Consider the following 144,179-nt stretch of genomic DNA (forward strand, 5'->3'; position numbering starts at 1 on the left):
CACCATCAACGTTCACCTACCCACCCACCCTTCCCAAATTTTCTAACAAAGCTTGACTGCGTTCGTTTTCCGTTTTCAGACTCTAATCATGTTGTGGTAACCTAAATAGGAAGAGGGCATCATTGTTGTGAATTGCCAGTGGATAGTTTATACGACTCTGGTATACCTGGGGCACGTGACACCCGGGAAAGGCGGACGCCGTTTATTGATTGCTCGAACCCATTGTGTTGATTAATGGGTATTTGTGACAGTGCGTACCTTTTAGGTTTTTGACTTACAGTTTTGGAAAGTTTACCACCAATTCAAGCAGTGTTGGAGATTTTGAACTTTATTATCTGTGTGCGGTGTGCTTCCGGTAGCAGCAAGTTGGTTTAGCTGCACTATTTTCACTGTGCGCAATGTGGGATATAAACTTGTGTGATTTGCTAATTGTATTACATGTATATGTTTAACATTGACAGTGGAAATTTTGGCAAAGACTTTAATTTGTTCTAAAGTCACAATCCGGGAAGGGGGTAGGCGGGACTCGGAGATTACCACGAATCAGGATCTCGCTTAAATATATGGCTCTAAACTCTGTATATTCCATCCTCATTACTGGGGGGAATGTGGGGGTCACCTTTGTTTACGTTAGGGGCCGGCTTGAACATTGTGGTACCATAGGTAAATTCCGGGTTAATCCCTGTATATGGTACCAGGGGAGGCGGGATAGAGTGAGGACCTGAGCCAGTACTTGATTTCCTATTCACATGTGGTATTCTCTCTTTTTATGGCACCAGGAGGTTTCGCTCATCACGGTTACCCATGGGCGCGCCTTTGGCCAGTGGATGGAGGCATTTAGTGATTTTTCAGTTTCCGCCTGGGGAACTTATACATTATATACGTGGATTGTGACATATATTCGCCATAAAAATTGTAATATACAAGATTTCCATTAAAGTTTTGTAATTTATACCATTTGTCACGTTCATTTCTGCATCTGGAATTAAATATATATATATATATATATATATATATATATATATATATATATATATATATATTTCAATTTTCTCATTCGCTACTTCTAAATATTACAGTCAATATTGTTTTTAAAATACAGCATATTTTGTTTTCAGAGTGCATTGTAAATCACGGCGGTGTAATTCACACTCAAACGATTCAATAAAGTTGTATGAAATGCACCGACAGATACCTATCAGACCATTTTTAGTTTAACAGTATAAAACCCTGATCATTCACCCAAATCATACAGACAGGTCGGGTTACTGCTCGAAAAGGTCGGTTTAAATTTACTTCCGTGTTTTGATCCCAATGTGTCGCCAACATGCTGCAAATATGTTTGATTATATTGGTTTTACAACTGTCCACAGCGTATGGTATGGTATCGTAAATATTTCACATTCGTTGTAATTTGAGTCGAATTTCGTTGACTCCCTTTTGAAGTATTATTTCAGTTTAAATTTGCAGTACTTGTCAACGTTGTTAAATACGTATTTCATGTACATATATGCAATATACTCCTCTGCTTAAGTTTATCCCTCATACCAAATATTGATATTAAAAAAAACCTACAGATTTTTATCAAAATTTGTATGCAATTTGTCGAGAATGTATATTGACCAGATTCATAAAAAAAGAAAAGAAACGTTTAACTACATGTTACAGAGTACAATCGGTTCTAAAAATAGAACACATGCCTAAAATAACGCAGTGTTGATATGCAAATGTTTTGACTTTACGAAGAATAAAAATATGTTTCTGTTCTATAAATTTAAGAAAAATATATTGTATTTGACTGTTTTTAATAATTTTTCATCCAATGAATCATCCTTTTGGTTTCAAAGTGATGACAATCCAATAGTCATACAAAAATATCGCCCATGAGGATTTGTATGCATTTTTGTATAATAGTTTATTATGTATAGTATTTTATTTTTGTTTATTTTCACGTTAAATATTGCGAATTTTTTGTTTATCAATTTTTGAAACATCCTTTCCTACTAATATTGACCAAGGATTATTCCATTTACCTGATCAAAATATGAAGATCATGACGGATGTGAGCGGCCAACAGGTAATGTCTTCTAACCAATGACACCTGATCCCACACTTGGTATGTCCAGAGTCTTTCTTTGCTCATCTCATATATTTTATTTCTGAAATATTTGTAAGATTCATCACTGTTTGTTATCCTCACGTGTCGATTGCTCACTGCATCATAATGTTTAGTATTCATACCATTTTGTAATTAATGTCCGCATTGGAAGATCGGTCATGTCTAAATAACTTCAGATGAGCCAGTACATTTGAATTTATTAAAATGCATGGTAAATCATGGTTGTATAACCCACACTCATGCTATTCAATGAAGATGTATCAGATAACTTTCATACCATTTACAGTTTAACATTTTAAAGCCCTGGCCATTCACCCAAATCGTACAAAGAGGTCGGGTTACTGTCGGAAAATTTTGGTGTAAATTTACTTCCTTGGTTTGATCCTAATGTGTCGCCATCATGCTGCGAATGTCTTTGATTTTATTGGTTTTACAACTGTGCATAGCTTATGGTATGATCTCGTAATTTATATTTTAATTTTTTGTAATTTTGTGCAGTATTTCGTTGAGTTTTCTTTTAAGTATATTTTCGATTTGAATACCCGGTTAAGTAGTGCTTATCAAGACTGTTATTCGAATTCGCTTTGCTTGATCTTGTATGCAATATAATCATATCCTTAACATTTCATGACTCGTAGATGTATTTCTAACATACTATTTCAATTTTCATTTCAATGCAGTATGTACTAATGCATGGTTTATCTACATGCATAAATTATGTGTGTATCCTGTTCTAAAGTATCGGTTTTCATTACCATATAAACAGGTTTTGGCTTTTAGAAATATGTACTTCTTGTACGTCATTAAATGTATTGAGGTACTTGATCACACCTCTGGTGTTTCTAAAGGTCCATGTTTGGCGTATTCTCAATTCTGAACTGTTTATGGGATTTATGAGATAAACAAGAGTTCGTTACTATCACTTTTAATTGAGTTCTGCACCATATTTTGTTTCATTAGTCAAGTGCATAATGATGCCAAAAGAAACACACTAACAATATGAACATTGTAGCATGCAAATTTGTTCATTTGGAAATCGAAAGATAACTAAACGGCATTTGATTAAAACAATAAAAAGTAAAATCACGACATTTAGACTGTATCAAATACATGTAATTTGAAACTGCGAATCGCGATTAAATTGAAAATTCGTTAATCTTATATCGTAATTCAAACTTTTCGTTTTAATATTATGATAAAGTAGTGGTGCATCAGAAATTGGATAACCCCCATGAAGAGCATGACTGTTGTGCTAACTTTCGTATTTTGTATAGTGATCGTGCAAATGTTTGCTGTACATTATCAATTTTAGTTCTATATTTAACACAGGTTAGTTGTAATTACAGAATATTGAACTGTGCACTGTACATGAAATATGTGGATATGTATAGTACGCAGTGATATCTATTTTCATACCCTAATACGTCCTAGTATAAATATATATGCATCAATACAATAATAGCAAATGATAAGATTGTATATATAAAACAATGAAAACCTACAGAAAAACTATGCAAATTCATATATAACCAGATAATATGACTATGAAGTACATTATTTATACAGAATGGTACGATCAGTCATACTAGCAGCATTACACTATGATGATGCTGTACAAATATTTGCAGATATACACCGAGTTTAACAATGGATATTAGTGATACATAAAATGCTATGTTCTCTATCCATCCTTCGAAAGGTGACTTAAGGGACACATTTCATGTTTTCAAAGTATACAAAATCATATTTATATTCCGCAATTTTGAAATAGAAAAAAACGTATACGGGCAAATGGTTCTGGCATTCCGTAGCTCACATTTTGTGATTGGATAATCGAAGAAATCTCTAATGAAAAACACAACATTTTAAGTGAACATGTCATTTATTATCATGATCAATCAAATGACGTAATGAAACAAAAAGCGACCAAAACATACAAATTTAATTGGTTGAAACAACTTAAGTATGGTTCCACGTAAAAATCAGGCAAAATCGCATTTTCGTGTTCCGTCCATGTTCACGATATGAACCCAAACTTAGCACACTAACTCACCGTAGTATGTTTAGCAAATATACATAGTTGTTTTGATTTATTTGCCTTATTGCAAAATTATGGACAGATAATTATGAACATTGAGAATTCATGCATAGTGCAAATCTATACAAAACACTACTTTTAATCCCTTTGAAATCTTAAAATAGCGGAGCGGGTATGAACATTAATCATTATATAGTATAAGTTTTACATTAAACAAATGAAAAAGGCATGCTCTGAAATAAATATTTTCTTTTGAACGTTTCAATATAACATTTTAAAACCTCTCTGAATGTTTCGATTTTAATGCAATTTCGGTTATCGTTCTTGAATTTAACCTCGATGATCGCTTGGGGCGCTTCGCTGTCAACCACACTAAGTGCGCGAAATATGGCGAATCCAAAACGTAATGCAGTGTAGGACAATGTTCCGACAGAGTCCGATCTACCATCAAGCCTTCTCTAAAGGAAACGAATATATTTACCTTCGGAGAGTATCAGAAATACATTGATGCATATGGTGTCACTGAAGATAGACGGAGGCATATAGACCATGTGTGGAGCAGCCGACAACGAAGACCGAGCAACATGCAACATATTTTACGGCATGCCACCAAGTCGGCGCATTCTAGTAATTTCAAATGCTGTGATTTACATATCTAATAGGACAAAATTCGCAATATTTAATATTACTAACATAAAAATCATAATGAATGGTGTGTTATACAATGTAGCATCATCACAAAAGAGTGTAGTTTTATGTACTACATGTATATTTCAGTCGAATTTGCATATGAAAATGTAAGACATAATATGACTTTGTGAGATGCAATGTATAGTACATAATATTATCCTCCACTGGTGAAAATCACCGACGGGTTCAAATCTCGCACAACTGGTTTTTTCTTCTTCAATTTATTTTATATACACATCAAGATATTGTGTATATCCACACTTTTTTTTTTTTTTTTTTTTTTTTTTAGATATTTCATATGCACTAAATCATTTGTTTTAGTGGGCACCATCCAATTCTTTACAAATCGGAATTCATTTTTTTTAAAAATATATACATATTATTAGACATATCAAAGACAGTATTTAGAGTCTGTAGTTTTTACAGAATTCCATTTTACTGTCAAACAATCCATAATATTAATTATAAATCGTCGTATCACTCAATACGATTAAGTGCCCACTTGAGTCTTCTTGACATGTTTTATTACAAATCTATTATATTACTATTTAACGTTTACCTCAATTTGACATGGTCATGGGGATTGGTCAATGCATGGGTTCTTCAATGTATATTTATAATAATAATTTATAAATATCACAAAGATCAAGTCATTTAGCTAATGCATATTTCTTTAAAGTTTTCATACCAGCAGCATGGAGTGTCATTATCATCACTACATGCAGTGGAAACCTCTGTGGTAAATACAAAACTGCAAATACATGTAGCACACATGTACCAATAAATCTGCAATGTAATTCTTTTTTTTATAAACCTCAAACTTGGTAGAGTAGTATCATATAAATAATCCTGATAATACAAGCACTATGTAAAACTTATTACATGAATCTTTCTGATAATGAGGTGAAAGTCACACCACACCCCACATACCCCACTATAGAAAAATATTGATCACTTAAAAATCAGACTCAAAACCTGATAGTACAGCTGTTGCCCTGACTAGTATTTGAACCTACTTGTCACTGATTTAGAATACTTGGAACACCTCAATGTCATATACAAGTTTCTTTAAGCATTTCTTGTTTTCAAAAGTTTCATATACTGTTTTAGTATTTTTATTCTTTCTAACTACACGTATAATTTGAATGTCAATGTGTATTGCTATTACTAGGTTCTGAGGTGTGTACTTTAATTGAAAGTTTTATGAGATAAAATGTTCAATCTTTCTCAAAAACTAAAGAAATATATATTTTGAGGAGAGAAAGATAAGTACTTTCTTGTGTTCTGAAAATCAGTGCGTATCTTATTCTAGTATAGATCTCTGCAAAACCCCAAAAACATACTTAAAGTGGTGACAGGAGGAAAATCGATCAAACCATGCAAGTGAAAGTACAAGACAATATTACAAAAGGAAAGCAAAAGAGTCTAATGTTGAACATCAGGAGAGTCTAAAAAAAGAATCCAAACAAACTATCAAAACGTTATGAAAAAATAAATGACAAATTGTCAAATAAACATGAAAGCATTCTGATATGGTTTATTTCAACTGATATTCCCAATGTACTTAAATTCGAAAGGGAACAACTTATGGAATAATTAATCATCAATGGATTGAACTGTGTAATGAAGTTGTGTTGATATGCAAAAATAAATGTATAATGTGATGCATCATAGAAAAGCTCAAATGGTCTATTTTATGCAATTTTTTACTCTTCACCCACCCCTTTCTAGATGGCGAAGGTACAGACATGAGTTACAACCCCTCCATTCCCACTCTTATTTTTTTTCTTCTCGATTTGCCTCTGCTTTGTAAATATGTTCGTAACAAATATATTTCTTTGCTCATTTGTTCCTTTATCATTTTATGCCTTGTTTGGGGTTACACTTTGAAAAAAAATTATAATTTTGAAATAAAATATTTAAGCTCCAAAGAATCTTTCGTGTTTATTTATCAGTATACAGTTTATAAAGGATCTAAACTTACAAGTTGCAACTGTTAAAAAATCGTATATATAATGGAATGTATTGATGAAATGATGAAGAATTCATTTCCAATTACTTTACAGACACTAATATCTACATGGATTATGTAAAACGCAGTTGTTTTGTCATCTGAAACCAACCTGTAATCAGAATTGGTAAAAGATTGTGTCATAATCATGATAAATGAATCAACTTACATTTTTTAAACTGCATAATTTAATTTCAAAACAATCCCATTTCTACATAATTTTCATAAAATTACCCAAAGTCATTACAAACCTTCCAACTTTTTAAATATTAATGAACAAATGTCTGAACTTTCTGTTCTCATTTTTATTTTTCCAAAACAACCATATATATTATACGACTGTAAAAACGTACATTTCACTAAATGTTTTTATTTCACTCTTACAAAGTATTCATAAGGAAACAAGTGATTAAAAGTTTATTTGAGTCATATCATGTTTCTAGAATTGTTAGCCAAAGTTTCAAAAATAGTAAATGTCCAGATCCTGTGTAATAAATGTTTTAAATTTCACATTCTATAGAGCAAAAATGAATTCAAAATGATTTTTCAAATAAAAGATATTTTCAATAAATTATTTAGGGTAAAACACAAAAGTTGATAAATTATCTCTTTGTTGTATCATAAAGGATTGTCTTGAACATGTTGAATGTATTTCTGAAGATATACGTTTTAGAAGAGCATGGACATTCATCCTCTTTATACTCGGGACTATAGTGTCAATCTCTTGTCACTCGAGCAACCTACAACGTACGTCGTTGACGAGCCTCACAAGAGTTGTTGATAGGTGAATTTCAAAATGAAAAACAATTATCAATCAAGCATTTTGTCTTTAATCTGTTAATTACCCACCCATTCCAAACTATCCAGACAAAAATACTTGCAAGTTAAACTCGTCAATCAGTGTAAAATATCCTATAAAGGCCGGTCTGATAAGTTGTTTACAGTAACCTGATGCAATCTGAAAGAAATGGGGTAATAATAAACGGATTTACGATCCCGACCCAAAATGCTCTGCATCGTTTTTCGCATTTACATTTATAGACATATCATTATGGTAGGTAAACACATAAATAAGATCATTTTAGATTTAAATGAATGTCATATTCATTTATATCTAAAATGATCTTATTTATGTGTTAACACTTTTCTGTCATATTCTAATAATTATCATAATTACTAGAACATGACAGAAAAGTGCACTTGTTGAATAGTTTGCAAGTAGAAGAAAAATTACAACCATGAAAATATATTATTTTCCCGCCATTTTTCACCATCTTCATATATTTTTTTCCCGAACACAGTCAAAAGTTTCAAACAAAAATACTAATAAAAAAATATTCAATAACATGTTCTTTATCCGTCTAATTATAAAACTTTTTTGAAAGTGTTTGCTGTTTCGAGAAAAATGGTCTTGGTTGGAATGTTTTTCCGTTAGAAAATCCTTTCGTTAACTACAGCAATGATTACCATGGTAACACATAACACATACTCACTGTGACAACATAAATTTGTAAAGAGTAGCCCTTTTCTTAATTTTATATAAGTCATTTGAAAATGTATTACCTTTTCATTTAACAGAACCTTTAAGAATATATAGCATTTTTATGAGTCAATTTTGGTAAAAACATGGAAGTTCTATTTTAGTAACACGGCTATGTGAAGGTGCCTCATATGAAAAAAATAATATCACCGAATGAGTTCCTATAAACGATGTTATTATATATATAAGCATCGGCTCAATCCCTGACGGTCGACTTATCACAGTCTGCCTGATTTTACGTGGAACCATACATGTTTAATACAAACAACCACTTACTAATGACGAGGTATGCAAATGAGCAAATAAACATGTAAATTACAGAAATTGATCCCAGCAAATATACATATCAAAACACCAGTGATATCAAAAAGGTGGTTTACAAAAAAAGCTATGTTTGCATTTTGTCTTCCTTATGATTACATGTATAGAAATGCATTATAATAGTTCGTTTGCTGAGATATTGCGATACTTAACCAAAATGCGGACTTAGATATAAGCCCCGATTTCAAAAAGTTAGGTAGCCACGTGGTGCAGTGACGTCGTGTGCGACCTTCGTCGTTGAACTTGTTCTGAAAGTAGTGTTAGAGGATTTTAAAAGCACGGGTTTTATAGGTTTTTTTTTTTTTTTACCCTGGATAACATTTATTTCGATGTTGACAAATTCCCCGAATCTTCTGTTTTAGCCACCAGTGCATACAAATAGCGACTAGAAACATTGAAAAGTAGCGAGGAAAGCGAGTATGAAAAATCAGCAATTGCGAGTAAATAATGTTTACTGTCTAAACATTATTTGGTAAGGTTATTCCTTTAAACATCTTTAAATAGCCTTGTTGTTGTTTTTCATAGTCTATCTACATCTTTGTCCAAATGCTTTTCGAAAAGAAGTACAGGGACAATTGTTACTGTTTTTTTATGGGTCGTTGTGTCGACAAAAATATTCACGTCTTTTTCCTGATGCCTTCCTTCGAAAATATGAGAAAACACAGCAGAAATCCTTTCTACTAACAGCTTAAACGGCACAAAACACCATAATGCAGTGTTATTTACAAGTCGTTACTGTGATAATTTGTTTTCTTTTCTGTCAATTAAATCTAATCTGTTGATGAACTGGCTAAAAACTGTTTTAAAACGTTCTTGTTCGAGGCGCGTATGACGTCACAGATAATGGCGGGTAAATATCGAAGAAAATATGCATATCGCAAGATTTGAATTTAACCGCTTTCAAATTCGAAAACTACGCAAAACTGTTTCATTTAAAACACATGTAAAGTAGTTTTAGGCATGAAATAAATTAATGTTGCTGAAAAAAATTAAAAGTTTAGAAACACGCGATGTGTCCTCTAAAGAACACAAAAGTGTCGAAATGAAAATTAATCAAATTAAGTGCTTGTCTCATATAAAACCATGCAAAACATTCTAGAAGTACACGTAACCAATTCCTGTGATATTTTGCATGGAGAATCACCTATGGGTGTTATCTCCATTTACAAAATATTTCAATGAAATATCAACGAATGTTTTTTTTTTTTTTTTGATACAGTGCAACCTATTCCAGGCATATATGTCTCAATTATGAAGCCACAGTGCAACTTTTTTCAGCTATATTTGATACCCGAAATGTAGATAACTAAGATAGACAGTCCAATTCTGGACAGGCATAAAACGTACGTTCTCTATGCTATAAATGAAACTAAAAATGAGGTGAAGATATCTCATCATCACGAGTAACGATGCCTTTATTATGGGTACCTCCAAGAAAATAGCTGATTCAGCATTGTCCCCTATGATCAGAGCTATCAGTCTTCCAAGATAGGCCAATTTTGAGGGTTTTTTGTTCATTTAGTAAAATCCCTGTCATATATGCCAATTTATAAAAATATTGAGCTTGGCAAATAATATTGTCCCTTTCCACAAGGGATGCGAAGAGACTGCCATTAGGAAATCTGACAAAGTAGATAAAATCCACAAGAAAATGAATTGTACATATCATATCAACAATTATATCAATAGCAAATGAAAGAAAATCTGATTTTAATGTAATTTCGATAAATCCTAAATATGAAATTGTTATTTCAAAGTATCTTATACAAATCATAGTAATTATATACCCAAACTGTACTTAAATTCACAATTTCGAAATAATTCACATATTTCACCACGGGAATCTAATACCCTAATTGTTAAATCATGAAATAAATTATGTTATAAAGTTCATAATCAATGGTTTGGGGATTGCCAATTGGCAAGTTATATTTGTATATATATATTTACTAAGGAACAATAAGTACTCATTATCACTTTCTGATTCTAAGTTTCTCATAAGAAAAAAAAAACAGTTTGGGAAAGACGTTTATGCTACTCCAACTCCTTTTAGCAATTGACCTAGGGACCCAAAATTCAATAGGGGTTATATGCTAAGATAGATCAGCCTTCCTTGGAAGCCTATTAAGAAAAGTGTTTTCTAATATCATGTATGTTTATGAACCAACTGACAAATATACTAATATGTGGAAAGCAACACCCCCACCTTATTTCAAGGAGAGTTAAGTTGGTTCACTACAACTTGAAGGAGTTTTTCAAATCAGTACAAAACATTAATCATGAATGATATGATGATATATCATAAGTATACATGTCAAAAAGGCAGACAATATGCGATTTTGGATACAAATAACATGATTTAAAAAAATCATTTTCATTAAATATGAGAAACAGCCTGTGGCAGATTTGAACTCAGGATCTATGGTTCACCAACCCAATGCTTTATTCACTGAGCCATGATGACAGACAACCAAATCGGTCGATAAAATCAATTTCACAATATATTCAAATTGCTAAATTATGACATTGTGTCATATAGGGTATAAGTCTTGGTGCAGTGAGCTACCTTAAATATCTTATAGATGAAACAATCTACTAATTTTTTTTCTGTTTTTTTTTTTTGTGGGGGGTTGGGTTTTTTTCCTTGACATATTTACGTGTAACTGTCCGGTAACGCATAAAACTCCGGTCTAACATAGGTGTGCAGAGGTATCTTTTTTTTTTTATAATCAATCAATGATGAAGTGTCAGAATCTTCGAAATTATGACAACATTTTCCACAAATGTAGCTATGATTTCCAAAACATTTGCAAGAATTACAAGTCAGACATTGTCAGCATTTAGATCGTACACCCTTTGAGATTTATTTTTTGAAGAGTTACGTAGGGAATCCCTATTTCGATTTCAATACAGAATAAGTGTATTAATTATGTTTTTTCCACCATTTTTTTTATATTATTTCTGAGCTTAGAAATGATCATGAATGTGTGTTGTTTTTTTCTTAAGTATTATAAAAATATTTAGAAATCATTAAAAAAACTGGTCTTCCAAACAAATTAATTTCCTTCAGATAAGTCGGAATATATCTATAATTTTGGCAATTTTTAACAACTTCTCATCATTTGCAAAGCTCCACAATAAAATTCTTAATATATCCTAAGTATATAAAATATATGGAAACATAACCAATCAAAATAGTTGTCTACCTTACACGATACAGGTCCTCAAAATTTACTAAAATGAACATCTCAAATAGTAACCCATGTATGTCGCACCGCCCTTTAAATGCGTCAAACATGATATATCATCCAACAATCACATGTGATACATTAGACTGTATATACCATTGGGATAAATGCTGTCTGGCGTGTTTCGTGCCGATTTTAGACCGTTCTTGGCACACTGATTTTGACTATGGATAATTCCGTTTACTTGATAAAGATATAAGACTCACGGCGGGTGTGGCCGGTCGACAGGGGATATTTACTCCTCCTAGGCACTTGAACCAACCACTAGTATATTTAGGGGTCCGCGCTTGCCCAACTCATTATTTTGTATTGCTAATAGAACTTATGAGATTGATCACTGTTCGTTATTTTCGGCTTTCATATCACCTTATCAATAATTTGAGTTTATAAAATCAATACTAACTAATTCAATTTATCACAAAAATTGGTAATTTTAAACCATTTTCTATTTAGGATTAACCGAAATGCAGTTGGCTTGTGTTACTATTAATGTAATTAACCAATCGCTACCCAGAGTTGTTGTTACTTGCTCTCACTAACACCTCTGTGAACGTCTCAAGGGTTTTGCAAGACTTTTTGTAAACTGGCACGTATGCTCAAATAAAGTATGGTTTTGACTTCAGTTACAAAAATATACGTGAATAAATAAATACTGAGCAGATGTCAGGTCTTTTTGTCACACAAGAAGCATTGACTTGGGTTGAAACGTGGATATTGGGTCGTTCTATTGCATCAGGCATATACATAGGTACATGAAGAATATATAGTAATGGAAAAAAATATACAAATAGTTTCTTGTCCTACATTTTTCCAATATTTTTTTAAAGTAGTCCTAAGTTTTATTAACCGTAAAAAGAGGATTTACATGTGGAATAACATTGCTTATTTTGAGACGTTAACAGCGGTTTATGTGAGTGTAAGGAACGATAACTCTGGGTAGAGATTGGTAATTAACTTGACCTATATTTTGCTCTCACGATTGACCCACTGTAGACCATACGTTAAACAAATAGTATCATTGTTAAAAAATGTTGACCCCCCTTCTAGGTTATTTTTTCTGATTGTTCCCGTTTCTCTCTGAGACAAGTACTATGGAAAGAAACAAGGGTCAAAGTCGTTCCACATGCGTATTCAAATGATTTCTTGGGTAATTACTTATATTCGTTTAGGGTTGCACAATTTTTAAGCGAATGTGGTAAATCATTTAAAAAATAACAATTATCTTTTGGAGGTATTCTGTATATGATTCTTGGAAGGTAAAGAGAATCACTACTAATTGGTCCTGTAGATCTTTTCTTGACGATATGTAGGATTTGAAAACTGAGGTACAAATCTGCAAAGCACTGTACAGCGCTTAGGATTTTCACGCCTATTCATCTAAGCAGTATGGTACAGCAAAAAGCATCATCAACGATCTCAGCATTATCCTGTACTTCTTTTGTACTATGTTTTCTTTTATTGATGGCGCTACGGGGGTGAATGTGTTATTACGTTAAATCACTACGTTATCAATGCTTATTAGAATGTATGCATGGCGGGTTGTAGTGCTAAAAGGTCGGATTTACAAGGTAAAATAACTGAAAGAGACACTGCATAAACGTTTCACACTTTTTTGCGATTGTGGTAAAAGTGGCGGAGGAAAGTAATGCACGTGACATGTAGTAAATGCATTGGATGATCCAGAAGGGTGGGGGTTCAAGCCTTCCCCTACGTTATAAAAAATGCTAAGAAAGGTGAAAATAACACATTTTGAGGGTGGATCAACCCTTGAAATCTAAATGGTAGAATATCTCCTTTTCAATAATTCCTGAACATAATAACATAATGGAAGGATGAGCGCTGTCGTACAGGCTTGTTAAAGAAAAGTTAGTAATATTGAATTAGTTTAAAAAAGTCAACCAGGCGAGTCTTTCATATTTACTTCTGAATGACAACTGTTATACCAACATCGTCTTTTCGTTACGCCGATAGTTACAATGACAATACGGATCGTAAACACATCGACCTTACTACATCTATTTTGTGCAAGTTAAAACCTGTTAAGAATTTTTTTTTTAAACCTGCAGAATCTTCAATTCGAACATTAACCAACTATCTGCGTCTACCTACAAAGAAATACAACTACAATTTTGTATAATTATTTTTGCCTTTAAATTCCAAATTCTCCCTCGTAACCTCGATTACTGTGTCCTAAAATGAATTATTGCTAAAACAGGATGTTTTAATGGTAAACATATCAAATGCTACTTGTTGATAGCTATTATACTGAACTATGCAACGTGAAAATAACGAAGAATGATCAATCTCATAACTCATATAAGCAATAAAAAATAAATAATTTGGCAAAAACGGACCCCTGGAAACACCAGAGGAGGGATCAGGTGGCTATGCGGAGTAAGCATGCCCTGTTGACCGGTCACATCCCCTGTGACCCCTATATCCTGATCAGGTGAACGGAGTTATCCGCAGTCAAAATCAGTGTGCCAAGAACGGCTTAACAATCGGTATAAAACACGTCAGACAGCATTTGACCCAATACGAGGTTGATTTGACGAACTAGATCGTTATAACGACCATAGAATTTGCGAAATCCTGACTTCAATCGAGACTGTTGAAACCCCTCTACCATCAACTTGTTTGTCAGTAGCCTACCTCGATTTAAAAACTGACTATATCCAGAACAAGCTCTTGCATATCGAATCAGTTGAGATATATAAACACCATATGCAAGTGATAATGGAATATTGCTACATAAATATGGGAAGTTGACGGTAGAGAAGCTGAAATGATCCCGTTTGTCATACAGTTGAGTTGTCAGTTTGCCGGTAATGTCTACTTTCAATAAAATATCTAAGTATGAAGTAGAAGTGGACGACTCTGTGCTGTCCTTTCTTTGGAGCCCATTTCGGTAGGAAAACATTTTCTGTGTGCCTTTCACATTTAGGGTCTACTACTGTAATAAATAAGGGTATACAAATCGCACTGATATATCATCCTCACGACCTGCACTTCTTGTGAACGTCAGTGATTTCATTTTGAGTACTGATGCGCAAATACAGCATATAAGCATTTATATGTAGGTGTCTTAGTTAAAGTGTTTGTATTTTTTACAAGAAATTCAATATCTTTATAACAATTTTACTTCAACAGAACTATTATTACTATCATTTAATTGATGATAAAATGTTTTTATCCTTTAAAAGATATGAATGAATGTCATCTTCTATCAAAATTAAGAATACAAAAAGAATCAACATCAATTGCAAGGTGCCGGGGGCGAACAATTTTGATTCTCTGTCAACATAATTCATTGTATCCGATAAGTTTGTAATATATTTCAAAAATACAGAAAATGAAAATCAGTTCAATGTTAAGAGTGAATTTATCATAAGCGTGTTCTCTATAAATGTACGTTACTGTAGCATAGCCATGAGGAGATGGTGTAGATGCAGATTTGTTTTATTTTTACAGAGAACATTGCCCTCGAAAAACCTGCATGGCAACTTCATCAATATATACCAGGTGACGGCAGATTTCATGCAAGTAATGCTGTAGATGGACTCAAAACTGACTTTGGCCCCGGAGGACAGTGTGTCCTATCGGAAAGTCATAAACAGACAGCCATATGGAGAGTGGACCTAGAGGGCATTCGCAGTATTCGTCACATTACCATTTATTACAGGACAGACAATGCTGCATGGGGTAAACTACTTAGCAATCCGCTTTTAGGTTTTAGCTAATTTTTGGCGTAATTACATGTATTAATGTAACATACATGTATTAAAATGATTAATACTTGAAGGTATTTTACACTGTTCCAACATTAAAATTATTGGATAAGTACATGACGCAATGATATAATTTTCTTTTCTGAATTTAGATTAAGCATTGAAAAATAAAGAACATGTATTTATTGACATCCATCATCTTTGCTAAAGTGTTAACCTGTCCATATCCATACCATTGAATTCAAATGTTTAATCAAGGTTTTAAAGCTTACATGTAAGAATAAAAGCACCGACTAGTTTTATCTCTTTTTGACTTGGTTGCACTATAATTGGATGTAGGATTATATGAGCTGTCTGTTCACTGCTCAGATGTTGACATTGTCTATCTATAAAAAAAGCGTTTGATTATCTATTCTAGCCCCACTCTAGCCGTATTGGTCATGCTTTAAATAAACTTAAATCTTCACAACCTGGGGATGTTTGCAAATTAACATAACTATTCAGGACCCTCTTATAATTGTTAATACGATTTTAAAAGATTAAGACTACTTTTAAATATGTTCATAGCTATCTCAATCTAAAAGTGAAAATGATGATTCTTTTTTATCCCTACCTCTGGGGGCTATGGTTTCAATAAACGTGGATCCATAACTATTTCAGGAAACTTTTATGTTTTCTCGACCTGTAATTGTTTTTCATATTTTAAATAACCTTACTTGCAGCTTATATGAGCTAAAATATGATATCTAAAGTTTTCAATGCTATCAAACAAAAATAAAACAATTAGTTCACTCGAACAAATTACCTTACCTTACATCGATGTTTGTAAATAGGCCTAAAGTGACAAACATAACTGTAGATAACAAACAGTGCTCAATCTTATATATAGTGGAAAGAATGCGAAATTGAGAATATGTCACCTGGAAACTGTGAGATCACTGTCTATAGGGAGGGATGATCCCCTTTTAACTGGTGGCACTCACTATGAATCCTACATCCTTACCAGGTAAAACTGAGCAATGCGTACTTGAAATTAGTATGTAAAGAGTATCTAACAACTGTTGTTAAACGCGTTAAACAGGATATAGGACTCACAGCGGATGTGACCGGTCAACAGGGGATGCTTACTCCTCCTAGGTACCCGATCCCACCTCTGGTGTGTCCAGGGTCCGTGTTTCCCCAACTATCTATTTTGTATTGCTTGTAGGAGTTATGAGATTGATCACTGTTCGTTATCTTCACCTTGCATTCAAACTATTACCAGGTTGTATTTGAACATATGATCATTCTAACAACCATGATATTTGCGGAAGTTACTTAAACTGAGACTATTTAATCCGTTGTGGTGTTACCTTATTTACCAATAGTATGGTAACCATACACAAAACATGCTCTCAAGTGTCGAATCAATGAGACATCTATTCAATATGTAGATGATGATGGCAATTTGAAATCATATTAGATGAAGATAATGCATGTACCTTACTTGAGAACCATTTGTACATTTAAATATGCCAACTTTCGAAATATTGCAAATAGGATTAAATAATATTCATCAGATGTGATCAACAACAAATACCCATTATTGATAAGTCTATCAAATTTAATATGCATCGGAAGTGATCTACATACCTATCCCATACACTTCATATATGTTTAAACACGAAAGAAATTAAGTCATGGTTTCATTTAGAGTTCCCTGTAAAATAATCATTTCATGAATATAAACATGTTAATTTTATTTAAACAGTAGCACCCGAAAATGTGCTTATATATGTGATGTTCTAAACTTTATCGTTGGATAATAATAAAATCCAACAACAAACCACGGGGTATTCCTTTTATCATATATTTCATCCTAGCGGACTTCCAAAGTATTCTGTTTTGTATACCTCAACCCGAACTACATTCGAAACGTTAACATTACGCACCTACAAACAGTTCGTTGTGAAATATAACAAAAAATGAATATTGACTTTAACAGATTACAATTCATAAAATATCATTTGTAAATGAAAAATTTACATATTAGAACGTTTGATTTTGAAATTATGTGATTTTATATGCATATATAGCAATTTATTCAAAAACTTCTATATGAGAAGAAAAAAAAATATCTTGTTATGACCTTCAACTCCACATTTAGATATATCGACGATTAATTAGTTATTAACTATAATAATTTTCATTCATATGTTGATTCATTATATCTCAGTGAACTCGAATTAAGACACCACAGGGCCGTCAACTTCTGCTTCATACTTAGTTATTTTATTGAAAGTAGACATTAACGGCATACTAACAACACAACTGTATGACAAACGGGATGATTTCAACTTCTCCTTCGTCAGCTTTCCATATTTGTGTAGCAATATCCCACTATCACCTGCATATCTTAACTGATTCGATCTTTAAGAGCTTGTTCTGCGTGTGGTCAGTTTTTAAATCGAAGCAGGCCACTGACAAATAAGTTGATGACACAGGGGTTCCAACAGTCTCGTTTAAAATCAAAATTTCGCAAATTATATTGTCGTTATAACGATTGAGTTTGCCAATACAACATATAATTGGATCAAATGCTGTCTAATGTGTTTCATATCGATTGATAGGCCGTTCCCGATACAATGATTTACTCCCTCTAGGCACCTGATCCCACCGTTGGTGTGTCCAGGGATCCGCATTTGCCCAACTCCTTATTTTGTATCTAAGTACTTCGTTACGAGCTTGAAAATACGGATGTATATTTAATTGCTGTTATTAAATTTAGAAATTCATTTCAAAATTAAGGATTATCTCCGTCATGCATAGCTCTTATCCTTGGACGAATTTGACTCCACTTTTTTGGCACGCTATTTTTGGCTATATTTAGCTCTAAAACGTCATAGTTATTTCGGATTTCAAAGATTTCGGTTGAGCATCACTGAAGAGACATTATTTGTCGAAATGCGCATCTGGTGCATCAAAATTGGAACCGTATAAGTTTTACATTATGACCCCTGGGGTCAAGGCCTCTGCTGGTGGACTGTTAGTCCCCGAGGGTCTCTACAGCCCAGTAGCTAAGTACTTCGTTACTAGCTTGAAAATACGGATGTATATTTAATTGCTGTTATTAAATTTAGTAATTCATTTCAAAATTAAGGATTATCTCCCTCATGCATAGCTCTTATCCTTGGACGAATTTGACTGCACTTTTTTGGCACGCTATTTTTGCTATATTTAGCTCTAAAACGTCATAGTTATTTCGGATTTCAAAGATTTCGGTTGAGCATCCCTGAAGAGACATTATTTGTCGAAATGCGCATCTGGTGCATCAAAATTGGTACCGTATAAGTTTTACATTGTAGGAGTTATAAGATTGATCACTCTTCGTTATCTTCGCTTTTCATTTATGAACATGTCAGAGATCCGAATCTGTGCCATATGAAGATAACGAACAGTGATCAATCTCATAACTGATGAAATTTTATTTATTCCATCCCATATATTCATAATTGTCATGCAAATGAAAGATGAAGATAACGAACAGTGATCAATCTCATAACTCCTATGAGCAATACAGATAGATAGCTGGGCAACTAAGTTTTGCAGCAAACAGTTCTGGGAAGTTTGCGACATACCATTCTGGTAAAGAATTGTAACATGCAAATTGATATATATCTTGTTCAAGCCAATTTGCGGCAAAGAGTTTTAATACATTTTCTGCAAACAGTTCTGGCAAATGTTCGCAGCAAACAGTTATAGCAATCTCATGTATGATCGAAGCTCTTTTTAAAATAAATTTGGACATGTGCATTTTGACGAAGGGTTTTCCACCATGTATATTCAGAGAAGCTTTATGTTTCCTGTGACATGGAGGGTCGAGAAACGTTCAAAAGTTCCTCACCTCTATATTTGTGATGAAATAGTTTTGTGTGCGGTTGAATGTGGTGTATACCGGATTCATTTAGTCCATGGGGTTGGAAAGTTGATATCTACTAGATAAAGGGGTAAATGTGTGATAACAGGTAGATAAAAATGTGAAAGATAGACTAGCTGTTTTCGTGTATTTATGTTTATAAAGTACGCATCATTATGCAATCCCATCAACTTCAATAGTTCAGCGAGGTCATTTACTATTTTACATAATACATAGAAGCTCTATTCAGTCCCTTTTCTGATAAAATATAGAAAAATAAATTGGATTATCTGTTGTTTTATAAAACAGCATGCATTTGGTGCCCGATCACCATATAACACCCCTCTTTACCCCTGAGGTCAAGATAGGCCTATTTACCAACACATTTAGAACCATGGTCAGTTTGATGTCGGATGATAATGGTGCATAATTAATCATCTTGACCGATGTTTTCTAAACTCCATGCTTTTTTTTTTATAATTGCAACCCTTTCTTGGACTCGCGTTTCGTTCTTACAAACGCCCATCACTAATTCATCTCTGATGTTCCATTGATGTCATCTATATTATTTGTTGTAACCGACGCTTGATTTGACTTAAGCGCCTCGTAAACGTATGGCCTAGGCGAGGTGCTTTCGAAATGATATATTTTATAAAATTATCTAAATATTAAAGGTGGGGTATATGATCAGAATATAGGGCTCACGGCGGGTGTTACCCGTCGACAGAGGATGCTTACTCCTCCTGGGCACCTGACCCAGCGGTCCGTGTTTATCCAATTATCTTTTTTGTATTGCTTATAGGAGTTATGCAATTAATCACTGTTCGTTATCTTTACCGTTCATGAGGATAAATACAGGATCCAGCTATTCATATAACGCGGGGGAATATAGCGCCTGTCGATGTAAACCGTACATTGTGACGTCACATTTAGCCTCGACGTTTTTCTCTCTTTCAATTCAAACAATTACAATAATCAACAATATATTGTATTTGTAATTTAAATGAAAGTTAAAATTAAACAACATTAATAAACAAATTGAAAGGGGTAAAAAAGTAAACCTAAATATATCGCATATTAATTAAAGAATCCGCCTGATAGATGAAACCAAAAAACTAGCTGTAATAACAGTCCATGACTCGTTGCAGTGAATAACATACACAAGCAACGTTTACCAATTTATTCATATAACAGCAATGACACATTCGGGATATACTGAAATGGACAATATCGGCCGCATGTGAATTTTTTTGGGGGTAACTGGGGAGTCGCCCAGTGAGCCAGTTTAACTTCACTTGTAAGGGGTACACTGTGGGGCTCGAGTAAAACATTCAGTGCCCAGACCTGAACGGACGCCAGCGTTCTAAGGAGGTAAGCGAGACCCACCCTTCTCATCCTGTCTCCTGCAGTGCTACCTGTTATGTACATTATCATGATGGACATAAGCCCCAAACATGCATCAGACTGTAGCATCCCCTCACTGAAGTGAGGTGGATGTGGGCCCAACCGTCCCCGGTGGTGGGCCAAATATTAGTTTACTTGTTTTAACTTGTACGACTTTTAGTACTGTAAATTGCCCCCTGCTTTAGAAGCAGGTGGGGGAAACAATCAGGTTTTGGAGCAGAAACAGTCATCACATACCATTACCGACTCCCCAGTCCCCCCCCCCCCCCCCTTAAACATGCGACAGTCTAATTAATTAGACTCAAATACACTGTATCAACAATTTAAAAATTCCCCCTTCACATTTAAAAAGTTGTTATTAAGGCACTTCATCCCGAATGGCAATGCGGTCACACTTGGTGTGGTCCAGGCTTTACCATTTACTTTATCCAGGTAACCTGTTGGGAGTCTTCGTCTGTTGCGAAACCTATGAAAGAGAAGGAAACAGCAGAACCAAAAGGAAAGAACATGTATATACAAATTAAAATTGGGGGAGGGTGGGTGGGTGCTTCGGTTGTAAAAAGTGTAATGAATGGGTTCGATCACAGGGAGTACCGAGTGTGACGTAGTGCATACAAATTAACTTGTACCATCTAGCCGCTAAAGTCACGGAGACCCGACCTACAGGGTGTATCAAAATTAATACGGACTATTTGATATAAACTCAAATAATCTCGATTATTATTTAAAGAAACTTATAAACTCTTTCATTAATTTTACTGTTTATCTATTTGATGATTGGCTAAAAACTGTAACAGTAATAATCATGTCATTTATTTTCAACAAACTGAGGGTTTGAATTACAAAATGCATGTCTGTCTTGCATTTTTGACATGTAAAACTAAAACACGAATAACTGCAGAAGCGAATAACAAACAAAACGAAATGTAAAGTACATATCACCCTCTACCCAATGAAAAATAATAATAATATAAAACTAATGTAATATATCCAACTGACTAACGACTTTAAAGGGGTGAGATCAAACGTTCAATGTCTTGACAAAAAGCTAAATTCTCAGTTTTCACCAAGATCCCCCATCCCCCTAAATGAAATACACGAATGTTGAGATTTATCGATTAACAAGTATACTTAACACTCTGTATACTTTCGCTGTTTATTTACAAATGAACGTGTACATTAACAAAATAAAATGTTTATTCCCATCATGTCGGGAAAATATGTATTGTTTAGCCCTGTATTGATTCGGGTTAGAATAGGTCCTCAGTACCCTTTGCTTTTCGTAATAGGCGATTAAATGGAGGCGGTTTTTTGGCAGAGACCTCAACAACCGAGATCCCATGTCATAGTCGGTGTGACCCAATACAGATTCATCCCTGCTCAAAAGCCATGAGCGTTGAGCATAGGCCTAAATCTTACAGCCCTTCACCGGCAATGATCACGTCTCCATATGAGTGAAACGTTTTCGAACTTGACGTTAAACAATATCAATTCAATCAATTATTGTATAATTCATTTCAAAATTAAGGATTATCTCCCACATGCATAGCTCTTATCCTTAAACGAATTTTACTCCACTTTTTTGGCACATTGTTTTGCCTATAATAGCTCTAAAACGTCATTGTTATTTCGGATTTCAAACATTTCGGTTGAGCATCACTGAAGAGACATAATTTGCCAAATGCGCATCTGGTGCATCAAAATTGATACCGAATAAGTTTACATATTGTTTAAGGTAGCTATTGATAGCTAGCCCCCAAAAAACCGCTCATTGAATTTTTTTCAATTTTATTTATTTTAACATTTTGACTCTATCCTACAACATATCAAAAAATCAACAAAAGTAATCAGGTTAATTTTCGATGAAAGCGAGATTGAAATCCCCTCTTTTACAGCCCCAAAAGGTAAAAAATGCCAAAATTGAGCAAATTAACACAGAAACCAATAAAAAATTTATTGACACCAGAAATATTGTTTGTCATATATAGTTGTGTAAATTAAACACAAACAGATAAAAAATCAACATTTATTAGAAATTCAAAATGCATCTAAGGAAAACAGTTGGATGATTCGACTTGGCAATTGGCCAAATTTACCCTAAATATGACGTTTCTCAAATATTATCAGGCATAGATTTTCTGACAACAACAAAATTCTGCTCATAAAATTTCTGATTTATTTCATTTTTACAATAAGTCAAGTAGTATCTAAAATATTGAATAGAAAAAAATATATCAAATGAGGTTTAATCTGAAACTATGTCAGATTTTGTAACCCTACCCCCTCCCTTCTAAAAATGAATTTTAAGAGATACAGTCAGCAGAGATAAACTATTGACCTTAAATGATTAAGCATTCCCAAATTACCACATTGAGCATTCAAACTCGCAATACTATAAGTTTCTATGAGCCATTTAAAAATGATATATAGCGTGTGCTATTGCAGTTGACCTTATTGCACTCACAATGATTGCCTAAATATTTAGTTATTTTTCATACAATTTCTTGTAATAACTGAACCAAATCTATTACCTATACATATTTTTTGATAGAAATTTATATCACTATACAGTATAATACACCAAATATGTTTAAATAACCATTTCATATTTCAATAAGTAATTAATATCAATGGAAAGAGACCCATGGACTGCCCATGGATCACTACATGCAAGTCCATCTGAGTCATCTTGCCCTCACAGATAGGTGTGTCTTTCATAAGTTTAAAATTTCTTGTAGTTTCACAACGAACCAAAAACTCACTATTGGATAATTGAGAATGCATGTACATGTATATTGCATTAACTAACTGTAGTTTTCCCCAGGTGAAGGTCTATGTTCACAGTATGTATAAGGGGGGTGGGGGTGGGGTGGGGGTGGTGGTGGTGGTGAATTAGTTCCATTATGAAACATTTCTAAAAATTTGATATACATTAATGTATCAATGATGTATGTTTCAACTAAATTTTGAATTACAAGGAAAATTCAAACACATTGATTGAAGTTATAAAATTGATATTCTATCATGTGCACATTTTTTACTAATATATCTAAGAAAGAATAATCAACATTGAAATTTCCTTTACATCTATGCAATATTATTGTCTTTCAAAAGGCATGCACATGTAATACACGAGTACATGTACTTCTTTTCCCTTAAATTCACAATTTAGTTTAAAGTATTTTGTACAACATCCACTGCTCTGAGCTCATATAAGTGAATTAATGTTTTTCATCCAAGTCCCAAATTTTGCAGTAGTTCTTTAATCTTTGAACTTGATCAAACATTTTTAAGTTTGTGGAGTTGTGGGAGTCCCGGGGATTTGTCATCATCACTGTAAATGGAGTACCTGTTCAAAATATAGATACATATATTTAGATATAGCAAAAAAGATGAATATCTGATATACTCAGAATTGTCTTTACAAATGTTTATCAAAAGAAAATATAGTACCTCTCTTGCTGTTATACTTGTTGACTCGAAATCCACTTCAACTTGCACTGGTCCTATCTAACCTCCCTTGGTCTTCAGGCTGATGCCTAGATAAAAGATCATCATAATTGATATCTACACAGTTAGGTCTATATTGTACCATTGAGTAATTAGACTGCGTGAGACAATGTGAATTTTAAAATTGTGTCTCAACACATATTCATTGAAAATTTAAATACTGATGTTTCAAAATTATAAATTGAGATGACATGTATAGTTTTCATAAACTGCCATAGACTTATCATATCTGTTTTATTTACAAAATGTGGGTCAAGAGAAGGGCATACGTGTAGTATACATATCTTACTTATACATACAGTGCATACAATTGCCTATGAGAGGGCATATGCAGACTTGTGATTAATTTACATTATTCTTAAAAAGGTTTTGCCAACCTACATGTTTGTGTGAAACATGAAACCTCAGGTTTGATATATTTCTTAGGTCACTGAAATTTCAAAGTAATAGTATATGTATACTATAGTTTAGGGAATTATAATTCAACACATGCCCCCCCCCCCCCCCCCCCCCCCCCACACACACACACTTGCTATCCGGTTCCCTCATACCCCTAGATAGTAGGTCTATACAGATATTTGTTTTTCATTACTTTTATACATGTAGTTCAAGGTATGTTATTTTCGTAACGGTTATTTCAATACCGATATTTTCTTAATAAAAGAGTTGTGAGAGCCCATGTTTACAAATGTGCCTTATGTGGTATATATTTACATGACATCCGTTCGTTTACAATCACATGCACAGGTGGGAGTTACAGTGTATATTTTAAGCACACATGGAATACATATATACATACAAAATAATACATCTACTGTATGTCGTGTGTTTAAACTTACAGATGTTATTATAAATCGCGTTGTGAAATAGCAGAGGAAATGTGAGTTGAACTTTTGAATGCAAATTTATAGCATTTTTTTTTACACTCACCAAACGAAACTATGATTTCGTTGTCCAAGTTGAATGCATCCACCAACTTCCTCTTCTTGCAATAAACTTTGTTTAGCCTCTCAATGACTGTATAAACAGTATTTAATCTCGCAGCATGCTATATTCGGACATTACGATGTATCAACCAACAACTTTGTTTACGTAGCACATCTATGTACATGGATTGGTGGTTGGTTTAACATTTCGATTAGCAAAAAGTTTCACACAGATGAAAAATTTGATCTACCATTAATTATTACAGATATTGACGTATACTTATGTGGTATGTGCATATTTTCTCTAGGCGAGTCAGTCACAGCAACAAAACACTTTCGGAACCCCTTTTTGTTTTTCGACTATTCTATGACGGAGTAAGGAATTCCGGAAAATGATTTCACGTGAAAATACACAATTTTTACTGATCACGTGGTTGCTATCCGTCGCTACCTTAATATAAAGCAATGTCCAATTTATCATTAATCTATTCATTTTGAATTTTCTACTTTACATGATTTCGGGGTTTATAATTCAGTTTATTTGAAGGATGAAGCTAATTTTGACCTGTTTTATACGATATAACCTAGCTTTTAAGATCCGTGAATATTCTGCATCAAGATGCATATGTAGGTTACATTGTTTTTACCATTGGGCTAGGTTTATGAGCTTCGTTCGTTGAAAGCAAAATGATAAAACTACACTCAACAAAGTCTTAATTCATAGAGAAGTAAACAAATACCGATAAATACAAATCACGTGCGCCGCGCGAAGATTTGCTTCGCAACACAACAGCGAAGCGAAGGCCGCGATCTTGGTTCTTCGCATAACCGGAGTTTGTACTACATCAAATTAAAATATGCAAGGTGTAGTATGCAAGGTGAAGATAACGAACAGTGATCAATCTCATAACTCCCACAAGCAATACAAAATAGATAGTTGGGCAAACACGGACCCATGGACACACCAGAGGTGGGATCAGGTGCCTAGGAGGAGTAAGCATCCCCTGTTGACCGGTCACACCAGCCGTGAGTCCCATATCCTGATCAGGTAAACGGAGTTATCCGTAGTCAAATCAGTGTGCCAAGAACGGCTTAACAATCGGTATGAAACACGTCAGACAGCATTTGACCCAATGTATGCAACGAATAATGATGCACTTGTCCCTACATATATCATGCAGATCTAATGTTTGCTTAGAAGTACAAGATCGGATTTTTGAATCGCTTAGACATATATCACACAAAATATGTCATGCAACAGAAATTACAGTAGAATTTGCGGCTTTTTATTGCATTAAAGTTTTATTATACCTGGTACTTAAAAACACTAAATACTTAGAATATCCGCCTTACAGTTAAGATTTAGCCCTTATAAACATCGTGGTCTTTCCCTATTTCAAATCCTATTCTCGACGCAGAAAAAATGCGCGGGTTTTTTGCAAGTCGTTTAAAGAAAGTAAGTTTTAAAAATCATAGCATAGTTCCCTACCACACTTGTGTCCAAATCAACCTTCAAGTATTCATTAAATCATCACCTGAAAATTTGCATATCCAAATGATTTCGTTCGTTTAAATTCAAAACGGTTATTTTCCAATGCATAATTTTGAAGGATTAATGATGCCGGAAAGTATTATTAGAACACCACACAGGGAGTTGATTTCGTTTACCATATTACACTGCATGTGTTCTGAAAGTGATTTTGCATTAAACATGGATTTCTGTTAACTGCTTTCACACGTCCATTGTTCATAATGGTTCTCCCTACGCTGTTCACCGTCTGACTATAGTGTTTTGCCAACAGCCTGCAGGGTTTTCATGTTTTTACGTCGCCATCTAATTGTCTATATTATAAACTGTGACTTTGTGTAATCATGAATTTTCGAAACGGAGTGTGTATGCATACTGGTTATAACTAGATGGTATCCCTCAAAAGCAGGTGACCCACGAGTTACTTGCCCCTGATCATAGATAGAAAGATAAGTCGTACGTCGAATAATTTCGTAAAGAAATGTGTTTAGGATAAAGAAGGCAAAGAAAATTGTTGGGATTTTTTTTACTAATTAAGATTACTAATTAAACCCTAATTAGCTGAACTATTAAAAATGTAAGAAATAAATAAAGCAATGAACGCAATATGGAGAGAAATACGATTTGATAGAAAGTATACAGAGTATTATTTAATTAACATAATTAATCAAATCCTAATTCTCTCAGATGTTAAAAACAGTAAGAAATTTGATATAAAAAACTGTAAGGGGCGAGATCAACAGATTGATTTCGGATAAAAATCTAAATTCAAATAGTTAGGGGGAGGAGGGGGGGGTGTTAAAACTTCTGTAAGTTCCTCTCATCCGACATCGATTACACATTAGTCGAAAAGGAGAAAGACAAGTGACTGTTAAAACTACATGACGATATTACATTTTAATGAACATTTGATAGTTTTAATCTACACTTTCATTTGTGAATAAACAGAAGACAGGGTATACAGAGTTATTTATACTCGTTTGTTCTTACTTGTTAATCGATTATAGTTTAAACACTCATCATATCTAGTTTAGGGGGTCGTTGTGGGGGCGGATAGGGGGGGGGGCGTAAAAACTATGTGAATTTAGTTTTTTTGTCAGACATTGAACTTTCGATCTCGCCCCTAGGAAGTAGATAAAACAGCGAATGCAACATGGAAAAAAATAATATTTAATAAGAAGTCTTATTAAAAGCAAAACTGATGATATCTAGCGGTGGTCAAAGTAACATATCTTTAGAAATTATTTTTGAAAGTACAGAAGGGTATTTTTGATCAAAAGTTAATCATAGAAATTATTTTAATTACCCCCCCCCCCTCATTCAGTACCCAAAATCAACTCAAAACTTTCATTCAACATTATAACTCACTAAAAAGACCATTCCTCAAAAACTGCTTTTGGATATCGAGTTAATTATTAAGACCAAACTAACTCAAGATCCAGGGCGATATAAACACCTACTTTTGAGGGATACCAGATAAGCTTTACCACCCAAAGAGCCCTATGCTAGACCTGCCTTTCAGGGATACCGAGTTAATTATCAAGGCTCAACTAGCCCGGGTAACCGGGCCCTAAAGTCACCTACTTTTGAGGGATACCAGATAGGCTTTACCACCCAGCGAGCCCTATGCTAGGCCTGCCTTTCAGGGATACCAAGTTAATTATCAAGGCTCAACTTGCCCGGGTAACCGGGAAATCTAAACACCTACTTTTGAGGGATACCAGATAAGCTTTACCACCCAGCGAGACCTATGCTAGACCTGCCTTTCAGGGATACCAAGTTAATTATCAAGGCTCAACTAGCCCGGGTTCCTGAGCCCTAAAATCACCTACTTTTGAGGGATACCAGATAAGCTTTACCACCCAGTGAGCCCTATGCTAGACCTGCCTTTCAGGGATACCGAGTTAATTATCAAGGCTCAACTAGCCCGGGTTCCCGGGCCCTAAAGTCACCTACTTTTGAGGGATACCAGATAAGCTTTACCACCCAGTGAGCCCTATGCTAGACCTGCCTTTCAGGGATACCGAGTTAATTATCAAGGCTCAACTAGCCCGGGTTCCCGGGCGATCTAAACACCTACTTTTGAGGGATACCAGATAAGCTTTACCACCCAGCGAGACCTATCCCAGACCTGCCTTTCAGGGATACTAAGTTCATTAATAGGGCTCAACTAGCCCAGGTTCCCGGGCGATCTAAACACCTACTTTTGAGGGATACCAGATAAGCTTGACCACCCTGCGAGCCCTATGCTAGACCTGCCTTTCAAGGATACCAAGTTAATTATCAAGGCTCAACTAGCCCGGGTTCCTGGGCCCTAAAATCACCTACTTTTGAGGGATACCAGATAAGCTTTACCACCCAGCGAGCCCTATGCTAGATCTGCCTTTCAGGGATTCCGAGTTAATTATCAAGACTCAACTAGCCCGGGTTCCTGAGCCCTAAATTCACCTACTTTTGAGGGATACCAGATAAACTTTACCACCCAGTGAGCCCTATGCTAGACCTGCCTTTCAGGGATACCGAGTTAATTATCAAGGCTCAACTAGCCCGGATAACCAGGCCTTAAAGTCACCTACTTTTGAGGGATACCAGATAAGCTTTACCACCCAGCGAGACCTATGCTAGACCTGCCTTTCAGGGATACCACGTTAATTATCAAGGCTCAACTAGCCCGGGTAACCGGGCGATCTAAACACCTACTTTTGAGGGATACCAGATAAGCTTTACCACCCAGCGAGACCTATGCTAGACCTGCCTTTCAGGGATACCAAGTTAATTATCAAGGATCAACTAGCCCGGGTTCCTGAGCCCTAAAATCACCTACTTTTGAGGGATACCAGATAAGCTTTACCATCCAGCGAGCTCTATGCTAGACTTGCCTTTCAGGGATACCGAGTTAATTATCAAGGCTCAACTAGCCCGGGTTCCCGGGCCCTAAAGTCACCTACTTTTGAAGGATACCAGATAAGCTTTACCACCCAGCGAGCCCTATGCTAGACCTGCCTTTCAGGGATACCAAGTTTATTAATAGGGCTCAACTAGCCCGGGTTCCCGGGCGATCTAAACACCTACTTTTGAGGGATACCAGATAAGCTTTACCACCCAGCGAGCCCTATCCCAGACCTGCCTTTCAGGGATACTAAGTTCATTAATAGGGCTCAACTAGCCCGGGTTCCCGGGCGATCTAAACACCTACTTTTGAGGGATACCAGATAAGCTTGACCTCCCTGCGAGCCCTATGCTAGACCTGCCTTTCAAGGATACCAAGTTAATTATCGAGGCTCAACTAGCCCGGGTTCCTGGGCCTTAAAATCACCTACTTTTGAGGGATACCAGATAAGATTTACCACCCAGCGAGCCCTATGATAGACCTGCCTTTCAGGGATACCGAGTTAATTATCAAGGATCAACTAGCCCGGGTAACCGGTCGATCTAAACACCTAATTTTGAGGGATACCAGATAAGCTTTACCCTAATTATGGTGTTCTTAAACCTAACCCTAGTTGCCCGCCTAATTAAAATATCAAGTCCCGTGGGTAGAATAATTAAGGTGTGGGCACGGCGTGGGTATTAGATCCTGCGGAAATCGCCAAGTTTTAACGTGCCCCAAACCCCGGGACGCTAGGGGTTTTTTTTTGGACAAAGTTATGGCAAAATCCCTAAAAAGGCGAAAAATGCCCTTAAACTCTGATTTCCCATAAAGGATTAGATAAAACTAACTAGGGGTTGAATAGGGGGTCAAAATTAAGGGCTAACCCTGTGGGAAGGGATAGCCCAGCACCCCTAGAAATATGGCTCCAAGGGACCCAGGAACGAGGATGGTCTGAGGGGTATAACCAACTTACCCTATAATAATGTCTAAGTACAAAAGTACTTCATTTTTTTGGGTTAATAGTATGTTTTTCTTTATCCTTGGATTTTTAGTTGGATTTTTACCCTGGTCCGATGGACAATGGTTGAATACCTACCCTCCCAAAATTGCAGCCCGATCCCCAACTTGGGGGCTGGGGATGGACTTTGAAGTTTGTTTTTTTTTTAAGCCAAGACTGGCTCTAACATCTCATATCGGTGGCCAGTTCGAGCCTTTTTTCAACCCCCACCCCGGGTGCTAAGCGCCCCCTCAGAGATTTTCTGGGTGGGGTAATAAAGAGTGGACCCTGCCCTACGGATCTGGCAAGTTTCGCGCCTGAAATCAGCCTGGAAAGGGGATAGGATGATGTTTTACTAAGGTAGCCACTTGCCCTTAAAGTGCAGGGCTCGCTCTAAAAGGGTTTTTTCAGGGTTGTGCCCCTTTAGAAAAGGGGGTTAGACCCCTTCTTTCGACCCCAAAGGACCCCCAACATTTCAGATCGGCTCCTAAAATGATATTACAGAAGAAGTCAAAGGCGACGGGTGACACTCCAGTTACTTCCCGGAGGCCTTGGGGGTGGTCTTGGCCCCTAGCCCCTATTTTCAACCATGGGGCAATAGAGTGGGGCCAGGTCATGTTTGGGTGCTAAGGGGTCTTCGGTAGCCCCAAAGACTTGGGCTCAGTGAAGAATCAAAGTCGCCGACTCGCCCCAAAAGGGTGGGGCTAGGGTGGGGGTCAGACAGATCCTTTGCCCTTGACCCAGGCACCTGATTTTTGGGTCCCGAATTGCACAATCCTTTCTATGTTGGCCCTGTAAAGGGCAACAATATCCCTCAACGGATCTTGGAGCGTCTTTCAAAAATTGCCCATTTTCACCAGTTTGGCCATTGGGGGACTTCAGTCCTGACCCCATATCTCCGCTACCCTGTACGACGCTGTTCTTTTGGGATCTCATAGGGGAGGTTTGGGGTCCCATCTCACGTGAATGTCGATTCCCTAGCACTAAGGCTTCTAGGACTTCCGGCCCTTCAAAAAAGTAGAAAAAAGTGAAAAAATCGACTTGGGCCCCACTTGACCCCTGATTTCAAGGGGCCAAATTTCCCCCGTGGGAGTCGAGGGCTGTCCCTTAAGAGGTTCCTCGCGAAAATTGGAACCCTCCAACCCCCTCGACCTTAGGGCAACGACTCTTAGAAAAAAGGTCGAAAATGGAAACATGGGGTCCATTAGGGAGTTGTTGTCAACAAACCTTTTGAGGATAGACAATGCCTCTCTAGGATTGGGTAAAAAATAGATGGGGCTCAAACGCACTCAAAAATGACCCAAAATTCGAAGGTTACCATATGGGCCCTTCGACCCAAAGGGGCAACAGACCCCATGACGGGCGACTACCATCCCCATTAAGGGTCCTCCGGTAATTTGAGCTCTCTAGCCCCATCAGTTCCGGACCCGCGAAAAAATGATTTTGAGGTGATGACCGGGAAGGGACAAAATTCCGACTTTTCCAAAAAAAGGGGGATCACTGACCCCGGACCTGTTGGGGTCGCGTCCCCGAAGGGCTCATACTAGACCCGGAAGCCCAAACACCCCCAAAAAGTTATTCAAAAAGGAAGATCACTCGTGCGAACAATGCTTGCATGGGGCAAATTGGCCCCATGGGGTCCGAGAGGCACCCCATGGAAGGGGCCTCGAACCGATTGGGGGTCCATTGCCCCATCCGTTCCAGAGCACCAAACCTTAAAAGAAAAGGAGTACTCCACATGGGATTCCCGATGACCGGAGGGACCATGTCACCCCATGAGGATTTCGGATCGCCCCCTTCCGAGGGTCCCTCTGTCGAATTGGGGACCCTTTGCCTCACTTCTGTCAGGTAGCCATTTTGGCCCTAAACACTTAGACAATTTTCCAGGACCCAGTAGCCATTTCTGCCCTCCAAGTAGCCAAGTAGCCCTATAAAAATCACCCCTCTTTCCAGTAAGCACGGTGACCATACCTCGGGACCTAGGGACCCCATTTTCCGCACAGGAACTCCCAGAAAGGGGCTCTGTTGACCCCTAGAAGGGCAACTCCCAACAGGGGTCGAAAGTGGATTGGGGTCACCCCTTTAGAAGGGTGTGGTCAGGGTGAGTATTTAGCCCTCTAGCCCCAATACGGCCCCATGGGGCCACAAAGTGCGACCCCAACATTTCTTGCACAGAAAGGGGTCTGGTTTGGCCCCATCCAGTAGGTCTCAGTCCTGACTATAAAAATGTTGGCCCCATCCCTGATGGCCCCTGACCCCACTGGGGCTCTGGGACCCCACAGGGATCGAGATCGCCCCCTTCCAAGGACCCTTTTCCAAATTGGGGTATCCTAGCCTCATCGACCCCGGACCTACAGGTCTTGCACTAGAGGGTGATCACTCAGGAAAATCCTGCCCCAGGGGACAAACTGGACCCATGGGGCATCAAGGGGGCCCCATCCAAGGTCCTTGTCCCAATTTCAGTTCCGTAGCCCCTTCCACTCCGGAGCTACAAAATTTGCAAAAAGGGTCCAAAAGAGAAAAAGGTGCTATTTGGGAGGGTTCATATCTCGGTACCCGAAGTACTTGGGGACCCTATTTTTTGCCCCCCCCGACCCCTCGAGGGGTTTTCTTACGATCCCTGGAAAGGCAGGTCCCTAAAGGGACCCACAATAGTTTGGGGCCACCCTCTTAAAAGGGTCATGTCAGGTAACATTTATGGCCCTTAGCCCCAAATGGACCCCACGTGGGCACAGAGTTGGGCCCCACTAATCTTCAAAACAAATAGGGTTAGGTCTGACCCCATCATGAGGGGCTTGACCAGTGGTTAAAAAATTCTAGCCCCACCCATGGGGACTGATGACCCCAAGCGGACCCATTTGCCCCACAGGGACCGAGAACGGACCTCTCTTAAGCCCCATCCTAAATTGGGGTCCGCTAGCCCATCAATCCCAGCGCTACAGGTCTACCAGTGAAGGGTGACCCATTTTTCAACTCCGGTCACAAGGGGTAAACTGGCCCCAGAACCCTCGAAGGTGACCCCTCTCAAGGTATCTCCCGAACTTTGAGTCTTCTGGCCCCACAAGTTTGGTAGTGACCCCTCTTTTAAAAAGGCTGTTATTCAGGTAGCGAAAATGGCCCTAAAAGGTAGTCAAAATGGCACTTAAACAAAAACGTAAACAATCCCATAAGTTTGAGAGTGAGCCATTTTTTCAGATTGTGGATCTTCCGGTAACTATTAAAAAACGTTTAAAATCCCCAACTTTCGATTGGTCATATCTCAGGACCGAAAGTACCTAGGAACCCCTTTTTTTGGCCCTAGATCCCTCGAAGGGTTCTTGGTTGATCCCCGGAAGAATAGATCCCTAAAGGGGCCGGCAATAGTTTGGTGCCACCCTCTTCAAAGGGTCATGCCGGGATAAGGTTTTTAGCTCTTTGCCCAAACTCGACCCCATGGGGCCATACAGTTGGGCCCAATAATATTAGCCCTTTAAAAAATATGGGGCTGACCCCATCAAGTGGGGCTCAGTCAGCAGTCTAAAAATTCTTAACCACCCTTTGGTGACCCCTGACCCCAAGGGGGCAAATTTGCCCCACAAGATTAGGGAACGGACCCCTCTTATCCCCCAGTCCCAAATGGGGTGCTCTAGCCCCATCGACCCCAGAGCTACAAGTCCTTGAGTAAAGGGTGTCACCCTGAAACACTTGGGTCCCAAGGGGGCAAATGAGCCCCATGGGGCTCCAAGCCGCTCTTCTTGAATGCCCCTGCCCAAATTTGGATCCCCTAGCTCCACCCACTCTCGAGCCCCATAACTTGCAAAGAGGGTCGAAATCGGCAAAGTGGGGCTCTGTTGGAGGGTTTATATCTCGGGTCAGGAAGTAGCTAGGGATCCCATTTTTTGGCCCTGACCCCATGAAGGGGTTCTGTCGACACCCTGAAGAACAGGTCCTTTGAGGGGCCGGCAAAAGTTTGGAGTCACCCTCTTAAAAGGGTCATGTCGGGGTAGGGTTTTTAGCCCTTTGCCCCAAATCGACCTCATGGGGCAATGCAGTGGGGCCCCATGATATTAGCCACTCAAAACATTGGGGGCTGACTCCATCAAATGGGGCTCAATCGGCAGTCTAAAAGTTCTTAACCCCCCTTTGGGGACCCCTGACCCGAAGGGGAAAAATTTGCCCCCACGGGTGCCTAGACCGAACCCCTCTTAGGCCCCATCTCAAATTAGGGTCCCCTAGCCCAATCAACTTTAGAGCTAGAAGTCCTCCAGTAAAGGGTGTCACTAAAAAAACATTGGCCTTAAGGGGGCAAATGAACCCCAGGGGGCTCGAAGACGTTCCCTTTGAAGGCCCCTGCCTAAATTTGGGTCCCCTAGCCCCATCCAATATCGAGCCCCAACACTTCGAAATCGGCAAAAGGGGGCAAATTTCTAGTCTCATATCTCGGGACCGGAAGTACCTAGGGACTCAATTTTTTAGCCATGGACCCCTCGAAGGACTTTCTGTCGACACCCGGAAGGACAGGACCAAAAGGGGGCTTTACAATAGTTTGAGGTCACCCTCTTCAAAGGGTCATGCTGGGGTAGGGTTTTTAGCCCTTTGCCCCAAATCGACCCCAAGTGGGCACAGAGTGGGCCCCACTAGTTCTGAAAACGAATAGGGTTAGGTCTGGCCCCATCATGAGGGGCTCGACCAGTGGTTAAAAAATTCTGGGAACTGCTGATCCCAAGGGGGCCAATTTACCCAACAGGGGCCGAGAACGGACCCTTCTTACGCCCCATTCCAAATTGGGGTCCTCTAGCCCCATCGACCCCAGAGCTACACGTTTTCCAGTAAAGGGTGACCTTTCTTAAACTTCTGCCTCGTTGGTGCAAACTGGCCCCAAGGGACTCGAGATAGACAACACGGAAGGCCCCTCCCTAATCTTGAGTCCTCTGGCCCCACCCATTTGGCAGTGACGGGTCTTTGAAAAAAGCCATAATTCCGGTAGCCAAACCTGCCCTTAAAAGTAACCAAATTTGCCCTTAAAATGTAAAATTCTCCATTTCTCCAATGGGCCATAATTCGGTACCGGAAGTACCTAGGGACCCCATCTTCTCAAAAACTGACCCCAGATGGGGCCCTCTGATGACTCAGCGAAGGCCAGGCCTCATGAGGGGGCCAGAGTGGATTGGCATGACAACTTTAGAAAGGTAGGGTCGTGATAGGTTTTTTGCCCCTTAGGACCCCATGGGGCAACAGAGTGGGGCCAGTCATTTTGCCACTCGGGAAAAGTCCGGTCTGGCCCCATCAACTTCGGCCCAGTCGGAATTCAAAAAATGTTGGCCCCACTTTTAAGGACCCCTGACCCCAAAAGGGCCGATTTGTCCCAAAAGCGACCGAGAACGGACCCCTTTTAGGCCCCATCCCAAATTGGGGTCCTCTAGCCCCATCGACCCCAGACCTACAAGTCCTCCAAGGCCCCTCCCCAAATTTGGGTCCCCTAGCGCCACCCATTCTCGAGCCCCAAAACTTGCAAAAAGGGTCGAAATCGGCCAAGGGGGCTCTCTTTGAGGGCTCATATCTCGGTACCGAAAATACCTAGGGACCCCAGTTTTTAATCCTGGACCCCACGAAGGGACTTCGGACGACCCCTATAAGGGCAGGTTCTTAAATGGTCTCACAATAGTTTGGGGTCACCCTCTTAAAAGGGTCATGTCGGAGTAGGGTTTTTCTTATGTATAGCAACCAATGGTGTAGCACCAATCATCGGGGAACCAGTTTAGGTTGAGACCCAATCGGAATTCCTTGAATGTCTCGCGCACTATCATTCTCTCAACAAAGGGGGCGTTACGCAAGCTTCTCTTACCAGAGGTGGCGTTACGCAAGCGTCGCTTATACCTCTGTCAACGTTTGGAATCACGTGATAATATAATCACATGATATAAACAATTATTCTCGTTTCCTTTCCCTTTAAAAGTAGCGCACAGAACACTGGGTAGAGAATGGCGCACTATGTCGAGTGCACGAGACATTCGAGGCGTTCCGATTGGGTTGGGACCTAGGTAAACTGGTACCCTGTTGATCTCGCTTCTCTCGTGTGAAGCACCAATCAGTAGGGAACCAGTTTAGGACCTAAGGTAGTCTCGTGCAACCAGACGCTCGGCTGTCTCCAGAAATCTCAGACGAGCAGAGATTTTCGTTGCAGATTTACCGAGACAGCCGAGTGTCTGGTTGAACGAGACTAGACCTAGGTCGGGTATGACGTAACAATGGAAGCCGGGAGCGGTATGACGTAGGAATGCAAAAGCGTACAAACTCCCCGTCGAGGCCTCACTGCGTCACCTATGTATAGACATCTCCTATGTGACGCAGTACAATATACAGATTTGTATATTGTGAGTCCGCGATGATCACGCGGGCAAATAACACTAAAGAAGTAGTTCGTAGTTAAAGTTTGAAAATATTGACATTAAGAGCATATATATAAAAGTATGGATTTTATTTTAAATATAAAATGATCAAAAGATCATTAAAGAGAAGGGAGACTGTTCAATTTATAGTGTAAAGTAATAAACTTGTTGTTTACGTTCTTGATTTGAACTATTTACGTTTGACATTATGGTTCTTTTTTCGTCATTCTACAGTGACGTCACACAGTATACAATCGCTATCCCATAATGCCTAACTGGAAGAATTTGGTTTGTGAGCAAACGAATTCTGGCGGAAGTTTGAAGAGCGATATGACGTTAAGTCGAGCATGACGTAACAATGGGAGTTATTAGCTTTGCGTCGGGAAAATAACGTTAAAAAAATTGAAATAGCAGAGAACACAATGACGTAACAATTGCAGTGATATGTGATATAGGTGTAATGGTATTTTGTAGTATGGGTGGTGGTATGTGGAGTATGGGCAGTGTAATAGTATGTGGTGTATAGGTTGTAGTTGATAGTGTATGGGTGGTATACACCACATACCACCACCCATACAATCACCTATATCACCTCCTATACATACATGGTACCACTGGCACACTTATTATTAACACCCTTAAATACTACGCCGACTTGATCGATTTTTCCCTTGTCATTGCTACGTCATAGCGCTCTTGGCTTTCTCAATTTTTTCTGCGTTATCATTACAACATAGCGCTCCCAACTTCTATTGTTACGTCATATCCGACTTGACGTCACAGGTCTCTTGTATTTTTATATCATACCCTAAACTGGTTCCCCGCTGATTTGCAAGAGAAGCGAGGTCAACAGGGTACCATTTCATATCATACCCGACCTAGTTCATCCCAATCGTAACTACTCGGCTATTTCCGCAACCGCAAATGAACCTCATATGTGGATCGACGCCATCATAGTCTATTACCATGTGTACAGAAATGCAACTATGACGTCACAGGCGTACGTTACAATATGAAACGCGATCTTTCAAATGCATTTAAGATATCATACATGTCTAAGGTATTCTACCACTATTATTTTTTACTTTTATGTTTATGTATTGGAGTGAATACCAAAACTGAATCTCTGGTGAAAATATAAATAATACATTATACAAGGATTCGGTTTTGGCCTTTTAACCTAATCCACAGGCGCGCTTCCGGCGAAGAAATGCATCAATTTGATGCAATTCTTGCGCCGATCCATGTCCGAGTCTTTTTACCGGTTACGGAAAAAGGCGAGCGCGTGATCCGATTGAGTCCATCATAATCCTACGTCATTGACATTTTACGTTATAGCGCTAATGGCTTATATTGTTACATCATCACTTGACCTTTGACCCACCTATCAATGCTGTTTATACTTACAAGGAATGTGATATTGCAGAAAAGAAGGATCAATTATACGCGTAACTCTCAATTAGATTTTTCACCCAAGATTTATAATAAATCATTTCTTTTTATGGTAATGTTGGTATATCAGTAACAATTCTGATTACATATACATGTAGTTGCAATGTCTCAAGCTCTCTCAATGCAATGATACATGCTTTTGCCCAAAATATGATGATATATCTTGAGTATATATTTGAATACAGATAAAAATATTATTATCTTACCTTCACTCAGTGGACTTATTGATTAAACTGCAAAATCAAAATAAATGAGGAGCCTTTCTTTTATACTGCAGTCGGAGAGAGAGGGGGAGAAAAAGAAAGGGAGAGAGAGAGGGATGAATAGAGAGATAAAGAGGTGAGAATGAGAGAGAGAGATACAGAGGAGAGGGTAGAGAGTGAAGGGAGAGAGGGGAAGGGTGGTACAGAGAGAGGAGGAAGAAGACAGGAGGCATGGAGAGAGAGAGGAGGAGGAAGGGTGGGGAGAGAGAGGGGCAAGAGAGAAAGGGAAAGACAGGCATGGAGGCATTGGGATTAGACCGAGAGTGAGTGAGAGGAAAGGTGGGAGGAGGTAGACAGACAAGAGAGCGAGAGAAAGAAAGACAAGAGAGCGAGAGAAAGAAAAACAGTAACAAGTAACACCCAATATAATATGTGCACACATTCATTTACAAACTATCATAGCTGATGAGCTTAATCAGTCTATCAAAAATTAAAATTCCGTACTAAATGTTGTTTTAATTTGATCTAGTCAATGCAACATGGTGATTATTTCATAACGTTTAAGGATGTCCATGGAGATTTTTTTATCATTACAGTGTAGCGTCATTTCCATTACAGTACGAAGTGTTTCTCATTTACTAGTATTATACATCTTAGTTCCATAGTAATAACTATGCTAGGCGCAAAATACGTTATTGTAATAGCTTCATTTGTGCACAATAGTCCCCAAAGGCAGCTTAGCAAAACACCATAGGAATTGGCTTAGCTGTCCAAGGATTACTAACTCCATATCTCTAAAAGGCAGATCTTATGAATCGATCTTTGTATAGGAAATCAAAAATACTATCCTTAAAAGGCAGATTAGTGCCGTAGCCTACAAATCGTACTACACTCGTCGTTATGCGTTGCTGATTAACTCAGTATCCCTGAAAGGCAGGTTTGCCATAGGGCTCGCTGGGTGGCAAAGCTTATCTGGTATCCCTCAAAAGTAGGTGTTTAGATCCCCAGGAACCCGGGCTAGTAGAGTCCTATAAATTTACTTGGTATCCCTGAAAGGTAGGTCAGATATAGGGCTCGCTGGGTGGCAAAGTTTATCTGGTATCCCTCAAAAGTAGGTGTTTAGATCACCCGGGAACCCGGGCTAGTTAAGCCCTATTAATAAACTTGGTATCCCTGAAAGGCAGGTCTAGCATAGGGCTCGCTGGGTGGTAAAGCTTATCTGGTATCCCTCAAAAGTAGGTGACTGTAGCGCCTGGGAACTTGGGCTAGTTAAGCGTCGATAATTAACTCGGTATCCCTAAATGACAGGTCTGATATAGGGCTCGTTGGGCGACAAAGCTTATCTGATATCCCTCAAAAGTAGGTGACTTTAGCGCCCGGGAACTTGGGCTAGTTGAGCGTCGATAATTAAATCGGTATCCCTGAAAGGCAGGTCTGATAAAGGGCTCGTTGGGTGGCAAAGCTTATCTGGTATCCCTCAAAAGTAGGTGACTTTAGCGCCCGGGAACTTGGGCTAGTTGAGCATCGATAATTAAGTCGGTATCCCTGAAAGGCAGGTCTGATATAGGGTTCGCTGGGTGGTAAAGCTTATCTGGTATCCCTCAAAAGTACGTGTTTAGATCGCCCGGTTACCCGGGCTAGTTGAGCCTTGATAATTAACTTGGTATCCCCGAAAGGCAGGTCTAGCATAGGGCTTGCTGGGTGGTAAAGCTTATTTGGTATCCCTCAAAAGTAGGTGTTTAAATCACCAGGGAACCTGGGCTAGTTGAGCCTTGATAATTAACTCAGTATCCCTGAAAGGCAGGTCTAGCATAGGGCTTGCTGGATGGTAAAGCTTATCTGGTATCCCTCAAAAGTAGGTGTTTAGATCGCCCAGTTACCCGGGCTAGTTGAGCCTTGATAATTAACTTGGAATCCCTGAAAGGCAGGTCTAGCATAGGGCTCGCTGGGTGGTAAAGCTTATCTGGTATCCCTCAAAAGTAGGTGACTTTAGGGCCCGGGAACCCGGACTAGTTGAGCCTTGATAATTAACTCGGTATCCCTGAAAGGCAGGTCTAGCATAGGGCTCGCTGGGTGGTAAAGCTTATCTGGTATCCTTCAAAAGTAGGTGATTTTAGGGCTCAGAAACCCGGGCTAATTGAGTCTTGATAATTAAATCGGAATCCCTGAAAGGCAGGTCTAGCATAGGGCTCGCTGGGTGGTAAAGCTTATCTGGTATCCCTCAAAAGTAGGTGATTTTAGGGCCCAGGAACCCGGGCTAGTTTAGCCTTGATAATTAACTTGGTATCCTTGAAAGGCAGGTCTAGCATAGGGCTCGCTGGGTGGTAAAGCTTATCTGGTATCCCTCAAAAGTAGGTGTTTAGATCGCCCAGTTACCCGGGCTAGTTGAGCCTTGATAATTAACTTGGTATCCCTGAAAGGCAGGTCTAGCATAGGGCTCGCTGGGTGGTAAAGCTTATCTGGTATCCCTCAAAAGTAGGTGACTTTAGGGCCCGGGAACCTGGGCTAGTTGAGCCTTGATATTAACTCGGTATCCCTGAAAGCTTATCTGGTATCCCTCAAAAGTAGGTGTTTAGATCGCCCAGTTACCCGGGCTAGTTGAGCCTTGATAATTAACTTGGTATCCCTGAAAGGCAGGTCTAGCATAGGGCTCGCTGGGTGGTAAAGCTTATCTGGTATCCCTCAAAAGTAGGTGACTTTAGGGCCCGGGAACCTGGGCTAGTTGAGCCTTGATAATTAACTCGGTATCCCTGAAAGCTTATCTGGTATCCCTCAAAAGTAGGTGTTTAGATCGCCCAGTTACCCGGGCTAGTTGAGCCTTGATAATTAACTTGGTATCCCTGAAAGGCAGGTCTAGCATAGGGCTCGCTGGGTGGTAAAGCTTATCTGGTATCCCTCAAAAGTAGGTGACTTTAGGACCCGGGAACCCGGGCTAGTTGAGCCTTGATAATTAACTCGGTATCCCTGAAAGGCAGGTCTAGCATAGGGCTCGCTGGGTGGTAAAGCTTATCTGGTATCCCTCAAAAGTAGGTGTTTATATCGCCCGGGAACCCGGGCTAGTTGAGCCTTGATAATTAACTCGGTATCCCTGAAAGGCAGGTCTAGCATAGGGCTCGCTGGGTGGTAAAGCTTATCTGGTATCCCTCAAAAGTAGGTGATTTTAGGGCTCAGGAACCCGGGCTAGTTGATCCTTGATAATTAACTTGGTATCCCTGAAAGGCAGGTCTAGCATAGGTCTCGCTGGGTGGTAAAGCTTATCTGGTATCCCTCAAAAGTAGGTGTTTAGATCGCCCGGTTACCCGGGCTAGTTGAGCCTTGATAATTAACTCGGTATCCCTGAAAGGCAGGTCTAGCATAGGGCTCGCTGGGTGGTAAAGCTTATCTGGTATCCCTAAAAAGTAGGTGTTTAGATCACCCGGGAACCCGGGCTAGTTGAGCCTTGATAATTAACTCGGTATCCCTGAAAGGCAGGTCTAGCATAGGGCTCGCTGGGTGGTAAAGCTTATCTGGTATCCCTCAAAAGTAGGTGACTTTAGGGCCCGGGAACCCGGACTAGTTGAGCCTTGATGATTAACTCGGTATCCCTGAAAGGCAGGTCTAGCATAGGGCTCGCTGGGTGGTAAAGCTTATCTGGTATCCCTCAAAAGTAGGTGTTTAGATCGCCCGGGAACCCGGGCTAGTTGAGCCTTGATAATTAACTCGGTATCCCTGAAAGGCAGGTCTAGCATAGGGTTCGCTGGGTGGTAAAGTTTATCTGGTATCCTTCAAAAGTAGGTGATTTTAGGGCTCAGGAACCCGGGCTAATTGAGTCTTGATAGTTAAATCGGTATCCCTGAAAGGCAGGTCTAGCATAGGGCTCGCTGGGTGGTAAAGCTTATGTGGTATCCCTCAAAAGTAGGTGACTTTAGGGCCCGGGAACCCAGACTAGTTGAGCCTTGATAATTAACTCGGTATCCCTGAAAGGCAGGTCTAGCATAGGGCTCGCTGGGTGGTAAAGCTTATCTGGTATCCTTCAAAAGTAGGTGTTTAGATCGCCCGGGAACCCGGGCTAGTTGAGCCTTGATAATTAACTCGGTATCCCTGAAAGGCAGGTCTAGCATAGGGCTCGCTGGGTGGTAAAGTTTATCTGGTATCCTTCAAAAGTAGGTGATTTTAGGGCTCAGGAACCCGGGCTAATTGAGTCTTGATAATTAAATCGGAATCCCTGAAAGGCAGGTCTAGCATAGGCCTCGCTGGGTGGTAAAGCTTATCTGGTATCCCTCAAAAGTAGGTGATTTTAGGGCTCAGGAACCCGGGCTAGTTGAGCCTTGATAATTAACTCGGTATCCCTGAAAGGCAGGTCTAGCATAGGTCTCGCTGGGTGGTAAAGCTTATCTGGTATCCCTCAAAAGTAGGTGTTTAGATCGCCCGGTTACCCGGGCTAGTTTTGCCTTGATAATTAATTTGGTATCCCTGAAAGGCAGGTCTAGCATAGGGCTCGCAGGGTGGTAAAGCTTATCTGGTATCTCTCAAAAGTAGGTGATTTTAGGGCCCGGTTACTCGGGCTAGTTGAGCCTTGATAATTAACTCGGTATCCCTGAAAGGCAGGTCTAGCATAGGGCTCGCTGGGTGGTAAAGCTTATCTGGTATCCCTCAAAAGTAAGTGTTTAGATCGCCCGGTTACCCGGGCTAGTTGAGCCTTGATAATTAACTCGGTATCCCTGAAAGGCAGGTCTAGCATAGGGCTCGCTGGGTGGTCAAGCTTATCTGGTATCCCTCAAAAGTAGGTGTTTAGATCGCCCGGTTACCCGGGCTAGTTGAGCCTTGATAATTAACTCGGTATCCCTGAAAGGCAGGTCTAGCATAGGGCTCGCTGGGTGGTAAAGCTTATCTGGTATCCCTCAAAAGTAAGTGTTTAGATCGCCCGGTTACCCGGGCTAGTTGAGCCTTGATAATTAACTCGGTATCCCTGAAAGGCAGGTCTAGCATAGGGCTCGCAGGGTGGTCAAGCTTATCTGGTATCTCTCAAAAGTAGGTGACTTTAGGGCCCGGGAACCCGGGCTAGTTGAGCCTTGATAATTAACTCGGTATCCCTGAAAGGCAGGTCTAGCATAGGGCTCGCTAGGTGGTAAAGTTTATCTGGTATCCCTCAAAAGTAGATGTTTAGATCTCCCGGGAACCTGGGCTAGTTGAGCCTTATTAAGTAACTTGGTATCCCTGAAAGGCAGGTCTAGCATAGGCCTCGCTGGGTGGCAAAGCTTATCTGGTATCCCTCAAAAGTAAGTGTTTATATCGCCCTGGATCTTGAGTTAGTTTGGTCTTAATAATTAACTCGATATCCAAAAGCAGGTTTTGAGGAATGGTCTTTTTAGTGAGTTATAATGTTGAATGAAAGTTTTGAGTTGATTTTGTGTACTGAATGAGGGGGGGGGGGGTGGGGGGTAATTAAAATAATTTCTATGATTAACTTTTGATCAAAAATACCCTTCTGTACTTTCAAAAATAATTTCTAAAGATATGTTACTTTGACCACCGCTAGACATCATCAGTTTTGCTTTTAATAAGACTTCTTATTAAATATTATTTTTTTCCATGTTGCATTCGCTGTTTTATCTACTTCCTAGGGGCGAGATCGAAAGTTCAATGTCTGACAAAAAAACTAAATTCACATAGTTTTTACGTCCCCCCCCCCCCCTATCCGCCCCCACAACGACCCCCTAAACTAGATATGATGAGTGTTTAAACTATAATCGATTAACAAGTAAGAACAAACGAGTATAAATAACTCTGTATACCCTATCTTCTGTTTATTCACAAATGAAAGTGTAGATTAAAACTATCAAATGTTCATTAAAATGTAATATCGTCATGTAGTTTTAACAGTCACTTGTCTTTCTCCTTTTTCGACTAATGTGTAATCGATGTCGGATGAGAGAAACTTACAGAAGTTTTAACACCCCCCCCCCTCCTCCCCCTAACTATTTGAATTTAGATTTTTATCCGAAATCAATCTGTTGATCTCGCCCCTTACAGCTTTTTATATCAAATTTCTTACTGTTTTTAACATCTGAGAGAATTAGGGTTTGATTAATTATGTTAATTAAATAATACTCTGTATACTTTCTATCAAATCGTATTTCTCTCCATATTGCGTTCATTGCTTTATTTATTTCTTACATTTTTAATAGTTCAGCTAATTAGGGTTTAATTAGTAATGTTAATTAGTAAAAAAAACACCAACAAATTTCTTTGTCTTCTTTATCGTAAACACAGTTCTTTACGAAATTATTCGACGTACGACTTATCTTTCTATCTATGATCAGGGGCAAGTAACTCGTGGGTCACCTGCTTTTGAGGGATACCATCTAGTCATAACCATGCATACTTTGATTCATTTTATAGAATCAAAATAGCAACATACGTTACACGTTATGCTCTATGTGAAGATAAATTAGATAATATTAAGCACAATGAATCCATGGACTCCTTTCCGCAAAACACGGTCATTGAGAAAGGAAATAAGATACATCTACTTGATGTAAATTGTTAGAAAACCATACATATTTCATATGATGTGTCGCAATAATTACATAATGTATTCCGAATTTGTCTGTAAATATATATAAAGCTTTCGGTTCAATTATCCCAGTTACCGATGAAACACACATATTGAACCAATGACAAAAATTATTGTCTTTGGTGATTTTTCTGTAATTTCTTATGTTTCACAACGGAAATATTCCATGTTTGCCTAAGAATCCAAAATACAAATATTTAATATGATATCTGAAAACGAAGGAAAGCATTTGATTTGTTCCCTCATGTTTCATACAAAACAATCGTTGTTTGTGTTTTATATATCAGGTTCAAATAAGGCATTTTGTGGTAGACTTTTGTGTTCATTATACGTATCAAACAACCGACAGAACACAGGGAGAATTAGCACATGATATACGCGGAACACAATACCTGCTGTCTACTATAACGCTTTATTTTTGGTATTAACTTTAAAATGACGGTATACGTGTTTTCAATATTTCAGATGTTACATCAAATCTATACCCCGACAGATTTTTGGGAGTTTTGTTATACATATCAAGGAATTGACATTTCAGGTCCGCAAAATCAATACTCTGGCAGATTTGTAGGGTTTTCCCTATATGTATCAAATACAACCGACAGAACAGAAGGACATTTGTGTGTTCCTGACACAAACTACACAAGGGACACTATACCCGCCGTCCTCAACGTCACGTGTCCAGTTCACGGACAATACGTCATCTACTACAACGAAAGACTACAAGGAAAGACCTACCCTGCTGGTTATAGTGTCGAGGCATATAACGAGCTCTGTGAAGTAGAGGTTTACGGTACGTTTGAATTCACGTTTTCTAGATAATGTGTCTTAAAGTGTACCATGTGGAATTTAATTCTCATTCCATCCGGCAACGATACTTAGAAAAGGAAGTTTTGAAATAACAGGTGTCATTAATTTTCGGTTTTTATGTCCCCCAAATAAAGTTTGGGAACATAGTGTTTTTACTCTGTTTCTTCTCATCATTATTATTTATGTCCCCGAACACATAGTGTCGGGGACAGATTCTTTTTGCTCCGTTTCTTATTATTAAGGTATCCCGTCTTCAACGGAAGACCTTCTATTATTCTACTGTTTTTCACTTTTCTTATTATTGTTATTCTTAAGTTTTTTCTCTATTATTATTATTGTTATTATTTCTTCTTACAGTTTTTGTTCACGCGATTTTTCGAATATACGTTGACCGACTATCGCCAAAGAGCTAGAACCACGAAAGGCCAAAATTGGCCCATTCTTTGAAGATAATGAATATGTCAAAATTTTATCTTATGACAATGTACTTCATGAAAAAATAAAATATAGCATGATACTGTTTCCTTTGATGGAAAGGGTTACATGGAAAATTGCCTTTTTATAACGTTGCGTCGGCAGACGAAATGTAACGTCATTAAAACATGTACGAGGGTTGTCTCAAACTTCTGTGGACAAACGGCGTTTTTCAATACTCTAACGTCATTGAGAAATTAAAGTTTTAAAACATGAAGAGCAAACGGTTTTCAATAAAAAGATGTAAAAAGTTTTAATATTAATTGACATTGAATAGGAAAAATTGAGGTTTTTCATTATAGGGAACCATAAAGCGGCGCATTGTAAAAAAAATCGATTTAAAATAATAGAAACGAAATTACAATCGCTGGAAAAACATGTTCATTTTATTTCTGACAGTTTATTTTTATAGAGGAATTTTGTTGAGATATTCATTCATATACCTGGAAATTTTTTATCATTACGACAGAATATCTAAATGAATTATGATATATCGTGCGATCTAGGACGTTTCGGTGTTGGACAGTAGTTGTCATCAGCTCCTTCCGATTTAAAGTTTGTAGATTTTCTGTCCGAAGCATAGTATTTGTATCTGCACATGCATTGCACAATGTGTCATGTTCATGTTTGACAGAAACAAAAAAAGTGTTTTTGTAAAAAGCACTTTTTCATCTTCATTTATGGTTATGGTTTACGCGGTTTATAATATCGTTCAGCAGCTGTCTTTACATTGCACGCATTTCTACACATCTTTGTAATAAAGTGTTATAATGATTGCTTATAGTTAAGCTCAGCGTTTAACATTATATCAGATATACATACTGAAATGTACAACTTAATTTACTATACTGTGTACTAATTAGGGGCGGGTATGAAGGAGATGACACGCGTAAAGAGGGGGGGGGGGTTCTTTAAAATGTTGATCCAAATTGAGGTGGAGTGGGGTTTACAACCCCCAAACCCTCTCTAAATCTACCAATGCTTTTGAATTCATTAATCAAAAGCAATTAACCAATTCCATACACACACAATTTTTTTTAAAAATATTTTTCGTAATATACATTACGCCTGAATAATATAAAAACAAAGAAAACCAAACAAAGCTTGAAAAATAAAATTTAATTTAATTACTAGGGTGTCTGCAAATTTGTTTTAATTGTTTTCGCATATTCAAAGTCAGTAACTCAAAGATACATTTCGAGCGTTATAGGATTTGATCACTTGATCACTTCATGTCATATCCCAATTACATTCAAAAATGCTATCTTATTTCTTAAATAAACTTCAATTCAAGTGATTTATATTGATGGTTACTTTTATATGTTGAAAAAAAAATACGCTCATCAGCGGATTTGAACATAGGAACCTCTGATAACAGAAAAAGTACATTATCCACTGCGCCACCGTGACTTGTTGATACATGTGTATAAATTATATGTATTTGTTTGTGAAGCTACAAGGTAGACAAGGTAAACCAACCTTATCATTGTTTGGATGATTACAAATATTGCACAAAATCTTAATCAGGTATTATATAATGCAATGTGTAGTCACCTTTCTGTCATCCATCTAATTCTCCAGTTCATTTTTGTTTTTTATAAAAAACCGACTGACCTACATGTACCTATTCACAGCTAAAATAAATGGCAACTCACATTACTGAAACTCACTAACATTCGACAGACTTTACTGTAATGGAAGTGAATGCAAATCATATATTTGATTCACCTCTCCATGAATATAGGTGTAAATTTTCTACTCATTATCATCTCACCCGCAATCCAAAAAAGTAGAGGCTGGGATCATGCACCATTCGACATAGAAACTCCAGCTACCATGACGATTAAATATGCATTGATGAAACTGGCAATCACCTAAGCTACATCTATTAATAAACCAGACACAAGAGTTAATTATTCCGGAATGATCACAACATATATCCTATATCTTTGAAAACCAACATGTTACAGTACACGACACGCGTTTTATACACTCCACCGTGGAAAAACCACGGTGGAAAATCCACGGAGATACACGGTGTCCTCCGTGTTCCACGGTGTGTGTTATTTGCGAATACACACATCTTCTAGGAGCTTTGTTCTGGCCACGGGCGCCTTGCGGGAGATGTGAAAATGTGCCGCAGGCCAAGTACACATGATAAGGGTGGAATTTTAAGAAAAGCAAAAATGTCAATATTTTACCCCCTGATACTTATCTTGTATTTCAACATTTTGAGCCAATTCCAACGATACCAAACGCTATATATTATGTTTTTGAGAAAACCTGATTTTGAAATTTTTCTTTTAGTCTTCTTTCTTCATTAAAATATTCTATGTTTAAATAATGCGAACTTGCAGGCAATTCCTGTTTTGAATGCGAATTAGTATATTCAGTAAATGAAAAGCATACATGTACACCATGTAATACGATTGAATAGTTACCGATGTGCTCTCTCTCTCTCTCTCTCTCTCTCTCTCTCTCTCTCTCTCTCTGACAAATGTCGTGTACTGTAATATTAAATCAAATGATGAAATATTACGTTTATAATAAGCAATTTAATCAATAAATCTTAAATATCTTTTATTGTAAATCTGACATAAACACAAAATAAATAAACACAAATACTTGTTTTCATCTGGCAGATACCATTTGTGCATGCACGTGTGCAGTGGCGGATTTAAGGGGGCGTAAATTAGGCACCCCGCCCTAAAATTTTCAAATTCAAGGTAAATCGAGGTGTCTTCTTTAGATAAATGTAAACAATAAAAGAAACAATACTTTCTTCCACACTCAGAGAAATAAATTATAATGATAAAATATTTTTATTTATTGAAATTTGAATTACTTTCACTACTAGCTTTAACCTAGATAGGTTTTTTTTCCTCTCTTTTCCAAAAAACCTAAAATGTGCGCCATTTTATTAAAATTCACATTATTGAAAATGACAGAAAACAGTGAAAATGAATACATAGGAGACATATTTCAAACACTAGTATAATTATAATCTGTAAAATCAAGGAGCTTCCTAAGACTTTGCCCCCCCCCCCCCCCCCCCCCCCTCAACGGCTTCGCCTTGGACCTACTGGGGATCTCAAGGCGGCTCCCAGACCTGTTGCCTCATGAAGTTGTGCCCCCCCCCCCCCCCTAACTGCAATTCCTGGATCCGCCCTAGGTGTGTGTGTGTGTGTTGGGGGGGGGGGGGTGCTGGTTGCAGGACATCCCTTCGAAGATGGGTGTACTCATTAATAACCGCATACAATAACAGACATGATTCAACTACGGTTATTTGATAATATATTAAAGAAAAACAATTAATAGACCTGTAATGATTTAAGCATTGAGCTTATTATTGAGTCAAGGTAGATTAAAATTACCTGTTCAAAGACCTTTTTGCTGATCATGCTTGTCTCATCAATTATGATCATTTGGCAGGTTGAAATCCTATCCATTGTCTCCTCCGAGAGGATCTGTAGAAGATGTTGATCTCCATACCTGCCGTCACCGAGTCCGACCCAATGATTAACATTTGTCGCCTCCCCTAATGTGTGTGCAGATATTCCAGTACTGGCGGTCACGGCAATGTTCTTACTAGGCTGGCTTCGAAGAATATATCTTATTAAAAAGGACTCTCTCGTGCCAGTCTGTTCTAAAACCACACAGTTATGCCCATCTTTTATCATTTGCAGGGCTGTATGCCGCCCTGTATTTAGCGTCATTTTTGTTTTCCTTTTCCCGCACAAGCGTCAGAGAGCACTAGACCAGAAAGGGAAGTCCCATTTGCATAATGATGTCAACTTCCGTCCATAGCTCAGGAGTTATCGCATTTTGAGGAGAGTAAACGATAGTTGATGCTTGATTATATCTGATCAATGAACATTATTTCGAGTTTTCCATAACGATGCGAGATATAAGATATGGAGAGAGTTGTTGCCAGACGGTAGGGTTCTAATTATTGTAGTATATCGAACTTTTCGCCGAAATTTTCAAGCGATGCAGCTGGTTAAAACGAAAACCAAGATGACGGATTGGTATACGTTGTGAATATAATGTTTACAGAAAGAGATTTGTTTATTATAGATATTTAAAACGTAGATTGCCTGTGATTCAGAAGATGGGGGAGCTGGAAATATTGTGCCGGAGTGTTTTCTTCTTTTTCTTAATGCAATGTGATTATGTTCCCCAAACAAAGTTTGGGAACATATTGTTTTTACTATGTTTCTTCTTCTTCTTCTTCTATCTATCTATCTTTATAATAAAGGGAATTATTAGTTTTTTTAAAATGCACTTCCGTTCGTTAAATACCTATGATTTCCAAGATTTTTCTCCAAGCGTTTTCTCATAAATAATCAAAGATTGAGTCTTGAAACTTTCAGAAAAGTTAGATGATGACTTGTAAATGTGACATACGTGTTTCAATTTTGTCCCGTCATCCCCCCGAAGTACCATAAAAAATATGTTATTTTTCTCTTCTTTTTTTTAAATTCTAATGCTTATAACATTATTTAATAGAGTGTAATAAGTCGTACCATTTCCTCCCTCCAGAAGTTTGTTGTTCGAAAGCGGAAGTTGTCCGAAAACTAAGTATTTTTCATGGAAAAGTTTAGTGTGGGTTCCTACGAGGTCCATTTGGAATTTGTAGTCGTTTTATGGACTCCCGAGATACTCGAAAGTGCATAAATCAAAACCAAAATTGTTCATAATTAATATATCACGTCTTACATGTACGTGTTTATTTCTTTCATGTATAGTCGTTCTTCACTAATTGAATTCTCCCTATCAAGATCCTATATCGTCAGGAATACGCAGGATCATAAATAATGAGTTAGCGGAACTCTCTTGTAAAGAAGTCCGAAAAAGCCTGTCGATCTTGGGCATTTTTTGTTTATTCAAACACGGCATTAGAAGACAATTTAACCTGTGTTATCCACAATTAAAAATATTTTGAAATGAAAGATGTCCAAAAACGTCTGGATACAGGAAAAATGAACTCCTGAATTTAGCTCGTGAAGCTATATGATTTGACGCAAGCTCTTCTCAGCTTTGGAAATTTCCTGGCTGACAGCAGTGGTAAAAAATCCACCACATTTCCATTGAATCTATCATGTGTGGATATTTCTGGGAATTATGCTTCTTTCTTGAATCATTAAGTACTACAGTCTGCTGCAATACAATGACAGTGCACCATTGTTAAAATCAGGTGAATCGATCACGACAAAAGTTGCAGAAGTGGTATTATTTACCAACATGCTCAAATTCTCGCATACTCTGGGTCTCGCGAGACTTTGAAAAGGGAAAGTAAAATTTAAAACCAAGACGGAAGAAGTAGTCGCGATCTTGCGTATTGGACGGAAGACCTATTCGTTGCTCTCAACGAGATTATTTCTAGTCTTCTTATTATTCTTTATTTTTCCTTACCGAATTTGCGCTCGCGCCGTTAAGTGAGGAAGTTTCCCAGTTTACTTTCGGAAGGTCGGTGGTCTCTTCCCAGGTACATTGTATCTGGGTTCTCTCTTCCACCAATAGAAACTGGGGGCCACCAGAAAACTCAAAAATTGTTGCGTGTGGCGGAAAAACATCAAACAAGCAATCAATCATTTGCACAGAGGATTTCTAGGAGATGGCTGGATGGATTTGCTTCAACTTTTCAGGTTCGATGTGCTGCCATTTGAAGTTTGTACCGCCGTTTTAATGTTTGAAAACGCACTTCCGATCGGAAGTTAACCCCCTTTTATAGATTTTCAGATGAGCATTTTGTCTGTCCAAAATCTCAAAAAACGATAAAACCTAGAGTGCTGAAATTTTCAGTGATGTTAGACGACATGTTGTAGTTGTGCACCTGGGTTTTCAAAGTTTCCGGAAGTGCCTAGTATGGGAGCTCGGTAGTTGCCGAAAATGAGTATAAAAAAGCACCCAATTTTTTTCCGCGTTTCAAATCATAACTCTTTACTCGCAAATATTTTGTTAAGACACTTATACCAAAAATTGTACAGTGTATGGAGATCTTTCGTGCTATAAGAGCAACATCAAGAAAAAGGCAAACAGGCTTCATACCTCGCCTGAACAGTCTGATTAGTCTCACAATCAATAACTTTTTCTCTAGAAACTTTTGATAAAATATGTGGAACAAAAGTTGTTCAGATTTGCAAGATCTTTCAAACGATAGCAAGAAAAGGGTCTACGCGCCTCATGACTCGCCTGAACAGTCCGATTGGTGTCGCAATCAAAACTTTTTTCTCGAGAAGATTTTGATAAGACATGTAGAACAAAACTTGTTCAGTTTTGCAAGATCTATCTAATGATATCAAGAGTTGGCCCGCATGCGTCATGGCTCGCCTGAACTGTCGAATTGGTATCGCAGTAAATAACATTATTAACTTTTTTCTCGAGAACTTTTTGATAAGACATATTAAACAAAATCGCTAGCTTCAACAGTCGGATTATTGTGACACTTGATAACTTTTTGTTACAAAAGTTGGTAAGTTCTGCAAGATCGTTCGAAGAATATCAAAAAAGGGTGAATGGGCTTTATGGCTCGCCTGAACAGTCTGATTAGTGTTGCAATCAATAACGTTTATCGTGAAACTTTTGATAAGAAATGTAGAACAAGAGTTGTTCAGTTTTTCAAGATCTTTTGAACAATATGAAAAAAAAAAAACACCCAGGACTCTCATGGTTCGCCTGAACAGTCTGCTAAATATCGCAAGCAATAACTTCTTTCTCGAGAAAATCTTGACAACGCATGTAGAATATGTTTGATATGAATTTTAAATATATTATTGACAATATCCAACCTTCGAGTACCGTGATTTTTTTTTCAAAACTCACTTCTTTTCATAAGATACGTGCCAATATCCATTGAGATTTGTCGGAGCGTTTTCTCGTAAATGGTCAAAGATTGAGTCTTAAAACTTTCAGAATTATTAAATGGTGACTCGTGACTCGTAAAGTTTCACTTCTGTTACCGTCACTTCCGTCGTCCACCGGAAATATCTTAAACTATGTAATTTTTAAATAATTTCATTTTCAATGCCCATAACATAGTCTAATACAGTGTAATAAGTAATACCATTTCAACCGAAAGTTGATTGTACGAAACCGGAAGTTGTCCGAAGAATGAGTATCTTTCATCGAAACTTTTAGTTATTTTTATTTTTCTCCGGTACTTTTTTGTCCAGGGATGTTCTTAGAAACTACAACAGGTATCAATAAGAAACTTTCCAGGATGATAGTATAGCGTGTGTAGATGTGCAGAACGATAGTCATTTTGTCTGCACATGCATGTGCGCGCGCACGTGCTTTGCAATTTTGGTACAGCAAATTGAAAATCAGAATATACAAGGGATCAATATAAAACCTTAATAGGATGGTAGTATATCATTTGTAGATCTAAAAAAAATGATAGACATTTTGTCTAAACACGCATGCATGCGGATGCATTTGCATCACAAAATCTGTATACTAACTTTGCAATCAGACTAGCTTTTTTGTTGTTCATTGAAATTGTTTGATATCCAAATCATAGGTAGATGTTGAGACCCTTAACCGATGTGCATGGTCAAAATTAACAATCTGCGCGCGCATGCACGTACGCGTCTTTTTGATTCGATAATACTAAAACGTTTCTAACTACCTGATTTAGCGAATGAGTTTATATTTACAGTGTTGGTAGATAATAAGTGTATCTTTATATCTGTGTAGTAAAAAATACCAACACTCTCGCGCACGCGTGTGCATTGTTTTTAAAATGTCCATGATTTAAAGGACGATACCGTTTTTGTTTTGTATCAAATTCGTTTGATGTTAAGGTTATAGATGTGTCTTGGTACTCCTTAAAAATTATTGTAGTTAAAATTACTGCTCAGCACGTGCATGCACGTGTGCTGAATTCTGATTGGAGGATTTTATATTTGATGCAAACGTTATGAAATTCATACTTTGAGTATATTATACAAATACCTTTGGAATGGCATCAACAAAAGTGCGGAATCATACACGCGTGCGCGTGTATGCACGTACATTGCTTTCTTTCAGTTCTTGTTACTGAAATGATCATATTGCACGTACCACACGTAATTAAAGGTTAAAACAAAATTATTCTTGCTGTATGTTTACAACAACATCACTTTTTAACTGGATTGGGTTTGGGGAACATGTGTAACGGTCTCTGTTATAATTAGAACTAGTTTTTGTTGTTGTTTTTTTAGAGAAAAAATAGACCCCTTTGTATTGTACAGATGTAATGTACAGACACGTAACACATCTTGATTTGTTTCATTCCTTGGTGATGAGAGCTGAATAAAACCAATCTATACTTTCTTATATTTATCATGCATGTCCATTTAGATAGATCAGTCATAAAACATAGTAACATTTCACCATCTCATTTTCCGTGACATTTGCCTTTAAATGATATATTTCAAGGTTTATTCCAACAGTTTACCATGTTCGTATTTTTTCTAAGTATACACTGTACTTTGTTTCTAAGGGTATGATTGCGTATTCTAGACTTGCTTCCTAATTCTACTAAGGTTGTCCTGTACCCGGTTACTTCGGACCTGACTGTTCTTTCCCTTGTCCTGATACAAACTGTCGATACTGTCACATAGAGACTGGGGCCTGTCAGGGATGTAAACCCGGATACCAGGGACATCAGTGTGAACTACGTATGCCCATTCCAGTTTTACTTCAGTGTTACTTGAATCTTTGTAAAATAAAAATCATTGTTCATGTATGTACATGAATTTCATTTTTAGCGTGCAGTCATCAGTATTACGGAGAACAATGTAATGAGACCTGTGGTAACTGTAGTGACAGTATCACGTGTAACAATGTGAACGGAACGTGTACAAACGGATGTGACGTCGGTGTCTACGGAGACAAATGCAAAATACGTATGTGTGGGCAATGCTGCATGTAGATATATTAGTAGATATTGTTTATACATGATGTGTCGCAATCATTAAAGGTACAATACTTCGGAAAAAATAATTCTAAGTCATGATAGGTCTTATTGAAATACATCGCTATTCAATAAGCAGGACTACAAAAGGTGTGTCATACAGATTTTAGTTGTCAACGTCCATTAATATTTGCACGAGGCGTACATGTATATGATGAAAATTGTAAAATACAAATATCACATACATTTTGAACATTGTATACAAGTCTATATCCAAGTACTTTTAGAGAGAATATATCATTGCGTCACTATCAAAACGAACACTGGGTGGTACTTCAGAAATGAATCTAAGAAAATACATCGTCAATGGCCTGTAATTCATGTATTACTGTTTTTTTTAAGCGTGTCCTAGTAGTCGACATGGTAAGAACTGTTCTCGAACGTGCACTAATTGTGACACGTGCGACATATTTACAGGACAGTGCACAGCCCCCTGCTACTCGGGCTGGAAGGGAACACATTGTACTGAAAGTAAGTTGATTAACTGTATTGATGGTTCTCATCGACGAAATTCTATGATATGATTCCTGAATATGTGCACTATCTTCATTATTTTTTGGTACTGGTGGGCTAAAATTAGAATTACCTTTAAAAATTGTGTTATTTTTTGCACTATGATCGATAGAATGTGACGGACTAAAATTCGGGGCTGGCTGTGATGAGGACTGTGGAGTCTGCCTAGATTATACACAATGTCACCACATAAACGGAACATGCTTTGATGGATGCGATTTTGGATATGAAGGAGAACTCTGTAAAACTGGTAAAGTCTAATATTGAAAGAGTATTATTTCAAAGGAAAGGGAAACACTAAAATATTAATGGTGAACATAGAAGTATTAATACATAATATACAAAGTACAAGGTACGTTTGGGGCCAAATTTGGCCCCGCGTTCAAATTAAATGATATTCCTCAAAATTCTTTCATATGGTGTATACTTCCATAAAATGGTTATGATGTCATCGTAAAAAACTTTACTTATGTATAATACATATGTAAATAGAGGATAGTTTACGATAACGTTGTGCCATTTTGACGTTACTTTATGCGACGTCATGAAAAAGAAAGCTATGTCATGAACTCAATATGAAAATAATCCAATTTATGTCGCCATATGCTCAAAGTTTTATTAAACAAATGTGCACTACGATTTTTATTTGAAAAGTTTAATTGATCTTTTCCGAAAGTTTTAATCAATTGTAGATGATTCGATGCGGTGGATGCTGTGATTTGAAGGACGATTAGTGTAATTGTATCTAAGAATTGTAGAGCAACCCATATATATTCATTCAATTTGAACATTGTATTTACATTTGCATCCAATTTGCATTGTTTTAATCTAAATTAAACGAATATCATGTATGTACGTAGCGCGTAGTTACCTTCAGTTATTCTTGTGTGTATATGTACACTGTTCTTTTTTTTTTCGAGCCCACTAAATGTTTTCAGCGAAGGAACACGCACTAACCAATGCTCCATTGGATTGTACATGTAGTAAAAAGAAGATGAAATTAATTCAGAATATATGTGAAAAAAATATATTATAAAACGAACTTGAAAAGGTTTTTTTTTTTAAATTCAACACACGACAATGGGACCGAATGTGAACTTTATAGGATGTGATCAGATTTACAAGCAATGTGATAAGTTCTACACAAGAGATAACACTGCCACCATGAAAAACCTAAAAAAAACAATAATCTTGTCGGTATTATATTCAATGTTTTAGCATATACACTTGCATCTATTTACACTCTTTATTTGAAAAAAAAACATACAGGCTCCTGACAATTATCTTTGTATAACAAATCTTTCAATGCATTAGTATTTACGCAAAGGAAAAAAATTTGAATCATAAATCATATTCATTGTCTCAAACCACGTCCGAAGTCCACATGGGAGAGGAACGTATATTTTTGACCCCCCTCCCCTCTACCTTTTGATACATGCCAATTTAGTCGGAGATGTGAAAACAACCTTGGTTTTCCTGTCTAATAAATCATTCAACAATTCCTTTTCGACCAGTTTCTAATGATGAATAAAGCAGATACTGTCTATTAACAGTACCGACGTCAATCACTATGACAGTGCATCAGCATATATAATGCCGTCAGTCAAAAATATTTATATTTTCCAACAATTGTCAAAATAATGAAAGGTTTAAGATCTAATCAGTTTTTGACACTAAGTTTTTTCACTATATACTGGTGAAAAGGACTACTAGAATCTATAATTTACTAGTTCTGCTGATTTATGAGTAACCCGGCTGCTGAGAGTAGACGGCCGAGTCGCGATGCGACGAGGGGGAGAGTGCAGGAGGGGCTTGTCTCCTCTTAAAGAGGATGGGGGTCTGGGAAAAAAATCAAAATCTAGATGCAAATTGTTCATCTGAGACAAATAAATGAAAATTTTATAACCAAATCTAACCTCTTTTTCCTGATTCTCTCATCAAACCATCATATTTATGCTTGAATATCATGAAGAATACGTCGATGTGGAGGATAGTGCCGTATCTTGTCGAATATGATATTCATTTTTTTTCAAGGATTTTTGGTGTGAGAAAGGGGTGCGCATTGTTTACCAAATAGTTTTTTTTTCCAGGTGAAACTCGGCGGTTAAGTAATGTTTAACTCGGAGACATATTGTATGCTTGTTCACGTTGTTCACCTAATCTATCTCAAGAAGAAAATGTAAATAATTAAATCATCATAAAACAGCCAATTAAGCTTCATTCGATCTTATATTCATATTAGATATTTATTCAGGGTACTTTCTGCATGCTGCACGATTTCCATGGATCTGGGAATATGCGATTTTCTTTTAAAGTACATGACACGAGACTGATGTACTTCATGCAAGGTGAAGATAACGAACAGTGATCAATCTCATAACTCCTACAAGCAATACAAAATAGATAGTTGGGCAAACACGGACCCCTGGACACACCAGAGGTGGGATCAGGTGCCTAGGAGGAGTAAACATCACTTGTTGACCGGTCACACCCGCCGTGAGCCCCATATCCTGATCAGGTAAACGGAGTTATCCGCAGTCAAAATCAGTGTGCCAAGAACGGCTTAACAATCGGTATGAAACACGTCAGACAGCATTTGACCCAATGCGAGGTTGTATTGACGAACTAGATCGTTATAACGACCATAGAATTTGCGAAATGCTGACTTCAATCGAGACTGTTGAAATCCCTGTACCATCAACTTGTTTGTCAATAGCTTACCTCGATTTAAAAACTGACTATACCCAGAACAAGCTCTTGCATATCGAATCAGTTGAGATATATAAACACCATATGCAGGTGATAATGGAATATTGCTACATAAATGTGGGAAGTTGACGATGGAGAAGCTGAAATCATCTATCTAAATGCAGCGACATTTCGGAGAGTTATGTTTGAATTCTTCATTTCACTACCGTCTCCAAATAATGGTAGTGTACGATTACAACACATTGAACAATTGTTCAATACTTTTACTTTATTTCTATAACGCCGGCTATTTGAATTATTTGAAGTTTAAACAAAGAAAATATCGAGTGTTCAAACTTTAATGCTACAAAATAGCATGCTTTGCTAAAATTAATATATTATTGCCGCGCTGTATCCGAATTCCTTTGCTTTGTTGAGAACTTACATTATTTCCACAAAGATTTCTAGTTAAATTGAAATTGAAAAAAGCCAAGAATACTGCTTGGTTAGAATGTTTACATTAATCAGCGGTAATTAATGTAAATTGGGAAAAGGATATCAAACAATCGTTCCAGTTGTATACAATTGTTATTATTGTGCTCTGGTTTAGTCCTCATTACTTTGCGCACAAATTACATGTAACTTTAATTCCAGAGGAGAGGAGGTGTTCGGACCTCCACTCTAGATCCGCGCACGATTCGGATATAGTCATTAAGCGGTGTTTTGTGCACATACCACTAAATGCTAAGTGACCGACGGTGGGTGGGTGTAAATGCAGGAAAAGAAAGTTCTCCTTATGTGTGAAGATCGCGTTCTACTACTTCAACACCAGTTCCACGATTTAATGATGAAAATAGTAACCAATGACTAGCTATCATGTATTTTTAAATAAGACTATGTCACAGAACACGTGTGTCAGTTATCGTCAAATATAAGGGAATTCTATAAACAAATACTTATTACAGCGACGTAGGAACAGGGGAACTTGGCCCACACATTCTTTTGTTTTGAGAATGTAGTTTTTACATAAATTTTACATGCGACTTTTGATTTAACCCCCCCCCCCCTTTATGGTAGTACTGAATGCTTGCGAAAATTTAAGCACGAAACGATTAGAGTAGTACATCTGTTGACATTGATTGCAAATGCAGTCAGAGTCGTTCGATTCTACTAAATATGTTTTCTTAAGAATTGTTTTTTATCTATTTTTTTTTTTTACATGTAATGATCGGGGTTCACCAGGTTTTGTCCTCTTGGAACACACTTTTATCTGTTAGCTTACAAATGAGTAATAATTTAGATATCTAGATACTACATCGTTCATCTTTCAACTACCAACATTCACTCTTATAGCAGGGTAGATGCGAATATTTCATTACCATATATATCATGGAGTAACCTCTCCTAAATGAGTTCGACAACTTTGTAATATAAACGACAGATCGATGAAGTTGGAATTGTTTGATAGGAAACCTGCATGTCATAAAACTACAGGTACTGCAGCATGTAAATAATGAACAATATATTGTAATGAATTGATTTTCAAGTGTATATATCTAAAGCCTGTATGTTTGACTTGCTACTAATTCCATTTTTACGGGGACAATGTAACCGAATTTTGCATTCGAACTCCCGCACTATTATGTTCTGATATAAAGGTACCGATTAAGCTATCGCGCTTTCATTTTTGATATTCTTAAATGTTTTATTTTATGAACAAAGATTGCATTCGGTTGCAGACGTGCATTTTTTTTTTTTTGAAAGCCAGGCCAAAGCCATAATAAAATTCTTACTTAATAACATACATATTATGTATCATGATTGGTTTTTTTTATTCAGATGGACAATCATTAGATGTGTCTGACATATTGCTCAATACAATATTAGAATAGCATTTGAAATTACACATGCAACATGCCCAATAAGTTATAATTAGCCTACATGTACGGTAGAATATTATGATTGGCAAGACATACTTAGACATGTATTTAGATACGTATTGTAGCCGCCACAGTATATGCACACCAATTTAGAGGGATAATTCATATCATAAACTATCTATGATAAAAAAGAATATGTGATTGAACTTTGCCATGTGTTACATTGATTGCGTTGATATCATTGCGTATCTATATCAAACATAAAACGAGTAAACTTGGAATCGGAAATATCTGTGTCGAAGATTCCAATTCTCTGATTACACACTATCTTCTTCAATGCAATCTACGTAGAGTCTTATCAAATTTAATATGATGTACATATGCATATTATTTATTCATTAAACTTGTATATATGAACACCATCAACGTTGAAATTTGTATTACAGATGAACGCGGGAAATGGTTAAACGTTAAATTTAATAGTCTGTTCATTTACCAACCAAGTCGAAGGCTTGCTCATTTCTGATTTTCAACATGATTAATTTGTACACAAAACATCTTTGTGGTTGTTGCATGTGCTCGATCTTAAAAATGGTTTCAAAGGCATAAAAAAAACGGCTAATTTCGGCGATTTCGGTAAAATATGTCAATCGGAAATAAGGAAAATGACGTCACAGAACATATTACGTCACTAATTTCCACATGTATCATCAGGGCCAATGCCCTAGTGCATAATAATAATGATTAAACCAAGTGAAACCACATTTTAAATTTATCCCAATTTTGTGGCGAAATTTGGGCCTTGATGCACCTTGCTCTTTAAAACTTGTTTTAGGGTTGCAATGTGCAAAACTAACTAAAGAACCCAAGCATATATTAATAGTTTTGAATTCTAATTTTGTGTTCGCATTTACTTTCAGACTGTTCTCGTGGGACATTTGGAAAGAATTGTGATCAAATATGTTCTGTGAATTGTGATAAAGATCCCACAATATGTAACGGAACAACGGGAGAGTGCCCGAGTGGATGTCGCCCGGGCTGGGAAGGACTGCAATGTGACATGGGTAAATAAATAGTGCACTATGTTAAGTGCAGTGTGGAGTACAAATCACGCAAACTCATTTATTGGGTAAGTTCCTTAGTTCATTGATAGGGTTTAGCGCCGTTTTGACAATATTTCAGCTATTTTATGGCGGTTAAAGTAGGGGTCTAGTAGCGTGACGTCATGTCCGGATCGAACTCTGGTATTGGTTCACGTACTATTATTATCAAACATATTTTTACATTTACCTGTATGTTTTTTAATTTAGTAAAATGAATACAATAACACTCAATCACTTATATTTGAGTAGACTATGGCTCCAATCTTCTTTCCATTTTTTGTCATCTAATTCACACATAAAACCAGAGGTACATATTTGTTTAATTGATATACAGGGGTATTACATGTTAAAATTATCTGTAAATTAAAAAAAATTCATGATATGCGATAATGCACTTGTGGAATTAAATAAAACAATTCTGCACTTGTTATATATTTGTTATCTTGTTATATATTTGTTATCTTCTATTAGGTGAAAATCATCTTCAAAATGACTATTTTGGCCAAAAAATGTAAATATAAATTGAGATGCTGTGAAAATATTATGCTGAGAAAGGGCAGATTTTTAAAATGTATTTTAACAAGCATTCATATATGAACATAATATGTGAGTTTGAATGAAAAATCACAAGTCAAATTTTTTAAATATTCATATTAGTGGTGTTGCAGTGCCGTATTTTTGACTGCCGAGGGCCTGTATTGAGTTCAATTTTGTACCACCATTATTAAAAAACATGAAATTGTGTTAAAATTTCACTTTTAATTATTTAGTTAAACATATTTATTTCATATTTGAGGAAAAAAATTGCAGCATCATACCTCCAACAAAATTTTATGGACATATTCTAGGACTTCTTCAATGAATTTTGATATTGCCGTTTGACAAATGGGGGTGCACGTAATAAAAATACCATAATTTACTCATTATACTGACAACCCCCCATTTTTTTGTTTTTATCATACCCTCAAATGAACAATCTAAGTATTTAAACTCAAATTTTTGAGAAATCACAAGTAGGTCCAGGACTAGGGACCTACCTTAATTTTATGAAATATGTTCGATATTGAAAGATTTTGAAGTTTCGAAGTAAGCAACTCTTTTTCGAAATCAGAAATTGTCTTTTACGTGCGAATGGGCTTATGGTCCTTGATGCGGGCTACTCTTCAACATCTCATTCGACAGACATTGATAAATCCACTTTTGAGAAATGATATCAAATTCAATATGCATAGTCAGCATGTCAAGTATATTAAACGGATTTAGTGATTTGGATGCATTCCGTTCTGTTTCAGCTATATAATCAAATTTTTAAATAGTTACAAATGACTTAAGTTTACAAGTTATAAGATACACAGTGTCTAGAGACGCTGAAATTTTAGATCTCCAATTCTTTTATCAAAACTCATAAAGCATGATAGAAATAAACACTAATTGTGCCATTATATTTCGCCCTAAAGATATTGAATGTATTAATTAATAAAATATTTAGCGATTGGTGAATGGCTGAGAAGGTAGGGAAGTTATATGCTAAATGTAAAACATATGGTATCAATTTTGATGCACCGGATGCACATTTCGACAAATAATGTCTCTTCAGTGATGTTCAAGCCGATATTTTGGAAATTCGAGATAACAATAACCTTTTCAGAGCTAAAAGGAAAAACAGAGTGGCAAAGACTGTAGCCAAATTCGTTTAAGGATGAAATATATGCCTGAGGGAGATAATCCTCGGTTTTGAAATGAATTTCTAAATCTTATAACAGCAATTAAATATACATCCGTATTTTAAAGCTAGTAACAAAGTACTTAGCTACTGGACTGTAGATACCCTATGGGACTAACAGTCCACCACGAGAAGCCACGACCCAAGAATCGTATTGTAAAACTGATATGGTACCAATTTCGATGCACCAGATGCGCATTTTGACAAAAAATGTCTCTTCAGTGATGCCCAAGCCGAAAATCTAAATCTAATCATTATGCTACGCAGCGTACTGCCAAGCTATCGTTTCGAGTGTCGAAATATGACGTAGTACGTTACCTTCTATGTATGGATAGCATGCAAATTAAATGTCGTAACATCGTCCACACCAGTTTCAATGACCTTTTGTTTTGAGTTTCATTTTTAATTGCTGTGCCGTATCAAATCGTTTGGCCAAACGGATGAAATTAGAGGTGATAGTCAATGCGTTTTTCTTGTCCCCCCTTGTTATGCCTGCTACTCCTAATGAGGCATAGGCAGCCAACAAAAGATCTCCAAGCGTCTCTATTCTGGCCCTTGCACTTAATCTGTCTCCAGTTGCATCCTATTTTCCTGATGTTAGCAGCGATGTCTCAGCACAACGTGTTTCTTGGTCGGCCCTTGATGATTCCAGGTCAGCACTCGCCTCTTGATATTTGATGCTGGTTTACGGAGTGTGTAGCTTATTCACTTACAGCGTCGTCCAAGAATCTCGTCTTCTGTTGGGAGTTGATTGGTTCGCTGCCAAAAATATTTATTTCTTAGGTCATATTAAACATGGACTTACTATAGGCGTTTGTCTCCTGGTTATGACGCTGGCTAACGGAGTGTGTGGCTAATTCATTTACAGCGTCGTCCCAGAATCTCGTCTTTTGCAGGAAGGTGATTGGTTCGCTGTGAAAGGTTATTGGCTAAGCAATATTAAAAATGGAATTCTTACGTTACTATAGGCGTGGACACGATAAAATATATTCACTGTTGTGGCGGTAAACTCCATGTAGAAGTCAACTTCACCTAAAAGCTGTCTTTACAGTTTTTAAACAAGTGACAAATGCTGGAATAGGACTTTAAAAATACATTCAACAAGGAGCGGTCACTCCAACGAACAAGAGCCACGAATACCCCAAAATGGCCCTGTTTTTTTGATAAAAATAAAGAATCGTCATTCCAAATTTCACCACGGTAAAGCATAGCTTAGACTTTCTTCTTTATAAATCCAGTGTGTTTCTTCCGTGAAAATGTACACACGTTGAAATTACAACATGCAGAACCTTTAACAGTTGTGTTATTTTTGTAACAGTTGCTAATTTCCAACAGTATGCACCAAAAATTAGTACAACCCCCAGGCTTCGATCCAACAAATATTAATGAATTGTAAATAAGTACATTACATACTGTATAGAAGTTTAGAAGGTTTTTGTTTGTTTGTTTTTTTGGGGGGGTTGGGGGGTTGGGTTGTTTTTTATTTGTTTTTGTTTTGTTTTTTTTGGATCGCGGCTTCGGGGATATGTGAATTTTTACTTTTTATGTTCTGCAAATTACCGGAATTTCATATTCAATGCACGGACTCTGTATATTTTTCTAATCTATAGGTTTAATACAAATCGTAATATTTAAACATTATAGTTGGGGATTGTTCCATTGTCTATTTACGAAACCAGTATAATTATTCAAAGTTAATAAAATATGATTATTTCAAACAATATTATTGAAATAAAACTTTGCCCCCAAAATTTCAAATAAATTATCTGCTCAATGTATGAGCCTGGATATATATATATATATATATATATATATATATATATATATATATATATATATATGCAACCTTGTTATAGTCCAGTCATTCTACGCCAGATTGTGCCGAACCAACAACTAATTGCAACAGAAATGTTTTATGTTCTTTCGATACTTACAGTGTCCTTAATGCTATATTAAAAATCAACATCAATTGAAATTTGTATTATATAGATTTTTAGGGTAAAAATCACGGATTTTGAAGAAAAATCGCAAAAAACTGGAAATCATAGATACAAAGCTTTAGTCTTACAAATATGCCATTTTAGTTATTTGAAACGATTTGAAAACTAAATACTGCATCATAAAGTATGACAATTTAATTTCTAGCACCATATATACGTATTTTTTGGGAGAAAAAAACGTCATTTTTGGTGAAAATTAGACAAAAATGTGATTTCTAACAGCTACGATTGATAATTAACTCTCACAAACATGACAAAGCAAGTTCTATTTTGAAAGCCTCTTAGATAACAAAGTTATCATAATGTTTTGATCCACGGCTATCGTTTACATTTCGTCTTTATTCCCATATCTTACTGTTTTAATATTATGAATCATCGGAATCTTCATTTGGGCTAAAACCGTTCACTCAAGTTGTGCCTCGACATTCGGTACATGCTATTGATAATTCTAGTCCATGCTTTCTACAGTTGCAACGTTTGGTATCACAACTGGTTTTGCATCTACAATAAATAGTTTTTAAGAATTCGTCAGGTGCAGCAGGCATGGTTGATCTTACAGATAAGCACATATTCCCTTCAATGATCCATCCAAAGTCCGTCAAATTCATGTTTTTCTCATTACCAGTCCATTGTTTTACTTGATAGGATGCTCTAAGAGAATGATATTTTGTTGCATTTGAAGTTGGTGGAAGAGTGTGCACTTCAACAAACTGCATTGTTGTACATGTAATTCCTAGGGTTATTTATCCTTGAAATGTTACTTTAGATTGAATATACACTAAACTTTGCACTCGTCGCCACACTGATCTATAGGTTAGAGCATTCCCGCTGCATGCGGAAGGCCGGGGTTCGAATTCCGGCCGTGACTGAACTACGTCGTTAACATAGGTAGTGATAGTTTCATTGCCAAACGCTCGGCATCAGGTGTAAGTATCACAGGTCCTCGGAGATGACCTCAAAAACGGATGTTTCGTGTTACAGTAGGTGTTTTACGTTAAGGAACCCTCACTGCTTAATGGCCGTATTTACCGAGCAAAAGTTTTAAGTTGAAGCCCTTCACCGGTCTTAGTGACGTCTCCATATGGGTGAAAAATTCTCCCGAGAGACGTTAAACAAGATACAATCAATCAAAATTATCTCATCTCTCTCTCTCTCTCTCTCTCTCTCTCTCTCTCTCTCTCTCTCTCTCTCTCTGAAAAAGTTATTGTTATGCGGATTCCTACTCTAAAATTTTATTCAATGGCGCATTGAAGCATCTCATATCATTATAAAGTATGATCTCTCGCCATCAAAAGAGTGATACGATCTCTAACTTATCTTTTATGATATTTTTGTTATGAAATTATATTATCATATGAGATACTTTAATGAGCCACATAAAAGTTTGGTGTAGTGATCCACCTTAATGGGTTACCTGTAAAACTAATTTCTCAATAAAGAGATGCACCACAACATATATGGTAATTTTTATTTATTCATGTGTATAGTACACATACCTTTTGTTACAAAATATAAATTGTAATTTGCATAATGTCCTGAAATGAATGCAACCATCGTCGGCTACCCACGGCTGATGTCGTCTTTTTCTCATCTGATGAGTAGAAGACGAGATCAGCCGTGGATATCCCACAATGTGAATGCAGGGGCGTAGCTAGAACGAATTGATGTGCATACGAAAGGAGACAGGAAGTATGGAGGGTCACCTTAAACCTCCCACCCCTCGTGATCCCTGGACGAATCCATAGTAGGAGCACAGGTGTAAAGTTACAAACGCTCTTGGGGTTTAGCATTATATGTTGTCAAAATATGTACGCTTAGATCAAGTGTACAACGCCTGAGTTTGAAATCGTTGAAATATATGAACTTGATACAAAAATTCACGTATTTACAAACAGTAATTTTAAAATGTTAATTTTTTTTAAATTTTAATTTCATGGACAATGTATTTATCATTGCAATTATCATATCTTCTATTTTTCAAAGGTTTTGATAAATGACTAAAAGGAACTTTTTAATTTTTTTTTATATAAATCATGTTTTGTCTGAGAATTATGAAAAAAATCCTAAGTAGTGTGACAGTTGGCCATTTCAATTTAATTCCACTCGACAGGTTTCAGTTTTTTTGTTTTTGGAGGGAAAATGTATTTAACAGAATTTCTAAGTTTTATTTTCTTGTTAAGCAAGCGTTCGGTAGATTTTCTCTCTCAAAATTGCAACAAATAATTTACTGAATATCAAACAAAATAATATACACATGTTTTGACATTCATTAAGAAGGATTTTCTCAAATAAAATGGAAAAAACGTAAATAACGAATTTCTCGTAACCCTTTTATTAAACACGCGTTCCAGAGATTTATTTTTCGTCTGCATACCCCCTTCTGTCGGATTTCGAATTATTTTGGTACGGAATACTTTTGATTATGATTGTTGAAGTTAAACTAGAATATATTTTACTAATTATCATTTGAAATACGCCCAATATTGGTTAAAGACGGATAAATAACGGTTTTATGTTACGCTAATACATTATGGGTAAGTAACGTCTCCTATGTATGGATATCGTGTTTATTTAATGTAAATAACAGTTTATTGGTGATGAATGATGAGAAATATCAACTAAGATATGAACTATTTGTAAATTCATATATAAAACTTACCAAAAAATTCATTTTCGACTGTTTTTAAACCATGATTTCCATTGTCTTGCTATCTCCGGGAAAAATTATAAAATCCGGAACTGGTTATGGCGGCCCAATGGCGTTATTTTCATTTAACGAAATTAGCAACATTTAAATATTTTTATAATTTTACTTACACCAAAAATATTTATGTTGCGATTTTTGATAGGGTGTTCTAGGGATATAGTTCAACGTTTTTACGCATTTATTTTTTCTGTAGCAATTTGTTCCGGGTCATTTTGTATTATGACTGGACTATGCAGGTGATAATGGAATGTTGCTACATAAATATGGGCACTTGACTATGGAGATGCTGAAATCATCCGGTTTGGATGATTATATAAAATAAAATAATCTTATTTCTGGTACCCATATATTTGTATGATAACTTTCGAAATCATTAAACAATACGGGATATATATCTTCACATCTAAGTGGCCTATCGAGTTAGGGACCCCTCCGACTCAGCCCTCTAAGTATTTTTATGTACTGCACTAGCGATTTCGTAATTATTCCTAACAAGGTTGCATATATATATCCAGGCTCATAAATTGAGCAGATAATTTATTTGAAATTTTGAGGACAAAGTTTTATTTCAATAATATTGTTTGAAATAATCATATTTTATTAACTTTGAATAATTATACTGGTTTCGTAAATAGACAATGGAACAATCCCCAAATACAATGTTTAAATATTATTATTTGTATTAAACCTATAGATTAGAAAACAATACAGATTCCGTGCATTGAATATGGAATTCCGGTAATTTGCAGAACATAAAAAGTAAAAATTCACATATCCCCGAAGCCGCGATCCAAAAAAAAAAAAAAAAAAAAAAAAAAAAAAGAAAGATAACCAACAAAAAAGCGAACACCAAAAAAACTTTCTCCCCAAAATTTGAAATAAATTGTATGCTCAATTTATGAACCTGGATATATATATATATATATATATATATATATATATATATATATATATATGCAACCTTGTTAGGAATAGTTACGAAATCGCTATTGCAGTATATAAAAAGACTTGGAGGGCCGAGTCGGAGGGGTGCCTAGCTCGATAGGCCACTAAGATGTGAAGATATATATTCCGTATTGTTTAATGATTTCGAAAGTTATCCTACAGATATATGGGTACCAGAAATAAACTTATTTTATTTTATATAATCATCCAAACAGGATGATTTCAGCTTCTCCATAGTCAAGTTCCCATATTTATGTAGCAACATTCCATTATCGCCTGCATATGATGTTTATATCTCTCAGCTGATTCGATACGTAAGAGCTTGATCTGCGTATAGCCATCTTTTTTTTTAAATCGAGGCAGACCACTGACAAACACGTTGATGGTACAGGGGTTTCAACAGTCTCGATTAAAGCTAGCATTTGGAAAATTCTATGTTCGATATAACGATATAGTTCGTCAATACAACCTATCATTGGGTCAAATGCTGTCTGACGTGTTTCATACCGATTGTTAAGCCGTTCTTGACACACTGATATTGACTGCGGATAACTCCGTTTACCTGATCAGGATATAGGGCTCACGACGGGTGTGACCGGTCGAAAGGGGATGATTACTCCCTCTAGGCACCTGATCCCACTTCTGGTGCCTCCAGGGGTCCGTGTTTTCCTAACTATATATTTTGTATTGCTTTTAGAAGTTATGAGGTTAATCACTGTTCATTATCGTCACCTTTCTTTTTTTTTCAAATCTTGCACTAGCTAAATAGGTTTAGCTATTTGATCAAACAATTACGAAGTTAAGTCCCCCAATCCACTCCAGATACAATTGAGATCCAATCATCGTCTACGCGAACATAGTGTATATAATTCATTGTTTCAATTATATTTATCATTTAGAATTCAGTCTCATAAGCAAATATGCAAAACCATAACTTTTAAAACAAAATAAACAATGACAAATGGAAAAAAGAAATAATACTGATTAAAATAGAGGTTAACATATGAATGTCGCTCGTTCCTGAAGTAAAAGTTGATGCATGCATTTTTTTTTTTAATAAAATCATTATCATATATAGAAATAGATAAAATATCACTAAGTATTATAAAAGGGAGAACCGAACACAATATTAATCTTTATCATGCCTCAGACAAAATTGTTGAAATCTAATTGATCAGATCTTGATCACATGACGCTGTGAAAAAAACCTATCGTGCGAGTAAAATCCGTATTGGGCGAGTAAATCTATTTATCGTCGGGTTCGACTTGCAGCCGTGTCAAAAGGAAGGACATTTGACTAAGTTTTATGATATAGACCCCCACATATACAGTTAGAGGTCTTCGACGTGATAAATTCGTTACACAGTTAGTTATTGACCTGATACGGAAAAATACATGGTGTGAAAAGAAAACCCGTATTGGGCGAGGCGAAGCTTGATTTGTAGCTTGCATGTTTGTACAATGAAGGAAAATGTCTGATAACGGAACAAGGATACCCTCGTGCATTTTACGAAAGAAAAAAACTAAACCCAATGGTAGGAAGAAATGTGAAAGTGTTGAAATAAGCAAATTTTTATGGTGGATGCCAAATTACAGATGTGTTAATTCACCATGAACTTAGCCTTGATTGAGAAAAGTCTTACTTTTTTAATGTGAAAATTAGGCTCTATTGGTAACTTCCCGCTTAATTTCGCTTGCACACTAACCAAATCAATATATACGAGGAAGGAGTTTGGTTCTATTTTGAGGCAGTCATGTATAATGATAATCTAGAGTATTTTGAAATACACATGTCTGCATTATTGTAATAAATGATCCGGATAGGAAACTAACGAAATTTAATAAATAGAACATATCTCACATGATGATGAGATCACGTGCAATTTTTTTAGCCTAATGTGAAATAAACTGTCTCCATATGACTAAATTTGATGTTCATGTGTTATTCTGTACATGTACGGCTACTTTTGTAACATTTCCCCTATTATACCTCCACCATAAATGTAACTCCCTATTGCAAAAGACAAAATTTTATGCAACAATTACAATTGATGTGCAAAAATAAAAGTGTGAAACATAGGATTAAAATGTTTACTCATTGTCCAAAGCTGTACTTGTAGCAACATGGGTCTGAAATAACAACACTGCTGTCTGAAGTCTGACTATCATTGTTTTTGGCGTGTTTACCTGTACATGTAGGATAATAATAATACCCCCCCTCCCCCCAAAAAAAAAGAAATAGTAGCAAAAACACCCCCTCCACAAAAAAGAATTCCGCAAGGTCATAAAAGATTGTTGAATGGAGTGATAAATATGCAGCATAACTAAATGTAATATTGAAACGCACATACATTGGCCAATGAATTTTATTCTTAAATCAATGGTTGGATCCACCTTGTTTTCCTGTACATTCCATAAGCAGGATTTTGAGAAACATCCCCCGAAAAATATCACCCTGTGCAATAAATGATTATACAGTTAAAATATTGGGATTGGATTTATCTTCATGGCATACTTAACTAACAAAGCTAAGTAAAGAGGTACTGATTTAATATTACTTTAAAACTGTTGAATGGTATATCAATAAAAATAAAAATAAAAAAAAACTAGAAAGAGAGGGATGGAGGCAACGGAGAGAGGAGAAAGAAATGTAGGAGTATACTGTGTGTGTGTAAGTTTTGTGGGAATAAACATAGAATTAACATAGACAGAATAAATAATTAAATATTATGTACAATATTTTAATGAAATTGCACTGAATACGGTGGTGTTTTTGTTTCACTTTGATACCAAGAGAACTTTCACATCAAATTACATGAAACGTTGTAAAATTGTGATGTTACGTTAGAAAACTGTGACGTCAATAAAATCATTGTCGAAACCAATGGGTACTTTGAACGTCAATAACTAACAAAATTGAAAATATATCGGAAAAAGGATATCGTATTTGAAAAATGGATATTCTTGGCTTCTGTCCTCGAGAATAATACCAAAATGTGACTAATGGCCATGTTTGGCTATTCGTGGCTCTAGTTCATTACCCACAAAATGGAATAGGATATTATCTCCTAGTTTCAACTGGGAAACGAAATTTTAAAAGGTATCCTAGTGTTAGTTTCTAGAAAATTACTTTTCAGAGTCTTCATATTATTTTTGATTGTCAATGATTTATTTAGGGGTTATCAGAAATAATTGGCGATTGGTGGGACATGTGTAATGGTTAATGTTTAGTCTTCACTTCCATACGATTGGAAAATTCTCGAGAGGGATGTTACATAATGTATACTTCTATATTTTGGCAACTGCCGATTGTTCAGATTTCTTTGATTGTCACTTGGACAGCAATATTTTTCCGGATTAATAACTGGCATACGCTAAATAACCAGCCCACATAGTCCCGGTAATTTGTTTGCTGACACCAGATTACAGTTTTTAGCTCACCTGAACCGAAGGTTCAAGTGAGCTATTCTGATCACATTTTGTCCGGTGTCCGTCTGTCTGTCTGTCCGTCTGTCTGTCTGTCCGTCAGTCCGTCTGTCCGTCTGTCTGTAAACTTTTCACATTTTCGACTTCTTCTCCAGAACCACTGGGCCAATTTCAACCTAACTTGTCCAAAAGCATCCTAGGGTGAAGGGCTTTCAAGTTTGTTCAAATGAAGGGCCATGTCCCTTTCAAAGGGGAGATAATCACAAAAATGCAAAAATAGGGTGGGGTCATTTAAAAATCTTCTTCTCAAGAACCACTGGACCAGAAAAGCTGAAATTTACCTGAAATCTTCCTGACATATTGCAGATTCAAGTTTGTTCAAATCATGGCCCCCGGTGGTAGAATGGAGCCACAAGGGGGATCAAAGTTTTACATACAAATATATAGGGAAAAACTTTAAAAATCTTCTTCTCAAGAACCACTAAGCCAGAAAAGCTGAGATTTACATGAAAGCTTCCTGACATAGTGCAAATTCAAGTTTGTTCAAATCATGTCCCCGGGGATAGGATGGGGCCCCAAGGGGGGATCAAAGTTCTGCACACAAATATATCGGGAAAGACTTTAAAAATCTTCTTCTCAAGAACCACTAAGCCAGAAGAGCTGAGATTTACATGAAAGCTTCCTGACATAATGCAGATTCAAGTTTCTTCAAATCATGGCCCCAGGGGGTTGGACGGGGCCACAATAGGGGATCAAAGTTTTCCATACAATTATATAGGGAAAATCTTTAAAAATCTTCTTCTCAAGAACCACTGAGCCAGAGAAGCTGAGATTTATATGAAAGCTTCCTTATATAATGCAGATTCTAAATTGTTAAAATCATTGCCCCTGGGGTAGGATGGGGCCACAATAGGGGATCAAAGATTTACTTACAAATATATAGGAAAAATCTTTAAAAATCTTCTTCTCAAGAACCACTGAGCCAGAAAAGCTGATATTTATATGAAAGCTTCCTGATATAGTGCAGATTATAAATTGTTAAAATCATGGCCCCCGGGGGTCGGATGGGGCCACAATAGGGGTTCAAAATTTTACATACAAATATATAGGAACAATCTTTAAAACATTCTTCCCAAGAACCACTGAGCCAGAAAAGCTGAGATTTATATGAAAGCTTCCTGATATAGTACAGATTCTAAATTGTTAAAATCATGGCCCCCGGGGATCGGATGGGGCCATAATAGGGGGTCAAAGGTTTTTTTTTTTTTCGTTTTTTCCCCCTGTTTTTTGTTGTTGTTGATATAGTGCAGATTCAAGTTTGTTAAAATCATGGACCCCGGGGATTGGATGGATCCTCAAGGGGGGCATCAAAGTTTTACATACAAATTTATAGGAAAAATCTTTTAAAATCTTCTTCTCAAGAACCACTGAGCCAGAAAAGCTGATATTTATATGAAAGCTTCCTGATATAGTGCAGATTATAAATTGTTAAGATCATGGCCCCCGGGAGTCGGATGGGGCCACAATAGGGGGTCAAAGTTTTAGATACAAATATATAGGAAAAATCTTTAAAAATCTTCTTCCCAGAACCACTAAGCCAGAAAAGCTGAAATTTATATGAAAGCTTTCTGATATAGTGCAGATTCAGGTTTGTTAAAATCATGGCCCCCTGGGGTAGGATTGGGCCATAATAGGGGATCAAAGTTTTACATACAAATATATAGGAAAAATCTTTAAAAATCTTCTTCTCAAGAACCATTGGGCCAAAGAAGTTCACATTTACATGAAAGCTTTCTGACATAGTGTAGATTCAAGTTTGCAAAAACCATGGCCTCCAGGGGTAGGTTTTGGGGCCATAATAGGGACTACGGTTTTACATGCAAATTGATATGGAAAATCTTCTGATATGGACCAAGGTGACTCAGGTGAGCGATGTGGCCCATGGGCCTCTTGTTTATTGATTGTAATGTCTAATAATTTGACTTTATAATTGACTTGTAGTATGTTCCGAGAAAAAGTATGGTAAGAATTGCAGCCAGGCCTGTGGTAGTTGTTACAACCATGATATATGTCATCACGTGAATGGTACCTGTTTCAGAGGATGTGACAGGGGGTTTAAGGAGGTATTATGCCAGAAAGGTAACATAAACTGATGAACATTTCTTGGAAAATGGATTTGTTTCTCGTAAATTTGAGATGTTTTTCTTTTATAGATCGCATATTGAAACGATTTTACGAAATATTTCAGAATGTGAACCAGAGTACTACGGGTATAACTGTTACAATAACTGTAGTACACTATGCATCAATGAAACATGCGATTCCTTTAACGGAGAATGTTACATAAAGCACACGGTGAGCAATTTCGAATCAGGTCAACACATCTAATATACAACGCAATATCCAATGGTGATATAATCAAAATATACCTTTCAAAACGTTTGTTAATCCTGCTGAATATTCAAGGCATTTACCTAATCTTAAAATTCGAGTCAAAGGATAAATTTGTTATCATTACACTGCTGTAGGATCACATTGAAATTGTTCTAAGCAGATTTACATTACCCATAATCCTGTATTGAACTCTTCAGTTGAGTATTCTGACTGGTAATGTTTGTAAAAACTGATCCATTTGGGATTGAAACAATCATAAACTGTTGAAAACTTAATTCAGTAGTACATTGAAAATAGTACTTGTTTGTGTTGAGCGTATGTTCAATATCTAAAAAAAAATTTCAGACACAAGAAAAGAAAGTCACATCTGAAGATAACAAGCTAGCGCCTATCATAGGTGGTGTTGTTGGCGTGCTGTCAGCTTGTTTGCTGGTTGTTGTAATAGTTGTGGTGCTGAGAAGGTAATCACTGTTCCTCGTGCTTACATTACATCTGCTGGAAGTAAAATATATGTGTACAATAAAAGAGTCTTATACCTGTGATTCATCTTTTGAAATAGTAAACATTCTGTTGAAAATACAGTATCCCTTAGCAGATAAATAAATATGTGTATATATTTGCTGTGTGTGTATCGATGTAGAATAGAATAATAATACAACTGCACTTGCAAATACATTCCACAATATATCATATAACTTTTAAGACATTCCTTTAATATTAAAGAAGTTAGCTCCTGAGTTTTGAGCACAACTGCGCAGGATGATACAACTAAGTATTTACTGCTCCAATACTGTTCCCATGGGTGCGAACATATTACACATCTAATACTGAACCCCATCGAGTTGGGGAAAAAAATGTGTCAATTCAAATTTCCATGTGCTTTTGCAAGGGACTATATTTTGTGGCGGAAAGATTGATTAATCAAAAAGTTCTAAATCTCCTTGAAAAGGTTTGAATTGATTTACTCGAAATTCTGTATAACAATTCAGTATTTTCGCTAATAATCAAAAAAGTTGATCTCCAACATCAACTTTTTTTTTGTTCCATATGAAATTCAAAGATAAGACTTGAATACTATGTGAAATTTTAGAAATTGACATTACTCCTAATTTATCTATTTAAAGTCTCAAATGTGATATCATGATTTTTTTATCAAATACAAAACGTCCTTATTTATTCCCATTACGTGTATTTAACTCTTTTTACATCTGTATTGTTAGAAGACATGTATTTATTTTATGCAATGATTGAATTGGGTTGCTTACATCGTGTTGACACCAACAGGCAAATCAAATGTAATTGAATACATTTTAAGTGTAAAAAAAGTAATGTTTAAAACACTGTAGCTCAATTACACATATTGCGACCCCAGTTTTTCTTTTCAATTCCTTAATTCTCCTTTAACGTAGAAATGAAAAAAATATACTTCCCAAAAATAACATTACTCGTCTCTCTCTCTCTCTCTCTCTCTCTCTCTCTCTCTCTCTCTCTCTCTCTCTCTCTCTCCTATATATATATATATATATATATATAGTCAAGTACTTTGCGCGTTAGGTATGATTTATATCTGGATAGAAAGTTGATAGATATTATGATAATATGGACTAGTGCATTTAGTCTGGTAGACCATATTCTACTTATCAATCGCAGTAAAGGTATGTCTTATACCTAAAATAAAAAGACTAAATAAGATTTCTTTTTTTTTTAAAGTAACTGAAAAATGAAAAATGAAAAAAAATAAAATAATATAAACCAGTAAAATAATCATTTCTCTCTCTCTCTCTCTCTCTCTCTCTCTCTCTCTCTCTCTCTCTCTCTCTCTCTCTCTCTCTCTCATCCCATTAACTCGCACAGTTTTATTTGCAAATTATATATGCATGCATTGTTGACATGCATGTACCGAAATGGTTTCCCAATTTGCAAATCTGTAACACTCTGACCAGTAAATCATACAGTATAAGGATTCAAGCATAATACAGAGTAAATATTCTACCTCGAAATTTCTCCTGATTGAAGATGGCTGATTAGTACGGGCTAAGTGTGCCGCGGTCGGTACAATGAAGTGACAATGAATGCTTTTACTGCAGGAATACAAATGGAGGTTATAATTTGGTTTCATGGATTATGCAAATAAAGGAACTTTTGCCACTACTTACAGTATTTTTGACAAGTGTACAAGTACATTTGTGGTCCTTTAGATATATTATGAGTAGACCCAGGTGAAGAGTTGCAGTGGTAAATGTATTTATGTACAATGTAAATGTATTTGCATTTTGTTTCGACTGAGTATGAATGTTACAGATTTATTATTTTTGTTCGGTGATTGAGTTATGTCACTACTTGTCAGACAATGATGTGGGCGTGCCAGATCTTACTTTGACTTTTCAGATATGTTTGTCGACTTGTCACTTATTCATGTGTTTAAATATATTCAACATAAAACGTGTCCATGTCCAATCTGTGTCATCCAGTTGACAACATATTTTTTTCCGACAAATCAACGTAAGGATCTGAAAAGTCAACATAATCGACATCACTTTCCAGCAAGTCGTCATAAGTATTTGAGAAGTCAACATAATCACATGACAAGTCGACATGTACGATAATTATGCTGACCTCTCAGAAATTTATGTCAACTTGTCAGATATTAGGATTAAAAGTAGATGACAGTGACATCAACACGCTTCAATAACAATATATTGAGTTCCTAGTTTTCATCATGGTGATCATTTTCTGATGATCTGAGAAGTCAACATATAGAGCTAACAAGTGGTGGCAGAAATATGCCACCATACATTTGTTTGTTTTATTTTATCAATTGGTGAAATATTCTCCAGCGTTTTCGAAAATTTTGACATGTTTATTGCATATGTAAGTGCGTGCATTTAAAAAATCTAAATTTATTGATTTATTTCAACATTTTGAAATGTTTTATTACTCTTCAATATTGTAATTTGACTTTGATCACTACATGGTGCTCTAAAACGTGATTTCATTTCTTTTTGATGTTCTATACCTTGAAATGGTAAGCAGCTTCTCTCAAAGGCGCCACAACACAAATCATCTTAAAAAATCCTCGTGTTTCAATTTTTTATTGAAATCTATTTCAGGAACAAAAAGACGTTGGACGAAGGAAAGAAATTCCATCCGGGTAATTCTACCAATTGTACCAAAGACGCAGCACTAAAAGTCCAAGACGATGGAAATGTGAACAATGTGTATCAAGAACTGACAGAACTGAGTCCACCTTCAATCTATGACTCCCTTCGTTAGAAGGACATCATACCTGTCCGTTTTCACTTAGCTCATTGACATATTTGGAAACATGCTATATTTTGTACGACAACCTCTATTTTTATAACAAGACGCATGCATTGTGTTTCACATATCCAGTGAGTTTTCCTCTTACAAATACAGATATGAATGTGGGGATAGCATTAAATTAATCAGGTTTCAGGAAGTATAAGATTTCTGTCAAAATGTTTTACACCAGGGTGAAATTAGACCAAATTCAAAAATAGTGTTCGAGTAACTCTCCTAACTGCATCACATATACACTATTGCGATAGAATGACGTTTCGAAATTCAACAGTGGATACTACGAGCGAGGAGAATTGATTCCATCGTCAACCTATGACTTCATTTATTAGAAGAAAGACATCTTTACACGCCATGTATACTAGTATATGATCCTCAATGATGTATCGCATGATGTACAAGTATTGCAGTAAACAGGTCTTCTAAACATGTATTGTTTGCTAGGACATCCGCAATGTTTACTACAACATGTATGCATTAAATTTGAAATCAGTATAATTCAAAGTATCCTTCTCTTACACAGGTAGATAAATAAATAATAGTAAATTTCAGCGAAGAATAAGATTTTGTAGAGCGATGAACGTTTCATGTTTTTTTTAAAAATGTTGTTCTAGTGACTATATTGAAGTTCTTCAGTATCCTATTCCTTAAAGATTTAAAGGAACTCAATTGTCAAATTTTAGAAATTAATGTCACATTTCTTTCATTACTCACAAGTGCATTTCTTATATTTGATTTGAGATTTATATAGTGAAAATGAGAGTTATATTAATTAATAAATGATTACCACCATTGCTAGTAATTGATATTTCGAGACTATATCGTATATTGTAGCTAGATTACTTTTTAGCTATTCATATCACAGTGTAAGCAGTCATACAGTCAAATAACTATTCCCACGTCGGCTGCAACATACAATTGACATGCGTCTTAAAGATAATGAAGCAATTAAAGTATCGGAGTTTATGGACATGAGAACTGGAGAAAGGGGTTATTGTATATACGTATTCGCTGTAGATAGACGTATTTTAGAGACCGCTATAGAGATACAAAATGTAAACTATCACAACACGTAAGACTACAAGTGGCAGGGACTTTCTAAATGTTTAGAAGAACGCGGTGACACATGTACAAATATCCTTTGTTGGCTTTTTGTAAGTTATCTAACATTTCGGTAAATCAGTGTATTTGATATACAATGTCAAAATGCAGCTGAGTTTGGAAAGTCAAATTCAATGTCGCAACTCATCAAATTAATTCTAACGATACGCGTCACATTTAATGGCAGTTTTCAGTATTTGTATGTTTTGCAGTAGAACTAATATTGTTTTGCGGTCATTGTATAAATCATTTTCGAATCATTATGAATTGTCTTAACACTGACCTTTCTAAACGTATCTTGACATGCCTGTGTCTGTTTAATGCAATAGTGAATGCAAAGCAATATAGTAGACCGATATGTTTTTCGTTAACCTCCCGAATCTCTGGTGAGGTGTTCAACAGATTGAACCACCAAGTCATGGATATTCAAAGTTGACTTACTGCAACATTAAATTATCCATTCCTAGTTATCTTCAGTTATTAGTGATATTTGATTCCGACTCAATTATCTTCTAGAAGGTACTTTCATATGAGTAAGGCGCGATGATGGAGCTCTGTAACTAGGGATAAATCCTAAAAACCAGAGACCCTCACTTCGAACTGGCGAAGGAACAAGCATTACATATGTTTACATCTTAAGCCCTTGTCACACTATAGCGTTTTGTTGCGGTTTGAAAAATTGGAGAAACGTTGACATTCTTCAAATTGAATTTCTAGCTCAACGTTGTTGAAGCACTTCGGTAACGGACATCCAACGTTCACGCAGTGTCAGGCGATGTGTGTGGTCGAAAATAGCAGCAATACCGAGCGTTCTCAGCGCTTTGATAGCATTCTCGTAGCGTTTGGGTAGCATCTGCTTAGCGTCCAAGTAGCATTTCATTGTTTATTCCAGCGTCTAGCCGACGTTCTTGACGTTTCCACAGCGTCCGTCTATCGTTCCTGTAACGTTCCAGTAACGCGTAGAGCGTTTGTGTAACGTTCATCTAACGTTTCGCCAACCTTTGGCTGGGCAAGCAGTATAAAAGGGTGATTTTGGCAAGAATACATACTTTCCATTTCAACCACTGAGCTGTTAACATCGCCGAAATATGCCTCTGAAGAGCAAGCGGGTCATCAACAGTGGTCGGGATGGCATCAGGGACCAACGAACAGCATCCTCCCCCAGCCAGGAGGTTGTTACCATCACCGCAGAGGTCCATCCCCCTCGTGTCGAAAGCGAGGTCGACAGCCAGCAGGAGAAGCAGCCGAAGAAGAGGGGAACATTCATCCCTCCAGGCACCAGTCGCCATATTTAGCCTCTCCAGGATCGAGCTCCTCCTTTTCATAGGGAGAGGCAAGAAGAAGAAGAGCGACAGGACAAACTGCAGCCTCTCTAAATCTGATGAGGTCATCATGGTCGAGTGGTTACAAGATAACAGGGTATTGTGGGACTCTAAGTTGCAGGGTTACCACGAAATTACCATCAAATATAAGTTGTGGGAGGCTCAGGCAGAGAAGACGCACGAGACAGTGAAGCACTTGGAGGGCTAGTTCCGATCACTATGGAATAAGAATATCAGACTTCTGAAGCACAAGAGCGGTGACAGTGCCCCAAAACGAACAGATAAGGATGAATGTGTGCTCAGAAAATTTAGATTCCTGTAGGGGGTAGTGCAACACGGACCTGAGCCAGTCAAGTCAATCCTACCTAGCAGAGCCTCAGCAGCAGCAACTGTCCAGGAGGAGGAGGAGTTAACGGTACATGTAACTTCTATCATGGATACTACTGCCATACCCTCTAGACCTGCCACAGCAGCTTCCAGCAGCAGCAGTTTCAAGAAACCCAGAAGATCTGAACAGGAGTAGGAAATCATCACCTAGGATGACGTGATGGATACTCTAAAGGAGAAGGTGGAGGAGTCAGAGGCTACACTCAAGGGTTTGGTTCAGCCTCCAGCAGTCACCCCTGAATCGATATTTGCCAACTACGCTAGGGACAACGTTCTCACCATGTCAAGGCTAAAGTTCAAGGAGGCCAGGGCCAACATCAACAATATCCCCATGCGGCTGGTGGATGGTGACATTGAATAGGATGAGGAAGACCAACCGTCTTAGCTAAATGTCGGTCCGTCCCCTCTTGGTATCACAAGCACCAGCCAAGCCCAGAGCGACATGTTTCAGCCGGACCCAAGCCAGTGGCATCACAACCCGCCCACTGGCACTCCTTGACAGTCACAGGACAGGGAGTGCATGGCCTGACACCTACACCAATAGCCTCACTCGTGCTTTTAGCAGCCTCAGACGTCATCTCGGCAGCCACACTTCTCCTACCAGCCGTCACGGTCCTTGCAGCAACAGAGTGAGAACTCACACGTCTTCCATGCGCTGGCAGCACCAGGTACCACCCATACCTTCGTATTTACGGCCAGCAACTGTGCAAGAGACGCCATGGAACAGAGCAATCAAGGCAGCAGCTCTCCAGCCCCGGTTGCCACTTGTTTCGCCATGAACGTTACCGTGTTCCCCAAACGGAGTGTGTTTAGCAGCCAGTGTTGGCGACTTGTTCAGCAACCTGGACAGTCCAGTTCCAGTGGCTAACTCTCTGGATGACACGTTAAACACTCCACAGCCTCCAGTGAACCCAGAGACTGGCTCTTACGCAGCTATGTTAAGGCTTCCCGGAGTTTGAAATGCGTTCAAAACATACATTGGATTGCGAGGTCAGATTTTGGTTTTCACTTGTAATTTATATACTTAAGTACGGAAAATGTATATAAAGGTTCTCTCAGTTATATATTAGCATATCTGTTATGATATCACATGCCTTCGTTGATTACTCGACATTCATTTATAATTGTTTGAAGTGTTTCAAATAAATCGCTTCAGTGCAGCTCATTTAACAATTATTTTTAACTTTTGTTTGATAAATGAACTCACCATATCCTTGTGTACCCGAAATGTGCTTGGGAAAAATGGTAGTATTACTTGCGTACAAAATACACGTATTTCATGAAGAGTTCAACTTACCAACACACATTTGAGGGTAATCTGTATTCAAACAAAGCCATCGAACATTTAACCAAGCAAGAGGGTGAAAATATGTTTGGGTTGATGAACGAAGAACGCGAAATGAATGCCAACACTAGCGTAAAGTGAACGATGAGGGAACGTTGTACATGCGATGAAAGCAAGGTGAACAATTTATTCGGAACATCTCAGATAGTTTCATTGCATAGTACTTTTTAATAACCAGGTGAGGATATCTATTTCTATTTAAGCAATGACTAAATATTATAGGGCCGACATTACAAGACTATAATAAACGCTGTACACATGCTGCTCTTTGTGACTATTTCCCAGAATAGGTTTAGAAATATAGACCCGTTAAATGCCATGTGGAATATAACATATTGGTACATTTATGTATCTTTTAATTTGATCAATGATGAATGATCATCATTAATTATGCTAAACAACTTATACAATCAATGAATTATTTTCCCCCTTCTAATCGATTGCTGTTTCTTTAATCATAGTTTAACTATTGTATTTTTTCCAAGCAGGAAATATTTAACAGATTTAAAATAAATGTACGTCTTTCAAGAAACATCCTTATTTAAAATACATAATTATGCAATGTACATGTACCGGTACATATACATATGTAAAACTTATACGGTACCAACTTTACCATATATCTCACGACATTGCATGAAAGTCGAAGATAAAGAACAATAATCAATTGCATACCTTCTATGAGCAATACAAAATAGGGAATTAAGAAAACACGCACTCCTGGATATTCCAGAGTTGGAATCAGGTGCCTAGGAGGAGTAAACACCATCTGTCGATTGGTCACACCCGCCTTGAGACCTATATCATGATCCGGTAAACGAAGGTATTCGTGGTCAAGAGATTACATCTTTATTTCTATATACGTTTTCTTGAAAACTCATTTTCCTGATTTTTATCACTCCAAATAATCTCATTTATTTCTAACAGCAATATGCTATTAATAAAATGATTGCATGCGCATAAACTTTATAACAGATTTAATTTTTGTCCGGGAAGCAAACATTCAAGGGGTGTAAATTGAAGATTAAAATTGCTTTGGATTTGAAAAGAGATAGAGATAAATCCAGAACATTTTTATTATTTACAAAAAATAACTTGGTTGAATCGTCTGACTCACTTAGGATTAAGAAAGCCAAACACAAGACACAAGTAACCTCTAGTAGGAAATTAGACTCGGAGATGTGGTTAGCATTTTTGAATCATTATAATGGAGTGACTCTATTTCTAGGAAGGGCTTGTGTTGCTAATGACACATTTTAGTTTTTTACAAACAGTTCAGGCGGTCCTTCTGGTGGTTTGGGGGTTTTCTTTCAGAATAGATGGGCTTATGGTAGGTGACCGCAGCACTGGGCAGAAATAGGCATATTAAGCGATATGACATATTTAGAGCTCTCCCCAATAGTGGTAGCCTTGTCCGTATGGGGACAGTGGCTAGTCAACTAGAAAATACTACTTAATGTTAATAATCAGGCTACAGTGCAAATGATCAACAACAAAAAACCATCTAAATCCCCCAAAGTTATGGTCTTAGTAAGAAAACTGATCATCGACATGCTACGCTTTAACATAAACATTAGAGCATAGTACATTACCATAAAAGTTAACGCAATAGCTGATTCTGTTTATCGTTGCCAGTGAAAGCGTTTTCGGGTTTTGGCACCACATGCAGAGCCAGTGCCATATTCACTCCCCTACAGTATGTGACAGATCTGACAGTTGAAACCAAGAGGCTCTTGACAGCTTCAATGGCAGATAATACATGGCATACTTATAAGGCAGCTGTCGAAAGTTTCAATCCCTTCAGGTATACACTTAGCTTACAACCAACATGGCCGCCACCCCTAGATCACATAGTCAATTTTATAGCTGATATATCGACCAAGAAGCAGGCACCAGTCTCGATGAGGACATACATATTCGGTTTGTCTTACATACACAAAATTCAAGGTCTTGAGGATGTTACCAAATCATTGATTGTAACAAAGCTGTTAAAGGGTGCCAATAGAAATTCTAAGACTCTTGATAGTAGGACCCGATTACTTTAAGCACACTAGTACAATTAATCCAAGCTTTAGACAAGATTTGTGCTTCCAAATATGAGGCTTGTTTATTTAGGTTGCCTTTTGCTTAGCTTTCTTTGATTTTTTTTGCGAGTAGGGGAGCTAAATAGCACATCGCTTAAGCACTGCGATCCAAACCATTACGTTTTAGTGACATTGACATTGCGACGGGCTTAGGACAGAGACAAGTCAAACTGACGATTCGTCAAACCAAAACTGATCAATTAGGCCAGTCGCCGACCTTGTTTTTATCAGAATGGGGGGACCCTGTTTGCCCAATGGACTCATTGGTCAACTATTTAGCCGTAAGAAATCACAATATCCCGGGCAACAATCTAGTATTAGTTCATTTCGATGGCAATCCCATGTCATCAATTCACATGCATTTGGAGCAAAACCTTGAAATTCTGAAATATTAACAAGGGGCATTTTAGGTCTCAATCATTTAGGATTGAGGCAGCTACAGAAGCAGAATTGAGGGGTATTCCTGATGTAGAAATCAAACAATGGGGTAGGTGGAAGTCAGGAGCTTATTCTTCTTACATTCGATTGTCTTCAGTTATGCATCGTAGATTTTGAGCAGATTTGTTGAATGCGTATATAATTTTTGCACATTATGTTATGCAGTCTTGCTAACAAAGACCAAATTTTACAGGAAAGTCAACTGCAGTTTGGATCATAGGACCTTCCATTGTTCATTGGGCTGCCAGTAGGGCTAACAGTCGTCCTGGTGGGAAGCACCTTGCGCTCCAAGATAAAAATGCTCAAATGTATTGGTTCTGTGCCAGGGGCATGAAATGGGAGCAGTTTGACTCTGTTTTTTATAACAAATTAGGGACAAACCGGGCACCTAGATATTTAATAGTGCACTTGGGATGTAATGATTTAGGGATTCTTCCTGGCCTAGAGTTACTGAATCGCATAAAATGCTCGTTTATCCGTTACAAATTGTTGTCCCCTGACACATTTGGTCAGCCATGCTGCCACGCTGATAATGGCACAATGCCAAAAGTGCTTCTAAAGTAAATGCCATGCGCAAGGATGTCAACCGCAAGGCCAAGACTTTTCTTAAAAAAGATTGGGTGATTAGGCACCCATAATTACATATACCGAAAATAGCTCTTTAGGTATGACGGCACTCATCTGAGTGAATTGGACAATTAAGTGCTTCTTAATGACTTTCAAGGGGATTGGGAAACCTTTTTATCACATCCAAAAAGGGACATCGCTGTATTTCCAATCGAACTGCAAGTTGATTAATGAAAATGGTAAGCGGTACTATTTCCATAATTTAACTTGCTTAATTTTATTTTTATCATGTTCTCTTTAGGTAAGGAAGAGTGGGTGAAAATTTTAGGCTCGCAACACTTGAACATTGATATCGTGTTTTTGGCGGGTGAACTTGTATCTAGACAAGTCCATTTGGCGGGACTCGGGGATTACCACGAGTCAGGATCTCGCTTAAATGTCTGGCTCTAAACTCTGTGTATTCCATCCTCATTACTGGGGGGAAGTTGGGGGTCACTTGTGTTTACCTTAGGGGCCGGCTTGACCATTGTGATACCAAGGGCAAGTTTTGGGCTTATCCCTGTATCTGGTACCAAGGAAGGCGGGATAGATCGATGACCTGAACCAGTACTTGAGTTCCTATTCACATATGGTATTATCTTTTATGATGGTACCAGGGGCGTCACTCATGACGGTCAACCGTGGGTTCGCCTTTGGCCAGTTGATGGAGGCATTTGGTAATTCTCTGATTTCCATCTGGAGAAGTTAAACATTATACAAGTGAATTATGAAAAAAAAAAAACCCACAAAAATTGTAATATTCAAGTTTTTCATTAAAGTTTTGTAATTTATACGATTTGTCACGTTCATTTATGCATCTGGAATTAATGGCGTTTATCAACAATTGTATTCAATAATGCTTTTAATTCTAGGGCAGGCGCGGCAACTCTTGCAGCCTTGTTAACCTTTAACCACAAACGTATTTAAGATTAAGAATATGTATAAAGCGCATTGCCTGTGCAATCAAAGTCTGAAACGAACCAGCTTCAATCATTAACGGTTTCACGCTTGATCAAGGAGGACACCATCAACGTTCACCTACTCACCCACCCTTCCCAAATTTTCTAACAAAGCTTGGCTGCATTCGTTTTCCGTTTTCAGAGTCTAATCATGTTGTGGTCATCTAAATAGGAAAAGGGCATAATTGCTGTGAATTGCCAGTGGACTAGTTCATACGACTCTGGTATATCTGGGGCACGTGACACCCGGGAAAGGCGGACGTCGTTTATTGATTGTTCGAACCCATTGTGTTGATGAATGAGTATTTGTGGCAGTGCTTACCTTTTAGGTTTTTGACTTACAGTTTTGGAAAGTTTACCACCCATTCAAGCAGTGTTGGAGGTTCTGAACTTTATTATCTGTGTACGGTGTACGTCCAGTAGCAGCGAGTTGGTTTAGCTGCACTATTTTCACTGTGCGCAATGTGGGATATAAACTTGTGTGATTTGCTAATTGTATTACATGTATGTGTTTAACATTGACAGTTGAAATTTTGGTAAATACTTTAATTTGTTCTAAAGTCACAATCCGGGAAGGGGATTGGCGGATTACCACGAATCAGGATATCGCTTAAATGTCTGGCTCTAAACTATCTGTATTCCATCCTCATTACTGGGGGGGGGGGGGTATGAGAATCACCTTTGTTTACTTTAACCCCTTCTCTACGTACCGGTCCATTTGACCGGTGGCGCGTAAAATCAGGATAGCCCAAAAGGAGTACCTCTAAATCTTTCAAACTACGGTCATAAGATATATGATCTATATATCATATTTTTAGAAATTTTCCCTATTTTCTAACTATGTAAAAATCTGTTAAGTAAATAAAGCCATTAAATTAATAAAAGCATTTAAAGCGAAAGATAGCTTCGACTAAATATGACGCAACGCTTTGTCGCAAGGCCATTTCCCCCCTCGATACGATTTTTTATCTCCTGTATGAATGCACTATTTTTTGTATTTTTGAAAAGCATACATTCCCTGCTTTCAAAACATATAAAAATTATTTTTAATGCCTGGCAAAGTTATAAGAAAATAACTATTTTTTGCACATGTACGCATTCTTACGATTTCATTTCTCAATGTTTAAACAGATCGGCGTTTTACCAATAGTCATATATGGAAATCGGGAAAAGTAAATACAGCCTGTAAAAGTAGAGGACATTTTCTTTTTGATGGGCCCTTATTTGTGTTATAATTCTTGGTAGTTTTTATATCACGATAAAATGAAATTGGGACATGTTGCGCGGTTTTCTTTAAAATTAGCGATAAAACGTCGTCGCTGAAAGCGATCGACGCGCGTCGCACAATAAAGTAGTGAAAACTATTTGTTTTGTCCTCTATTGGTAATATGAATACGTTTTGATACACTAAAACAATATACACATATGTATGAAATAGTCAGCCAGGTATTCTCTGCTTTTTTTAAAAAAAAAGTATAAAACCATTATTGGTAAATTACAGTTACACCACCTACTTGTAACTTCATAAAACACCTAATGAGATGTTACATCAGTAGAGTGAATGAAAAACATACTTCAAATTCAGATATAAATGTTATGTAATATTTCTTCGAAATTGAAATAGTTTTTTTCTGTCAAACAAAGAAAACAAAAATACCAGTCTGCATATTGTATATATAATACTTTTTCCCCGTGATTCGGATCGCGGCCGCGGGGTTTTCTGAAAGTGTGCACGGGCAACACACGTGTTTCCGTTTCAACGAAAACAACACAACAAACGCTTGTATTGTATTTACATCTTGAAAACTACCTGATGTCAGATGAAGAAGTCTGAATATACCCTGGATATCCTGTTGCAGGATGACCCAAACTATCATGCATTCAGTATGAACATGTAAGTTGATGTAGCCACATAGGCCGACTAGGGAAAAAGAATGTTCGAGGTGATGTCATGTTATGAAAAATTCACGATTAATAAATTTACCGCGATTTGATGCCATAATTTGTCGTTTCATGAAAGAAAATATTTATATTTTATGAGATCTAAACCAAGTGTATAACACCCAATTGTTTATTAAGAGCTGGACATATCTGACATCAATTAATATGTCCTTGCACGGCATTAATCAGTCTGACCCCCCCCTTTTTTTGTATCTCCTCACCTGACGTGCAAGTGTAAGAAGAGGGTGGGTTTAGTGTACGATGAGAAAAGGGTGGAATGGTTTTAATAAGACTGGGCATTCATAACCATTGGTGCGGAGGCTATTTTCCAAGATTTTTCTATATTTATAAAAAAAACAACTTATCTTTCTATGAAAAGAAATCACAATCTGTTAGAAAAGCATATATTACATTACTGTATTATCGTAATAATATAATTTATTACCATAATTTGAGTTTTTTCTTCATACTGTAACAGAAATAAAAACAAAATGTGTGTTTGGGACAAAAGATGGGGGGGGGGGGGTAATATCAATCACAATCTGGTTATGACAAGCTATTGAAAAATCATTTAATTATATTAGCTATACATGCTGGTGTGCTATGAGCTGATGGGCATGTGCCCACTTCTTGCTTAGATTTTCTCTAATTTCGACTAAATCCACACCCCATCAGAGTAGTACCATGCCAGGGGATTTAGACACTGTGTGCAATGAAGAACCGATTCAATTCTACTTTAAATCTGGTGCCATTCAATTTCCCTCAGACGCACAATATTTTTGCTGGACACTGTATGTTTTAGCCTGACTTTCTTCAGTATTTGCTCCCATGTATATGTTGGGCATAATGCTAACACCATGATGCATTTTTTTTCAATACGCACTCTGTTACACTCGCAATGTATAATGAAATAGTCCATTCATCTGATTTCTAACATATGTATGTAATCCCTTACAAAATAGCACTTCAAATATAGGACATCTCTATCTTTAAATAAATATGACCAGTACTTTCGTGCGAAACTGTCCCTTACTATCATAAAGCTTATATTCTGCTTTAAAACACAAAACAATAAGTCCGCGCTTTTACGTATCCGGTTTTAAATTTTAAACACCGACTAGAAAGTTCCAGTTATAACTTTTTTGTCTCATGTTTGTAGTTTACGAGAACTGTACGAGTCAAATTTAGCATTCAAATGTGAATCTTAGATATATTTACCATGAATTATTATAGTACCAAGTCCTCACTAGCTCCAATGTTACAAAGCAATGTAATATCTACATTGATCTCTAAAAGGCTCATAGCTTGCAATCTAAGCCTGAACAAGTTAAAAATCATACATAGGCGTGACCCACACAGTGGAATTCAAACTGATTTTAGTGAGTTTGTGTTTGGTTCAAAGAAACCCAGAATTATAAATCCTCAGAAAATCATCAGCAAAGTTCTTGAATATTTGAACTCTTCTTCACAAGTACTTTCAAGAAACAAAATTATTTGCACATGAGCTGTAGTTGCTAGAATCTACACATATGTTACACTATATTTATTTTCTCTATAAGTATGAGATAGCATGTAGGTCTTTTTATGTATGATATGATTGATAGCCAAAAAAAAAAAAAAAAAAAAAGAATAACAAACACACCAAAAAAATGTGAGAAAAATCTGCTGAATGATGTGAGCAGATTAAACAGCAATTGTGTATGTTTTCAATTGAATATCTTTAAAAATTCTCTCAGTAAATGAATAGCTATTGGTTTTTATATATTATAGCTTAATATGATGTGCTTTGGTGCATATTTTTAATAAAACATGAGATCATGCATTCTTGTGTTACAATTTGGCTTTTGCATTTGGGGGTATATGTGCTCTGTAGCACATAGTATAAAAATAAACCCGCAGAGGTATGTCTAATATTGGTTTTTTATTTAGTTTATGAGTTGTTAAAGTTATTTAAATTGAAAAAAAATTGATTGACAGAAATGTCTAATAGTATTTACCTACCTTAATTGTATTTTCATCTTTAAAAAGGTTATTGACATCCCAATCTTTAATTGGAAGCTTCCAGGTATATTCTGCTAGTGACATTCTATTGGCATTGGAAGGATGCTTATGTAGAGGACGCAGGGACACCTGATCCAAGATCTGTGGCATTTCAGTCGGATCGACAACCTGGCATTCAGGTGGTATGACTCTTTGAGGTTGAATATAGGGTTAAATTCGTATACTTTTGGTTAACATTCAAATGAATCCAGATAATACATTCACAAATGAAATCATGGCATTATGGTACACTTATATGGATGTACCATTTTACTGTTTATCGTTGCATTACTGTATATAACATATATACAAAAAGAAACAAAACACGGAAAATCATTATTCTGTATCTAATCATAAGGGATGCTAAGTGTTTTAAATGCTGACAAATAAGGTATGATAGCCAATACTGATTTTATTTACAATTTTTATTTTAGATATGGGACCTGATTATTCAGAGAACTGCAAATTTTATGAAGCTGTTTTTGATTGAAGATTTGGTTTTCTCCATCTGTGTTGCCACCAACCATTATGCTGAGATATTCATATCTAGGGGGGAAAGATTGTCATATGCTTCCTAAGGAAGTTCGCAGCCTCTCACTGAAGAGGAACTGTACAGGTATTACTGGTTTTAAAGTACCGATATTGAAATTGTGATTTCCAGTTAAAAACGAATAATAAAATACATTTTAATAAGATTACCTTTACCAAAATTAATCTTGCTGTGCATCTAACACATTTATTTAATGTGTATTACAATTACCTCAGATAAAATTTTACAAGTAATTAAATGCATGGTTTTCAGAGGGCCTATATTATAGAAAACATTTACAGAGCCAATTGACTATTCAAAAGCTCTGAGAATACATTTAAGTATAAACAATATTTTTTTCTTCTTCAGATTTTTTGTCATTATCTTATACATGTCTGCTGTGAATTTCCATAGACAGATATTGGTCAACAGATACCCCTATCTGAACAACCCAGCATCAATGATTATGTCTAGAAATGGGTTTTAAGAGGTTGAATATAAGAAGAACAATTTTTATTAAATATAATGCGATTACATTTAAATTTAGTGATTGAAAGTAAGTACTTGAACATTCATATACAATGAACTTAGGGAGGAAAAAAGGGCATTACTTTCTCATAACATTTGATATTATGATGTTGTTGTTGCTTAGTAAATATATTTGAATACAAAAAATAGATTATTTTAGATTTTAACAGAAAATATGAATACTATTTTGTGGGACATAATGGCATATTATGTGTGTGTGTGTGTGTGTGTGTATATATATATATATATATATATATATATATATATATATATATATATATATATATATATAAAGCACTAGAATGACCAATGACATGAACAATTTGAATTGTCAAATTTTCGGAACAACCGAAAACAGTTAATAACAGAGCCTGCAACATGTAATCCGCTGGGAAAGTGTTTAGCTAGTTTTGTAGTATAGCTTTAGTGCTTATTGTTAATTATATTTGTGTTTTCTCCATAATGTAATCCTTTCACGTCCTGACGAAGGGACAGGTTGTCTCAAAAATTTGACAATTCCAATTGTTCATGTCGTTGGTCATTCTAGTGCTTTATACAATTATTTAATATAGATTCGACAGTTTTGGATACTGAATGTTGTTGGTTCTTCAGTGCTTTATATATATATATATATATATATATATATATATATATATATATATATATATATATCTGTATATATTCCAGAGAAAAAATATTACAAAAATGTGCACTTAAATGACCTTAAACCCCATAGAAGTCATGACAAACTTTATAAAAAATGTCCCCTGTCCAATTCGTAACAAAACTATATGTCACATGCCTACCTAAAATTATGATACATGCAGATGTAACTCGATTTAAAAATATTGTCATTTAGTCTTTAAAAACCTCTAAAATGTGCCGGTAGAGTAAGGGTTAGGTGCCGGCTTGACAATTGTGGTACCATAGACAAATCCCGGGATATCCCTGTATATGGTACCAGGGGAGGCGGAATAGACTGAGGACCTGAGCCAGTACTTGATTTCCTATTCATATGTGGTATTCTCTCTTTGTATGGTACCAGGAGGTTTCCCTCATCACGGTCACCCATGGGCGGGCCTTTGACCAGTTGATGGAGCCAATTGGTGATTCTCCGGTTTTCGTCGGGGGAACTTTTACATTATATAAGTTGATTGTGACAAATAATCGCCATAAAAATTGTAAGATTCAAGTTTTTTATTAAAGTTTTGTAATTTATACGATTTGTCACGTTCATTTCGGCATCTGGAATTAATTATATATTTATATATATTAATTTTCTCATGTGTTACTTCTAAATACTACAATCAATATTGTTTTTAAATACAGCATACTTGATTTTAGAGTGCATGGTAAATCACGGCGGTGTAATTCACACTCATGCGATTCAATCAAGATGTATGAAATGTGCCGACAGATATCTTTCAGACCATTATTAGTTTAACAGTTTAAAACCCTGATCATTCACCCAAATCATACAGACAGGTCGGATTACGTAAGGGTTAATGTACTCGTATCGCTCCATTCCTTAAAAGTAATGGACCGAGGCCCCGAAGGGGCCGAGGTCCATTGCTTTTAAGGAATGGAGTGATACGAGTACATTGACCCACTTAAAATCCACCTTTGCTGGGCCCCTCGGGACAACCTTGTGCAATTTAATCATGTCTTACATTTTTCATTCTTTTGTTGCATTTATATCTACTTGTATAAAGGTTGTCCTACTTTCCGAACACTCCATTCCTGAAAAATAACGGAGTGTTCGAACAAAAGAATGACGTCATAGGTGGATTTTAATGCTTACATTTACTTCCGTGTTTCGATCCAAATGTGTCGCCAACATGCTGCAAATATGTTTGATTATATTGGTTTTACAACTGTCCACAACGTATGCTATGGTGCCGTATATACTTCACATTCGTTGTAATTTGAGTCGAATTTCGTTGGGTCTCTTTTGAGGTATTATTTCAGTTTAAATTTGCAGTACTTATCAACATTGTTAAATACGTATTTCATGTACATATATGTAATATACTCCTCTGCTTAAGTTAATCCCCAATAAAAGATATTGATATTAAAAGCAACCTATATATTTATATAACAATTTGTATGCAATTTATCGAGAATGTATATTGACCAGATTCATAATAAAAAAAACAAAACAAAAAAAAAACCGTTTAACTACATGTTACAGAGTACAATCGGTTCTAAAAATAGAACACATGCCTAAAATAACGAAGTGTTGATATGCACATGTTTTGACTTTACGAACAATTAAAAATATGTTTCTGTTCTATAAATTTAAGAAAAATATATTGTATTTGACTGTTTTTAATAATTTTTCATTCAATGAATCATCCTCTTGGTTTCAAAGTGATGACAATCCAATAGTTATACAAAAATATCGCCCATGAGGATTTGTATGCATTTTTGTATAATAGCTTATTATGTATAATATTTTATTTTTGTTTATTCTCACGTTAAATATTGCGAATTTTTTGTTTATCAATTTTTGAAACATCCTTTCCTACTAATATTAACCAAGGATTATTCCATTTACCTGATCAAAATATGAAGATCACGGCGGATGTGAGCGGCCAACATGTAAGTCTTCTAATCAATGCCACCTGACCCCACACTTGTTATGTCCAGAGTCTTTCTTTGCTCATCTCATATATTTTATTTCTGAAAGATTTGTAAGATCCATCACTGTTCGTTATCCTCACGTGTCGATTGCTCACTGCATCATAATGTTTAGTATTCATACCATTTTGTAATTAATGTCCACATTGGAAGATCGGTCATGTCTAAATAACTTCAGATGAGCCAGTACATTTGAATTTATTAAAATGCATGGTAAATCATGGTTGTATAACCCACACTCATGCTATTCAATGACGATGTATCAGATAACTTTCATACCATTTACAGTTTAACATTTTAAAGCCCTGGCCATTCACCCAAATCGTACAAACAGGTCGGGTTACTGTCGGAGAATTTTGGTGTAAATTTACTTCCTTGGTTTGATCCTAATGTGTCGCCATCATGCTGCGAATGTCTTTGATTTTATTGGTTTTACAACGGTGCACAGCTTATGGTATGAACTCGTAATTCATTTATATTTAATTTTTTTTTGTAAAATGTGTGCAGTATTTCGTTGAGTTTTCTTTTAACTATATTTTCGATTTGAATACCCGGGTAAGTAGTACTTATCAAGACTGTTATTCGAATTCGCCTTGCTTGATCTTATATGCAATACAATCATATCCTTAACATTTCATGACTCGTAGATGTATTTCTAACATACTATTTCAATTTTCATTTCAATGCTGTATGTACAAATGCATGGTTTATCTACATGCATAAATTATGTGTGTATCCTGTTCTAAAGTATCGGTTTTCATTACCATATAAACAGGTTTTGGCTTTTAGAAATATGTACTTCTTGTACGCCATTAAATGTATTGAGGTACTTGATCACACCTCTGGTGTTTCTAAAGGTCCATGTTTGGCGTATTCTCAATTCTGAACTGTTTATGGGATTTATGAGATCAACAAGAGTTCGTTACTATCACTTTTAATTGAGTTCTGCACCATATTTTGTTTCATTAGTCAAGTGCATAATGATGCCAAAATAAACACACTAACAATATGAACATTGTTGCATGCAAATTTGTTCATTTGGAAATCGAAAGATAACTAAATTGCATTTGATTAAAACAATAAAAAGTAAAATCACGACATTTAGACTGTATCAAATACATGTAATTTGAAACTGCGAATCGCGATTAAACTGAAAATTCGTTAATCTTATATCGTAATTCAAACTTTTCATTTTAATATTATGATAAAGTAGTGGTGCATCAGAAATTGAATAACCCCCATGAAGAGCATGACTGTTGCGCTAACTTTCGTATTTTGTATAGTGATCGTGCAAATGTTTGCTGTACATTATCAAATTTAGTTCTATATTTAACACAGGTTAGTTGTAATTACAGAATATTGAACTGTGCACTGTACATGAAATATGTGGATATGTACAGTACGCAGTGATATCTATTTCCATACCCTAATACGTCCTAGTATGAATATAGATGCATCAATACATTAATAGCAAATGATAAGATTGTTTATATATAACAATGAAAACTTAGAGAAAAACTATGCAAATTCATATATAACCAGATAATATGACTATAAAGTACATTATTTATACAGAATGGTACGATGAGTCATATTAGCAACATTACACTATGATGATACTGTACAAATATTTGCAGATATACACCGAGTTTAACAATGGATATTAGTGATACATAAAATGTTATGTTCTCTATTCATCCTTCGAAAGGTGACTTAAGGGACACATTTCATGTTTTCAAAGTATACAAAATCATATTTATATTCCGCAATTATGAAATAGAAAAAATCGTATACGGGCAAAGGACTCTGGTATTCCGTAGCTCACATTTTGTGATTGGATAATCGAAGACATCTCTAATGAAAAACACAACATTTTAAGTGAACATGCCATTTATTATCATGATCAAACAAATGACGTAATAAAACAAAAAAGCGACCAAAACATACAGATTTAATTGGTTGAAACAACTTAAGTATGGTTCCATGTAAATATCAGGCAAAATCACATTTTCGTGATCAGTCCATGTTCACAATATGAACCCAAACTTAGCACACTAACTCACCGTAGTATGTATAGCAAATATACATAGTTGTTTTGATTTATTTGCCTTATTGCAAAATTATGGACAGATAATTATGAACATGGAGAATTCATGCATAGTGCAAATCTATACAAAACACTACTTGTAATCCCTTTGAAATCTAAAGATAGTGAAGCGGGTATCAACATTAATCATTATATAACATTAAACAAATGAAAAAGGCATGCTCTGAAATAAATATTTTCTTTTGAACGTTTCGATATAACATTTTAAAACCTCTCTGAATGTTTCGATTTTAATGCAATTTCGTTTATCGTTCTTGAATTTAACCTCGGCGATCGCTTGGGGCGCTTCGCTGTCAACCACACAAAGTGCGCGAAATATGGCGGATCCAAAACGTAATGCAATGTTCCGACAGAGTGTGATCTACCCTCAAACCTTCTCTAAAGGAAACGAATATATTTACCTTCGGGGAGTATCAGAAATACATTGATGCATATGGTGTCACTGAAGATAGGCGGAGGCATACAGACCGTGTGTGGAGCAGCCGACAACGAAGACCGAGCAACATGCAACATATCTTACGGCATGCCACCAAGTCGGCGCATTCTAGTAATTTCAAATGCTGCGATTTAGATATTTAATAGGACAAAATTCGCAATATTTAATATTACTAACATTAAAAATCATAATGAATGTTGTGTTATACAATGTAGCATCATCACAAAAGAGTGTAGTTTTATGTACTACATGCAGATTTCAGTCGAATATGCATATGAAAATGTAAGACATAATATGACTTTGTGAGATGAAATGTATAGTATATAATATACTTCTCCACTGGTGAAAATCACCGACGGGTTCAAATCTCGCACAACTGGTTTTTTCTTCTTCAATTTATTTTATATACACATCAAGGTATTGTTCATATCCACACTTTTTTTTTCTTTTTTTTCTTCTAAATATTGCATATGCACTAAATCATTTGTTTTAGTGGTCACTATCCAGTTCTTTACAAATCGGAATTCGTGTTTTAAAGATATATATACATATTATTAGACATATCAAAGACAGTATTTAGAGTATGTAGTTTTTACAGAATTCCATTTTACTGTCAAACAATCCATAATATTAATTATAAATCTTCGTATCAATCAATACGATTAAGTGCCCACTTGAGTCTTCTTGACATGATTTATTAGAAATCTATTATATTAGTATTTAACGTCTGCCTCAACTTGACATGATCATGGGGATTGGTCAATGCATGGGTTCTTGAATGTATATTTCTAATAATAATATAAAAATATCACAAATATCAAGTCATTTAGCTAATGCATATTTCTTTAAAGTTTTCATACCAGCATAATGGAGTGTCATTATCATCACTAAATGCATTGGAAACCTCTGTGGTAAATACATAACTGCAAATACATGTAGCACACATGTACCAATGAATCTACAGTGTAATTCTTTTTTATAAACCTCAAACTTGGTAGAGTAGCATTATATAAATAATCCTGATAATACAAGCACTATGTAAAGCTTATTACATGAACCCTTCTCATAATGAGGTGAAAGTCTCACCACACCCCACACCCCCCATTATAGGAAAATATTGATCCCTCAGAAATCAGACTCAAAACCTGATAGTACAGCTGTTGCCCTGACTAGTATTTGAACCTACTTGTCACTGATTTAGAATATTTGGAACACCTTCTCAATGCCATATACAAGTTTCTTTAAGTATTTCTTGTTTTCAAAAGTTTTATATGCTGTTTTAGTATTTTTATTTTTTCTAGCTACACGTATAATTTAAATATCAATGTGTAATGCTATTACTAGGTTCTGAGGTGTGTATATTAATTGAAAGTTTTATGAGATAAAATGTTCAATCTTTCTCAAAAAATAAAGAAATATATATATTGAGGAGAGAAAGATAAGTACTTTCTTGTGTCCCGAAAATCAGTGCCTATCTTATTCTAGTATAGGTCTCTGCAAAAACCCAAGGACATACTTAAAGTGGTGACAGGAGGAAAATCGATCAAATCTTGCACGTGAAACTACAAGACAATATTACAAAAGGAAAGCAAAAGAGTCCAATGTTGAACACCAAGAGAGTCTAAAAAAATGAATCCAAACAAACTATCAAAACTTTATGAAAAAATAAACGACAAATTGTCAAATAAACGTGAAAGCATTCTTATATGGTGTTTATTCAAATTATTTCAACTGATATCCCTAATGTACTTAAATTCGAAAGGGAACAACTTATGAAAGAATTAAACATCAATGGGTTGAACTGTGTAATGAAGTTGTGTTGATATGCAAAAATACATGTATAATGTGATGCATCATAGAAAAGCTCAAATGGTCTATTTTATGCAATTTTTTACTCTTCACTCACCCCTTTCTAGATGGCGAAGGTACAGCCATGAGTTACAACCCCTCCATTCCCACTCTTATTTTTCTTCTTCTCGATTTGCCTCTGCTTTGTAAATGTGTCCGTAACAAATATATTTCTTTGCTCGTTTGTTCCTTTATCATTTTATGCCTTGTTCGGGGTTACACATTGAAAAAAAATATGGTTTTGAAATAAAATATTTAAGCTCCAAAGAACTCTTCCGTGTTTATCTATCAGTATACAGTTTATAAAACATCTAAACTTACAAGTTGCAACTGTTAAAAAAATCGTATATATGATGGAATGCATTGATAAAATGATTAAGAATTCATTTCCAATTACTTTACAGACACTAATATCTACATGGATTATATAAAACGCAGTTGTTTTGTCATCTGAAAACAACCTGTAATCAGAATTGGTAAAATATTGTGCCATAAACATGATAAATGAATGAACTTACATTTCTTAAACTACATAATTTAATTTTAAAACAATCCCATTTCTACATAATTTTCATAAAATTACCCAAAGTCACTACAAACCTTCCAACTTTTTAAATATTAATGACACAAATGTCTGCACTTTCTGTTATCATTTTTATTTTTCCAAAACAACCATATATATCATACGACTGTAAAAACGTACATTTCACTAAATGTTTTTATTTCACTCTTACAAAGTATTCATGAGGAAATCAAGTGCTTAAAAGTTTATTTGAGCCATATCATGTTTCTAGAATTGTTAGCCAAAGTTTCAAAAATCGTAAATGCCCAGATCCTTTGTAATAAATGTTTTAAATTTCATATTCTATAGAGCAAAAATGAATTCAAAATGATTTTTCAAATAAAATATATTTCCAATAAATTATTTAGGGTAAAACACAAAAGTTGATAAATTATCTCTTTGTTGTATCATAAAGGATTGTCTTGAACATGTTGGATGCATTTCTGAAGATATACGTTTTAAAAGAGCATGGACATTCATCCTCTTTATACTCGGAACTATAATGCCAATCTCTTGTCACTCGAGCAACCTACAACGTACGTCGTTGACCAGCCTCACAATAGTTGTTGATAGGTGAATTTCAAAGTGAAAAACAATTATCAATCAAGCATTTTTTCTTTAATCTGTTAAATACCCACCCATTCCAAACTATCCAGACAAAAATACTTACAAGTTAAACTCGCCATTCAGTGCAAAATATCCTATAAAGGCCGGTCTGATAAGTTGTTTACAGTAACCTGAGGAAATCTGAAAGAAATGGGGTAATAATAAACGGACTTACGATCCCGACCCAAAATGCTCTGCATCGTTTCTCGCATTTACATCTATAGATATATCATTATGGTATGTAAACACATAAATAAGATCATTTTAGATATAAATGAACGTCATATTCATTTATATCTAAAATGATCTTATTTATGTGTTAAAACTTTTCTGTCATATTCTAGTAATTATCATAATTACTAGAACATGACAGAAAAGTGCACTTGTTGAATAGTTTGCAAGTAGAAGAAAACTTAAAACCATGAAAGTATATTATTTTCCCGCCATTCTTCAGTATCTTTATATATTTTTTTCCGACCACAGTCAAAACTTTCAAACAAAAATACTGATAAAATAATATTTAATAACATGTTCTTTATCCGTCTAATTATAAAACCTTTTTGAAAGTGTTTGCTGTTTCGAGAAAAATGGTCTTAAAGTTGGAATGTTTTTTCCGTTAGAAAATCGTTTCATTAACTACAGCAATGATTACCATGGTAACATATAACACATACTCACTGTGACAACAGAAGTTTGTAAACAGTAGCCCTTTTCTTAATTTTACATAAGCCATTTGAAAATGTATTACCTTTTCATTTAACAGAACCTTTAAGAATATATAGCATTTTTATGAGTCAATTTTGGTAAAAACATGGAAGTTCTATTTTTAGTAACACGGCTATGTGAAGGTACCTCATATGAAAAAAATAATATCACCGAATGAGTTCCTATAAACGATGTTATTATATATATAAGCATCGGCTCAATCCCTGACGGTCGACTTATCACAGTCTGCCTGATTTTACGTGGAACCATACATGTTTAATACAAACAACCGTTTACTAATGACGAGGTTTGCAAATGAGCAAATAAACATGTAAATTACAGAAATTGATCCCAGCCAATATACATATCAAAACACCAGTGATATCAAAAAGGTGGTTCACAAAAAAAGCTATGTTTGCATTTTGTCTTCCTTATGATTACATGTATAGAAATGCATTATAATAGTTCGTTTGCTGAGATATTGCGATACTTAACCAAAATGCGGACTTAGATATAAGCCCCGATTTCAAAAAGTTAGGTAGCCACGTGGTGCAGTGATGTCGTGTGCCACCGTCGTCTTTGAACTTGTTCTGAAAGTGGTGTTAGAGGATTTTAAAAGCACGGGTTTTATAGGTCTATTTTTTTTTTACCATGGAAAACATTTATTTCGATGTTGACAAATTCCCCGAATCTTCAATGTTTTAGCCACCAGTGCATACAAATAGCGACTAGAAACATTGAAAAGTAGCGAGGAAAGCGAGTATGAAAAATCAGCAATTGCGAGTAAATAATGTTTACTGTCTAAACATTATTTGGTAATGTTATTCCTTTAAATATCTTTAAATAGCCTTGTTGTTGTTTTTCATAGTCTATCTACATCTTTGTCCAAATGCTTTTCGAAAAAAAAGTACAGGGACAATTGTTACTGTTTTTTTATGGGTCGTTGTGCCGACAAAAATATTCACGTCTTTTTCCTGATGCTTTCCTTCGAAAATATGAGAAAACACAGTAGACATCCTTTCTACTAACAGCTTAAACGGTACAAAACACCCTAATGCAGTGTTATTTACAAGTCGTTAATGTGATAATTTGTTTTCTTTTCTGTCAGTTAAATCTAATCTGTTGATGAAATGGCTAACAACTGTTTTAAAACTTTCTTATTCGAGGCGTGTATGACGTCACATATAATGGCGGGTAAATATCGAAGAAAATATGCATATCGCAAGATTTGAATTTAACCACTTTCAAATTCAAAAACTACGCAAACTGTTTCATTTAAAACACATGTCGAAATGCACATCTGGTGCATCAAAATTGGTACCGTATAAGTATTACATTATGACCCCTGGGTCGAGGCCTGTTAGTCCCCGAGCGTCTCTACAGCCCAGTAGCTTAGTACTTGGGTACTAGCTTGAAAATACAGATGTATATTGAATTACTGTTATAAAATTTAGAAATTCATTTAAAAATAAGGATTATCTTCCTCGGATTTCAAACATTTCGGTTGAGCATCACTGAAGAGACATTATTTGTCGAAATGTGCAACTGATGCATCAAAATTGGTACCGTATAAATTTCACATGTAAAGTAGTTTTAGGCATGAACAAAATTTATGTTGCTGAAACAAAATTTAAAGTTTAGAAACATGTGAAGTGTCCGTTAAAGAACACAAAAGTGTCGAAATGAAAATTAATCAAATTAAGTGTTTGTCTCACATAAAACCATGCAAAACATTCTGGAAGTACACGTAACCAATTCCTGTGATATTTTGCACCTATGGGTGTTATCTCCATTTACAAAATATTTCAATGAAATATCAACGAATGTTTTTTTGTTTGTTTGTTTGTTTGATACAGTGTAACCTATTCCAGACATATATGTCTCAATTATGAAGCCACAGTGCAACTTTTTTCAGCTATTTTTGATACCCGAAATGTAGATAACTAAGATAGAGAGTCCAATTCTGGACAGGCATAAAACGTACGTCTTCTATGCTATAAATGAAACTAAAAATGAAGTGAAGATATCTCATCATCACTAGTAACGATGCCTTTATTATGGGTACCCCCAAGAAAATAGCTGATTCAGCATTTCCCCCTATGATCAGAGCTATCAGTCTTCAAAGATAGGCCAATTTTGAAGGTTTTTTGTTCATTTAGTAAAAACCCTGTCATATATGCCAATTTATAAAAATATTGAGCTTGGCAAATAATATTGTCCCTTTCCACAAGGGATGCGAAGAGACTGCCATTAGGGAATCTGACAAAGTAGATAAAATCCACCACAAAATGAATTGTACATAACATACCAACAATTATACCAATACCAAATGAAAGAAAATCTTATTTTAATATAATTTTAATAAATCCTAAATATGAAATTGTTATTTCAAAGTATCTTATACAAATCATAGTAATTATACACCAAAACTGTACTTAAATGCACAATTTCGAAATAATTCACATATTTCACAACAGGAATCTAATCCCCTAATTGTTAAATCATGAAATAAATTATAATATAAAGTTCATAATCAATGGTGTTGGGGATTGCCAATTGGCAAGTTATATTTGTATATATATATTTACTAAGGAACAATAAGTACTTATCACTTTCTGATTCTAAGTTTCTCATAAGAAGAAAACAGTTTGGGAAAGACGTTTATGCTACTCCAACTCCTTTTAGCAATTGACCTAGGGACCCAAAATTCAATAGGGGTTATATGCTAAGATAGATCAGCCTTCCTTGGAAGCCTATTAAGAAAAGTGTTTTCTAATAGCATGTATGTTTATGAACCAACTGACAAATATACTAATATGTGGAAAGCAACACCCCCACCTTCTTTCAAGGAGAGTTAAGTTGGTTCACTACAACTTGAAAGAGTTTTTCAAATCAGCACAAAAAATTGATCATGAAGGATATGATGATATATCATAAGTATACATGTCAAAAAGGCAGAAAATATGCAATTTTGGATAAAAATAACATGATTTTAAAAAAATATTTTCATTAAATATGAGAAACAGCCTATGGCAGATTTGAACTCAGGATCTATGGTTCACCAGCCCAATGCTTTATTCACTGAGCCATGATGACAGACAACCAAATCGGTCGATAAAATCAATTTCACAAAATATTCAAATTGCTAAGTTATGACATTGTGTCATATGGGTATAAGTCTTGGTGCAGTGAGCTACCTTAAATGTCTTATAGATGAAACAATCTACTAATTTTTTTCTTCCTTTTTTGGGTTTTTGTTGGGTTTTTTTCTTTGACATATTTACATGTAACTGTCCGGTAACGCATAAAACTCCGGTCCAACATAGGTGTGCAGAAGTATTTTTTTTTTTATAATCAACCAATGATGAAGTGTCAGAATCTTCGAAATTATGACAACATTTTCCACAAATGTAGCTATGATTTCCAAAACATTTGCAAGAATTACAAGTCAGACATTGTCAGCATTTAGATCGTATACCCCTTGAGACTTATTTTTGGAAGAGTTAAGTAGGAAATCCCTATTTCGATATCAATACAGAATAAGTGTATTAATTCTGTTTTTTCCACCATTTTTTTTTATTATTTCCGAGCTTAGAAATGATCATGAATGTGTGTTTTTTTTCTTAAGTATTATAAAAATATTTAGAAATCATTGAAAACAACTGGTCTTACAACCAATTAATTTCCTTCAAATAAGTCGGAATATATCTATTATTTATGGCAATTTTCAACAGTTTCTCATCATTTGCCAACCTCTACAATAAAATTCTTTATATATCCTAAGTATATAAAATATATGGAAACATAACCAATTAAAATAGTTGTCTACCTTACACGATACAGGTGCTCAAAATTTACTAAAATGAACATCTCAAATAGTAACCCATGTATGTCGCACCGCCCTTTAAATGCGTCAAACATGATATATCATGCAACAATCGCATGTGATACATTATACTGTATATACCATTAGGTTAAATGCTGTCTGACGTGTTTCGTGCCGATTTTAAACCGTTCTTGGCACAACGATTTTGACTATAGATACTCCGTTTACCTGATCAAGATAGAGGGCTCACGGCGGGTGTGGCCGGTCGACAGGAGATGCTTACTCCTCCTAGGCACCTGAGCCAACCACTAGTATATTCAGGGGTCCGTGTTTGTCCAACTCTTTATTTTGTATTGCTAATAGAACTTATGAGATTGATCACTGTTCGTTATTTTCGGCTTTTATATCACATTATCAATAATTTTAGTTCATAAAACCAACATCAACTAATTCAATTTATCACAAAAATCGTTAATTTTAGACCACGTGGGTATGTTAAGGCAGGTCATACTTCATTTATGCACGTAAACTGCATATTTTTTTAAAATGTGTCTTATATAGAGAGAGGGAGCTACTAACTCTTAAAAACTATATTGCTTGTTTACATGAGAACATTTTGTATCATAACAACATGACAAACATGCGCTCCCGTATGACGTCATTGCATGACTTATAAATAGATCATGGAGGTACCTTAATAGAAAATGTAAAGTAACACATTATCCCAAGATTCAAATATGTGGTCTAACTGGCGATAATGACGGTAAAATACCCATAGTATATCAGAATTACTGATAGAATCCTACCACTTTCAATAGTAAATAATTATTGAACATTCAAACACGAAACCAACTAGCTCATATTTTACATTTTGCATGATGCTATGTAGTTTTCTTTAAAAGTTTTCTTAACAGAGGATTCTATCAGTAATTGCCGTGTACATTAGTTTATGACCTTTCAAACGGTGTATAAATAGTCTCTAAAAGTATGCGGGCTAATGTGCTACTTTTGCAGTTTTATTTCAGTCTGTGACAGAGGAAAATCGGATCGACATGCTAAATGAAATGTTTTCTCCGTTAAACAAAGTTGTCAATGAATGATATCAACATACCTTCTTAATATCAATAAATTCTCAGCGTTTCACATATATATTCCATATATCCCATGTCATATATTTTAAATACTCTACATTTTGTCGATATTTGCATGGCACACATGAACAAATTCCTTGCATGTGTCAACGTCACTCGATGTATAGTCATGACGTCATCAGTTTACTTTCAAATCGATCAGACAGAAATTACACAACATCAGTATAGCATTTCGAATTTCGTTGGATCTTAGTAGCTGGATGGTTTATTTTATGCATAAATAAAACTTAAATAAAAGATAAAATCGGAATTTAATATATACTTAGTGATATACTTATTTCAATTATGACGTCACATTGTTTCGCGGATTTTATCCCAGTAAAAATTTTCATGACCTGCCTTAACGTACCCGCGCATTTTCTATTTAGGATTAACCGAAGTGCAGTTGGTTTGTGTTACTATTAATCTAATTAACCAATCTCTACCCAGAGTTGTTGTTCCTTGCTCTAACTTACACGTCTGTCAACGTCTCAAGGGTTTTGCAGGTGTTTTTTTTTTTTTTTGTAAAATGGCACGTATGCTCAAATAAAGTATGATTTTGACTTCGGTTACAAAAATATACGTAAATAAATAAATTCTGAGCAGATGTCAAGTCCTTTTGAGACACAGGAAGCATTGATTTGGGTTGTGACGTGGATATTGGGTTGTTCTATTGCACCAGGCCTATACATAGGTACACGAAGAATATATAGTAATGGAAACAAATCTACAAATAGTTTCTTGTCCTACATGTTCCCAATATTTTATAAAGTAGTTCTTAGTTTTATTAGCCGTATAAAAGTGGATTTACAGGTGGAATAGCATTGTTTATTTTGAGACGTTAACAGAGGTGTATATGAGTATAAGGAACGATAACTCTGGGTAGAGATTGGTAATTAACTTGACGCATATGCTGTCCTCACGATTGACTCACTTTAGACCATACGTTAAACAAATATCATCATTGTTGAAAAATGTTGACTCTCCCCCTTCTGGAATATTTTTTTCTGATTTTTCCCGTTTCTCTCTGAAACAAGTACTTAAGGAAAGAAACAAGGGTCAAAGTTGTTCCACATGCGTATTCAAATGATTTATTGGGTAATTAGACTTATAGCCGTTTAAGATTGCACACTATTTAAGCGAATATGGTAAATCATTTCATAAATAACAATTAACTTTTGGAGGTATTCTATTGATGATTCTTGGAAGGTAAAGAGAATCACTACTAATTGGTCCTGTAGATCTTTTCTTGACGATATGTAGAATTTGAAAACTGAGGTACAAATCTGCAAAGCATTGTACAGCGCTAAGGATGTTCACGTATGCTCATCTAAGCAATACGTTACAGCGAAAAACATCTTCAACGACCTCAACATTCTCCTGAACTTCTTTTGTACCCTGTTTTCTTTTTTTGTGGGGGGTGGCGCTACGGGAGAGAATATGTTATCACATTAAATCACTACGTTATCAACGCAATTGGAATGTATGCATGACGGGTTGTACTGCTAAAAGGTCGAGTTTACAAGGTAAAGTGATTGAAATGGACACTGCATGGAAGTTTAACACTTTTGTGTGATTGTGGTAAAAGTGACAGAGGAAAGTAATGCACGTGACATGTAGTATACGCAGTGGAGGATCCAGATGGGTGGCGTTTAAGTTTTCCCCTTCGTTATAAAAATTGCTAAGAAAGGTAGAAATAACGCATCTTGAGGGTGGATCAACCCTTAAAAACCAAATGGTGAAGAACCTCCTTTTCAATAATTCCTGAACACAATAACATAATGGAAGAATAAGCGCTGTCATACAGGTGTGTTTAAGTAAAGCTAGTAATATTGAATTGGTTTAAAATAGTCAACCAGCCGAGTCCTTCATATTTCCTACTGAATACAACTGTTATACCAACATCGTCTTTTCGATACGGCGATAATTACAATGACACTACGGATCGTAAACAAAACGACCTTACTATAACTATTTTGTGCAAGTTAAAACCTTTTTTAAACCTGCAGAATCTTCAATTCGCATATTAACAAACTATGTGCGTCTTCCTGTAAAAAAATACAACTATATGCTGCAATTTTGTATAACTATTTTTACTTTTAAATTCCAAATTATCCCACAGTAACCTCGATTACTGTGTCATAAAACTAATTATTGCTAAAACGGGATGTTTTAATGGTAAAAAATATCAAATGCTACTTGTTGATAGCAATTATACTGAACTATCCATTTTGTTAGGAAGACATTTTCTATGTGCCTTTAACATTTAGTGTCTACTACTGTAATAAATAGGGGTATGCAGATCGCACTGATAAATCATCCTCAGAACCTGCACTTCTTGTGAACGTCAGTGATTTCATTTTGCGTACTGATGCGCAGATACAGCATGCAAGCATTTATATGTAGGTGTCTTAGTTAAAGTGTTTGCATTCTTTACAAGAAATTCAATATCTTTATAACAATTTTACTTCAGCAAAACTACTAATAATATTATTTAATTGATCATGCAATGTTTTTATCATTTAAAAGATATGAATGAATGTCAATTGCTATCAAAATGAAGAAAACAAAAAGAAATCAACATCAATCGCATGGTGCCGGGGACGAACAATGTTGATTGTCTGTAAAAACAATTCATTGCATTCGATAAATTTGTAATATATTTCAAAGATACAGAAAATGAAAATCAATTCGATGTTAAAGGTGAATTTGTCATAAGCGTATTCTCTATAACTATACATGACTGTAACAAACCCATGAGCAAATGGTATAGATTCAGAGTTGTTTTATTTTTACAGAGAACATTGCCCTCCAAAAACCTGCATGGCAACAGCATCAATATATACCAGGTGATGACAGATTTGATGCAAGTAATGCTGTTGATGGACTCAAAACTGACTTTGGCCCCGGAGGAGGACAGTGTTCCCAATCGGATAATCATAAACAGACAGCCACTTGGAGAGTGGACCTAGAGGGCATTCGCAGTTTTCGTCGTATTACCATTTATTACAGGACAGACAATGCTGCATGGGGTAAACTACTTAGCAATCCGCTTTTAGGTTTCGAGAACATGAACTTTTGGTGTAATTACGTGTATTAATGTAATGTACATGTATTAAAATGATTAATACTTGAAGGTATTTTACACTGCTCCAACATTGCAATTATTCGATAAGTATATGACGCAATGATATCAATTTCTTTTCTGAATTTAGATTGAACATCGAAAAATGAAGTATTTATTGACATCCATCATCTTTGCTAAAGTCTTAACCTGCCCATAACAATACCATTGCATTCAAATGTTTAATCTAAGTTTTAAAGTTTACATGTACGAATAAAAGCATTGACTAATTTTATCTCTTTTTCACTTGGTTACACATTAATTAGATGTAGGAATATATGAGCTGCCTGTTCACTGCTCTAATGTCTACATTGTCTACTTATAAAAACCCTTTGATTCTCTAGTATTGTCCCACTCTACCCGTATTGGTCATGGTTTAAATAAACTTAAATCTTCACAACCTGAGGATGCTTGCAAATTAACATTACTATTCATGACCCTCTTATTATTGTTAATACGATTTTAAAAGATTGAGACTACTTTTAATATTTTCATAGTTATCTCAATCTAAAATTGAAAATGATGATTCTTTATTATCCCTACCTATGGGGGTTATGGTTTCAATAAACTTTAATTCATAACTATTTCAGGAAACTTTTATGTAATAACTTTTCTCGCCCTGTAATTGTTTTTCATATTTTAATTAACCGTACTTGCACCTTATATGAACTAAAATATATGATACCTAAGCTTTTCAATGCTATCAAACAAAAATAAAAGAATCAGTTTACTCAAAGAAATTACTGTACTTCACATCGATGTTTGAATGCCAAAGTGACAAAAGTAACTGTAGATAGTGAACAGTGGCCAATCTTATATATAGCGTAAATAATGCGAAATCGAGAACAGGTCACCTGGAAACTGTGAGATCACTGTCTATAGGAAGAAATAATACCCTTTCAATTGGTCGCACTCACTATGAATCCTACATCCTTACCAGGTAAAACTGAGCGATTCGTACTTGAAATTAGCATGTAAAGAATATCTAACAACTGTTGTTAAACGCGTTTAACAGTATTCAACCTATTGACAGGTTGTATTTGAAAATTGGATCATTCTAACAACCATATCATTTGCGAAATAGTTACTTAAACCGAGACTATTTAAACCGTTGTGATGTTACCTTATTTACCAGTAGTCTGGTGATCATACACAAAACATGCTCTCAAGTGTCGAATCAATGAAGCATACATTCAATATGCAGATGATGATGGAAATTGGAAATCAAATTAAATGAAGATAATACATGTACCTTACTTGAGAACCATTTGTACATTTAAATGTGCCAACTTTCAAAATATTGCAAATAGGATTAGATAATATTCATCAGATGTGATCAACATCAAATACCCATTTATTGATAAGTCTATCAAATTGATTGAAGTGATCTACATACATATCCCATACGCTTCATATATGTTTAAACAAAGAAGAAATTAAGTCATGATTTCATTTAGAGTTCCCTGTGAAATAATCATTTCATGAATATAAACATGTAAATTTTATTTAAACAGTACCACCTGATAATGTGCTTATATATGTGATGTTCTATACTTTATCGTTGGATAATAATACTATCCAACAACAAACCACGGGATATTCCTTTTATCATTTATTTCATCCTAGCGGATTTCCAAAGTATTATGTTTTGTATACCTCAACCCGAACTACATTCGAAACGTTAACATTACGCATCTACAAACAGTTCGTTGTGGAATACAAATAAAAATGAATATTGACTCTAACATAAAATATCATTTGTAAATGAAAACATTTACATATTAGAATGTTTGATTTTGAAATTTTGTGATTTTATATGCATATATAGCAATTAATTCAAAAACTTCTACATGACAAGAAAAAAATAGCTTGCTGTGGCCTTCAACTCGACATTTAAATATATCGACGATGTATTAGTTATTAACTATAATAATTTTCATTCATGTGCCGATTCATTATATCCCAGTAAACTCGAATTAAAAGACACCACAGGTCCGTCAATTTCTGCTTCATACTTAGTTATTTTATTGAAAGTAGACATTAACGGCAGACTAACAACTCAATTTTATGACAAATAGAATGCTTTCAGCTTCTCCATCGTCAACTTCCCCTATTTATGTAGCAATATCCCATTATCACCTGCATATGGTGTTTATATCTCTCAACTGATTCCATCTGTAAGAGCGTGTTCTGCGTATGGTAAGTTTTTAAATCGGAGCAGGCTACTGACAAACAAGTCGATGGCACAGGGGTTCCAACAGTCTCGTTTAAAATCAGAATCTGGCAAATTACATTGTCGTTATAACGATTGAGTTTGCCAATACAACATATCATTGGATCAAATGATATCAGATGTGTTTCATGTCGATTGTTAGGTCGTTCCTGGTACAGTGATTTACTCCTTCTATTCACCTGATCCCACCTTTGGTGTGTCCAGGATTCCGCGTTTGCCCAACTCCTTATTTTGTATTGCTTATAGGAGTTATGAGATTGATCACTGTTCGTTATCTTCGCTTTTCATTTATGAACATGTCAGACATCCGAATATGTGCCATACGAAGATAACGAACAGTGATCAATCTCATAACTGATGAAATTTTATTTATTCCATCTCATATATTCATAATTGTCATATAAATGAAAGATGAAGATAACGAACAGTGATCAATCTCATAACTCCTATAAGCAATACAAATAGATAGTTGGGCAAAATAAGTTTTGCAGCAAACACTTCTGGGAAGTTTCCGACAGACCATTCTAGAAGATAAAGAATTTTTACATGCAAATTGATATATATCTTCTAGCCAATTAGCGGCAAAGAGTTCTAGTACATTTTCTGCAAACATTTCTGGCAAATGTTCGCAGTAAACAGTTATAGCAATCTCATATATGATGCAAGCTCTTTTTAAAATAGATTTGGACATGTGAATGTTGACGAAGGATTTTCCACCATGTATATTCAGAGAAGCTTTATGTTTCCTGTGACATGGAGGGTCGAGAAACGTTCATAAGTTTCTTACCTCTATAGTTGTGATGAAATAGTTTTGTGTGCGGTTGGATGTGGTGTATCCCGGATTCATTTAGAGCATGGGGTTGGAAAGTTGATATCTACTAGATAAAGGGGTAAAGATGTGATGAAAGATAGATAGAAATGTGAAAGATAGACTAGATGTTTTCGTGTATAGATGTTTATAAAGTACGTATCATTATGTAATCCCATCAACATCGATATTTCAGCGAGGTCATTTACTATTTTGCATATTACATAGAAGCTCAATTCAGTCCCTTTTCTGATAAAATATAGAAAAAGAAATTTTATTGTATGTAGTTTTATAAAACAGCATGCAATTGGTGCCCGATCACCATATAACACCCCCTCTTTACTCCCAAGGTCAACATAGGCCTATTCAGCAACATATTCAGAACCATGGTCAGTTTGATGTCGGATGATAATGGTGCATAATTAATCATCTTGACCGATGTTTTCTTAACTCCAAGTTTTTTTTAATAATTGGAACCTTTCTTGGACTCGCGTTTTGTTCTTACCAACGCCCATCACTAATTCATATCTCATGTTCAATTGGTGTCGTCTGTATTATTTGTTGCAACAGACGCTTGACTTAAGCGCCGCGTAAACGTATGGCTTACACGAGGTGCTTTCAAAATGATATATTTTATGAAATTATCTAAATATTAAAGGTGGGGTATATGATCAGAATATAGGGCTCAGGGCGGGTGTTACCCGTCGACAGAGGATGCTTGCTCCTCCTGGGTACCTGATCCAGCGGTCCATGTTTATCCAATTATCTTTTTTGTACTGCTTATAGGAGTTATGCAATTAATCACTGTTCGTTATCTTTACCGTTCATGAGGATAAGTACAGGATCCAGCTATTCATATAACGCGGGGGAATGTAGCTCCTGTCGACGTTAACCGTACATTGTGACGTCACATTTAGCCTCGACGTTTTTCTCTCTTTCAATTCAAACAATTACAATAATCAACAATATATTGTATTTGCAATTTAAATGACAGTTAAAATTAAACAACATTAATAAACAAATTCAAAGCGGTAAAAAAGTAAACCTAAATATATCGCATATTATCATTTAAAGAAACTTATAAACTCTTTCATTAATTTTACTGTTTATCTATTTGATGATTGGCTAAAAACTGTAACAGTAGTAATCATGTCATTCATTTTCAACAAACTGAGGGTTTGAATTACAAAATGCATGTCTGTCTTGCATTTTTGACATGCAAAACTAAAACACGAATAACTACAGAAGCGAATAACAAACAAAACGAAATGTACAGTACATACCACTCCCCCCCCTACCCAATGAAAAATAATAATAATATAAAACTAATATAATTTATCCAACTGGCTAACGACTTTAAAGGGGTGAGATCAAACGTTCATTGTCTTGACAAAAAGCTAAATTCTCAGTTTTCACCAAGGTCCCCCATCCCCCTAAATGAAATACACGGATGTTGAGACTTATCGATTAACAAGTATAATTAACACTCTGTATACCTTTGCTGTTTATTTACAAATGAACATGTACATTAACACAACACAATGTTAATTTCCATCATGTCGGGAAAATATGTATTGTTTAGCCCTGTATTGATTCGGGTTAGAATAGGTCCTCAGTACCCATTGCTTTTCGTAATAGGCGATTAAATGGGGGCGGTTTTTTGGCAGATACTTCAACAACCGAGATCCCATGTCATAGTCGGTGTGACCCAATAAAGATTCACCCCTGCTCAAAACCCATGAGCGTTGAGCATAGGCCTAAATTTTACAGTCCTTCACCGGCAAAGATCACGTCTCCATATGAGTGAAACGTTTTCGAGCGGGACGTTAAACAATATCAATTCAATCAATTATTGTATAATTCATTTCAAAATTAAGGATTATCTCCCACATGCATAGCTCTTATCCTTAAACGAATTTGACTCCACTTTTTTGGCACACTGTTTTTGCCTATAAAAGCTCTAAAATTTCATTGTTATTTCGGATTTCAAATATTTCGATTGAGCATCACTGAAGAGACATAATTTGCCAAATACGTATCATCTGGTGCATCAAAATTTGTACCGAATAAGTTTACATAATGTTTAATATAAAGCAATGTCCCATTTATCATTAATCTATTCATTTTGAATTTTCCACTTAACATGATTTCGGGGTTTATAATTCAGTTTATTTGAGGGATGAAGCTAATTTTGACCCGTTTTATACGATATAACCTAGCTTTTAAGATCCGCAAATATTCTGCATCAAGATGCATATGTAGGTTATATTGTTTTTACCATTGGGTTAGGTTTATGAGCTTCGTTCGTTGAAAGCAAAATGATAAAACTACACTCAACAAAGTCTTAATTCATAGTAAACAAATACCTATAAATACAAATCATGTGCGCCGCGCGAAGATTTGCTTCGCGACACAACAGCAAAGCGAAGGCCGCGATCTTGGTTCTTTGCATAACCGGAGTTTGTACTATATCAAATTAAAATATGCAAGGTGTAGTATGCAAGGTGAAGATAACGAACAGCGATCAATCTCATAACTCCCACAAGCAATACAAAATAGATAGTTGGGCAAACACGGACCCCTGGACAGACCAGAGGTGGGATCAGGTGCCTAAGAGGAATAAGTATCCCCTGTTGACCAGTCACATCCGCCGTGAGCCCCATATTCTGATCAGGTAAACGGAGTTATCCACAGTCAAATCAGTGTGCCAAGAACGGCTTAACAATCGGTATGAAACACGTCAGACAGCATTTGACCTAATGTATGCAACGAATAATAATGCACTTGTCCCTACATATATCATGTAGATCTAACGTTTGCTTAGAAGTACAAGATCCGATTTTTGAATCATTTAGACATACATCACACAAAATATGTCATGCAACAGAAAGTACAGTAAACTTTGCGGCTTTTTATTGCATTAAAGTTTTATAATACCTGGTACTTAAAAACACTTCATTTTATGAATTAGGGTAAGAAATTCATTTTAGAAATGATATTTTATGATGCACATTCTATTTGATAGCTTGTTGCAATGCTCAAACACTCTGTGTAGTCGTATAGTGTCAGGGCCCAGCTAAAAGTCAACCAAAAATAATAGGCATTATCGGAGTTCATTTCTGCATATCTTGGGAAGTATACGGAATTTCGGGATGAACTTTGGTAGTAATGTAGATCGATTATGTATGAATAAATTAAAATACCGAGTAGAATTTGATATTGATTAATTTATTGTTTATACATCGGCTAACTTGGGTACCCTATATTTAGAGTTTTATACCTTTACTCTATATAGTAAATTCAACCCCAAGCGATGCAATTGCCTGTGCATTATACGTATCAAACAACCGACAGAACACAGGGAAAATTAGCACATGCTATACGCGGAACAGAATACCTGCTGTCTACTATAACGCTTCATTTTTGGTATTAACTTTAGAATCACGGTATACGTATTTTCAATATTTCAGATGTTACATCAAATCTATACCCCGGCAGATCTGTGGGGATTTTGTTATACATATCAAGGAATTGACATTTCAGGTCCGCAAAATCAATACTCTGGCAGATTTGTAGGGTTTTCCCTATATGTATCAAACACAAGCGACATATCACATGGTCATCTGTGTGTCCCTGACACAAACTACACCAGGGACACTATACCCGCCGTCCTAAACGTCACGTGTCCAGTTCACGGACAATACGTCATCTACTACAACGAAAGACTACAAGGAAAGATCTACCCTCCTGGTTATAGTGGCGAGGCATTTAACGAGCTCTGTGAAGTAGAGGTTTACGGTACGTTTGAATTCACGTTTTCTAGATAATGTGTCTTAAAGTGTACCATGTGGAATTTAATTCTCATTCCATCCGGCAACGATACTTAGAAAAGGAAGCTTTGAAATAACAGGTGTCATTAATTTTCGGTTTTTATGTGCCCAAAATAAAGTTTGGGAACATATTGTTTTTACTCTGTTTCTTCTCATCATTATTATTTATGTCCCCGAACACATAGTGTCGGGGAGAGATTGTTTTTGCTCCGTTTCTTATTATTAAGGTATCCCGTCTTCAACGGAAGACCTTCTATTATTCTATTGTTTCTTTTTCACTTTTCTTATTATTGTTATTCTTAAGTTTTTTCTTTATTATTATTATTATTATTATTTCTTCTTACAATTTTTGTTCACGCGATTTTTCGAATATGCGTTGACCGACTATCGCCAAAGAGCTAGAACCACGAAAGGCCAAAATTGGCCCATTCTTTGAATGTAATGAATTTGTCAAAATTTAATCTGATGACAATGTACTTCATGAAAAAAAAATATAGCATGATACTGTTTCCTTTGATGGAAAGGGTTACATGGAAAATTGCCTTTTTATGACGTTGCGTCGGCAGACGAAATATAACGTCATTAAAACATGTACGAAGGTTGTCTCAAACTTCTGTGGACAAGCGGCGTTTTTCAATACTCTAACGTCATTGAGAAATTAAAGTTTTACAACATGAAGAGCAAACGGTTTTCAATAAAAAGATGTAAAAAGTTTTAATATTAATTGACATTGAATAGGAAAAATTGAGGTTTTTCATTATAGCGAACCATAAAGCGGCGCTGTGTAAAAAAAATCGATTTAAAATAATCGAAACGAAATTGCAATCGCTGGAAAAAACATGTTCACTTTATTTCTGACAGTATATTTTTATAGAGGAATTTTGTTGAGATATTCATTTATATACCTGGAAATTTTTTATCATTATGACAGAATATCTAAATGAATTATGATATATCGTGCGATCCAGGACGTTTCGGTGTTGGGCAGTAGTTGTCGTCAGCTCCTTTCGATTTAGAGTTTGTAGATTTTCGGTCCGAAGCATAGTATTTGTATCTGTACATGCATTGCACAATGTGTCTTGTTCATGTTTGACAGAAACAAAAAAGTGTTTTTGTAAAAAACACTTTTTCAACTTCATTGATGGTTATGGTTTATAATATCTTTCAGCAGCTGTCTTTACATTACACGCATTTCTACACGTCTTTGTAATAAAGTGTTATAATGATTACATATAATTAAGCTCAGCGTTTAACATTATATCGGGTATACATACTGAAATGTACAGCTTAATTTACTGTACTGTGTACTATAACCAGGGAAAGGAGTTGTCACGCGTAAAAAGGGGGGGGGGGTGAAATTTTCTTTAAAATGTTGGTCCAAATTGAGGTGGAGTGGGGGTTACAACCCCCAAACCCCCTGTAAATCTACCAATGCTTTTGAATTTATTAATCAAAAGAAATTAACCAATTCCATACACACAAAACAATTATTATATTTTTCGTAATATACATTAGATACTGCAAGCTTATTTTGCATGATAATCAAGAATATTTTTTCATACGCCTCAATAATATAAAAACAAAGAAAACCAAACAAAGCTTGGAAAATGAAATCTAATTTAATTATTTGGGTGTCTGCAGATTTGTTTTAATTGGTTTCTCATATTCAAAGTCAGTAACTCAAAGATACATTTCTAGCGTTATAGAATTTGATCACTTGACCAATTTCATGTCATATCCCAATAACATTCAAAAATGATATCTTATTTCTGAAATAAACTTCAATTCAAGTGATATACATTTATGGTTAGTTTTATATGTTGAAAAAAAAATACGCTCATCAGCATATTTGAACATAAGACCCTCTGCTTACAGAAAAGGTATAGTATCCACTGCGCCACCGTGACTTGTTGATACATGTGTATAAATTATATGTATTTGTTTGTTAAGCTACAAGGTAGACAAGGTAAACCAACCTTTTCATTGTTTGGATGATTACAAATATTGCACAAAATCTTAATCAGATATTATATAATGCAATGTGTAGTCACCTTTCTGTCATCCATCTAATTCTCCAGTTCATTTTTGTTTTTTTTAAAAAACGACTGACCTACATGTACCTATTCACAGCTAAAATAAATGGCAACTCACATTACTGAAACTCACTAACATTTGACGTACTTTAATGTAATGGGAGTGAATGCAAATCATATATCTGATACACCTCTCCATGAATATAGGTGTAAATTTTCTACTCATTATCATCTCACCCGCAATCCAAAAAATTAGAGGCTGATATCATGTATAATTCGACATAGAAACTCCAGCTACCATGATGATTAAATATGCATTGATCAAACTGGAAATCACCTAAGTTACATCTATTGATAAACCAGACACAAGAGTTAATAATTCCGGAATAATCACAACATACATCCTATATCTTTGAAAATCAACATGTTACAGTACACGACACGTGTTTTATACACTCCACCGTGGAAAAACCACGGTGGAAAATCCACGGAGATACACGGTGTCCTCCATGTTCCACGGTGTGTGTTATTTGCGAATACACACAGCTTCTAGGAGCTTTGTTCTGGCCACGGGCGCCTTGCAGGAAATGTGAAAATGTGCCGCAGGCCAAGTACTCATGATAAGGTTGGAATTTTAAGAAAAGGAAAAATACCCCCTGATATTTTTCTTGTTTTTCAGCATTTTGAGCCAATTCCAACGATACCAAACACTATATATTATGTTTTTGAGAAAACCTGATTTTGAAATTTTTCTTTTAGTCTTCTTTCTTCATTAAAATATTCTATGTTTAAATAATGCGTACTTGCAGGCAATTCCTGTTTTGAATGCGAATTAGTATATTCAGTAAATGAAAAGTATACATGTACACCATGTAATAAGATTGAATAATTACCGATGTGCTCTCTCTCTCTCTCTCTCTCTCTCTCTCTCTCTCTCTCTCTCTCTCTCTCTCTGACAAATGTCGTGTCGTGTACTGTAATATTAAATCAAATGATGAAATATTACGTTTATAATAAGCAATTCAATCAATAAATCTTAAATATCTTTTATTGTAAATCTGACATAAACACAAAATAAATAAACACAAATACTTGTTTTCATCTGGCAGATACCATTTGTGCATGCACGTGTGCAGTGGCGGATTTAAGGGGGCGTAAATTAGGCACCCCACCCTAAAATTTTCAAATTCAAGGTAAATCGAGGTCTCTTCTTTAGATAAATGTAAACAATAAAAGAAACAATACTTTCTTCCACACTCAGAGAAATAAATTATAATGATAAAATCTTTTTTTTTTAATTATTGAAATTTGAATTACTTTCATTACTAGCTTTAACCTAGATAGGTTTTTTTTCCCTCTCTTTTCCAAAAAACCTGAAATGTGCGCCATTTTATTAAAATTCACATTATTGAAAATGACAGAAAACAGTGAAAATGAATACATAGGAGACATATTTGAAACACTAGTATAATTATAATCTGTAAAATCAAGGAGCTTCCTGGGACTTTGCCCCCCCCCCCACCCCAACGGCTTCGCCCTAGACCTACTGGGGATCTCAAGGCGGCTCCCAGACCCGCTGCCTCATGAAGTTGTGCTCCCCCCTAACTGCAATTCCTGGATCCGCCCTAGGTGTGTGTGTGTGTGGGGGGGGGGGACTGGTTGCAGGACATCCCTTCGAAGATGGGTGTACTCATTAATAACCGCATACAGTAACAGACATGATTCAACTACGGATATTTGATAATATATTAAAGAAAAACAATTAATAGGCCTGCAATGATTTAAGCATTGAGCTTATTATTGAGTCAAGGTAGATTAAAATTACTGTTCAAAGACCTTTTTGCTGATCATGCTTATCTCATCAATTATGAGCATTTGGCAGGTTTTAATCCTATCCATTGTCTCCTCCGAGAGGATCTGTAGAAGATGTTGATCTCCATACCTGCCGTCACCGAGTCCGACCCAATGATTAACAGTTGTCGCCTCCCCTAATATGCGTGCAGATATTCCAGTACTGGCGGTCACGGCAATGTTCTTACTAGGCTGGCTTCGAAGAATATATCTTATTAAAAAGGACTCTCCCGTGCCAGTCTGTCCTAAAACCACACAATTATGCTCATCTTTTATCATTTGCAGGGCTGTATGCAGCCCTGCATTTAGCGTCATTTTTGTTTTCCTTTTCCCACACAAGCGTCAGAGAGCACTAGACCAGAAAGGGAAGTCCCATTTGCATAATGATGTCAACTTCCGTCCATAGATCAGGAGTTATCGCATTTTGAGGAGCAGTAAACGATAGTTGACGCTTGATTATATCTGATCAATGAACATTATTTCGAGTTTTCCATAATGATGCGAGATATAAGATATGGAGAGAGTTGTTGCCAGACGGTAGGGTTCTAATTATTGTATTATATCGAACTTTTCGCCGAAATTTTCAAGCGATGCAGCTGTTTAAAACGAAAACCAAGATGACGGCGTGGTATACGTTGTGAATATAATGTTTACAGAAAGACATTTTTTTTATTATAGATATTTAAAACGTAGATTGCCTGTGGTTCAGAAGATGGGGGAGCTGGAAATATTGTGCGGGAGTGTTTTCTTCTTCTTTTTAATGCAATGTAATTATGTTCCCCAAACAAAGTTTGGGAACATATTGTTTTTACTATGTTTCGTCTTCTTCTTCTATCTATCTATTCTATCTATCTATTCTATCTATTCTATCTATTCTATCTATCTATCTATCTATTTATCTATCTATCTTTATAATAAAGTGAATTATTGTTTTTTTTTAAAAATGCACTTCCGTTCGTTAAATACCTATGATTTCCAAGGTTTTTCTCCAGGCGTTTTCTCATAAATAATCAAAGATTGAGTCTTGAAACTTTCAGAAAAGTTAGATGATGACTTGTAAATGTGACATACGTGTTTCAATTTTGTTCCGTCATCCACCCAAAGTACCATAAAAAATATGTTATTTTTCTCTTCTTTTTTTTTTAAATTCTAATGCTTATAACATTATTTAACAGAGTGTAATAAGTCGTAGCATTTTCTCCCTCCAGAAGTTGGTTGTTCGAAAGCGGAAGTTGTCCGAAAACTAAGTATTTTTCATGGACAAGTTTAGTGTGGGTTCCTACGAGGTCCATTTGGAATTTGTAGTCGTTTTATGGACTCCCGAGATACTCGAAAGTGCATAAATCAAAACCAAAATTGTTCATAATTGATATATCACGTCTTACATGTATGTGTTTATTTCTTTCATGTGTAGTCGTTCTTCACTAATTGAATTCTCCCTATCAAGATCCTATATCGTCAGGAATACGCAGGATCATAAATACCGAGTTAGCGGAACTCTCTTGTAAAGAAGTCCGGAAAAGCGTGTCGATCTTGGACATTTTTTGTTTATTCAAACACGGCATCGGAAGACAATATAACCTGTGTTTTCCACAATTATAAGTATTTTGAAATGAAAGATGTCTAAAAACGTCTGGATACAGGAAAAATGAACTCCTGAATTTAGCTCGTGAAGCTATATGATTTGACGCAAGCTCTTCTCAGCTTTGGGAATTTCCTGGCTGACAGCAGTGGTAAAAAATCCACCACATTTCCATTGAAATCTATCATGTGTGGATATTTCTGGGAATTATGCTTCTTTCTTGAATCATTAAGTACTACAGTCTGCTGCAATACAATGATAGTGCACCATTGTTAAAATCAGGTGAATCGATCACGACAAAAGTTGCAGAACTGGTATTATTTACCAACATGCCCAAATTCTCGCAAAATCTGGGTCTCGCGAGACTTTGAAAGGGGAAAGTAAAATTTAAAACCAAGACGGAAAAAGTAGTCGCGATCTTACGTATTGGACGGAAGACCTATTCGTTGCTCGCAACGAGATTATTTCTAGTCTTCTTCTTATTATTCTTTATTTTTCCTTACCGAATTTGCGCTCGCGCCGTTAAGTGAGAAAGTTTCCCAGTTAACTTTCGGAAGGTCGGTGGTCTCTTCCCAGGTACATTGTATCTGGGTTCTCTCTTCCACCAATAAAAACTGGGGGCCACCAGAAAACTCAAAAATTGTTGCGTGTGGCGGAAAAACATCAAACAAGCAAGCAATCATTTGCGTAGAGGATTTCTAGGAGATGGCTGGATGGATTTGCTTCAACTTTTCAGGTTCGATGCGCTGCCATCTGAAGTTTGTACCGCCGTTTTAATGTTTGAAAACGCACTTCCGATCGGAAGTTATCCCCCTTTTATAGATTTTCAGATGAGCATTTTGTCTGTCCAAAATCTCAAAAACGAGAAAAGCTAGAGTGCTGAAATTTTCAGTGATGTTAGACGACATGTTGTTGTTGTGCACCTGGGTTTTCAAAGTTTCCGGAAGTGCCTAGTATGGGAGCTCGGTAGTTGCCGAAAATTGAGTTTAAAAAAGCACCCAATTTTTTTCCGCGTTTGAAATCATAACTCTTTACTCGTAAATATTTTGTGAAGACACTTATACCAAAAATTGTACAGTGTATGGAGATCTTCGTGCTATAAGAAAAACATCAAGAAAATGGCAAACAGGTTTCATACCTCGCCTGAACAGTCTGGTTAGTGTCACAATCAATAACTTTTTCTCGAGAAACTTTTGATAAAATATGTGGAACAAAAGTTGTTCAGATTTGCAAGATCTTTCAAACGATAGCAAGAAAAGGGTCCACGCGCCTCATGACTCGCCTGAACAGTCCGATTGGTGTCGCAATTAAAACTTTTTTTCTCGAGAACATTTTGATAAGACATGTAGAACAAAACTTGTTCAGTTTTGCAAGATCTATCTAATGATATCAAGAGTTGGCTCGCATGCGTCATGGCTCGCCTGAACTGTCGAATTTGTATCGCAGTAAACAACATTATTAACTTTTTTCTCGAGAATTTTTTGATAAGTCATATTAAACAAAATCGCTAGCTTCAACAGTCGGATTATTGTGACACTTGTTAACTTTTTGTAACAAAAGTTGGTAACTTCTGCAAGATAGTTCGAAGAATATCAAAAAAGGGTGAATGGGCTTTATGGCTCGCCTGAACAGTCTGATTAGTGTTGCAATCAATAACGTTTCTCGTGAAACTTTTGATAAGACATGTAGAACAAGAGTTGTTCAGTTTTTCAAGATCTTTTGAACAATATGAAAAAAAAACAAACACCCAGGACTCTCATGGTTCGACTGAACAGTCTGTTAAATATCGCAAGCAATAACTTCTTTCTCGAGAAAATCTTGATAAGGCATGTAGAATATATTTGATATGAATTTTAAATATATTTTAAATTTTATATATTCTGATATGAATTTTAAATATATTATTAACAATATCCAACTTTTGAGTACCGTGATTTTTTTTCTTCAAAACTCACTTCTTTTCATAAGATACGTGCCAATATCCATTGAGATTTGTCGGGGCGCTTTCTCGTAAACGGTCAAAGATTGAGTCAGAATTGTTAAATGGTGACTCGTGACTCGTAAAGTTTCACTTCTGTTGTCGTCACTTCCGCCGTCCACCGGAAATAGCTTAAAAATATGTAATTTTTAAATAATTTCATTTTCAATGCCCATAACATAGTCTAATACAGTGTAATAAGTAATACCATTTCAACCGAAAGTTGATTGTACGAAACCGGGAGTTGTCCGAAGAATGAGTATCTTTCATCGAAACTTTTAGTTATTCTTATTTTTCTCCGGTACTTTTTTGTCCAGGGATGTTCTTAGAAACTACAAACAGTATCAATATGAAACTTTTCAGGATGATAGTATAGCATGTGTAGATGTGCAGAACGATAGTCATTTTGTCTGCACATGTATATGCGCGCGCACGTGCTTTGCAATTTTGGTACAACAAATTGAAAATCAGAATATACAAGGGATCAATATAAAACCTTTATAGGATGATAGCATATCATTTGTAGATCTAAAAAATGATAGGCATTTTGTCTAAACGCGCATACATGCGGATGCATTTGCATCACAAAATCTGTACACTAACTTTGCAATCAGACTAGCTTTTTTGTTGTTCATTGAAATGGTTTGATATTCATATCATAAGTAGATGTTGAGACCTTTAACCGATGTGCATGGTCAAAATTACCAATATGCGCGCATGCACGTACGCGTCTTTTTGATTGGATAATACTAAAACGTTTGTAACTACCTGATTTAACGAATGAGTTGATATTTACAGTATTGGTAGATAATAAATGTATCTTTATATATGTGTAGTAAAAAATGCCAACACTCTCGCGCACGTGTGTGTATCGTTTTTAAAATGTTGATGTTTTAAAGGACGATACCGTTTTTGTTTTGTATCAAATTCGTTTGATTTTAAGGTTATAGATGTGTCTTGGTACTCCTTACAAATTATTGTGGTTAAAATTACTGCTCAGCACGTGCATGCACGTGTTCTGAATTCTGATTGGAGGATTTTATATTTGATGCAAACGTTATGAAATTCATACTGTGAGTATATTATACAAATACTTTTGGAATGGCATCAACAAAAGTGCGGAATCATACACGCGTGCGCGTGTATGCACGTACATTGCTTTCTTTCATTTCTTGTTACTGAAATGACCATATTGCACGTAATTAAAGGTTAAAACAAAATTATTCTTGCTATATGTTTACAACGACATCACTTTTTAACTGGGTGAGGTTTGGGGAACATGTGTAACGGTCTCTGTTACAATTAGAACTAGTTTTTTTTTTTTGGTTTTTTTTTTTTTTTAAAGAAAAAAATAGACCCCTTTGTATTGTACAGATGTAATGTACATACACATAACGCATCTTGATTTGTTTCATTCCTTGGTGATGGGAGCTGAATAAGACCAATCTATACTTTCTTATATTTAGCATGCATGTCCATTTAGATAGATAAGTCATAAAACATAGTAACATTTCACCGTCTCATTTTCCGTGACATTTGCCTTTAAATGATATATTTCAAGCTTTATTTAAACAGTTTACAATGTTCGTATTTTTTCTAAGTGTACACTGTATTTTGTTTCTAATGGTATGATTGCGTATGATAAACTTGCTTCTTAATTCTACTAAGGTTGTCCTGTACCCGGTTACTATGGACCTGACTGTTCCATCCCTTGTCCTAATACCTGTCGATACTGTCACATAGAGACTGGAGTCTGCCAAGGATGTAAACCTGGATACCAGGGACATCAGTGTGAACTATGTATGTCTGTTTTTGTGATACTTCCATGGTACTTGTATCTTTAGGTAGGTTTATTTTATGTTGTTCAGGATTGTTCCTTTTATTTGTAGCTTGCAGTCATCAGTACTATGGAGAACTATGTAAGGAGACCTGTGGTAACTGTAGTGACGGGGTGGCGTGTAACAATGTGAACGGAACGTGTACAAACGGATGTGACGTCGGTGTCTACGGAGACAAATGCAAAATGCGTATGTGTTGGCAATACTGCATGTAGATATATTAGTAGATATTGTTTATACATGATGTGTCGCAATCATTAGACGTACAATATTTCGGAAAAAATAATTATAAATAATGATAGGTCTTATTGAAATACATCGCTATTCAATAAGCAGGACTACAAAAGGTGTGTCATACAGATTTTAGTTGTCAACGTCCATTAATATTTGCACGAGGCGTACATATATATGATGAAAATTGTAAAATACAAATATCACATACATTTTGAACATTGTATAAATCCAAGTACTTTTAGAGAGAATATATCATTGTGTCACTATCAAACTGAACACTGGATGGTACTTCAGAAGTGAATCTAAGAAAATATATCGTCAATGGCCTGTAATTCATGTATTACAGTTTTTTTTAAGCGTGTCCTAGTAGTCGACATGGGAAGAACTGTTCTCGAACGTGTACTAATTGTGACACGTGCGACAGATTTACAGGACATTGCACACCCCCCTGCTATTCGGGCTGGAAGGGAACACATTGTACTGAAAGTAAGTTGATTAACTGTATTGATGATTCCCATTGACGAAATTCTACGACATAATTCCTGAATATGTGCATTATCTTTATTATTTTTTTTACTGGTGGGCTAAAATTAGAATTACCTTTGAAAATTGTGTTATTTCTTGCATTATGATCGATAGAATGTGACGGACTAAAATACGGGACTGGCTGTAATAAAGACTGTGGAGCCTGCCTAGATTATACACAATGTCACCACATAAACGGAACATGCTTTGATGGATGTGATTCTGGATATGAAGGAGAACTCTGTAAAACTTGTAAGGTCTAATATTGAAAGAGTATTATTTCAAAGGAAAGGAACACACTAAAATATTAATTGTGAACCTATAAGTATTAATACATTATATACAAATTTAAAACTTGTTTTAGGGTTGCAAAGTGCAAAACTACCCAAAGAACCCAAGCATATGATAATAGTTTTGGATTCTAATTTTGTGTTCGCATTTACTTTCAGACTGTTCTCGTGGGATATTTGGAAAGAATTGCGATCAAATATGTTCTGAGAATTGTCACGAAGATCCCACAATATGTAACGGAACAACGGGAGAGTGCAAGGGTGGATGTCGCCCGGGCTGGGAAGGACTGCAATGTAACATGGGTAAATAAATAGTGCACTATGTTAAGTGCAGTGTGACGTACAAATCACGCAAAATCATTTATTGGGTAAGTTCCTTAGTTGATTGATAGGGTTTAGCGCCGTTTTGACAATATTTCAGCTATTTTATGGCGGTTAATTCTATGAAATATGTTCGATGTTGGAAGATTTTGAAGTTTCGCAGTAAGCCAACTCTTTTTCGAAATCAGAAACTGTCTTTTACGTGCGAATGGGCTTATGATCCTTGATGCGGGCTACTCTTCAACATTTCATCCGACAGACATTGATAAGTCCACTTTTGAGAAATGATATCAAATTCAATATGCATAGTCAGCATGTCAAGTATATTAAACGGATTTAGTGATTTGGATGCATTCCGGTCTGTTTCAGTTATATAATCAAATGTTTAAATAGTTACAAAAGTTTACAAGTTATAAAATACATGGTGTCCAGAGATGCTGAAATTTTAGATCTCCAAATCTTTTATCAAAACTCATAAAGCATGGTAGAAATAAACACTAATGGTGCCATTATATTTCGCCCTAAAGATATTGAGTGTATTAATTAATGAAATATTTAGCGATTGGTGAATTGCTGAGAAGGTAGGGAAGTTATATGCCAAATGTAAAACATATGGTATCAAATTTGATGCACCGGATGCGCATTTCGACAAATAATGTCTCTTCAGTGATGTTCAAGCCGATATTTTGGAAATTCGAAATAACAATAACCTTGTCAGAGCTAAAAGGAAAAACAGAGTGCCAAAGACTGTAGCCAAATTCGTCTAAGGATGAAATATATGCCTGAGGGAGATAATCCTTGAATTTGAAATGAATTTCTAAATCTTATAGCAGCAATTAAATATGCATCCATATTATAAAGCTAGTAACGAAGGACTTAGCTACTGGACTGTAGATACCCTATGGGACTAACAGTCCACCACCAGAGGCCGCGACCCAGGAGTCGTATTGTAAAACTGATATGGTACTAATTGCGATGCACCAGATGCGCATTTTGACAAAAATGTCTCTTCAGTGATGCTCAAGCCGAAAATCTAAATCTAATCATTATGCTACGCAGCTTACTGCAAAACTATCGTTTCGAGTGTCGAAATATGACATAGTACGTTACATTCTATGTATGGATAGCATGCAAATTAAATGTCGTAACATCGTCCACACCAGTTTCAATGACCTTTTGTTTTGAGTTTCATTCTCAATTACTGTGCCGTATCAAATCGTTTGGCCAAACGGATGAAATTAGAAGTGATAATCAATGCGTTTTTCTTGTCCCCCCTTGTTATGCCTGCTACTCCTAATGAGGCATAGGCAGCCAACAAAAGATCTCCAAGCGTCTCTATTCTGGCCCTTGCACTTAATCTGTCTCCAGTTGCATCCTATTTTCCTGATGTCGGCAGCGATGTCTCGGCACAACGTGTTTCTTGGTCGGTCTATTTCTCTTCCCTTGATGATTCCAGGTCAGCACTCGTCTCTTGATATTTGACGCTGGTTTACGGAGTGTGTAGCTTATTCACTTACAGAGTCGTCCCAGAATCTCGTCTTCTATAGGGAGTTGATTGGTTCGCTGCCAACAATATTTATTTGTTAGGTCACATTAAACATGGACTTACTATAGGCGTTTGTCTCCTGGTTTTTACGCTGGCTTACGGAGTGTGTGGCTAATCCACTTACAGCGTCGTCCCAGAATCTCGTATTTTCCAAGGAGGTGATTGGTTCACTGTGGAAGGTTGTTGGCTAAGCAATATTAAAAACGGAATTCTTACGTTACTATAGGCGTGTCTACGATAAAATATATTCACTGTTGTGGCGGTAAACTCCGTGTAGAAGTAACTTCACCTTTGAGCTGTCTTTACCGTCTTTAAACAAGTGACATATGTTCAAATAGGACTTTAAAAATACACTCAACAAGGACCGGACACTCCAACGAACAAGAGCCACGAATACCCCACAATGGCCCAGTAATTTTGAGGAAAATAAAGAATCTTCATTCCAAATTTCACCATGATATCGCATAGCTTAGACTTTCTATTTTATAAATCCAGTGTGTTTCTTCCGCGAAATTGTACACACGTTGAAATTATAACATGCATAACCTATAACAGTTGTATTATTTTTGTAACAGTTGCTAATTTCCAATAGTATGCACCAAAAATTAGTACAACCCCCAGGCTTCGATCCAATATATATTAATGAAGTGTAAATAAGTACATTACATACTGTATAGAAGTTTAGAAGGCTTTTTTTTGTTTTTTTGTTTTTTGTTTTGGTGGGTTTTTTTATGATCGCAGCTTGGGGGATATGTGAATTTTTAGTTTTTATGTTCTGCAAAATTACCGGAATTAGTCTCATCAACTTACAAGGTTTGATGATTCTAAACCTCTCGGTATCTGAAATAACAACCTAAAATGTATTCATAAATGAATAGCCATAAAATTAAGAAAGTAGGTCATGGTGACATACTTTTCACATGAAGCAGTTCAAAGTCCCATGATCCATCAACTGACAACTTTTGATGATGATAGGCTCAAAAGTGTTCAAGATATGCATCAAAATCCATTTAATAATAATTACCTGCGAAATTCAAAAAGTAGGTCACCATGACCTACTTTTGAGTCGGCATGCTATTAGGTCCTAAGAAGCATCAACTGACAAAATTTGATGATCCTAGTCCTTATACTAGGCAAAATATCAAAGTTTTAACAAAACAAAATGTAAGGTCAACTTTGAAGTGACCTTGAAACCACACCCTTTGCCCCAGGATGATGCCTTGAACAATTTTATCTACAACCTATTCTCATCTTTATTCATAAGTTTGGTGATAATTTGCCCAGTGGTTGTTGAGAAATTTTTTTAGCAACCACTACTTTTGTTTGCATTTTCCTAATGATCACCCCTTGTTAAAGGGCCAGAGCCCTAGTTACAAATGATAACACATGGGCCAAGGATACCCTGTGCCAAATTTGACAAAAATTGGCCAAGGGGTTCTTGAGATAAAGCCCTTTTCCCAAAAAGTTGACACACCGCACGCCAGACATATGGCCATATGATTAGCTCTTTGAGCCTTCGGCTCAAAAGAGCTAAAAATGACAAATGAAAAAAAAAATACTGATTAAAATAGAGGTTAACATATGAATGGCGCTCGTTCCTGAAGTAAAAGTTGATGTATTGATTGCTTGGTTGATTGTATCTTGCTTAACGTCTCGCTTGAGAATTTTTCACTCATATGGAGACGTCACCAAGACCGATGAAGAGCTTCAAATCTAGACCCATGCTCGGCGTTTGTGGCCATTGAGCAGTGAGAGTTCTTTAGCGTGCCACACCTATTGTGACACGGGTCATCCGTTTTTAAGCTCATCTCCGAGGACCCATGACATTCACATCTGATGCCGAGCGTTTGGCGATGGAACTGTCACTACCTGTTTTAACGACTTAGGTGTGTCGCGGCCGGGATTCGAACCCCGGGCCTTCCGCATGCGGGGCGAACGCCTAACCTCTCGGCTACCGCGGCGGTTACACCAGATGGTATCTTTTAGATCTGAGTTAAAAAAAATCTTAAAGAAACATAATACCAAACAAATATCATATGAAAGATGACCTTAACCATAGAGTCCTGTGTCGCAATAAGCGTTGGCACGGAAAAAAAGTCGTCATTGCTACTGTCTTGAGTGCTAGGCATACGCCTGCCTTTTTCTTACAATTTTATGACAGCGATTTCTTTGATATTCTTCGATTAAGAAATGTGTAGAGATGAGACGTCAACAAAATGATCAATGAATTTCTTCGTTCTAATTAGTATTGTTCGCGCATTTTCTCGAATATGCGTAACGGCCACTGTGGTCTAGAAGTAAAGCGTTCGTCCCGCAAGCGGAGGGTCGGGGTTCAAATCCCGGCCTCGACAGAATTAAGTCGATGGAACTGTTACTACCATGGCATTTAGAATTTTGGTAGAAGCGTTCCTGCTTTACATCTTAATGCACTAGGATTTCTTAAACATGTGCGGTTTAAGAGAAGATTTTTGAAAATTGGTCAATTCTGGACAGTTTTTGCGCCGCCTGTAAGGTCCCGGTGGTGCAGGAATCTGACATTTAAAATGTCCCAAAATTGCTTAATACCAAATTTGAAAATGATTGGTATTGTGGTTATGAAGAAGTTAAAAATATCCATTATTCACATATTTAATAACTGACCATTTTGGCCCCACCCTGATACTAAAAAAAACCCATACAACTGGGATTATCAAATTTAGAATTTTGGTAAAGGACTGCCTGTTCGCTCTAAATATTGATTTTGTTTCAATTTAGTATCAATAACACTAAAGAAGATGCGTTTTAAGTGTTTTACACGTACACACAATATAACAAGTTTGACCTCACCCTTGGATCAAAACCGCTAACTTGGGAATCATGAAATTTCCAATTTTGATAGAGGCCTTCCTGCTTTACAACATCATGTATTTAGTTTTTCTAACATATGTGCGGTTCTTAAGAAGATTTTTATGAATTGGTTAATTTTGGGCAGTTTTGTCCCGGCCTCAGGGGTGCTGGAATCCTGAAATTTACAATTTATGTCCCACTTGTTCCAAAGATACTTCATATCAAATATGGAAAGAATTGGAATGATAGTTGTGAAGAAGTTAAAATGTCTATTGTTCACACATTTAATAACTGGCCATTTTGGCCCCACCCTGATACTAAAGCCCCAACTCCTGGAATCATCAAATTTACAATTTTGGTAAAGGACTACCCGTTCTTTCTAGATATCTATTGGGTATCAATATCGTATCAACATCACTAAAAGATGTTATTTAGGTGATTTACACATAAACGCTATATACGAAATTTGACCCCGCCCTGAGATAAGAACCCCTAGCCCGGGGATCATGAAATTTACAATTTAGGTAGAAGCCTTCCTGGTCTACGTCACCATGCATTTAGTTTTTTTTTATATGCGGTTCTTGAGAAGAATGGTTTTTTTAAATTGTCTATTTTGGGCAGTTTTTGCCCTGCGTCTAGGGCCCAGGGGTGTCCCAGAGGTGGTGGAGTGATGAAATTTACAATTCATGTCCCTCTTGTCCTAAAAATGATTAAAACCAACTATGAAATGAATTGGGCTGGTAGTTATCAATAACAAGTTAAAAAAGTTCAATTGTTAACGCACGACGGATGACGCACGACGACGAACGACAACCAATTGCAATAGCTAAAATCGAATCATTCATTTTCACATACAGTTGATAGCCTTGATATCCAAACCCTTCTTTCCCATGTGGACTTTTGCAGTTTTGTACATATTGAAAAAAAGTGAAGATACATGTAACGAATAGGAACAATTTAAAGTGAAAAAATTAATATTCATTATCTATTGATAGGTCTAAATCTGTGGTACCTCACCTACAGCTGGCGACTTCTCAGTGTGAGTGAATACTTACCGAGTGATCAATCTCATAATTGTCATAACATAGAAAATCGAAAGCAGGACAAACTCCGGTCCGTGGAATCAGGTGCTGAGGAGTAACACACTGTAAGTGTCTCTTGTTGAACGGTAATACGGATTTGCGCTTTCATCGTCGTGTTGCCTCTGAATGGGAGTTCATAGATATACTTGTGAGTTTAGCATGAACCTGAGATAATCGATATCTTAACGAAGGGAGACATTAGTTTCCCCCTTCCCGTCATTTTCGCATGTACCTGCGATAGGCAATAGCTTAAAGAAGGGGCCCGTTGGTTTTTTCCCCTCCAGACGAACGATGGCAGAAGTTAACGTTGGTTAATAAACAAGACATACGATAATTATAATGTTGGAGCACTGAAAATTCTGTGTTCCGACCTCAAATCTGCTAAGAGATTGGCATTCGTAGTAATTATTTTCTCGCTAAACACCAGGCACCAGTGGCGATAGTCATGGATCTTTGTGAATGGCTGTTAAAACGACGGATTATGTCACAGTATGCCTTGAAACAACAACGTAATCTCACTGTGATTGCCTTAAAAGAAAGCTTAGGTGAAAATTAGTGATTGTATTTCGAATGTTACAGGAAGACAGCGACAACAAATTTATTCACAAAATGGAACACCAAGCCATTCTCTAGCTTCTTCAAATATCACTACTAGTTTACTGAAGCTTGTTAAGAAAATATATTTTGGTTTCAACAGTCTCAAATTACATGTATAACGATCTAATAAAGCTGTTATTTGGTAAAGTGCTTTCTGACATGTTTCATACCTCTTGAAACCGTTCTTTGTACACTGTTACTGATTACGGACGACTCCGTTTATCCGATCAAGATAAAGGGTTCACGGTGGTTTTGTCCGGTCAATAGGGGATGGTTAATGCACCTGATCCCACATCTGTTATGTACAGGGCCCCCTGTTTGTCCTACTCTTAATTGTGTGCTCTTCATTCCAATTATATATGAAATGTATCACCCGAGGATGGTTTACTCATATAGCTGTTGACCTATGCTTAGCAGTCCGTATAATTATTTTCCTTCAAGAATAAAACATTGCAAAAATCTAATTAGTATCGATTTGTTATATTTATCTTCACCGATGATTTTAGAATGCTCCATGAAAACGTTTGGAGAAAACTGTAGCCAACCCTGTGGTAATTGCAAGGACCTTGAGAAATGTCATCACGTCAATGGAACCTGTATCGAAGGCTGTGACAGAGGGTTTAGGGGGCTATTATGCAATGAAGGTAATATTATTCTTTTTTAAATGATGAGTAATACATGCACATCATAATTATAGAAATAATACACCAACTGTTATTGAAAAATTATTTTATTAATTTCATAACGGACTATGGAAAATTTAGTATATTCTTGATTTTAGAAAGCATTGGCGTTCAACGAATGGGCAGTAGTTATAACAAATTTCTATTTTCTTAATTAGTAGACATGTATCAATACACCTCCATAGGTACAAATGTAGGTAGGTATCCATAAATACTGAGCCCTAATTGACCTATCAAATATGCACTTTATAAATAACTATCCTTAAATACTCTACAGTAAGAGCATATATTTTGATGTACAAGTTAAAAATGTAAACAATATATTTAGAACTCTTTAAATGAGGTAGAAAGAGTGTTTGTTCATGTATCAAGTATCTTTAAAAGTCTGTCTGTGAGGCCATGGTGTACACCTTACTCCGCACGCTAATGCAGTTTGGATAATCAAATGATGGAATCCAACTAAACATTTAAAAAATAAAGTATGAAAATAATCATGAATTCCAGTTTCCATGTTAGAGGGGCATTTTCCTTACGGTCAATCACTAACAGTAAACGATCTTTGTCTGAATGTTGCAATACTCATTCTATTTATTGAAGCATATTCACAAAACATCATATTGCTGAAAATTATTAGAATGTAAACGGAGTACGAATTTGGACTTGATGACATTTTACTTTAATTCTCTTTATTATAATGTAGTTGTTAAAGGCCCTTTTAAAATTATTGGTGTGTTTAAAGGTAATTATTTAATATATGATTTGACATTTACTTATCACTATATTGCAGTATGTTATGTCTAAACTTATCGAAATCGCACTGTTAATGCTGTTAAGCGTTTCGTAATCCACAATATATATTCGTCAACAAAATTGAACAATTTCATTATCAATTTTTGTAATACTTAAAGAAAGAAACATATCAGCTCATACATTTCAATTTTTTGTGACTCAAACCTAGTCAGAGGGGTCAATGTATATATGCATATTTTTCAGGCTAAACGATTTTTAAAAATCTGCATTTATATGACGTTTGACCCCTTTGACCTCTCTAGTGTCATGATATACTATGTCAAAAATACCTTTTGTGAAATTCCGTAAAAAGCACAAACCTCAAATCAGGACACTATACAATTAAATAAATTTCAAAATAGTGTCACTTAGTCTTTAACAACTCTCTAAATGTGCTAATAGAGAAAGGGTTGTTAGAAACTGAACATCATACTTTATCTTTCAAGCACTATATACATCATGATTATAACTACAGTGTTTCCATTAAAATTGATAGTGAGAGTGTGTATGAACGTTAATGTATTCTGAGAGTAGTAATTGGTGATGAGATTTTGATTATATAACCATGACAAAATATTTATATTTCAATTACTTTGCATTTAACATTTCTACAAACTGTAACGATAACCTTTTCCTCTTGAATATGCTACAGCTGTAAAACTGTGTATGTATCTAGATAAATAGAGTATGCATTGGGGTAGAAAGCAAATTGAAAAAGGGGGGTTTAAACCAACAAAAAGAGTCTACGTCGAACACACACACATACATGCTACTTCCTAATTCTTATAACTGAAACTACAGTACTTAAGTGAGCTGCAGGAATTGGCTATTGGCTCATCAAAACTTCGCAACTTTTCGTGTTGATACAGAGATCCTTCGTCAATTTTCTTCGGAGGACGTCTTCGACGAGGCACTGAAGGACCATCAATGTCAAACTATGTGGCTCTTTATAGGCATCTCCTTAGAATGATAGAAAAACTTTGTCTGTCCTAAGAGACTCAAGATTTTTCACCTTGTTGAGAGCCATTTTCTGACATTCTGCAGCAGACAGTTTTTGTTTGATGGACTTTGCTAAGAATGTCTCTATGACGGAGCAACTGTTCACCCAATAGACAACCAAAGAGGAACTCAAACTTGTTCATGTAGGTCATACCCCATATTATTCTGCATCTCCTGTCTGAAACTTTTACATACTCTATCGATTTCTCCCACCTTTCATACGCCCATTAATACTTTGTAGTTAAGTATAACACTCTGAAAAGCATCTGCTCGAACTGTCCACTTTGTTGGATACAAAACTTTTATTTTAGGTGATGAAGTCTCTAAATTCTCAGAAAATTGCCTCTCTTCTTGGCGACTCGTTCATCAATTTTGTTATCCCACACGTTACTTCAAGGTCATCTCTCATAATTGTAGATGCTTTCACAGCATGCCAAGTTTAGAGCATGACCATAACAGTGCGAATAAAGAGCTCTGCTCTCTTTCTCTAAAATTGGCTTTGCAGCTCCACTTTTAGATCCTGCTATTGAGGCAGCGATATCATAACATTGATCCCATAATGTATTAAAAGGAATATTGAACCTGACCAATGTATCAATTATTGCAGACACGATTGTATTGGTTTTAATGTCGTCTACTTCATAAAAACCAACACAGATTTCGTATGGCACAAACTGGTCTTCGATGTATAGGAAGAAATTAATGAGCTGTTCTCTATTAAAAATGTCAGTAGTCTCATCAGCCATTATGGTTAGACATTTGACATTCTCTAAAACTTTCATAACATTTCTAAGAACTTGATTGACCATTACTTTAAGTGCGTTGTTTTGAACTTGTACTGAAACGTATTTGTCAGTTTTTCTCTGAATTCATATCTACAAAACAGGATCATTTTGTCAGTGGTTTAACCAACTCGTGAAAATTAGAAGAACTCTCCTGTTTCCCCCTAATTGGATTCTTTTGTTTTGTGAGATATCTTCAACTCCCAAGTATTTTCAGGAAACAATCTCTGTTGTCTTTTATCTGTTTCGAGGGTTGTTTACTGAGAGATTCGCCAACATCCTTCAATACTTTTGGAAGTGTAAACAATCTCTCAACTGCTTCTCTATGACAGTTGTTGTTGGCATGTTTTTCGAGGCGCATTCTGGCTTTCTTCCAATACCGGAATCCCGTTGACAAAAATACATTATCCTTATTATGATTAGATTGATTGGTGGCATATTGTTTAACATCCCTCTCGAGAATATTTCACTCAGATGGAGACGTCACTATTGCCAGTGAAGGGCTGCAAAATTTAGGCCTATGCTCGGTGCTCAGGGCCTTTAAACAGGGAGGGATCTTTATCGTATCACACTTGCTGTGGCATGAGTTTTTAGTTTTCCCGGTCACATGATCCGTAAGTCGCCTCTTACAACACGCAAGGGGGCGTCTAAGACCTATGCTAGCCCTGATTCCCACGGGCCCCATTAAGTCGCCTCTTAGTTACGTTACGCAAAGGGATGCTGAGGACCTATTCTAACCCGGATCCCAATGGGCCGTGCAATTTAAATGTTATGAACTGGTTATAAGAAATAGATTAATAACGCTCAGCAATAATTATCAATTTTATTTTCAAACAGTTTAAATGAAATGGTCAATTTAACTAACAGTGATCAACGTTATACATACAATATGAAATCAAAGAATAGAGCTAACTCTCTGCCAAAAACGTTTGGAGGAGCACCAAAGTTTCAATGCCTATATTATGTCTGTCTTTGCACAAATGGGACTGAGTTACCCCCTTCCCTCGGTTCCGACGCCTATGGTGTGCCTACTTTAACGGTTGGGAATGTTGAAAGGAAATTACAAAAAACAAGTTTCAATTTTGAAAATCAATGAAGCAAGTAAGGCTTATTTTATTTTATTTTTCTTTATTATTATTTTTTCCTAACACACTCTAAGAAGTATGTTCAGACCCTTAAGGAACTTTATTTCGTAAACAAAAAAATTACGTTTTCTATATATAATTATTTCAGTCGCTCATAATTAATGCCACATAACTCACCGAACTCACATAACATTACTTGTACAATCTTTTTGTTCAGTCAATAACAACACGTTCCAAAAAAATATGCATGTTGTTTGTCTTATATTTTGTATCAATCTAAATCGAATGTAAGAAAATGTAATTATTTAGTGTAATGCATTGCATTCAAATCATTTCAACCGAGTGTGAAATAATTAGTGCATACCTCACTGCAATCAATCATGTGAGTAACACAGGGAGGCAAATCAGTTCAATCACACCAACTACAAATGCATACCATAAGGGCCGTGTCATTTGGCATCGGAGAACGACATAGATAAGTATATTCATCAGTTCTTGTGGTTTTGTAAATTATTACATCATATTTAAAAACATTTCAGTCTGCGACTTTGGATATTTCGGTGCTAACTGTGAAGAGGAGTGTAGTGTATTCTGTCAGAAATCACGTGATTGCCATCATGTGACAGGCTATTGTAGTACAGGGTGTAAAACTGGATGGCGGGGAAATAATTGCTTCGAAGGTGGGTATGAATATACAATCATATATTAATCTAATGTTTTTAAAACAAGATACGTTTTTCTACATCTATCAACTATCAATTCAGTCGATAACCCACTACAACAAACGAATGCTGAGGGAAATTGGGAAACCAAGTTTTATGGAGTCCTGGGAGCCTTCTGTGCTACACTTGTCCTAATTGGCGTGTATGTTGTTTACAATATCATGAAACGGTAAGCAGTTTGTTTTAAAGTCACTAAACGTAAAACTATCATAGAAAAAAATAAATAAAACCGTGTTTGAAAGTGAAATAAAATTCATTTCAGAAACAGAACAAAATTAGACAAAAGTCAGAAATATCGTTCGAGTAACACTACCAAATCTACTAAAGAAACAGAGTCACGGATGGACGACGTTGAGAAAATCAACAGTGGATATCAGGAGCTGGGAGGACTGAGTCCATCTTCAACCTATGACTCCATTCATTAGAAGAAACTATATTTCACACGCCATGTATACTAGTATATGATCTTTTCAAGTTGTATCGCATGATGTACATGATTTCAATATTCCATTTCTGATTATGCCATATATTTCATGTATCACCGTATACTTTTCTACTTTTGTATCAATTTGAAATACAGGACATCTTTCTTAAAGTAAAACTAGCGGGTGCCCTAGATCTTCAAAATCCACACTGTTTTGCAGATGTTTCTTAGTTAGAGAAAATTAAGAATATTTCAGAGTATAATAAAGAAGACCCTTACTTTATTCTTACGTGATCATATCAGTCGCGTTTTCTATATTTCAAAGTTAATGTGATAAATCGTCTCAGCGCAAGTAGAAGATGTAATGATATTGGAATATAAGTGCAGGTAGTTAGAGAGGTAAAGCATAGTCAGGTTTATTTTTGAAAATGTTTGGGAATGTCAAATTTCTAGTTTCGTTAATGTTGGACCTTGTCAAATTTGAGGATACTATTCACAAACAATGGTCGATTGTATTAGCAACAAAATAAGTTTTGTTTTCCTACCAAGATTTGCAGAGATTAAGACCGGCGAACATAAAGTGGCAAGACACCAGACATACCGCATTCGTGATATCGATCTATTACAGCCAAAACATTTGACGTCACAATGTAATGGGCGGACGGAGAAAAGATCTAATTTAAGCTTATCGACGCGCACGAGTGGGAACATTTTTTCAGCAGGGACTGATATTTTAAAAAGCGTTTGCATTGAAATTTAATTTTGTGGAATCAAATCTTTATGATATATACAATTTATGCATATGATTTAACGTAGTCTTCTTCCTAAAGATGAAAGCGCTGCTAGTAATACGCAATTTCCGAGTTGCCTAATAGTTCTTTCCCTTTGTGGAACTCTTACGCACAGTGAGACACAAAACATACTATAGGACACATGCGGTGGGTACAACTGCCTTATCGTTGCCTTCATATATTGCTTTAAAGCCGATCAGACATCATGCAACCACCCAATCTGCTGGGACACACAGTATTAGTAAGTTTATCAGTATATGATAATAAATTAGCTCAAACAAAAATCGATAATCACCATTTTTCTTTGATTAAAATAGCACTTGTGCAGAGGAGAAAATAACAAAAAAAATATTTTCATATTTAATTTGATGGCCTAATTCAAACAAATATTGTACTTGACATGATCAGTTTAATGTATACCAACGACTGATAAAAACAAACTTTACACTTTCATTACTATTATCCGTATTTACATAGCTAGTCTATAGTATATGCATAGACTCAAGCGTTCAACAGAACACTGAACGTACCTCCATCACAGAAGAGCTGCTATCTCGGAAGTTGCGTATTACAATGATGCTTTTTGCGATGGCAATATCTTATAAGAAATGGGGGCAACATTTTGCGTGTCTTTGAATAGTTTAATGTTTTAACTACTTGTATGCCAAATTTCAAGCTACTAGGATATTTACCAGTATGAGGAAGTGAGTAACCTATATTTGACGTGAAAATTTAATCGATGGGTCCAAAATTTCCCACACTAGTCTGAATTTCGCTGCTGTTATAGGCAAGAAACCACCCAGTGACCTGGGCCAGTAAATGTTTTTGTAAAATTAAACAAGTGAAATCGAGAGAAGGATGCCATATACACATGTATCTCTGTTATTTTAAGAACCTGTGGTTTGAAATTTGGCATACAAGTAGTTAAAATATCATAAACAAAATAGTTAAAACACCTATGCAAGGATACCGTTAAATTTCGCACACGTCACCTCGTTTCTGTTTGTAGGCATTTAAAGTGAGTGGGTATTTTTTTTTTGTATCTAGGTCAGAATTAGACCCCTTTCAATATTTATATTATCACAGAGTTTGAGTCCAAACCGGGGTTAGCCCCAGTGATCATATTTCATATTTTATTTCTTGCCACTTTATGTTTGCCGGTCTTATGTCTAGATGTTTCTCCCTATGGCTTCACACAAATATCAGCAAACTATAACCATATTTACCCGTGGAAACAATTTATATCCTCTATGTATTCCAAATGTCGATGCCAATTCGCCATTCGGGACGATTTCAAGGTCGCAACATAGAATAATCACTACTATATAGAATATTAAATGTAGACTTTTATAATATCAAAGAAAATAATTTATAAATGATCATTTGAGAAACCTTTGCCATGCAGATTTTCTCTTACACTGCTTAACCCCTGACAGTGGTAGTAGATAACAAGAAAATATTATGACATCATCTATAGAGACCTGCACGCCGTGATTCACGTCTTTATTGTGACGCCAAAAAGTGTAAAGTCCAAATAGGTACATCAAGAGTATCTCCCTGTTTTTGCAACCCTTACCTGTTGATGAAGAGTTCTTTCATGTATTTTAACAACATAATAACAAAACCGAATAATTGTTTCGTGAGTGATGCCTCTCGCGCGATAATAAATTCCACGCGTGTATTTAGGAACCTACAGTAACTCAATGTTATCATTTATCTGAATACGCATAATTAAAATCGCATAATTCTCATGCAAAAATATTTGGAAAATGAAGTTATTTGGACAAGTTCGATCTTCTAATGCGAATATTAGTTACATAATGGTATCAAGACTGAATATTGTAATGAAATTGAACAATGGGACAAATCAGAATAACAAACAGTGATCAAACGCACAGATCCTTTCAAGAATAAAATATATGAGAAGAGCAAACAAAGACTCGCGACATATTAGAAAACATCACATGTCGACCGGTCACATTCGCCATGATCTTCATATTTTGATGAAGTAAACGGAACAATCCTTGGTCAATATTAGTAGTAAAGGTATTCTAAAAACTAATAAACAAAAACCTCGTTCGACAGCCTTCGACTCAATAAAAATCATTTGCAAAATATATCAATACAACAATGATAAGACTTGTGAAATACAGACTTTAGGAATGCTTATTCCTCATAGGCACCTGTTCCCAACTCGGGTATGTCCGGGAGTCCGTATTTGCCCAACTCTTAGTTTTGTATACATTATAAGTGTTATGACATTGTTCACTGTTCGTTATCTTCAATGTTTTCTTGAAACCTCTGTCGCATAAACTTATTTGTCCGTAACCTGCATCGATATAAAAAAAAGGAATGGTACAAATAACATTATCTCGCGTATCGAATCAGATAAACACCATATGCAGGTAGTAATGGAGTATTGTCGCATAACCATGGATATAGTGGATGTAGAAAAATAGTTATCTCGTTTGTAATAAATTCAAGTTCTTAGTTTGCCGTTAATGTAAACTTACATTTCACGAAATTATGAAGCGTATGTGGACAACAATGTTGTGGAAAATGTCATCTCAAGCACGATTACGATAGTAAATAAAATTAACAGAAACCGATGTTATGAATATTATGTATTAATCATACCTATTTGCAACCTCAGGAAAATTCAAATTGTTTTACAAGTTTTAATTTTTGTTCTTTTCTTCAAAGTTAGATGTAGTATTTTCATGTGAACACTGCACGGTTTTAACATCAGAATAAACAAAAATAAAAGAGTATACATAATAAACTACTATACCAAAAATGTATACATATGCTCATGGGTGATTTTTGTATGATTGTTGCACGGGACTCTCGGGGATTCCCAAGGAAAATGAATATGCATATAAATTATGCGAGCCAAAGTAGCTAAATAAGTTGCATGGTCCCAAATTTAACACACCTGTGTAAATGAAAGTTACACAACTTTTGTTTTATATATATGCTTTGAATCATCTGAGCCAACGGCTCAAGTGAGCTTTTCTGACTGTCGGTATTGTCGTCGTAAACTGTTCACATTTTACCTTCTTCTCCAGAACCACTGGACCAATTTCATTAAAACTTGGAACAAAGCATCACTGGGTAAAGTTGATTTCCTTTTGTTTAAATGAATGGTAATGGCTCTTGAAAAGGGGATATAATCACCAAAAAAAAAAAAACAAATATAGGATGGGGGGCATTTAAAAATCTTTTCAAGAGCCACTGGGCCACAACAACTTAATGACATAGTGCATTTGCAAGTTTGTTAAAATCATGACCCCTGGGGTAGGTGGGGCAACAATAGGGGATCAAAGTTTTATATCCGAATACATTAGACAAATCTTTACAATATTCTTCTCATGAACCACCGTGTCATAAGAGTAAAGATTTAAGCAAACGCTTCCCGATATAGAGTATATGTAAAACTTATACGGTACCAATTTTGATGCACCAGATGCGCATTTCGACAAATTATGTCTCTTCGGTGATGCTCAATCGAAATGTTTGAAATCCGAAATAACAATGAAGTTTTAGAGCTATTATAGGCAAAAACAGTGTGCCAAGAAAGTGGAGTCAAATTCGTTCAAGGATAAGAGCTATGCGTGGGGAAGATAATCCTTCTATAACAATTTGTTAAGGCCATGGCCCTCAAGGGCAGGGAGAGGCCGTATTGGGGTATCAATGTTTCACATGCTGATCTATAGGAAAATCTTCTAAAGAACCACTAGGCCAAATTCAATCAAGATTGATACAAACCATCCTTAGGTGAAGACGATTAAAGTCTGTTCAAATGAAGGGACATGTCCCGTTCCAATGGGGTGATAATCACAAGAATGCCAAAAAAAAAATAATAAAAAATGGGACGGGGTAATTTGAAAAAAAAATTCTTGTCAAGAATAATTGAGCCAGAAAAGCTGAAACTTATATGAATTATTCCTGACAAAGTGGAAATCATGACCTCTGGGATTAGGATGGGGCCAAAATAGGGAATCAAAGTTTTGCATGCAAATGCATATGGAACCAACCTTGGCACAAATCAACCTTAGATGACATTTGTTAATATGAAAGGCCAAACCCGTCTACAAGGTCATGTGATAATTAATGAATTTATAGTGAAATATAATATTTAAGTTTAATAATTAATGAATTTTTAGTCGTTACCCTTGATTTTTTTTTCGTGAACCAAGCTGCTTGAATAATGATAGTTTTGCTCACGCCTGTTCCTGCTAGGAACTGCTGCTCCATGAACAAAAATGCTGATGTACACTCACAACACACTTTGAAAAAAAATTAAAAGTGTGTTGATTTCGACCCAAATTAAATGCCCTTAGAAGAAAAGTGCGTTGTCACATGCCTGTTCAAAAACCAGCTAGCACAGGATATTAATTTGCCAATCAAGGCATCTAAAACGGTTTATCCAACTACAACATTGCCTTTTGTAGGCCTAGATTCATTGAAATTTGAAAATGGTTTACCGCAAGATAAATTGATTACTTTAAGGGACGAAGTGTGCAAGATCCAAGCTAAGAAAGCAGTAACATTAAAATAGCTGCAGTCATTTATTGGGAAACTTAATTTCACTTGTAAAGTCGTGACACCTGGTCGGACTTTCCTTAGGCGTTTGATTGATTAGGGGATTTCTTAGAAAGAGTTCATTGAAAAAGCACTATTTCCATCTGGCATTACCAATTCTTCATCGTCCTTACACTTGTTAACATATGCTAGTAACCTTGGTTTTGGCGGCATTTTTGGCCATGGCTGGTTTATGGTCCATTTATTGAGTTTTGGTTCCAATATCATATTGCTGTACGGGAGTTTCTCCCTATTGTTATTGCATTGGAACTTTGGTGTTATAAATTCCAAAATTCTACTGTAGGCATTCACACTGAAAATACTACAGTGGTCCATGTTATTAACAACAATAGATTCAAAGACCCTAACTTTATGATATTGATGAGACGCATCATGCTCCTATCCCATCAACATAATATCCATTTTTCTGCCGAGCATTTTCCAGGCGTTCTTAATACAGCTACATATACACATTTAATATTCCAGTCAATGGGTCGAATGAATATGAGTTACCGTACCTATACTGGATTCCTAAACTACATAAAAACCCTTACAAAGATACATTGCTGGATCCAGTAAGTGCTTTACCAAGCCCCTATCTTTGCTCCTCACGAAAATGTTACAGCTGTGAAGGAGAAACTTCAAACTTACTGTGCGACTACATATGCCAGAAGTGGTGTTAATCAAATGTGGATTCTAAAAAATTCTAAAGAACTTTTAGTAAACTTGAAATCAGACAATTTTTCCCAAATCCATAACATTAAAACCTATGACTTTTCAACACTATACACGACCATTCCTTACGATAAATTAAAGACTAGACTTTTTGACATCATAGACAGTTGCTTCTTCAACAAAAACGGAAAACGGAAATATTCATATGTAGTGATCGGTCATTCAAAAACTTACTTTGTTAAACACCACTCTGATTCCACGCACAAGTACTCTGAAGTTGAAATAAAAAATATGCTAGAGTTCCTCATTGACAATATCTTCGTGGTCTTTGGTGATCAGGTCTTCCAACAGTCTGTTGGAATTCCCATGGGCACGAATTGTGCTCCTTTGTTAGCTGACCTGTTTTTATATTCATATGAAGCAGAATTTATTCAAAAACTTCTACGTGAGAAGAAAAAATC

The 144,179-nt window shown here is 36.1% G+C and overlaps 2 protein-coding genes and 1 non-coding gene across 3 annotated transcripts; 2 read left to right on the top strand and 1 right to left on the bottom strand.

Annotated features, from left to right (window-relative positions):
* The first annotated feature begins 1,255 nt into the window (after window positions 1-1,255).
* LOC125661666 (multiple epidermal growth factor-like domains protein 11) lies at window positions 1,256-79,139 on the top strand. The gene is made up of 12 exons (XM_056146138.1): window positions 1,256-1,379; window positions 15,439-15,669; window positions 45,945-46,199; window positions 55,219-55,353; window positions 55,444-55,581; window positions 55,992-56,120; window positions 56,275-56,412; window positions 61,651-61,794; window positions 74,636-74,773; window positions 74,883-74,989; window positions 75,374-75,489; window positions 78,139-79,139. The coding sequence occupies exons 1-12, from the start codon at window positions 1,328-1,330 to the stop codon at window positions 78,299-78,301; spliced, it is 1,746 nt and encodes a 581-aa protein (XP_056002113.1). The 5' UTR covers window positions 1,256-1,327; the 3' UTR covers window positions 78,302-79,139.
* A 15,465-nt stretch (window positions 79,140-94,604) lies between these two features.
* On the top strand, window positions 94,605-137,947 carry LOC125661684 (multiple epidermal growth factor-like domains protein 10). The gene is made up of 12 exons (XM_048893786.2): window positions 94,605-94,720; window positions 108,285-108,518; window positions 115,195-115,449; window positions 124,594-124,725; window positions 124,815-124,952; window positions 125,355-125,483; window positions 125,637-125,774; window positions 125,972-126,115; window positions 132,691-132,828; window positions 137,062-137,202; window positions 137,287-137,413; window positions 137,507-137,947. The coding sequence occupies exons 1-12, from the start codon at window positions 94,669-94,671 to the stop codon at window positions 137,667-137,669; spliced, it is 1,791 nt and encodes a 596-aa protein (XP_048749743.2). The 5' UTR covers window positions 94,605-94,668; the 3' UTR covers window positions 137,670-137,947.
* Trnaa-cgc (transfer RNA alanine (anticodon CGC)) lies at window positions 129,569-129,640 on the bottom strand. Its single transcript has one exon. It is a non-coding gene; the product is annotated as a tRNA-Ala (tRNA).
* Window positions 137,948-144,179: the final 6,232 nt, after the last annotated feature.

The sequence above is a fragment of the Ostrea edulis genome, chromosome 8 (assembly GCF_947568905.1).
Source record: "Ostrea edulis chromosome 8, xbOstEdul1.1, whole genome shotgun sequence".
Classification (NCBI taxonomy): domain Eukaryota; kingdom Metazoa; phylum Mollusca; class Bivalvia; order Ostreida; family Ostreidae; genus Ostrea; species Ostrea edulis.

Coding starts and splice junctions, on each gene's coding strand:
- LOC125661684 (XM_048893786.2), top strand. CDS start 94,669: ATGCTGCGAATGTCTTTGATTTTATTGGTTTTACAACGGTGCACAGCT. Junction 124,953..125,354: donor CGGAGACAAATGCAAAATGC/GTATGTGTTGGC, acceptor GTTTTTTTTAAG/CGTGTCCTAGTAGTCGACAT. Junction 137,203..137,286: donor GGGAAATAATTGCTTCGAAG/GTGGGTATGAAT, acceptor CTATCAATTCAG/TCGATAACCCACTACAACAA.
- LOC125661666 (XM_056146138.1), top strand. CDS start 1,328: ATGCTGCAAATATGTTTGATTATATTGGTTTTACAACTGTCCACAGCG. Junction 1,380..15,438: donor ACAACTGTCCACAGCGTATG/GTATGGTATCGT, acceptor TTATTTTTACAG/AGAACATTGCCCTCGAAAAA. Junction 55,582..55,991: donor CGGAGACAAATGCAAAATAC/GTATGTGTGGGC, acceptor GTTTTTTTTAAG/CGTGTCCTAGTAGTCGACAT.